At 45.8% G+C, this 116,103-nt stretch overlaps 2 protein-coding genes across 3 annotated transcripts; one reads left to right on the top strand and one right to left on the bottom strand.

The window, feature by feature from the left end:
• Positions 1–12,528: 12,528 nt before the first annotated feature.
• Positions 12,529–35,967, top strand: Myh7b (myosin heavy chain 7B). Its single transcript, XM_041670266.1, has 41 exons — positions 12,529–12,619; positions 14,024–14,130; positions 14,305–14,448; positions 14,863–15,019; positions 15,251–15,278; positions 16,360–16,456; positions 18,564–18,587; positions 18,706–18,798; positions 18,894–18,957; positions 19,637–19,735; positions 20,917–21,020; positions 21,188–21,326; positions 21,589–21,707; positions 21,784–21,933; positions 22,087–22,257; positions 23,639–23,818; positions 23,908–24,040; positions 24,125–24,201; positions 24,604–24,691; positions 24,842–24,959; positions 27,077–27,200; positions 27,287–27,423; positions 28,117–28,372; positions 29,385–29,627; positions 30,291–30,467; positions 30,548–30,693; positions 30,869–30,959; positions 31,041–31,430; positions 32,045–32,171; positions 32,264–32,382; positions 32,472–32,668; positions 32,803–33,152; positions 33,287–33,411; positions 33,525–33,640; positions 33,974–34,370; positions 34,452–34,577; positions 34,668–34,838; positions 34,919–35,023; positions 35,106–35,201; positions 35,616–35,753; positions 35,828–35,967. Exons 1-41 carry the CDS (start codon positions 12,529–12,531, stop codon positions 35,837–35,839), a joined length of 5,826 nt encoding a protein of 1,941 aa, XP_041526200.1. The 3' UTR covers positions 35,840–35,967.
• Positions 35,968–36,022: 55 nt separating this feature from the next.
• Positions 36,023–109,315, bottom strand: LOC121460285 (transient receptor potential cation channel subfamily C member 4 associated protein). 2 transcript variants are annotated; one of them, XM_041670594.1, is made up of 19 exons: positions 109,094–109,315; positions 88,277–88,405; positions 86,105–86,221; positions 84,404–84,461; positions 82,061–82,116; positions 78,186–78,314; positions 72,224–72,431; positions 60,076–60,261; positions 56,502–56,644; positions 52,287–52,418; positions 51,040–51,098; positions 49,125–49,226; positions 48,016–48,099; positions 46,798–46,888; positions 45,508–45,648; positions 45,123–45,231; positions 37,982–38,094; positions 37,057–37,263; positions 36,023–36,881 (listed from the first exon to the last, which is right to left on the bottom strand). In XM_041670594.1, exons 1-19 carry the CDS (start codon positions 109,259–109,261, stop codon positions 36,744–36,746), a joined length of 2,370 nt encoding a protein of 789 aa, XP_041526528.1. In that variant the 5' UTR covers positions 109,262–109,315; the 3' UTR covers positions 36,023–36,743. The 2 variants fall into 2 exon arrangements, with proteins under 2 accessions (XP_041526528.1, XP_041526527.1); XM_041670593.1 differs by having other exon boundaries at positions 56,502–56,668; positions 109,094–109,314.
• Positions 109,316–116,103: the final 6,788 nt, after the last annotated feature.

The following is a 116,103-nucleotide window of genomic DNA, read 5'->3' as shown; positions in this document are numbered from 1 at the left end:
ATGATGAATCTTGGGTAGGAGAAGCAATTTCCAAAGCAATGAGGAGACATCAAACTGCCAGGTGTTTTAATTGTGGTAAATTAGGACATTTGCAAAGGGATTGCAGGCAAAGAATTTCTAGGAATAATATCTCTTCTGGGAATGACAAAAATAGGAGACCTCGGCCTTCAGGTATATGTAGGAGATGTGGTAAAGGCCGGCATTGGTCCAACGAATGTAGGTCAACAACAGACAGACGGGGCAATCCGCTATCATTGGGAAACTCCTTGGGGGGCCTCTCACAGGCCCCCAATCCAACAGTGGCCCAGTCATTCCCAGTCACAGTGGAGAACGTGCCTCACCAAGAAAATTAAAAGCTCCAATTTCTGCTGTAAAAAGTAATACTGGTCTAAATGATGAATTATGTGTGGAGGATGAGTCAAAAAACCCAGTAGGACAGAGTAAAAGTATATTTTGACAGACTTCTATTAATGATCAAAGACCAAAGCTAAGAGTTGGTATAAATGGCACTTTTATTGAAGGCTTATTAGACACAGGTGCGGATGTAAGTATCATTACCCCAGAATCTTGGCATCCAAATTGGCCTCTTCAAGAGGTAGATGTTCAGTTCCTGGGAATTGGAACTCTATCTCATGTAAAACAAAGCATAAGATGGGTTGAATGCATAGGGCCCGAAGGACAAATAGGAAGACTAAGGCCATATATAGCCAATATTGCCATAAATTTATGGGGTCGTGATCTGCTACAGCAATGGAATACCCAGATTAACATTCCTGTAGTTCCAGGAACTCATAATTCTGGGAAGTATATGATGAGGTATTATGGAAAAAGATCACCAGCCATTCAGGCTGTACAAGAACATACAGCAAATACCAAACCTTTAGAGGTACCAACAGCCCTACCTTTAAAATGGCTAACTGAGAAGCCAATATGGATCAAACAGTGGCCTCTAGCTGAAGATAAACTACAGGCATTGGAACAGCTGGTGCAAGAGCAACTAGATGCTCACCATATTGAAGAATCAACCAGCCCTTGGAATTCTCCTGTGTTTGTTGTAAAAAAGAAATCTGGTAAATGGAGAATGGTGACAGATCTAAGAGCTGTCAACAAAGTAATTCAACCTATGGGCCCACTACAATCTGGAATTCCTTTGCCTTCTCTGTTACCAAAAGGATGGCCTCTTATAGTTATTGATTTGAAAGATTGTTTTTTTACTATACCGTTACAAGAAAAGGATAGAGAAAAATTTGCCTTCACAGTGCCTACTAATAATAATTCTCAGCCTAATAGGAGATATCAATGGACTGTCCTCCCACAGGATATGCTCAATAGTCCTACATTGTGCCAATATTTTGTAAGTAAGCCATTGGAAATAATTCGTAAACAATTCCCCGAGTCCACAATTTATTATTACATGGATGACATCTTGTTATCTGATTCAAATAAAGATACTTTAGAAAGGATGTTTGAAGAAGTAAAGAAAGTCTTGCCTAGGTGGGGATTACAAATTGCCCCTGAAAAGATTCAAAGAGGAAATTCTATTAATTACCTAGGTTACAGAATAGGGTTAGAGAAAATTAAAACGCAAAAGGCACAAAATAGGAGAGACCGGTTAAAGACTCTTAATGACTTCCAAAGATTGTTAGGAGACATTTCCAGTCTACGACCAGCTGTTGGGATAACACCTGATCTAATAGTTCATTTAAACAAAACCTTAGATGGTGATAAAGATTTGAATAGTCCAAGAAAACTGACAGCTGAAGCAGAAAAGGAACTGACAATGATTGAGGAAAAATTACAGGAGGCACATGTGGATAGGGTGAACCCAAATCTTAGCTGCATCCTAGTCATATTGCCTTCCAGAATTTCCCCTACAGGGATTCTAATGCAGAGGGAAGATATTATTTTAGAGTGGATATTTATACCTAATAAACCAAGTAAAAAATTAAAAACTTATGTGGAAAAAGTCTCTGAATTAATTATAAAAGGTAAGCTGAGACTTCGTCAACTAGCAGGTATAGACCCAGCAGAAATTATAGTGCCTTTTACTACTGAAGAAATAAAAAAGTTATGGGAAGACAATGAACCATGGCAAAGAGCTTGTGCTAATTTTTTGGGAGAAATTAATAGCAACTATCCCAAAAGTGGTATACTTAATCTCATAAAAAGAACTTCTTGGATTCTTCCTAGAATTGTACGTGATGCTCCAATAACTGGAGCCCGTACGTTCTATACTGATGCAAATAAATCAGGGAAAGCAGGTTACAAGTCAGATGAATTGAGTAAGGTGAAACAAAGCCCTTATAATTCTGTCCAGAAGGCAGAATTATATGCCATTCTTATGGTGCTAAGGGATTTTAAAGAACCTCTTAATATAGTTACAGATTCACAATATGCAGAAAGAGTTATCTTGCATATTGAAACCGCTGAATTTATACCAGATGACACAGAGTTGACTTCATTGTTTATCCAGGTACAAGACATAATAAACAGGCTTTGTCCGATGTACATAACACACATCCTGTCCCATACAGGTCTGCCTGGTCCTCTAGCCCAAGGCAACGCTGAAATTGATCAATTATTGATTGGAAGTGTGTTGCAGGCCTCAGAATTTCATAAGAAGCATCATGTCAATAGTAAAGGCCTAAAGAAAGAATTTTCCATTATTTGGCAACAAGCTAAGGACATTATAAAGAGATGTCCTACTTGTTCTTTCTATAATCAAACACCGTTGCCTGCAGGGAGTAACCCAAAGGGTACTAAGAGAAATGAAATCTGGCAGATGGATGTGTTCCACTTTATGGAATTTGGTAAATTAAAATATGTACACCATACCATAGACACGTATTCGTGTTTTCAATGGGCTACTGCCCTGAGCTCAGAAAAGGCTGATTCAGTAATCACACATTTATTGGAAGTTATGGCCATCATGGGTATACCTGCACAAATAAAGACAGATAATGGTCCAGCATATGTATCTAAGAAAATGAAACGCTTTTTTGATTATTATAATATAAAACACATTACAGGTATACCAAATAATCCTACAGGTCAGGCAGTTATAGAAAGGCCAAATTGTACTATAAAGGATATGCTGAACAAACAGAAAGGGACCAAAAATACCCCCAGAAATAGATTACATAATGTTTTATTAACCTTGAATTTTCTTAACACTAATGAGAAAGGAATGACAGCAGCAGAAAGACATTGGATAATGGAAAAGTCTGCTGAACTAAATCAACTGATTTATTTCAAAGATGTGCTGACCTCTCAATGGAAGCCAGGAGATGTGCTACGTTGGGGAAGGGGTTTTGCTCTTGTTTCCACAGGAGAAGAAAAATTGTGGATACCATCAAAATTAATAAAGTTAAGATTTGAAGAGGAGAAACCTCTTGGAAAGGAGAAATGACAACTCATCCACAATGATGATATTCATACAGCTGGTAAGAAAAACATATAGAATGGGGGCAGGGTTCTGTTCCTATCTCCACAGGAAAACACTCATCTTTGAAAAATTCAAGGGACCCTGGATGTTTGGATACTGACAGATGGAAAAATACCTGCCCAATAGGAAATATCAAGAAAACTGAATGGGTTGTGTAAGTAATATTAAACCATATTTCTAAATTTATAAAGCTGGTTTTGAAGTTGGACTCTGGCTCAGTCCCTCTCCAATTCCAAGCCTGTTAGTAAGAGAAAAACCCAGAGTTTCTGGAGTTTCTGTCTCATGTCAAGAGCCATGATATGGGACAGAAAGAAATATGAGTTTAGAAAACATCTTTGCTTTTCTTCATATCTATCATACTTTTCATTGAATATATCTATCATGCCTTTCAGTGAATATATACATATATGTCTATATGATTAATGTTTAAGTTTTTCACAATGAACAATGAGTTTTTCCTGAAGTGACATTTGAAGTTTCCAGGAAGAAGATGGGGCCCCATAACAACAACTCCACCTGGTTGATATGACGTCATGATACTGACAGCGCTAGTACAAGACCTGCTTTGGGTACCAGTTGCACAAGACAATTCCAACTTTGTTAGCTGAAATGGTGCACATCTTATACAACATTTTGGCCAGACCTGCACAAAATACTCAGAGACTATTTGCAATTTTAAAAGACATTGATCTTGAAATTTAACCATCATTTTACTTTCACAGGATCCCCCAGAAAGAACGTCGCCCCCATGACAGCTGGAAGTAATTCTAGAGGATGACGTCCCCTCTCCCAGTAAAGTTTGCCCTTGGGTTTAGGGACATCATTTAGGGGTTGATTATAATTAGTATATGATTGAGGGTTGGGGGAGGAATTTTATAAGCTCAGGGATAATTTTGAAAAAAAAAAGAGGGATGATGGGATAATAGATTTGTAATTGTGAGTTACTGTTTTTAGACAAATATATTGGTATAGATTCTTGTATATTGACACAAAGTTAAATTATATTGACTATTGTATGCATGCATATTTCTACCTCTGTTTAAAACATTTTTTATGTATTGACATATATTGTATTGATATATATATTGTATATATTTATCATATTGCAGTATACATTTCTACCTCTGATTAAGATACTTATATAATATTTGTGTATTGATATATATTTACATACTGTAATATATATTTGTACATTGTTTATATTTGGAGGTCATTGTCCTCATTTGTTTCACAGTTGTTTATTTTCTTAGTCTTTAAGTTAGATAGATATTGAGAATTATATAGATTAACAGTCATCTAAGTTTGTCATTTATAATTAGACTAATCAGGTTCTTTAGATATATAGAGATTATACTCAGTATAGATAGATAATCTTCAACTTCTTCAAAGAGCTGTAGAAAATGGCCTTTAATCTAACTCAGAGTTTTGTGGTAGTGAGACACAATTGCTCCTGGCAACACCACTCTATTCCTGAGAGAATGTTGAGCACCAAAGACACTCCACCTGGAGCCTTTCTATTTGGCGGAACTGGCCTTTGGGCAAAGAAATGCCAATACCTCAACGACTGACAAAGATACAGAGCGTGCATCAATGGATAAAACAGGACTGTCATATCCTGCCAAGACAGGGTAGGATAGTTTTGAAAAGTTGCTTGCCTTAGAAAATGGTATGTCAGTTATGTTAGGCCTTAGCCAAAGTTGGTTGCTTCAACGCAGCTAACGTGACTTTGGGTGATTGCCCAGGTAGCTAGTTGTCTCTGTGATTTGTTGCATGTTTTGGAAGTTGTTTTACTGAACTTCCTAATTACCCAGGTAACATTATTTCCCTTCTCAGATCTTCGATGGGGTTGAAGACTATATAAATGTAGTTACTTTCTCTCATGACTTGGCCAAGTTATTTATTATACAAGACCAAGCTAGTTAGAATAGGATATTTGTACTTATTGTATATAATTTCATAGTAGGTTTAGAACTCTCTTATTTAAACAAAAGGGGGAGGTGTTGCGGGAGGTCCTCCCACTCCTCCAGCCTATAGCTGCTGAGATACCAGTCCATTGGGGCATGGTCTCTCTCCCTTTAAAAAAGCGGCCACTTCCCTCTCCTCTCTCTCTTCACTTCCTGCTCCGCCGGCGACTAGACTCCCTTTCTGGTTGCGTAGAGGGCTGTTGTCTGGGACGGAGATCTGTAAGTTTTTTCCCCTTTAAATAAATACCACCCTATTAATCATAATTCCAAACTGGTGTGGCATTGTTTGTGACTTACGCCTTCACTATCCTGGGTTTTTTGTTTTTCCATATAAAGTTGATTATTGTCTTCTCCAGATCTGTGAAGAATTTTGATGGGAGTTTGATGGGGATTGCATTGAATCTATAGATTTGCATAGATCATTTAATTGAATGCACACAACAACTTAGTGCACATAAAGTTATATCCACTTCACAGTGGAAATCAGGGCTCTAAGAATAGACCTTTGCAAGATCACATGGACAGCGATCTTCTTCTGCCATTTCTTCCCTAAACCTCCTATTGTTGCTCTCCTCCTTCCTCCTGCACTGGCTTCCCAGACCCTCCCTAGTGCTATTGCTGCTCTTCCTTCATCCTAGGACTCCTGGCTAACATGTGTCCATAGTCCTTCATTCATATCTCTACCATGGTTTGGAACCTGGTATTGGGCCAAGCTGTATGGATTAGCTGTATGGGGGTAATTCCACCTTTGGGCATTCTTTAGCCCTCACCACTTCCTGCTGCTGGGCAAGGGGAGGGACGCATTGACCTCTGAGATGTCTGCATATTTGTGACTAGAGCAGTTTGGAGGGTAGAGCCAACAGGATGCCCATACCTGGCAGGGAGGTCAGATCCACCAAGGGTGGGTTCAGGCTTGGCCTCTCGAGGCTGGGTGCTTCCCAGGATTGGGCCTCTCAAGCTGGAAGCTGATATGAGCAGCAACAACTGCTGGCATTATCTGGCCTCTAAGAATAGTTGGAGGTAAAGATCAGAGCTGGGGCCAGGGAGAAGGGCAGGGTCCTCTGTCTCCCTCTCTATCCCCGCTGCCTGGCAGGAGTCATGCCTCTGGTTTATTCTTTGTTCTGGGAGGTTTTCAGATGGATGTACTCTGGGCTCCCAGACCTCAGACCCAGGATGTCTGACCTGTGGCTAGAGAGACTGAACACAGTGCAGGGGCTGGTCCTCACCCAGCCCTCCTCCCGCATTGTAAGGTCTTTCTTCACTTAGCAAACACTTTCAAATGAACCTTGTATACATATGTGATTAAAAATTCAAAAGGTATTAAAAAGGAAATAAATCAGTTTCTCCCCCTGTCCCTGAGACTGCTTTCATGAACATCCTGAGGAACTAGTCTAACCCCAGGTAAACGCATGGCCATACAGGCCTCCCTGACACACACAGCCCCAGGTAAACGCATGGCCATACAGGCCTCCCTGACACACACAGTCCCAGGTAAACGCATGGGCATACAGGCCTCCCTGACACACACAGCCCCAGATAAATGCATGGCCATACAGGCCTCCCTGACACACACAGCCCCAGGTAAACGCATGGCCATACAGGCCTCCCTGACACACACAGCCCCAGATAAATGCATGGCCATACAGGCCTCCCTGACACACACAGCCCCAGGTAAGCTCATGACCATACAAGCCTCCCTGACACACACAGCCCCAGGTAAGCTCATGGCCATACAGGCCTCCCTGACACACACAGCCCATTTCTGTACATCCTTTTTTCCAGTGCTGGGGATGGAACCTAGGGCCTGTGCGTTCTAAGCAGGAGCTCTACTACTGAGCATACCCCCAGCTCCTCACTTACTTTTCCTAATGTTCTGCCTTAAACAGAGTAATATATTGAGTGTCCACTCGTACTAAATGCTAGTCTCAGCACTTCGGCTGCTCCAACTCCACCACCATGTTCAGGACTATGTTGTGGATATTCTGCTCACTGTTAGAAGCATAAGTGACTTCTCAAGATGTCATGGCTGGTAACAGCAGAGACAGGATTCAGTACGGTGTTCTTCCTCTGCTACATGCCTTCTCTCTAAGGCTGAGGTAAGAATATGAGGTGAACATTTGCCAGGCACCAGGCTGAACTGGGACACAGCAGAGCACACAGAAGACCAGGTCTCCGCCCTCGTGGAACTAGTACCCCAGAACTCACAAGTGCCTGTCAGCTAAGGTTGCAGAGAGGGGAACCACACACGTCTTACATCCTGTTCAAGTCTTCTGTTTCTCTACCCATGAGTCCTCCAGTCTTAGAGCTCAAAAGAAAGATGAAAGGTGGAAGATGGGGGTCCAGACAGAGGTAGCTGCCTATGAGGTCACCATGGTGCCCCCGTGAGCCTCACCGCATTCCCTCTGGGATCTGCTTCAGCAGGCCTGGTGGGGGTGTCTATAATCCAGGGACCAGCCATTGTTTGAAGTTGGGAACAATTGAAGGGCAAGAGAGCTATAGATAGATCCACAGCTGCTGTCACCTGTCCCAGCCTGGGCCTAGGGCCCTGGCATTGTCTTCATTGAGCCACTCTACCAGTGAGAGCCCCTGGAGGTGGGTGGTGGAACAGGCCCAGCTGAGTCTTACAGAGACAACGTCAAAGGCCAGGAGGAAGAAATGCTAAGTCTCAGAGGGCAGAGAGGGGCAGGTAACGTGGAAAGACCAAGTCTAAACAGAGCTAGTGACGGGAGCTAGAGACCCTTGGCACCACACGAGCCTTCTGGGATGCCTGTGCATGCACTTTATAACTTTATCTTTTTTGCTGGGGTGACCACATCCCAGAATTCTTTGTGGGGAAATTTGAAGGATCCTTATGAATGCTCTGAGAGCCCCCCCACCAGGGTCTTTAGAAACTTGAGGCTATACTGCTGGGTGATAGCTTCACAGAGACCTTCACCCCACTCTGTGCCTCAGTTTCCCTGACTTCAATGAACTCATTTGTGCAACCATTAAAGTGTCTTTTTGTTCTCTGATGCTGGTAGAACACCATTCCTCATGTGTCTACCCTCCCTCCTCTCGTTGTAGATGAGGCCACAGTCCCTGTACTTAGTCTTTCATGAGGATGGGGGGGACAGCTGGCTCTCTGCTTCCTCCCCCTAGTAACCTTTCAGACATAAATCCATGCCGAGACATCTCTTCTCTGGATAAACAACTTCTATGCCTTTGGCTGCCCTCATCCTATTTTCTGCTTGGAGCATCAGAGCTGGGGCCCACTCGAGCCTCTGCAGCTGCCCAGGGCCCCATGAGGAGGACAAACCTGGGACAAGCAGGGGCCATCCACCCCCAGGGTGCCAGGGTGGCGGGCCCCTCTTGGGGCCTCACCACCTTGCATGTGGACCATTATGGCAGCCTCCTCCTGAATGAGTCTTCCTGCCACCGGTGGGGCTCGCCCCTTCAATCCATCCTCCACAGCAGCTGCCACAGGGATCTAGTGAACACATAAATCTGACTGCACAGTCGGATCTCATGCTTAGGGCTCTTTGATGAAGAAATAAATAAAAACGCCTTTGATGGTGCCCCAACTTATACAGGGGAAAGCTCTAAATCCCAATCTTGCTTTTGAAGTTCTCCACAGTCCTATCCCAATGACCAGGTCCAGCCTTACCCTCTTTATGCCCCGGGGCCTAGCCTCAGGCATGCAGTTGTTCAGGCCAGATCTGTATTCTCTTCCCCCTGGAACGGCAGGCTCAGGACACCTGTCTCATCTCCTCTCTCCTGCCTTCAGCACCCTGAGCCATGGGCTTCTACCTGGGTGGCTGCAGCAAACTTCTCAACTCTTCCCTGACTGGCTCAACCTTCCCAGTCTCTTCTCCACATGGCAGCCGGAATGGCCACTCTTGAGCTTTAGGCCACTTACATCCCCGCCCTACAAGTTTCCTATTGCTCTTGCAATCAAATCATGTGTCTCAAGTGTTCCAAGATTCTGAACTATCTTGCCTATTTTCTACTTGCTGCTATTCTTTGGTAAAATTCTTCTTCCAAAACATAAATTTTTTAAACCATACTCACATTGTGGGGTATGCTGGTGGCAGAGATTATTTGGAGTTGGGTTCTAAAATCTTGGAGTCTAGCTTCCTGAAGCTGAACCAGACTTCAGCCATTGTCCATGCCAAAGCGTTGAGTCCTCTGCAGCCTAGGCTCAGTTTCTTCCAAGTCTGGGTCCTCAGTTCTTTTTTTCTTTTTAATTTTATGTGCATTAGTGTTTTGCCTTTATATATTTATGTATTTCTGTGTGAGTGTGCCCAGTGCCCTGGAACTGGAGTTACAGACAGTTGTGACTTGTCATGTGGGTGCTGGGAATTGAACCTGGGTCTTCTGGAAGAGCAGCCAGTGTTCTTAACCACTGAGCCATCTCTCCAGCCCTGGGCTCTGAGCTTTAGAACCCACCCACGTATACAACTTTGCTTCCTTATCATTGCCCTGCCCACAGGCAGGGATTAACCCAGGGCCCCGGACTTTCCAGAGACATGTTCTACCATGAAGTCATGTCTTCAAGTCACAGCAGATTCACCTGTGAGACTGCCCGAGTTCCACAAACTCCCTTTGCTCCCGACAGCATAAATGTATTTGAAATCAACACCTCAAGTCCTTGAAAGTTGCAGGCTACCTTGGATCTCTCAGGACATGGGTTTCTTTGTTACTTTGCTATTCTGATCTGGATACTCAGTTTAGCAGGAAGGTGTGGCCCAGGTGGTGGAAGAGAACCTAGCAGGTCACCTCTAGGCCTGTATCCTGGGTTTGTTTCTGAGCAGTTGGGTGTAACTTTAGAATTTTACCCACACTTTATTTTTGGTATAGACAACAGTTATGAAAAGTTCTGATTCTTTAAGTTAGTGCTGTCGCTCTATCCTGGGGCAAAAAAGCCCTGCATGCTGAGCACCTTGGAGCATTAAAAAGTTGTATCTACTCTCTATACTTGTGTGTGTGTCTGTGTGTGGAGTATATTTCATTACATAGATATGTACACACATTTAAAATGTATAGTTTGCTTTGGGTCACGTGGTGACACAGCTGTACAGCTATCACCCAGGTCGGTGTCTAGAGCATTTCTTATATTCTAGAAGTCTCTCCTATGCCCCCTCCTCGGACGACCAGCCCTCCACTTTTGAGCTTAGTTTTGCCTGCTCTGAAAACATATGTGGTACCAGGGTATAGAATTATTTTGTGTATTTTGTTTGGCACAGCTACATGTCTGGAATGGACTGCCTATTCTCACAGAGCATTCTTCTCCTGATGTCTGTTTGGAACGCCCTAGGTGTGTGTGCAGTGTCCAAGGATCTTGAATCCTTTTTATTCTCTGCTTAGCCTGGCATGAGTCTGGAATCCTGGCCCTTGGGCCTTCTAGCTCTGTGTCCACTGTTCTGGGATCATTTGAGCCCATAACCCTAAAATCCTGCAATGTCACCAAGCCCTGAATAATTGATGGGCAGAAGAGTCTAGAAGTTTCACTACATATTCTGGAGTTGTGTCAGATGGACTGAGTTGTGAGCACCCCACTCATGAGAGTGGGGTACAAGAGGTTGGCTTTCTGTAAGTTCATAAATTAAGTTCATAAATGTCAGAATATGATGGAGGCGAGCCTAATTAGTTTAATTTTCTTCTTTCTTTTTACTGTATGGTCCCAGCTCTGGCCTTTCTTTCTGTCTTTCTGTCTTTCTTTCTTTCTTTCTCTTCCTTCCTTCCTTCCTTCCTCTCTTCCTCCCTCCTTTCTCCTTCCTCCTCCTCCCTCTCTCCTTCCTTCCTCTCTTTCTTCTAAGGACCACACCTAATGTCTTAAGCTTGTTAGGTAAGCACTCTATCACTCAACTATATCCCCAGCCCCCTTTCTACCTTATTCTTTTTCATTTTGAGATGAGGGTCTTGCTAAATTACCTAGACTGGCTTTGAGCTTGGCTTCTTCCTAACTCATCTTCCTGAGTGCTAGGTCTCAAACTCAGGACAAACAGCTGAGGTGCTTCATTTTAGCCATTTGTCCCGAGTGTGAGACCTAACACCGAGTACCAGGAGCTGTAGGTGTCTGCCAAGCCCAGGGAGAGGCAGAGGAGGAGGAGGGTATCCAGGTGCTGCAGGGGGATGTGTAGCTCTTCAGTGCTGTCTCTGACCCGCTGAAATGCAGCTGGTGTTCACTTGCTTTCTCCAGACTTCGTTCTTCCTACCTAGCGCACTTCCTAACCAACTACCGAGATAGGCAGTTTCAGTGAGCATTCTATGGCTCCCTTCCCTGATCTTTTTACTCTCTGTTTCTGGAAGTACGGATCTTTTTTCTGCGTGCATGAAACTCCATGTGACTCAGTTTCCCCCTGAGTGCCTTACTGCCTTGTCTCTGTCCCTGTCACTCTCCAAATCCCAGCTTCCCTGACTGAGTGGACTCTCTCTCTCAGCTTTTGTGATCCCCTGACAATGGGAGGTAAAAATAGCCCAGGGGCTGAGCTAGAGGAGATAAAAGGGAATTTGCCTTTTGTGTCCTGTGGCCAGGCTGGGGGGTTGCTGTGACGCGTGGAGGAGATTGCTGACATAGTTCTCCTTTGCTGACCTTGACAGCAGCAATAAAAAGGGTAGCAGAGCTCCCTGCCCTCACTGTGGTGCCAAGGTGGGTGATCAGGGCTAGGGTGGGTGATCAGAGCTGGGGTGGGTGATCAGGGCTGGAGTGGGTGATCAGGGCTGGGGTGGGTGATCAGAGCTGTGGGGTGATCAGAGCTGGGGTGGGTGATCAGGGCTGTGGGGTGATCAGGGCTAGGGTGGGTGATCAGGGCTGGGGTGGGTGATCAGGGCTGGGGTGGCTGCTCAGGGCTGTGGGTTGATCAGGGGTAGGTTTGGAGCTGGAGAGAAGACCGGAGGGAGCCCATTGGTGGACCCAGGTCCTCAGGACCTGTAGCAGAGGATGCTCTTATGTTTGGAAGTGTGCATTTGCAGGCACACCGGGGAGACTCACTATCAAACTTTGTGGATTAGAGGGTCATACCCCAGTGCGGAACCCGGTCCCTAAGTTTTCTGCCGTTACCCTCTCCCAGTGCCTGCCGCCTAGGACTACCTTGTATCACCGCCCAGGTTTCCAGGCCTCCTCCTCCACCTCTCACCACCATGATGGATGTGAGTGAACTCGGAGAATCAGCCTGCTATCTCCGCCAGGGCTACCAGGAACTGATGAAGGTGCACACTGTCCCATGGGATGGTAAGTGAGAGCAGAGAGGGCCACAGTCATGGAGAAGCCCAAGAGACTAGGAGTGAAGAGGGCTGCCATTCTGCTTGATGGTACAGGGGCACTGTGGCCTGACGCCTGGGACCTTCCCTCAGTTTCTGGGTGCCAGAGGCTATACATTGCAGGGACCGTGTGAACACAACTGTGTGGCTGCAAGCAAGGCTTTGGTTTGTCCCTCTGTAAAGTGGGGTAATATCACTTTGCCCGTGATATCTCTATGAAGACTCAGGCTGGTCCGGGGCTTCTGAGAAGAGATGGATGTGTGCAGGTGGCCTCTATGTTCACAAAACCTGTGCTGAACTTATTTTTAGTGTTTTCCATGGAGCCGAAGCCGCTGTTTATTAGGGACAGGAATAAAGACTACTATTTATGACTTGATTGGCTCATAGTACAATAATAACATAGGAAGTGTGTCTAGGGCTTTACTGTGTGCCCGGCCCAGAGCTGATGACTTTCTGTGTGTCATCTCAATCGTCTGGGCAGGCGATAACCAAAGTAGAGCCAGACCTAGCAGCACGCAACATCTGGAGCCCCATATTCAAAAGGCACAGCACTGAGGTGGGTGTGGCAGAGGTAGGCCTGTCTTGGTGAATTGGAGGCCAGCCAGAGCTACACAGTGAGAACTTGCCTCAAAAGAAAGGAGAGGCTTCTCACGCCTAATTTGACATTCTATTGTCTGTCATCTAAATTGTTTTCTGTTGTTTAAAATCTTAGCACGTGGAGTCAAGGATTTCCTCAGGGCATTAAAATTTTTTAAGTACATTAAGAAACAAAGAAACCAGGGAGCCTGGTTTGGAGCCTTGTTTATATGAATAGTTCTAAGGCATGTGGTTAGCACCTAGGAGGGCAGAGAACAGAACTTGCTGTCTGCGTGAGTCCACATTTTTAACATCATAAAAATCTGGGCTCTCAGAAGCTCTGGGGTGAGCTGACAGGCCAGGAAAGAACCCAGGACACAGGAGATCCCCACGTCTTCAGTGAAATGGGGAAGGTACGAGCCTCCTGAGAGTTAGGAGCCTGCTACTGGAGGATTCCTCCACCTGGGGACTTCAGGAGGCTCCATGGCCTTTGCATTTGAGGAAGCAGGCCCAGAGAGAAGGAAGTCTTCCCCGGTGACAGGGAGCTGAACGCAGGTGTTCAGTGTAGACCGTTATCCCAATTAGCTCATTTGAGATCTGTAGGGACCCTCCCAGCTGTGTCCTGGGTTTGGCAGAGTCCTCACTGTAGGGGTTGTAGGAGAGTAACCCCTATTTCCTGGCAGAAGAACTCCCGGTGGGGAATTGCGGGGTGGGGGTGGGGCACTGCTTTGTGTCCACAGTGTAGGAACCTCACTGGACTCTTGGAGCCCCTCTCAAAGTCCGATCTTTCTGCACCCAGGCAAGAAATGGGTCTGGGTGCCCGATGAACAGGACGCCTATGTTGAGGCCGAGATCAAGACTGAGGCTACCGGAGGCAAAGTCACCGTGGAGACCAAAGACCAGAAGGTTGAGCTCTCTCTCCCTTGAGATTAACCCACCTGATCCGGGCTGCATCACCTGGCCGGCTGGTTCCGCAGAGTGAATGAGTGGGGCAGGGCGTGGGAGGGCGTGGGTAGAAGAGAGGGGAAAGGTCAGCTGACCCATCTCTCAGCCCTCACTACGAATCACACATCTCGGAAGGTGCTGACGGTACGAGAAACGGAGGTGCAACCCATGAACCCACCCCGCTTCGACTTGCTGGAGGACATGGCCATGATGACGCATCTCAACGAGGCTGCGGTGCTGCACAACCTGCGCCAGCGATATGCTCGTTGGATGATCTATGTGAGCTCTGGCAGCTGCGGGCGGGACCGCTAATGGGATGGGACTACAGGTGCGGCAGGGCTCAGAAGGAATGGAGTCTGGTGAGCTGGGCTAGAGCTACAGGGCCAGAGAGAGGAACAACCCTACGTAAAAGAGAGGACAGCCTAGAGCAACGGCTTGGTGACTTCTAGGGTCTCGTCAGAGTCAAGGCTGTGGGTGGGGCCTGAGATATGGCTGCCGACTTAATACCATTGAAGGTTCAGCAAAGGACCATGGTCAGTCCCTACTTGGGACTCGAACTGGAACGGGAGGAAGGGCTGGGCATGGCGTATCAGGAGGCTTCTTGAATATTGCAGGGTTCATGGTGGGCCTGGGAATGGGAACTTGGACGTCTCTCTTCCTTCCTAAAACTCCATCTGTGTACTCTCTCCTCAGACCTACTCGGGCCTCTTCTGTGTCACCATTAACCCATACAAATGGCTCCCAGTCTACACAGCTGCTGTGGTGGCTGCCTACAAGGGCAAGCGGCGTTCTGAGGCCCCGCCTCATATATACGCAGTGGCGGATAATGCCTACAATGACATGCTCCGCAGTAAGAGCCACCTCCCTCACCAGCCCTCAGCTCCAGGGCAGCCTCTGGTTAGGACTCCCTCCACTGCCCTGTTATCTGCCTCTTCAGGCTGGAAGTCCTACTTGGTCTTTCCCACTGGGACTTTGAGTGGGGACAACTGTCTCCGTGTCATAGAACTCAGGAAGTCCACTTCTGGTTAGTCCCTCACCTTGGCTGACTCATGTACTATGTCCTCTCTCCTCTTTCCTGTAGACCGAGAGAACCAGTCCATGCTGATCACGTGAGTGGGGTTCTGGGCATGGAGTGGCAAGTGCTAGCCATTAGGTGGTGGAGGAGGAGAAGGAGGGGGAGGTGGTGGTGGTGGTGATGGTGGTGGTGGTGATGGTGGTGGTGGTGGTGATGGTGGTGGTGGTGATGGTGGTGGTGGTGGTGATGGTGATGGTGGTGATGGTGATGGTGGTGGTGGTGATGGAGGTGGTGGTGGTTGTTGTTGGTGGTGATGGTGGTGGTGGTGGTGGTGGTGGTGGTGGTGGTGGTGATGGTGAATCGAAGCTATGACTCAGGGTTGGATTCAAAGTTCTTAAGGCAGGGCCTTTACCTCCTTTTCTCTCTATTTATGGGGGGGGGGGAGTAAAAAGCAGATATTCACACATGGGAGTGGCCCTAAGCTCCTCGCTGTCACTCCCCCTGAGTTGGAATCTCCCACCTGGATTCTCCGGAGGTTCTATACAGCTCCTTCCCCTGTTCTTCTCAATGTCTTCTCAGCTCTCCCTCAGCCCTCATCCTCCCTTTGCCGTCATGGGAAAGAGATTCATTCCTGATGTATCAGCTTCATATCCCGTCAGGCCAATTATGCAAACAGACACACACACGGGCACACACATGGGCACACACACATGGGCACACACATAAAACCTTTAGCCTGGCTGTTACAGTCACTCTCAAATTGGACAGAGCTGGATTCAGGCACTCACACTTCCATGTCTTGCTGTGTGCCTTTATGCCCCTGAATCTCACCAATAAGAACAGAACACTCTAGGCTGCCACACAGACCTACCAGCACCAGTGTGTTTAAGTGTGACCCCTGAACAGAGCACAGGCAGCCCCAGAACTTCTGAGGTCCCTTTCCTTAGTCATAAGTTATCACAGTTCACGCTATGGGGTCTTCTGATGGAGGTGGGGTACGTGGATTGGCACCAGGAGGTGAGTTAGTGCTCAGGAGGCAAAGGGCATGGTCTGGACCTGGGGGTTTGCTTCCAGGGCTCCTGAGCTGGGAACAGTGGTGAGGAAAGAGAGTTGAGGTTTGAGAGCTGGGGACTTAGACCAACAGGCATTGGTGACTCTTGTTTGTATTGTCCAAGCGGAGAGTCGGGGGCCGGTAAGACGGTTAACACCAAACGGGTCATTCAGTACTTTGCCATCGTCGCTGCCCTGGGAGACGGGCCGGGCAAGAAGGCAGTAAGACTTGCCCACTTGGGCACCAATCCCCACTGCTTCTCGCTGGTTTTGTTTTCTTTCTTTTTTATTTTTCTTTCTTTTTCAAATTGCAACCTCCCAGAGTTCCCAGCCCTGCCTGAGCCTCCTACTTTGGTGAGAGACTCTGGCTTGAGCAAGGCTTGACCAGAAAACTTGTGGCCACCTCCATCACAATGTTTGGCCTGAGCCAGGCCTGCTGCAACTTTACCCTCCATCACACAGATGGGAGCCTCACACATCCCAGACGTTTCGTTTGTGTGTGTGTGTGTGTGTGTGTGTGTGTGTGGCTTGACCATTATGACCTTCATGATTTTGGAAGTGTTTACCATGTAAGCTGCTTCTACCTCCAAGTGGCTGTCTTCTTGGGCTGTCTGCATTGAAGACACTGTTCCCTGCTGCTAAAGAGAAGAGCAGGCTCATCCACAGACATTAACCTCCCAGAGCTGGGGGCTCTGGGAACTCTTGACAATAGCACGACCTGTGGTTTTAGTTAAGATGTTTTGAAACTTCTTAAACAGGGTAGGCATGGGGTTTTTGTTGTTTTTAAGTAAACTATCCTATCTCTGGCCCACAGGCCAGGTGTTGAGAGCTCTGTGCCTTCCGCTGACCCCCACATGACTACACTGAAGTGAGCGGTCTTTTCTTCCTGGACCCCAGGTTTCCTCTGCACAACCCACACTCCTGGTCCTGTTGAGCCTTGCTCTAGTCTGGGGCAATTTTCTTCTTCTTCTTCTTTTTTTTTTTTTCTTGCTGTGTTTTCTTCTTCTTCTTCTTTTTTTTTTTTTTTGATTTTGTTTTTTGTTGCCTCCCCCTAGCAGCCCACTTTCCCCCTTTCCGCATCTGATTGTCTTGGTTTTTGGACTTTGTTTTGGTTTTTGGTTGCAACCCATGTTGTTTTGTTTTTGTGGTTGGCTTTTTGAAATTCTTTCTTCTTCCCTTTCTTTCCCACCATGTTTTCCAAACCCTAAAAGGCCTTAGAGGATACTGCAGAAAAGTGGGGTGTGATTCCATTACAGGAAAAAACGACAGAGGTTAAAGTTGACAGGAGCACAGCTGGAAGGACGGGGCAGGGGAACACTTGATCCTGGAGTCAGGGCAGAGGGGCAGCTCAGAGAGGTGGCAGACACTACCCATGGATTTGGTAACTTAAAACCTGTACTAACCCCTCCCCTTGAGCTCAGATTTGGCTAAACTGGCCAGAAAGAGTCCTGAAGAAAAGCAGTGAGTATGAGCTGGACAGGGGCTGGGCCGGGTTCCTTACTCCCTCTACCCTAAATATGTCTAGGCTTTGTTAAGTGATGGGCCCCCTGGAGATCAATAAATAAATGAGCGACCACGAAGTCCCTAGTGATGTGTCTGCTATCCCTAGAATCTGTTTCTCTCTTCTTGGGCTCTTGGCATTAGTATGGGGGTGGGGATAATGAAGCTAGGAGGGGAGGAGGGAGTGTGGACTCAGCTCTGTGTCCCTCTGGCTAGGACATAGAAGGACAGACACCACAGGAGGCAGGATGCTTGAGGAGACCCCCCTCCCCCAGCACATAGACTTGTTGTGTGGCCTTGCTGGGACAAAGCTAATCATTTGCAGCTGGCAGGGCCACGTCGAATCTTAGTCTATACACAACACTGAAGACACAGACAACCCAGTACAGAAAATATGTAGAAGGGCTTCCGGGAGGTTAGGGTAGGAAGGCTCAGAGTAGGAAGAAGTCTCTGCTATCTCAGAGATCAGGAAGGTCCTCTCAGAGGGTGAGGGCTTTGGCAGGCCTCTGAGGGGGAGAATGCTCGAGTCAGGTGTCTTGTGTGGATGTGGATAAGGAAGAGATTCCTGAGAATCAAGAGACAGGTTTGACCTCAGTACACATGAGACCCTAGTGCCGCCCCTGTCTCAAGCCCTATGACCATGCATGCTTCCCTGTCTAGCATCTCCTCTCAGTTAATCACCCAGGAAAGCTAGGGGAGGGCAGAATGTTACGTTTGGCATTACTAAATATGTGAGCGACTAACAACCCTGCCCCACTAATCATTGTCCTGATGCCCTACCCCTTCCGGAGAGGCCCCACATCCTCTGACATTTTCCTTCTCCCTCCAGCAATTTCTGGCAACAAAGACTGGGGTAAGTACAGGGCCAGCTGTGGGGCAGACAACATTTTTGGGGTCCTGGGGATGCCCATCTCTCCTTACAACCCGAGATCCCATGGGCTGCCCTGGCCCCTCATTCCTGCTGCCACCAGGGGACCCTCGAGGATCAAATCATCGAGGCTAACCCTGCCATGGAGGCTTTTGGCAACGCCAAGACTCTGAGGAACGACAACTCCTCCCGCTTTGTGAGTTGGCTGGGGGTGGAGAAGGGTCAGTGTCCAGGAGGGCCGTGGTGGTGGGAACCAACAGGGCTGAGGGTGGCATGGTCCTTCTGCTGCAGGGCAAGTTCATCCGCATCCACTTTGGTCCCACCGGAAAGCTGGCCTCTGCAGACATTGACAGCTGTGAGTCCAGGAACGGGCAAGGCAGGTGTGGGAGGAGGGACAGAGGCTGAACTGATCACATCTGTTGGCTTCTGTCTGCTCTGGTATTTCTGTCCATCCTCAACCAGGTCCCACTGCGTCCTCCCCACCCATCACAGTGGCCTGCTGGTCTCTACTCTCCTGCTCTGTCTGCCAGTCAGTCTATGGTCTGAAGTCAGTCGTGTCCTGTCCCTGCCTCAAAACCTTCTCTAGGAGCTGGGGAGAGGACTCATGGGTGAAGTACTTGCTGTGCGAGTACAAGGACCAGAGTTCAAATCCCCAGCTCCCATGTAAATGCTGAGTGGGTATGGTAGCCCACTTGAGATTGAAGCCCTTGGGAGGCAGAGACAGGAAGCCTTAGAGCAAACTGGATAGTAAGAGCTGCATGGCTGAGCTCTGGGTTCAACTGAGAGACTTCTGCCTCAGTATGTAAGGTTGGAAGTGATGGGAGAAGACCCCAGAAACTCCCACAGAGGCAGACACAAGTTCCACACAGTGACACAATCCTGGAGACGCTCTCCCAGTGTGTGCTGGTCTGTGCACAGACACAGGCACCTCCACACATAGCCTGCCCCTCGTGGCTGCTGCCTTCCATCCCTCCCTATACCACACAGGCTCTGGGGAGGTAAGGAGATAGCAGGCCAACATTCCTTTTCTGCAGATCTTCTGGAAAAGTCACGAGTGATCTTCCAGCTGCCTGGTGAGCGTGGTTACCATGTCTACTACCAGATCCTCTCGGGGAAGAAGCCAGAGCTTCAGGGTGAGGGTCAGGATGGGGAATAAAACTCAAAGATGGCTCCCATCAGGCCAGGCCCTGGGATGGCCGATCACCCTCTATACAGAGGTGTGGGCTACCTCCACTTTCCTGGAGGCTCATAGCCTGTCTGTGCCCCTCCCTAGTTCTTCCTGCTGCTTTTTATTACCATGGAACCCTCTTTGTAAAGCTTTCATTGGTGGTCGTTGTTATTGAAGGGTTGTGGTGGTGGTAGGGTGGGGGATATGGGTGTTCCTGTGGTAGGGGACAGGCCTCTTAACGTCATCGTCCTACCAAGATTGCCGCTGCTCCTGCCATCCTGAGACTAGAACCCCCACCCAGCACCAAGGGAATCCAGTGCCAAAATATAGCCACTTTCACTTTCGCAAGCCCTTTGAAGGCAAAATCTGGTCCTCCTTTTGTCCCAGTATCAACTCAGGATCTGGGCTTGAGGGATGGGTGTGAACAGCAGTCAAAGGATGAGTGAGACTTACGGACTAAGGCCCATCTCCGGAGGACCAGACGTGCACATGCACTTCAGAGTTGAAAAGGGGTGGTACACACACAAGCTGAACTTGGTGGTGCACAGCTTTAACCCCAGTATTCAGGAAGCAGAGGTAGATGGATCTCTGTGAGTTTGACGCCAGCCTCATCTACATTGTAAGTTCTAACCAGGTATATGTAGAGAGACCTTGTCTCAACAAAACAAAGTAAATGTGTAAATAAATAAAACAAGAAGCTGAAGGAGAGGAGTATAACTCATAGTAGAGAGTGCTTGTCCAGGAGGCAGAGTCGTGGGTTCCATCCTCAGTCTCACCCAACCATCCACCCTGCTACACACACACACACGCACGCACGCACGCACGCACGCACGCGCACGCACGCATGCACACACACACCTGTGGAAAAAAAATTAGTCAGGGGGCCATGCCTGTAATTCCTGTCCTCAGAAGCTGAGACTGGAGGATTTTGAGTTTGTGGCCAGCTTAGGCTACATAAAATCTGTCTCAAAAAACTAAAAATAAGTAGTAAAATAAATCAAAAGTCACACAGAAGCCCTAGGAGGAAATCTAGACTTGGGGATAGAGTCTTCCCACCCCCAGGCCTCAAGATGGAATGGAGAGAGAAGGCAGCCTGTGAACTCTGCCTCTCTGCCTGACTCACTCTTTGGGGTGTCTTGTCCCCAGATATGCTGCTTCTGTCTATGAACCCCTACGACTACCACTTCTGCAGCCAGGGGGTCACCACTGTGGATAACATGGATGACGGGGAGGAACTTATCGCCACTGATGTATGTATGGGGGGATGAGGGGTGGGAAGTGGTGCCAAGCTGGGTTCCCGTGTGTGTGTGTGAACATATGCACGGTGTAGAGTCTAGGAAATATGATATGACTGGAGCGGCAGCACTTGGCTAGACCCTCAAGGACCTGAACTTTTCTGAACCCGCCCCCACCTCAGCACGCGATGGATATCCTGGGCTTCAGTGTGGATGAGAAGTGTACCTGCTATAAGATCGTGGGAGCCCTCCTGCACTTTGGAAACATGAAGTTCAAACAGAAGCAGAGAGAGGAGCAAGCTGAGGCAGACGGCACTGAGAGTAAGGGCCTCTAATCCCACTGACCTGGTCTTTTCCCTGGACGCCTTGTTCTGTACATGGTCATCAATCCTGGTCCATGAACTTTGACCTCAGTGTTCTCTGTTCCTGTCTGAACTCTAGACCCTCCTGAGGGTGACAGTGTGCCAGCCCCGATTCCTCTCAATGAACCCCATGCTGTGACAACAGACCCCTCCCTCTGTCCCCAAGTGCCCACATCGTTCACCTTCCTCTTCCTCATGTTCCCTGACATGTTCCCTGCCAGGTGCTGACAAGGCTGCCTACCTAATGGGGGTCAGCAGTGGAGACCTCCTCAAAGGTCTTCTGCACCCCCGGGTTCGTGTGGGAAATGAGTACGTGACCAAGGGCCAGAGTGTGGAGCAGGTGAGATACCTGCGGACTGAGGCTCACCCAGCGACAGCTGAGGCAGGGTCCCAATTCTGCCTTCCTGCATCCACAGGTGGTATTTGCTGTGGGGGCCCTGGCCAAGGCCACCTATGACCGACTGTTCCGGTGGTTGGTGTCCCGGATCAACCAGACCCTGGACACAAAGTTACCCCGACAGTTCTTCATCGGAGTCCTGGACATCGCTGGCTTTGAGATCTTTGAGGTGGGAGCAGCTCTCAACACAGGCATTGCTCTGAGGCAGAGGCTGATGGGCGGGTGTGGGAGAGCCACACCCCTGCTTCCCCATGGCCTCCCATCCCACCCCACACCGCCCCGTCCACAAGGAGCCTGCTGACGGTGGCGCTCTCCCTGGTAGTTCAACAGCTTCGAGCAGCTGTGCATCAACTTCACCAACGAGAAGCTGCAGCAGTTCTTCAACCAGCACATGTTCGTGCTGGAGCAGGAGGAGTACAAGAAGGAAGGCATCGAGTGGACTTTCATCGACTTCGGCATGGACCTGCAGCCTTGCATCGACCTCATCGAGAAGGTCGGGCCAGAAGGGCTCAGTGTGTGCGCCCGTGTGCCTGTGTGCGTGTCAGCTGTGTATCAACATGTGGTTGCAACTGAAGTGTGTGCAGGAGTTTGAATGTGATCGCGTGGCTGTGCTCATAGGTGTGAGGGCATTTGAGTATAGGTGACTAGGGTCATAAGGAACCTAAGGACAGGATGCAACCATTGTGGGCGGCTCTGCCATTCACCAGGCCCGGTGCAGAACTGACCAAAGCGGAGACTCATGTTTACTGGATTGGAACACATTGTAAATGCTTCCCCACTGCACAAAGAATGAAAAAAATGAATTGGCAACATTGGAAATAAAGGCGGGTGTTTCTCTTTGAGCCTGGCACAACCTGTGCTGTAACCTTGAGCTAGTTCACTCCAGAGGCTTTGCCCAGGGCATGTGAGTCCCCCCTTTTTTATCATTACATGCATTGATTTGCTTCATGTATTTGTATTGGTCAGCTCATGCGATGGTGTGCATGTATGTGTGTGTGTGGGGGGGGGGGGTCAGAGGACAACTCAGGAGTAATTTTTCTCCTTCCACCACATGGGTCCCTGGGAGCAAACTCAGGCTATCAAGCTTGGTGACATGGGTCTCATGTGCCAAGCTGGCAAGATGGTTCAGTGGTCCAGCTTGGCACATATGTTCTTTATGGACACAGTCCCAGTTTGTGGTACGGTTTTCTTCTGAACATGAATTTTCAATGCTGTGAAGAAGCCAGAATAGGCCACACAACAGGCGATTCTGAGATAGTCTCTGGCTGTGGGCTTTACGAGGTTGGTTTGTGTGTGTGCGTTTGGGGGGATCAGTATTGAAGTGAAATCATTTTTCCATTCGGTTAAGAAATGAAGGTTCAGTGCTGGAGAGAGGGCTCAGTGGCTACGAGCTCTTGCTGCTCTTGTGGGGACCTGGTCACTTCCCAACAGCGACATAAAGTCACTCATGGCTGCATGTAACTCCACTCTGAAGGGATCCAAGTCCCTCAGGCCTCCTCGGGCACATAGACTCATGCAAGCACACACATCTACACACAGATAAACACATGCTTACACAGGATCCCTAATTCCACTGAGTGTGGGGACCAAGATGCAGAGTTAGTTGACCTTAAAAACCCCAAACCTAGTGTGTACAAGGGAGCCATGGAGCCCAGAGATGCCAGGCTGGTCTGCACACATAGGCAAAGAGGGGGACTGAAAGTCAAGCCACAAGCTTTTCTCTGCTAGAAGGTGGATTCCTGGGTATGGGGCTCGGCCCTGCAGATGGCTGGGTTAACGATCCGAAACAACTCCCAGGTGGGGCTAGTCTGGAGCATGAGAGTCTAAGGCCAGCCAGCATGGTCTGGCCCTTCAATCTTGCTCCCTGTCCCCAGCCTCTGGGCATTCTGTCCATCCTGGAGGAGGAATGCATGTTCCCCAAGGCTTCGGATGCCAGCTTCAGGGCCAAGCTCTATGACAATCACTCTGGAAAGTCACCTAACTTCCAGCAGCCTCGCCCGGACAAGAAACGCAAGTACCAGGCTCACTTTGAGGTGGTCCACTACGCAGGCGTGGTAGGTGCCCACTGGAAGTCGACACTCAACCGCTGTCCTCCCTCCCTTCTTGGGGCCACCACCTTGGATCAATATTTCCCTCTCTGTAGGTACCTTATAGCATCGTGGGCTGGCTGGAGAAAAACAAGGACCCCCTCAATGAAACAGTGGTCCCCATCTTCCAAAAGTCACAGAACAGGCTCTTGGCCACCCTCTATGAAAACTATGCAGGCTCTTGCTCCAGTGAGTACTCAGTGACAATCTGGTCCTCCCGTGGATCCCCAGAGCGACATTCCCCGGCATGATCAGTTCTCCTGTCTCTACTAGCTGAACCCCCCAAGTCTGGGGTGAAAGAGAAGCGTAAGAAGGCAGCATCGTTTCAGACAGTGTCTCAGCTTCACAAGGTGAGGTCCAGACGGGGCCCCAGCAGCCCTGACCCTCTGCGGCTTGCAACGGCCTCTGTGCTTCCTGCCGAGTCCCTGTGTCTTGGGTGGGCAGCTGTTAAGACTTGCAGTGATGTTTAGCTCCTCTCTACGTGAACATCACAGCAAGTCTGTGCTGCTGCCTGCCCCCATGCTGCCTGGGCAGGGCTGGGAGGGGAGGGGAAGCTATGGGAGTGAGCCCCGGGAAGGGGGGTGCGAGGGCTTTGGTGGCGGATGGAGTGTCATAAGGAGCAAGAGAAAAAGAACAGGTGCAGGTGCATTTGGGCCCCTCTGCTCAGTCCCCACCTGATCCCTATCCACTGCAGCATCTAATTCTGGTTCTCTGCCCCTCCCATGCCTTCTCCCTGCCCTCCCTGCTCCCAGGAGAACCTCAACAAGCTCATGACCAACCTGCGGGCCACACAGCCTCACTTCGTCCGTTGCATCGTCCCTAACGAGAACAAGACTCCAGGTGGTGTCCCTGGGCTGGTTGGGATGGGGGAACCAGAAATGCCCTCACCTTGCAGAATCTGCTCAGTCTCAAAGTAAAGCCTTGGTAGGCTTTACTGAGGGCATGTCCTTAGACTTCTAATCTCCTCCTTTCACCCCCACCATAATCCAGGGGTCATGGATTCCTTCTTGGTGCTACACCAGCTACGCTGCAATGGGGTCCTGGAGGGGATCCGGATCTGTCGCCAAGGATTTCCCAACAGGCTGCTGTATGCAGACTTCAGACAGCGGTGGGTGCTGGCTACTTCAGGGCTGCCAACGGCCTCTTTCTCCTGATCTTAGATTAAGTGGGACCTGAGGGGGTGGGAGGGACAAATTGGAGCCCAAGGGACAAGAGGAGCCTCCATCCTAGGAGGGGTTAAGGAGAGACGTGAATAAACTTGTGGTATATGTGGGAGGTGGAGGCTGGGGGCTTTGCCAATCACTTGGATACAGAATAAGAGAGGATAAGCCTACAGTGACTCCCAGGTTTCAGGCCAGAGCCACTGGATAGATCTACTGAGCCTTACGACAAAATGTTTAGATTGGGTGCCTAAGGGGTTTGGGCATGTCCAGTCAGAAACACCTTCAGCAGATTTCCTAGAAGAGAAGGCAAGGACGGGGTTGGATTTATTCTGGAGCTCAAGTGAAGATGTAGATTTGGGGATTGAATATGTATTTGTGTGGACTGGACTCTGGGGAATGCCTGACAGGTCGTCAGAGCCCTGTGGGGGCCATCAGCTCCCTTCCCACTGACCTTGGTAGGTTCTGTATATTAAGTTATAAGAGCACAGTCTCAGTTGCTGCCCCTTCCACAAGTAACAGGGGTCGGTTCCCTTCATAGATTAGATGTCTGTACAAATCCCGAACACGGTCTGTAAGTTTGGTTTTCAAATCCTTGTCAGTCTTGGAGATGGCTCCTTATCTACAAAGACTCCAGAGGCATGAGTCTGTATCATCGCCTGTTTGTTATTCTAAAGCAGGGTATTTCTGTTTAGCCCAGGCTAGCCTCAACCTCTCAATACTCCTGGGCATGGTGTCTGACACCTATAATTCCAGCAATAGGAGGGTGGAGCAGGAGGATCACCAAGGGTTTGAGGCCAGCCTGGGCTACATAGTGAGTTTCAGGGCAGCCTAGGCTACAGAATAAGACATTTCAAACACAAAAATCAAAACAAACTCTCGGGACTTTGTGAATGACCCACTCTTGCCTTGAAGCACGAGGACCTGAGACTGGGTCCCAGAACCCACACAGAAATGCTGGGCCGGGTGTCACACTCATCCCAGTGCTGAGGAGGCAGGAGTTCCGAGACTCCAGGCCACCGAGGATGCTCTAACTGAGGAGTTAGGCGGTAAGAGAGCCTGTCTCAGAGGAGGTAGGACTGCATTCTCGAGGCTAGCCTTGAGGCTGTTGTCTGGCCATATGCTTGAGTGTATGTCCCTGTGCATACAAACCTAAAACTAACCCTGGGCGGGAGAGCTGCTCCGTGGTTAAGAGCACTTGCTTGCCCTTGCAGGGGACTTGGGCTCAGTTTCTAGCACCCACGTGGTGACTTAAAACCATACAACCAGCTGTGAGTGGCAGCTCCAGGGGCTCTGGCACCTCCTCTGGTCCCCATGAGTACATATACGTAGGCAAAGTCCTCATACACAGACAATTAAGTAACTACTCTCAATCCTCTGTCTTAGCCTCCTGAATGCTGAGAGTACAGGCATGTGTCATAGCGCCCAGTACCTTACTGTTGGTTGTTTTTATTGTCTTAAAACATGGAGCAGCCCATGACCCACATGTTTTATTTAGTGAGTTCCCTAGTGAATGGGCCTGGCCTGTCTCTGGGAATCTCCCTTCACAGCATGGCCACTGCCCATCTGTACACATGTGTGTATGTGTCCAGGTAAGTGGACATGCTAGGAATCCTTGCTCCTTTTCAATAAAATTCTCTCTTAAAATTTTCTTAAATTTGTGATATGGTATAGTATGTCATTTCTATGTTTTGTTTTTGCCTTTAAGAATTATAAAAGCCATACACGCCCTTTATAAAAACCACATCCATATAAACTTACTTAAATGCATTTACACCATCAAGCCCGCTTTCGAGACAGGGTCAGGCCAGGTAACAGGCTGGCCTCAAGGATCTCCCCACCTCTGCTTCCCAAGTGCTGGGGTTTCAGATGTATGCCACACCCCGGTGCTGAGGTTTGCATAGAGCATGCCATAACCCCCAGTACAGCAACACTTCCTCTCTGCCATCTTGTGTAGCATATGAACCTTTGGAACCCTAGCACCTCTGAGATTCAGGCAATTCTTCCCATTCACTGTCAATGGCCTGCACCCTGTGTCCATGGCAGCTTCTCCCTGATCTCCTAGGTACCGCATCCTGAACCCCAGTGCCTTCCCGGATGACACTTTTGTGGACAGCAGGAAGGCCACAGAGAAGCTGCTGGGCTCCCTGGACATCGACCACACTCAGTATCAGTTTGGTCATACCAAGGTTAGGGTGCACTGAAGTTAGGGTTGAACCTGGGTGCATTCGCTTACACTGGACAGGGGTCTCACTTGGCTGCACCCTGCCCTCAGGTGTTTTTCAAGGCTGGGCTTCTAGGCATCTTAGAAGAGCTCCGGGACCAGCGACTGGCTAAGGTGTTGACCCTGCTGCAGGCTCGCAGCCGAGGCCACCTCATGCGCCTGGAGTACCAGCGCATGCTAGGAGGAAGGTAGCCAAGGGACGAGGGATGGGCAGGAAGGATGGGAAGGCCTGGGGTATAAGTGTGACCGCTGTCCCAAGGCTTACAGGGCTACAAGGCTCTTCTACCCTGCCATACTACCTAGGTTGTTCCTCATGGGCTGATTGGGGTGAGTTCCCCAACCTATTTTTACACCTTAAAATTGGGGTGAAAGTCAGAGAGATGGCTTGGTAGGTAAAGGCACCTGCTGCCATACCTGATAACAAGTTCAGTCCCTAGGACACACATGGAGAAAAGAGAACTGACTTCTATATGTTGTCCTCTGATCTCCACATGTGTGCTGTGGTCCATGTGTAACACACACACACACACACACACACACACACCATTTTTAAAAGTTGGGGAAGGAGCAGTCTCTGCCCTTCTGCATGTCTAGGGTGTGGTCTGGAGGGTACCAGCGCTCAGTGCCTCCCAGACTCTGAACTGTGTATCTTCTTTATCGCTTGCTTGGCTAAAGTAGAGGCTGTCCTCTCAGGAGGTGGCACTCAGCTGAGAGTTAGGCAGCCCGACCACGGGGCCTGGCAGCTTCGCTGTCTTCAGACACCTGCAGGGGCCACCTGGACATTTGGAGGCCATAGGGCTGCTGGGAAGACTAGAGAGAGAGAGGACAAGGCACCTTGAAGGGGCAGAGCTGACTGGCTCACAGGAGGTGTCCCTCCCTAGGGATGCCCTGTTTACCATCCAGTGGAACATCCGGGCCTTCAATGCCGTCAAGAACTGGTCCTGGATGAAGCTCTTCTTCAAGATGAAGCCGCTGCTGCGCTCGGCACAGGCAGAGGAGGAGCTGGCGGCACTGCGGGCCGAGCTGCGGGGGCTGCGAGGAGCACTGGCTGCTGCTGAGGCCAAGCGTCAGGAACTGGAGGAGACTCACGTCAGCGTCACTCAGGAGAAGAACGACCTGGCCCTACAGCTGCAGGCCGTGAGTGAGAGGAGGCCAAGAGAATTCAGGGGCCTCTGACAAAAACCTCTAACCAAAAGTGGCCAGGGTAGCCCTGGAGGCTCTGGGTACCTTGACCTTCCATGTTGTCTTCCTACTCTGGAAGTACCAGGAGATGAGGCCTGTAGGCTCGATGTCTGCCCACTCTTTCCTGTAAGCCTTACCTGTCCATATGTCCTGAGAGACATATGCAGGAGAGCCCCAGCTCCACAATCCCCAACCTCCCTTAAATAAACCCTTGCTCCCTTCTCCGGTTCAGGGACACGGGAATCTGAGGCAGGTACCAGGGTCCTACCCAGAGGGCAAGGGTCAAAGTCTGGAAACTCCCCAGCATAGGTTTTGAATGTCCCTTGAATGCCAGCCCCAGGCTGGTGCTGGAGATGGTCCCAGGGAAGACACAGCCATGATGGTTATAAAACTTCCTTTCTAGTATGGGGGGGGTTATGCCACAGGCAGTGTGGAAACAGGAAAGAACAGTCTCCTCCTGGGATGGCCTTTGGTGCTGCTCAGGGTAGGTGGGGCGGGGCCTGTGCCCACCCACACTGCCCTCAGAGGGCAGCAGCTCTGGACAAGCAAGTGGACAGTGGGGCCTGAGAGCTCAGAGGCCTCCTGGGTTGCCTGCACTGCGGCTAATGCTAATTCTTAACAGTGCCATGTCTGTCCCTATGTCCAAGGCCCTGGAGAGGCCCCTCCAACAGTCTCCAGAGCCCAGCAGAGCGTGGGTGCTTCAATTCTTCACCAACCAAATTGAATTGCCAACATTTGCCCCACTGGAGTTGCCTTCAGAGGATGAATGGCTTTTCTCTCTCAGGGCTGGACCTGGTGTCCCCCAGATGGCCCCTCTTTTACCTGGCTTACCCCACCCCTCAGGAGGGCTGGACCTGGTGTCCCCCAGATGGCCCCTCTTTTACCTGGCTTACCCCACCCCTCAGGAGGGCTGGACCTGGTGTCCCCCAGATGGCCCCTCTTTTACCTGGCTTACCCCACCCCTCAGGAGCAGGACAACCTAGCAGACGCAGAGGAACGCTGCCATTTGCTGATCAAGTCCAAGGTGCAGCTTGAGGCGAAGGTGAAGGAGCTGAATGAGCGCCTGGAAGACGAGGAGGAAGTGAACGCCGATTTGGCCGCCCGCAGGCGCAAGCTGGAGGATGAGTGCACGGAGCTTAAGAAGGACATCGATGACCTGGAGCTGACGCTGGCCAAGGCTGAGAAGGAGAAACAAGCCACTGAGAATAAGGTGTGGAGAGGGCCTGAGCTGGGGGCCCAGCCCGGCTCTGCTGGACCCCTGCTGGGTCACGGCCTCCTGAGAGCCTCCGTGTTCACACCTGTCAAGTCAGGGTACCAGCACTAACTCATTAGGATGGCTGAGGAATTGGTGTGAACCGCTAAGTCACTTTGCTAAGCATACACGACCAGGCCTTGCACACAGTAGGTGCTTAGTAAATGCTAGTGATTATCATCTGCCCTGGACCGCAGGCTCTCTGGGGAGGCAGCTCCTCCGAACTACAAAGCCCTCTGTCACAGAGATCTATCTCCTGGTGCCTCTGGTTGCCGGTGTTGTATTGACTTTGTCATAACAGGAGGGGGAATGTAAGGCTGTTTGGTTCTCACAGGGGCTGAAGAGAAAGCTGGGACTAGGACACAGCTCACTGAATACCTGTTGATAACGTAATGGCTGCCACCCATGAGTCTCTTACTCAGGGCCAGGCACTGTGCTCGACTGTGAGCCTTTACCCACAAATCCTCCTACACAGCTCGAGGAGATACGAAACCCTGGGTTGAGCAGGAACAGCGGAGGCTCAGTGTAGTGGCCTGCCCGCATCCTGCAGCTGGAAGGGGTGGCTGCTCAGATCAGCCTGTGGGGAGGAATGTCCCCATAGTGAGTCGGGCCTTGACACAGGTGAAGAACCTCACAGAAGAGATGGCTGTGCTGGATGAATCCGTGGTCCGACTGACCAAAGAGAAGAAGGCATTACAGGAGGCTCACCAGCAGGCCCTGGGCGACCTGCAGGCTGAGGAGGACCGCGTGAGCGCACTGGCCAAGGCCAAGATCCGGCTGGAGCAGCAAGTAGAGGATGTGAGTTGCGGGTCTCTTGGGGGCTGTCAGGGGGGTGCAGTGCCTGGCCTGCTTGGAGCTGATACCCGCTCTGTCCACAGCTGGAATGCTCCCTGGAGCAAGAGAAGAAGCTACGCATGGACACAGAGCGTGCCAAGCGCAAACTTGAAGGAGACCTGAAGCTGACACAGGAGACGGTGACGGACACCACCCAGGACAAGCACCAGCTGGAAGAGAAGCTGAAGAAGTAGGTGTGGGCTTAGCAGGGGTTCTGGGTCTGATGGGCTCTCCTTCCCTTCTGAATTCTCTCAGCCCGGTTGTTGTCGGGGAGGATACAGGGCTCCTTGGGGCCTCAGGTATGGTCGTGGACAGTGGGAGAACAGTTAGGGCCAGGACTGGCTCATCCCACCATGTACTCCCAGGAAGGATTCGGAGCTGAGTCAGCTGAACCTGCGGGTGGAAGACGAGCAGCTCCTGGGGGTCCAGCTGCAGAAGAAGATCAAGGAACTACAGGTGTGCACTGTGGCATGGGGGAATGCGCTGGGTAGACCAGGCCTGCGTCAGAGGCTCATGGAGTTGGTACCATCTACCCAGGCGCGGGCAGAAGAGCTGGAGGAGGAGCTGGAGGCTGAGCGAGCAGCCCGGGCCCGGGTGGAAAAGCAGCGAGCAGAGGCAGCCCGAGAGCTGGAGGAGCTCAGCGAGAGGCTTGAGGAGGCTGGTGGGGCCTCGGCTGGGCAGCGCGAGGGCTGCCGCAAGCGTGAGGCTGAGCTGGGCCGGCTGCGGCGGGAGCTGGAGGAAGCGGTTCTGAGACACGAGGCCACCGTGGCCGCCCTGCGCCGTAAGCAAGCAGACGGGGCGGCGGAGCTGAGCGAGCAGGTGGACAGCCTGCAGCGGATCCGGCAGAAACTGGAAAAGGAAAAGAGTGAGCTGCGCATGGAGGTGGACGACCTAGGGGCCAGCGTGGAGACTCTGGCCCGTGGCAAGGTGTGCCTCCAAACCACTTAGACTCCGCAGCCCACCCAGCCATCTGTCCCCTGGCCCCTTAGTGCCAATACTCCACAGCGGCCCTGACTTCCTGACCCCTGGATGCTGACTTAACCTCGCATCTAACCCCCAGCTCCCCACCAGTCCTGACCTCTAACCCTGCCTGCTCGATTTCATTCCTTGGCTCCAGGGAGTTCTGATACACACTCAAACCCCAGTCCTCCCACCCAAAAGAAGTGTGACCCCAGCTCGTGACTCCTGAATTCAGATTTACCATCTGCCCTAACACCGTACTTGTCCTGAACCCCAGCACCGCCCCCCCCCCCAGCACCCAACTTGGACCCCCCTCCCACCTCCTGAACCTAATCCTAATACCTGTTCCCAGCTGATTCCAGATACCCAAATCCTGACCCACTGACCCTGGGATGGGTTCCGAGGCTCCCAGTTTGTGCCCGCAGTAGGAACTCAGACCCTGAACCTGGAACTCAAACCTCCTTTTGATTCTTGGTCTTATACCTAGTATTCCAACTCCCAATCCCTGGTCCCCGTCTCAGCCCCTTGGATCCTGCCCTTGGATGTACAAATTTGTCTTGCCCCCTGATTCTGTGTTCCAGGCAAGCGCAGAAAAGCTGTGCCGGACCTATGAGGATCAGCTAAGTGAGGCCAAGATCAAAGTGGAGGAGCTGCAGCGACAGCTGGCTGATGCCAGCACCCAGCGCGGGCGGTTACAGACCGAGAATGGTGAGGCCTGGGTTTAGCTGGGCAATGCCAGGTAGGGTTTAGGTGGTGCCCCTCAACTGACTGACTGGCCTGCTGGCCCCTTCCACCTCCAGGGGAGCTGGGCCGTCTGCTCGAGGAGAAGGAGTCTATGATCAGCCAGCTGAGCCGCGGGAAGACCTCAGCAGCTCAGAGTCTGGAGGAACTTCGGCGGCAGCTGGAAGAGGAGAGCAAGGTAGGCTGGCGCTGGCAACTGCGAGGAAGACAGGTGGGCCCTGGGGCCGCTAGCTTGAGTTGATGCTGGGGCCATGGGTGTCCCTGCAGGCCAAGGGAGCACTGGCCCATGCGGTGCAGGCTCTGCGGCACGACTGTGACCTCCTCCGGGAGCAGCATGAGGAAGAGTCGGAGGCTCAGGCCGAGCTGCAGCGGCTGCTGTCCAAAGCCAACGCTGAGGTGGCCCAATGGAGAAGCAAGTATGAGGCAGATGCCATCCAGAGGACAGAGGAGCTGGAGGAGGCCAAGTGAGTAGTTGGCATCTATCTAGACCATGACCCAGAGATTCAGGCCTGTGCCTGTTCACCCTGTATGCAGTGGTGGGGATTCTGGGGCCCTTTCCCCAGGCTCCCTAGTCCACCCTGCCTGGTGTGTGGTCCAGGAAGAAGTTAGCCCTGCGGCTGCAGGAGGCAGAAGAAGGGGTAGAGGCTGCAAATGCTAAATGCTCGTCCCTGGAGAAGGCCAAGCTGCGGCTGCAGACAGAGTCAGAGGATGTGACCTTGGAGCTGGAGCGGGCCACCTCAGCCGCTGCGGCACTCGATAAGAAGCAGCGGCATTTGGAGCGGGCACTGGAGGAGCGGAGGCGGCAGGAGGAGGAGATGCAGCGGGAACTTGAGGCTGCACAGAGGGAGGCTCGAGGTCTGGGCACGGAGCTCTTTCGACTGCGGCATAGCCACGAGGAGGCGCTCGAGGCCCTGGAAACGCTCAAGCGGGAGAACAAGAACCTGCAGGGTAGGACCTGAGGCCCAGAGCACTTTAGGGCCTCTTTGGAATTGGGGTGAGCCAAGTAACCTGGAGCAGGGCAGATGCGAGGATGAGTCCTCCCTGAGGGTGAGTCCTCCCTCCACGCTCGGTTCACCCTGCAGAGGAGATCAGTGACCTCACAGACCAGGTCAGCCTCAGTGGGAAGAGCATCCAGGAACTGGAGAAAGCCAAGAAGGCGCTGGAAGGGGAGAAGAGCGAGCTGCAAGCTGCACTGGAGGAGGCTGAGGTCAGGGCTGGCCACAGGGGTGGGTGGACTCTGATCCATGACTCCCTGGCCTTGTTGGTCTCCAGATACCTGCCCAGTGCCCTCTCCCAACACTGCCCTATCCCCATCCCTAGGGGGCGCTGGAGCTGGAAGAGACAAAGACCCTGCGGATCCAGCTGGAGTTGTCCCAGATCAAGGCAGAAGTGGACAGGAAGCTGGCGGAGAAGGACGAGGAGTGCACTAACCTGAGGTCTCTGGAAAGCAGTTTTGCTGTGTCTATGGTGGCACACTGGCAGGAACAGCTGCCCCTGCCACAGGATTAGGGTGTTCCCATTCCAGATGTGGTCCTCCACAAGTCTAAAGGGTGCTCGGGCCCCAGTTCAGCCCATGTCCCCCTGGCCTCTAGTGAATGAACTCACTGTCTTTGGCAAGTCACAAGGGGCTTTAAAACAGAGAGAAGCAGTTCACTTCTTCCCCAAATGGGTTCCCATCTCCATGGGTTCTTGGGCATGATGCCACAGGTAGTGCCCTGCCAACGCCATTCCTGTAGGCTAAGCCTGCCCTTCATGGCATTCACTCACAGGCGCAACCAGCAGCGAGCAGTGGAGTCCCTGCAGGCCTCCCTGGATGCAGAGACTAGGGCCCGCAACGAAGCACTGCGGCTCAAGAAGAAGATGGAGGGGGACCTCAATGACCTGGAGCTGCAGCTAGGCCATGCCACCCGTCAGGCCATGGAGGCACAGGCAGCCACTAGGCTACTGCAGGCCCAGCTCAAGGAGGAACAAGCCGGGCGAGATGAGGAGCAGCGGCTAGCCGCTGAGCTCCGTGAGCAGGGTCAGGCCCTCGAGCGCAGGGCTGCACTCCTGGCTGCCGAGCTGGAAGAGCTGCGGACGGCCCTGGAACAGGGTGAGCGCAGCCGGAGGCTGGCTGAACAGGAGCTGCTGGAGGCCACCGAGCGCCTCAACCTGCTGCATTCACAGGTGGGGATGGGTCAAAGGTGTCCTCAAGGACTGGGCTGGGGGCAGAGCCCTGCTGGCCAGCTGAAGCTCTGCTCTCCTCAGAACACAGGCCTCCTGAACCAGAAAAAGAAGCTGGAGGTGGACTTGGCCCAGCTGAGTGGGGAAGTGGAAGAGGCGGTGCAGGAGAGGCGGGAAGCTGAGGAGAAGGCCAAGAAGGCCATAACTGATGTGAGGCTGGGCTAGGGCTGGGATGAGCGAGTGCAGAGCCCAGAGGGCTGCCTTCATCCCCTCCCCACCGTGCTGCTTCCTCCCCCACAGGCGGCCATGATGGCTGAGGAGCTGAAAAAGGAGCAGGACACGAGCGCACACCTGGAGCGGATGAAGAAGACACTGGAACAGACAGTGCGGGAGCTGCAGGCTCGCCTGGAGGAGGCAGAGCAGGCTGCCCTCCGTGGTGGGAAAAAGCAAGTGCAGAAGCTGGAGGCCAAGGTGTGTGCAGCCTACCAACCCTTCCCGTGGGGTGAGGCCAGGACAGCTCGGCTAGCAGACCACCCTCGACTGCCCCACAGGTGCGGGAGCTGGAGGCAGAGCTTGATGCGGAGCAGAAGAAGCATGCCGAGGCTCTCAAGGGTGTGCGCAAACACGAGCGCAGGGTCAAGGAGCTCGTATACCAGGTGGGTGATGGGGTCCATCCCAGGAGGCGGCGCTGGAGCTAACCCAGTCCGGGCAAACCCTAAGAATCCTTTGCTTGCCCAGACGGAGGAGGACAGGAAGAACCTGGCTCGCATGCAGGACCTGGTGGACAAGCTGCAGAGCAAGGTCAAGAGCTACAAGCGCCAGTTTGAGGAGGCGGTGAGCACACTGGGGCCAGGCATCTGGGTCTGCTCAAGATGCCAGTGGTGAGCTGCTTTCAACTGCAGGCCTTGCAGCCAGGCAGGCATCAGTAGCAGGCTGCACTAAAGGGGGGGGGGGGGGGCAGCCATGCCCGCTCAACTCAGGGACGTCTATGGCTGGAGCACGGATCACTGACAGCTTTAGAAGGGACCGGGGTGAACTGCTTGCTTTCTCTGTTCGGGCCTGGGGATGGCCTGATGGGCGAGTGACACACAGGACTTCTAAAAGGTCAGTCTCCACTTTGGTTCCCAGTAAAAGGAAGGCTGGTGACAGAAAGAGTGGAGGGAGGACCAGAAGCCAGCTTCTTTCTGGTCTGGGAGCATGGTAACCATTTGTTACCAATGGGAACCAAGGCCCTACCTCTGCCTCTAGGAGCAGCAGGCTAGCACCAACCTGGCTAAGTATCGCAAGGCCCAGCATGAGCTGGATGATGCTGAAGAGCGAGCAGACATGGCAGAGACCCAGGCTAACAAGCTGCGGGCAAGGACCAGGGATGCCCTCGGCCCCAAGGTGAGAAGGCCTCTGTGTTGGGTGGTACTGAAGGTGGGCAGACATAGATAGCTCATCTCTTTTTCATCTCTCAGCATAAGGAGTGACGTCCCAGGCTCTGAAGAGGGATACCCACTGTGGTCCTGCTGTCTCTTCCCATCTTTGGCCAGCCCACCCTCCCTGGAACCCTGAATAAATGCCGTGTCTGCATAACAACCATTGTCCTTATTTCTCGGGGTCAGGGGAGCTGGGAAGAGAATCTCATGGACAAAGTCACGTCCACATCAGTCTTTAAAATAAAGTTCTTTAATAGTCTCCATTTAATGCTTTATTCGCTGTTAATAAACTGGCAACACAGGAGGAGCCAAGGATAAGCTCTCAGCCAGGCTCCTGTGTCTGGGCTCAGGCAGGCACAGGCACTCCATACCCCAAGGGATGGAGAGAAAAGACCCCCCCACTTCTGGGGAACCTTCAGGATGAACACAGTGGCCAATGAGCAAAGAACCAGAGGAGCTAAAGGAAGACAAGGGAGGTGAGGGAGGAGGAGAGCTGGGCAGACCTGGGGGAAGGCAGCATTCTCCGATACCCACCCCTGTCCAGGGCTCAGGAGCTTCTGCCTGGGCCCTGAGGCCAGAGAGGCTTGGCTCACAGGGTCTGAACCTTCCTCTCCACATGGGACTGATGGGAGGAGTTCAGACAGAGATAGTTTCCTACGTCCCCTTTCTCTGGCAGGCCAGGGCTCCAGGACTGTGAGGGAAGGGTGGGCATGGTGCCATTGTCCTTACCCTGGGGACAGTGAGGAAACAGGCTCCCCAACGGCCCAGGCCCTCAAACCCAGGAGACAAGAGCTTCTAGGATGTTCCTTCCACTGAGCCTATACCTGAAGACCTGGGGTAGACAGAGCAGTGGGGAGGCAAGAGAGGGACAGGGACGGGCAGAGTGTGTGGCAGGTACACTCATGTTCACCCACACTTGCCCTGGCCCAGCAGCTTCCCGAAGCCTGGTTCGAGGTCACTCCTCAGTGAAGTCTCTGTCTATGTCCATGTAGGGCTCCTCAATGTAGCTGACCAGGGCAGAAGGCGACTGGCGGTCTGGATTTAACAAGATGGACACTGTCTCCTTCCAGTACGAAAAGCTGATGCAGGAGCTCTGGGTGAAGAGAGAGGGAGGGGTTAGGGAGTACACGGAGGACTTGGGCCAGTCTGGTGCCGTACAGGAGGGCTTGGCAGCCTGTCCACAGAGGGGCAACCTGAACGCCCCTCTGAGTGGTTTTGGGTTCACATGCTACTGTCCTCCCACCGTCACTGAGGGCTGGGGCACTCACATTCTCCAGACAAGTGCTGTCCTTGTCCTTGTGTAGGTAATGCTGCTGCCAAAAGCGCAGCAGGCTGTGGAAGTTGTTGAGCAGGAAGCCAGGGTATTTCTTGCTGTGCTCCATGCGCTGTAGCAGCCGCAGGTACAGGGGCAGCCGCTCTTTCCGCCGGGCCAGCATCAGGATCACTAGGCTGGTGTTGAGGCAGCTGACATTCTCCTGCAAGGCCAAAGGCAGCTGAACTGAGTGCATGGCAGCAGCCTCAGGATGCCAGTGAGCCTGGACAGTCACTGGACAGGGATGAGTGTGGCTCAGGTCTACACAGGGGTCTGGCACAATTTATGGGCACCTTCCTGTCCCTATGCCCAACTACCACCCTCCACACTGATATCAGCACTGTCTTGTCTGTATCTCGGTTTGGGTATGACTTCTTTCAGAACCCTCCATGCCCTGCCGGAGCAGGGTGCACTTATTTCACTTTAGAATTGTAACGCTGCACCAGGATGTGAGTTTCAGAAGCAGAGTCTCAGTCCATCTTGCTCACCAAGCATCCCGAGCCCCGAGCCTGGCAGGTGGCAACAGAAGAATCACAACTCAGAGGCCCTAGTATGACTCTTGTCTCAGAAAAGCAGGTATTGCCAGTTAGTAAAGGAGCTGGGGCAAACTCAGGTCCGATTGCACAGTCAGTGTAGCCAGAGGTAGGCTAGGGTGCACAGGGAAGAACACGGACTTGGAGTCAGAAGAATGCGGTGTCAATCTCATCCGTGCCTCAACTGACTGTGACCCCAGGAGACCTGGCATCTGATCTTAGTTCTCCTGTAAACCGGGGCACTGGGCAACAACCTAAGAGGAATTACATTTCTGGAGGGGAGGCACAAACCAGTAAGATGATCTCCAATCTACTGTCCCTGACTGCTCATTGGCTGGGACGTCTTACCTGCGTCAGTGTCTGTACATGGATGATATTGATGAGACGGAAAAGGAAGGACATCTGGGTGGGCACCTGGGATATGTAGGCGAGCAGGCGGCACTCGGACAGGACCTCAGCCACTATGGAGGGAAGCACAGGTAAGTAGCAGGTGCATCCAGGGGCAGGTCCCCCATGCCACTGGTTAAGTCCACTTTGGTCCTGACTCCATAGCTGGTGGCCTCTCACCGCTGAAACAACTATGTTAGGGGCTGGAGAGATGCAACTCCAGCTCCAGCCTCCACCTACTCCTGCATTCACACACAGACACACTCAGAGACACATGCTGCGGAATCTGTGTTTCTGCCTAAGGTGCCTTCCGATTGGTTTAATAAAGAGCTAAATGGCCAACAGCTAAGCAGAAGAGAATAGGTGAGACTTCTGGGCAGAGAGAGAAACTGGGAGGAGGAGTCTAGGCATGTGATTTTGCCAGTAGACTCTGAGCAAGTCAGATGTACCATACTAAGATGTAACCGAGTCAGATGGCAGAACGTGGATTAAAAAATATGTGTTAACTAAGTTGTAAGAGCTAGTTGGGGAAAAAAACCTAAGCTAAGGCCAAGCTTTCATAATTAATAATAAGTCTCTGGATCATTATTTGCGAGATGGTGGTTGAAAGATAGTCTGACAAGAAAGCTTGCTACATTTGGTGCCCAACGTGTGGCATGTAAATTCACATAGGGCCTAAGAAAGCTGAAAAGAAAATCTTTGAAGTAGACTCCGGTGGTTGAGGCCTACAGAGGCCCTGCTACCGAGCTACTGAGGTTTCTGAGTGACAGGTGGGAATGCTCTGGTGGCAGAAGACTAGGTGAATGCACCTGCTGTGGAATAACCCTTTCCTACACCATGAATATGTCCTATTTTCTTTGGTTAATAAAAAGCTGACAGGCCAGAAGCTGGGCAGGAAGTATAGGCAGGACAGCCAGACACAGAGGACTCTGGTAAAAAAGAAGGCAGAGTCAGAGGAGATGCCAGCCAGTCAGCCAGCTGTAGATCAAGCAGGATGTGTAAAAAAATGAGGTAAAAAGCTATGAGCCACTTTGCAAAGCATACAAAGAAATGGGTTAATTTAAATGTAAGAGTTAGCTAGTAACAAGCCTGAGCTCTCGGTCAAGCATTTATAATTCATATTCAGTCTCTCAGTTATTTGGGATCAGTCAGTCAGGACAGGAAACATCTGTTTATATATGGCACCCAACACGGGGCAAGAATTTACATATAAAACCTGAAAAATCTGTAAAGAGGATTCTAAACACACAAAAATGGTATCAAACTTGGCTTCTTGGTAACCACTTTTTCTTGGGTAGGCTCTGTTTGCCTCCTTTAAGAGATGGCTTCCTGACTCAGTGCTAACAGCAAAAACCATGTGGCTCTTTTAAGAAGTCCTACTACCAAACACTTAAATGGGGTTTATGAGTAGTGGGTGGCACATTACTTGATGGCAGCATGGACTCAGAAATGTCTCAGAGTTGGGGTGGTAAATATGCCTCCAGCCGGTACCTCTACCATGAAGGAGGTGCTCATGGAACAAAGGAATGGGGCAGAGCCAGTGGCCAAAGCCGCCACTTTGATCTTAGTAACACCACTTAGCAGTTGAAAGACTCATGTGGTCAGAAAAAGATAGCGATATGGAGTGGTGGTGGTGGTGGCAGAGGCCTTTAATCCCAGCACTTGGAATGCAGAGTCAGACAGATCTCTGTGAGTTCAAGGCCAGTCTGGTCTACAAAATGAGTGCCAGGACAGCCAGGGTTACACAGAGAAACCCTGTCTCAAAAAACCAAAAAGAGGGCTGGAGAGATGGCTCAGAGGTTAAGAGCATTGCCTGCTCTTCCAAAGGTCCTGAGTTCAATTCCCAGCAACCACATGGTGGCTCACAACCATCTGTAATGGGGTCTGGTGCCCTCTTCTGGCCTGCAGGCATACACACAGACAGAATATTGTATACATAATAAATAAATATTAAAAAAAAACCAAAAAGAGATATTCAGTAAAGACAGATTCAGACAAACAAAACCAAACCCCTCTAAACGGTTTACAATGTGTTAAAAAATACATGTAGGATTGTGAAAGAAAAGAAAAAGGATAGAAAAGGTCCTTAAAAAAGGAGTAGATTAATAAAATTATAGCAAGCCACATTAAGATGGAAAACACAGAGAATCTGGATTATGTATATTATTGTGTTATTTTTAAAATTTTTGGCTGCTAAAAGACCTTGGATTATGGAAGCTGCTATATCAAACCAACCCATATATTTTAAAATTATCTTGACTTCAAAATTTAAATCAAAAGATATTTTACTTTGGGGGAAAGGTTGTTATTTTGTTTCTATAGGAAATAAGAGGCTGTATATTTACTCTGGGTTAAGAAAAATTGGATTTGATCAAGGAGGAACCCCTGAAAAATCTCTGATGAGAACCGATGGCCCAGGTGATTCAACATACAGAACAGTTTTCAGACTGCTGACTGAGATGATACAGTCTCACAAATACTCCAGTCAGGACCTGACCATAATCCTAAATTTTCTCAGGGTCCCCCAAAGATTACCAGCAACTCAATTAGCAGTCTAGAGAACTATGCCCACATTCCCAAATAAATGTTTGTTATATTTAAGGAAGGTTGGTTAGAATTTCTTATTGGTTATAAGAAGAAAGAGGATATGACACAGAAATGATGGGGGGAGGGGTAGATTATTGAATCTACTCTAATTCAAAAAAATAACTGCTAATCTCAAAATATTTTACATTGGTATGGATTTTAATTTACTGATACAAATGTAAAATTATTTCTGTTATCCTGTATGTATATTTCTACTCTTGCTTGGGGCATTGTGCTTATACAGCTTAAAAAATGTGCTTACGATGCTGCAGAAAGAAAAGAAAATGGTCATAGACAGACTTACAGTGTTACAGATGCTTTTACCTGCTCAAATACAGAACAAAAAATCATCTTTGGCTGATTTTTGCACACGGTACACTCCATAATTGTGTCAATACATATATCACCTTTAAAAGCTTGTTTTTTTTTTCAGAAAAAAAAAATGACCAGACACCAAGGAAAACAAGTATCCCAGGTGATCCAGTCTCTCAGAATGCCTCTGCTGCAGTTTCCTCAAAATTCTGCAACCAGAACAGCTTCAAAGCTGCTAGCTGAGAAGGTCCAGCCTCACACACTGCTCCAGTCAAGACTTCAGATAAGCTCTACACTACCTCACCACACAGAGACTAAACAAAAAAATAATAGCTAGCTCTTCTAGGATTTGACTGTAGTCGCAATTTTCTCAGGGTCCCCTAGAGATGCCATCACCCCCACATGACAGGAAGCAGTCTGGAGAATATGACACCCACATTCCCAAGAGGTGGTGTGGATCGTTTTTTGGTCACTCAATGGATTTTGGATGTTTATCATAGGGGTGGGGAGTGGTTACAAGCTGTTGTTGGTCATGGTCAGGGAGAAAACTGAGAAAAATGAGATTCAGGGATCTCATTCTGAAAGAGAAAAAGGGGGATATGGAAAGGATAGGAATCTACTTTAAAAAGCAACTATTAATCTCAAATATTTACATTGGTATGGATTTGTGTATTGATACAAATTTATTTTTGTTATACTTTATATATGTTTCTACTCTTGTTTAAGGTATCATACTGTAAAAATGTAATCTATAATTAATAAACACAGGTTAGTAGTAAGTCATCTATAATTATCAAACTTGTAGTCATGTTAGGTATATTTTCAAGGTTAAACAGAGATATAGTTTAGATAGATAGATGATATTCAAACACTTCAGGGACCTACAAAATACAGCATTTAAGATGTTTTAATAACCTAAGAATTCTCACGAGAGTAAGACACATCTGCTCTTGGCAACACCAATTTACTTCAAAAAAGGATGATTGGTATCGAAGAACCTCCATATGGAGTTTGCTTTTATTGTGCATAAGTAGTCACTGGGCAAGAAACTGCCTGCCTTTGCCTCAACTGCTAATAGTATGCTGTCCAAACTGGACAAGCAGGACACAAAAGGTGACTGCCAAACTTTGAAGACAGGGTAGGACAATCCTTCAAAACTCCTGCTTCAAAGAGAAGCCTGTCAGATATTCTAGGCCTATAGGCTGAAGATGCATTTCCCAACATTGCAGAGAAACCTTGAATGACTGTCTGGGCAGCCAGCTGTCTCTATTGTTTCTACCATTTTGGAAGTTGCTTGTTTTGTGTTGAAAGGGAGTGGGGCCCCTTGTTCTGGCCGCCTGGCTAGTTTACAGCCAAAATAATCACACAGAAACTGTATTAATTTAAACACTGCCTGGCCCATTATCTCTAGTCTCTTACTGGCTAACTCTCACATCTTGATTTAACCCATTTCTAATAATCTGTATATCACCACGAGGTTGTGGTTTACCGAGAAAGATTCAGCATCTGACCTGGCATCTCCATGGAGGCTCTCTCACTCTGCTTCCTTCCTCCCAGAATTCAGTTCTGTCTTCTCTGCCTACCTAAGTTCTGCCTTATCAGGCCAAGCAGTTTCTTTATTGATTAACCAATGAAAGCAACACATAAACAGAAGGACCTCCTACACCATTTCTGCACGTTCTCAGATGGTAATATATACTTCTCAGGTCTTTGATGGGCCTGAAGCTTCGATAGTTATAGTAAAATTGTCCTTGTTAGCAAATTCAGAAAATGACACTCACAAAAGAAATGTAAAGTGCATAAAGTTGAGAGACAGAGAAGCTTAAGCTGTTTATCTAAGAAGATGTTTTAAGGTCTAAAAAATATTTTTAGGATGTTAATATAAGTTCTGATAGAAAGAGGAACTTGTCTCTTGAGGAAGAGACCTGGTCAGTCATCCTCATCAACTCAGACCATGAAACCCAATATGGACAAGTTCAACAGAGCTGCCATATATGCTTCAGCATTGCCAGGGCATAAATTTCATCCATTTTTCATTCAATACATGTTATGACAGAAAATGGTTTAGGTATAAAACTTTGGACTCCCTAAGATAGGATAGATAATACAGTAACACAGTACTTTCTCTGAATTTGCCAAATGCAGACGGATTAGACATTGTGAAAGTGATTCTCATCTGATATCTATTCTTACTGTATACAGTTTTACTATGTTAGAGTTAAAACCTTTCCTTTTTTATTTAGACAAAAAGGGAAAAATGTTGCAGAATATTTATTTACACTGTAGAGATGTGTTTCTGCCTAAGGCTCCTTCTGATTGGTCAAATAAAGAGGTAAATGGCCAATACCTAGGCAGGAGAGAATAGGCGGGACTTCCAGGCAAAGAGAGAGAAACTGGGAGCAGGAATCTAGGCACACAATTTCACCAGCAGACTTGGAGAAAGCCAGAAGTGCCTTATTAAGAGGTCACAGAGTCATGTGGCAGAATGTAGATCAAAAAAAAATATGAATTAAGGTTTAAGAGCTAGTTGGGAAACAGCCTAAGCTAAGGCCAAGCTTTCATAATTAATAAGTCTCAGGATCATTTGAGGGATGGTGGTCCAAATACAGTCTGACAAGAAAGCTTGCTACATACACATAATTAAAAATACATCAACGACAAAAGCCTGCAACAACAGGATCAATCTCCAACCGTTTTGTTATCAGGCTAAACCAAATCTCAGCGATTCCACTGGTGCTTCAGAACCATGCTCAGGAAGTGGCTTTCCTGCAGCTCCCTCCCAGTTTGTCACCAGCTCCAGTTCCTAGGTATGCTCCTTCTCAGGAAGACAGGATGAAAATGACCATAAAGAAACACAGCAAGCCTGGGAGATAGTCCTCTGGGTAAAGCACTGCTACACAGTGTGAGGTTCAGAGCTTGGATTCCTGGAACCCATGTGAAAACCCAGTGTGGCAGCATACGTATTAAAACCCCAGCTGGGGGACACAGACGAGGGCAGATCCCTGAGGCTCACTGGCCAGCCAGCCTAGCTGAATCTACAAGATGCAGCTTCAGTGGGAGACTCTGCTCAAAAAAAGGAGGAAAAAAGAGAACTGATGTCAACCTCTGGCCTCCACATGTGTGTATACATATGTGCATATACCTACACAGATGTAAATCTCACACACACACACACATGCAGAAACAGTCAAATTTGAACCACTTTCTAGAACTTCTAACGTGGCTGATCGGTTTCTACACACACGTCTATGTTCACTGCCTCAGTTCAGATGCAAAGAGCACTGAGCAAATGACCTACCAGACTACTGGGAAGGTCACCCATGCCTGATTACACTAAAGGCCATGTGACCAATCTCCTAAGAGACCCTTCTGCTTTAGAAGAAACAGGAGGTAAATGTAGTGATATAAGCAGCGGCTGCTTCCCGCCACCTGACTAGCTTTCCCAAAATAATTACACAGAAACTGTATTCATTAAACACTGCCTGGCCCATTAGTTTTAGCCTCTTATTGGCTAGCTCTTACATATTGACCTAACCCATTTCTAATAATCTGTGTAGCCCACAAGGTGGCTTACCAGGAAAGATCTTAACCTGCGGCTGTCTGGAGTGGAAGAATCATGGCAACTCTTTGACTCAGCTTCTTTCTCCCAGCATTCTGTTCTGTTTACTCCACCCACCTAAGGGTTGGCCTATCAAATGGGCCTAGGCAGTTTCTTTATTAATTAACCAATGAAAGCAACAGGTAAATGGTCTAATTAACCCTTACCAGGATGCTTTTTACCACCAATGATAATGATCAGGGACACTGTCCTTTTTAAAAGTGTCCTAAGAAACTGGTGCCACAGACCTCATAGGAAAAAAGGCACGTATGTACACATATGTTTAGCTACACACAATTCTAGGTGAGGTCTGACACCCTACCCACCACAGCCGCACACTAAGTCCTGCTCTGGAAACAGAATGAAGGGACCCAGCATACTGCTGAATGTTGGTCCAGAGAAAGGTGGCTTTTTCATTTACTAACATGTTGTACTTGTTCATTAAAGAATGCATGATCATGGAGAAGTCAACACAGCTGAGCCAAGACCACCACTTGACCGCAGGCACAGAGATATCTGGGAAAGAAATTCAGCAATTCCTGGCTGGAGGCCAGGTGTCTGGCAGGCATACTGCACCCACTTGTCTTGGTGCCGTGGTTGCCTCACCTTTCATGTCCACCTGGTTTTCAAACCGGTCCAGTGACAGAGTGACACAGCGCACCAGCATATTGGAGTCCACCAGCGAGCTGTTGATCTGCTTCAGGAACACCTGGAACTGGAGCAGAGATGGCACTCGCTGGCTGGGGCTGCTGGCCAGGGGCCACTGATCTGCCCCAGCCCCACTACTCTGCCGGTAAGATACACTAAGTGGCCTGCTGTCCCTGGGGGGCTGCTAGGATGCTGTAACCCAGTCATAGTTTTCAACCTAACATTCTTAGGGTCCGGCTCAAAGCATGAAAGAGTGGGTGTAGTGAACATCTGCTCATTGCCCGTTGGATCCCAGACAACCGGTGCTGCAGCAAACACCATGGGGCCCCTGGGCGAGCCTTACCTTTGCATCAGTGTTGATGTATTTATTGAATCTCTTGAATGCATCGACGTTGAACTTCATCAGCTCTCCCAGGAGGTCAAAGTAGCTTTGGAGTACATCCCTCGACTTGCACTCACTGTCCACAATGCAGTATAAGATGTGCTGGGGTGAGCAGGGGACAGGGTGAGGGTGTGCATGGGGCTGCTCCTGCCTGTTTGCCACTCAGGCCTGGCCTGAAGCTCAGAACACTTGCTTGCTTCAAGCCAGCATCCAGGTGGATGGAACCTATAACTCTCTACGTTCTTTGCTGAGGCTTCTTGGTGGCTCCAAGGGAAGAAAGAGCCAGGTGAATAACCTCAGCAGAGGGGCACTGGGTGGGCAAGGAGTATTCGCTTTGCAGGGCTCGCAGATGAAGCTTTTGACCTGCTCTGCAGCCACCTTCATGGACAAAGTGTCTGTCTCCAGATCTAGCAGGATTGCTGTCCGAGCACTAGGGCCACTTAAGTAAATGGAGGACAGAACTTAAGTGCAGTATACACATTGTGACCCTAAGGGCTGTCTTTAGGTTTATCAATGAGACTGTTTAAAACATAAGAATCAATAAATATTTATTGAGAATAAGAAGCCAATTTAACTCCTGTTTTCACATTTTCCACTTTTGTGTTCTAGTTGTTTTTTATTTCCCCCCTACTTCCCTTTCTTCCTTCCTTTCTTTCATTGGTGCTTTATTTGAGACAAGGTTTGCCTTGAATTTGTAGAACCCCTGCTTCTGCTTCTGAAAAGCTGGGATTTCCATCAAGCTTAACTCACTTTCTTGAACTTATATTGATTTGGCAATTATTTTCCTTTACAATTTATGGGTCAGTTTCTTGTTCATAGTAATGAAAAAAACAACAAACAACAATAACAAAACCAAGTGTAATTCAGCCATTTGCTCCCTTATGAATCTTTTTTTTTGTAGGTCACTGATAAATATGGGAATATTAACTTGTAGTCAATACCAAATATCCTCAGGGTCCAAGGCCTTGCTGAGTAACTTTATAGTCTATATTCCTGCATGCTGACCCGAGTCCCTCAGTCACCTAGCAGTACTTACAGGGAGCCCAGAGCTGGCAACCCAGGGCAAACACTAGAACAACGTGCACTTGGGAAAACCAGACTCTGTCCCTGAGCAAACAAACTACTTAAGGCTCAGGATGAGAACTCAGAGAAAGGGGCTAGGGAGGACGGCACCTGACCCCCAGCTCCTCAGCCATACCTCCAGAAGGGCTAGGGAGGATGGCACCAGACACCCCAGCTCCTCAGCCATACCTCCAGAAGGCCTCGCTTCAGCAGGAACATCTGGTCTGCATAGGAGGTGGTCCCTCGGAGGAAACTTTCCACAGCCCGGGCTTGCCAAAACCTGTGACCCAAATGTTGACCCCTGACCCGGTGGCGATGGCTGCCCTCTCCTGGTCGAGGTTCAATCCCCCAGGGCTAGAGTTGTCTGCAGCCAAGTACCTAACATTTATTGAACATTTTCTAGTCTTGGGCCTCATCCTTAGATCTTGAGGACAGAGCAGGGCGCTCACAGCTCAGCAGGGACCTGTCTTTCATGCGGCTGTACCAGACAGGGTTTGTATGGCACAGGTAGTGGCATGAAGGCTCAAAGAGTGGCCGCTAGTTAAGTTCCATGTGAAAATACTCTAGGCTCACTCTCAGAAGACTGGAAAGACATGAACTTTGGAGCCAGGGAGGTGTGTGGCCAGCAGCAGGGCATGTGTGGACAAGTCACTGAGCTGGTCTAAAGAGAAAACAGACACTGAGTAGACCAGAGGGCTCGGCTGGGATCCACAAGGAAAGGTCTGAATAGGAAAGGCTAAGGAGACAGAGACCCTGTAGGAACAGAGCCTTACACCCAGGCCTGTTGGGATCCCTCCTGTCTGTGGTCTTCATTAACTTTCCCAGGTGGCTAGGAACTCTGCAGCCTCTTCCTTGGTGCCTGGCCACCTAGTAGATGGCTTCTGGGGCAGCTGCTGGATCTGTTTCTTCCCATGCTGCACTGAAGCAGGTTTCTTCCTTTTCACGCTTATTTCTTATAACCCCAGGTAATGTCACACAGGGCCTGGATCCCATTTTTGCCCCACGGCTCTAGAGCCAGCTGGATGAATGCTCAGTCACCCCCTGGCATACCCTGTTAGTATGTGACAGGGGTACACATACTTACCCACTGAGTCACATGAGGGCAGAAGCAGTGAGGCCAACTTCCCCCTTGGTGATCACTCTTTTTTTTTTTTTTTTTTTTTTTTTTTGGTTTTTCGAGACAGGGTTTCTCTGTGGCTGTGGAGCCTGTCCTGTAACTAGCTCTGTAGACCAGGCTGGTCTCGAACTCACAGAGATCCGTCTGCCTCTGCCTCTGCCGGGATTAAAGGCGTGCGCCACCATCGCCCGGCTCATTGGTGATCACTCTTAAGGAGTGGATGAGAGACTAGCCAACTGGGAAACCCTGGCTCCTAGACCCCCTAAGAAGTGCGCCTGTCACAGACTCACCTGAATGAAGACTCTGCTGGCTCCTTCTTCATGACCTGCAGCAGCCGAGTTAGTAAACCCCTCTTGCCATCACACACCAAACTCCTAAAATCAAAGGGACAGGGCACGGTGACAGATCTGAATGAGCTAGGTTCCTGTGCTGGTGCAGACGGGGACAGGACAGGCGAGGCAGGGTGCGCTCTTGCTCCAGCCTGTGTCAGGACATCAGAGACTGCAGCTGTCAATCAACAGCCAAGGGCATTTCTATTGCATAGGCCAGTTTTCTCTCTTCAGACTGGCTGGCAAGAGGCAGAGGCACATCCGGGGACAGACAGGGCTGAGAACAGCCAGAGGAAGGGCCACTTATATCACAAGTGGGTTTAATCCAGGCCACAGCAGAGTATGCCAGATGGAACAAAGTCTGTACCAATTGGGCAGGGCCCAGAGTTCACTCTCCTGCTCTGGGGTAATTTCCAGCTGAGCTGTGGGCTTCCAGGCCCCAGTTTCTTGTCTATGAGGCAAAGGCAGAAGATAAGAAAACGACTAGGCCTGTCATGGTGGCAGGTGTCTGGGCCCTTAAACTCTCTCTTCACACAGCAGTTCCACTTCCATCCCCTGCAGACACCAGAGCAGCGCTGTGTTCATCTTATCAGGATGTTGGGGGGTTAATGGCTCTGGTTGCTGGATAAGGTCCATAAACTCCTGTGAGCCTGGCATGTCACTGTGCTGTTCCCAAAGACGAGGTAGACATAGCCAGCACACAGGACTTGATTCTTGGCAGGGGGTAAAGAACCTGCTTACCCTGCTTGGCACAGCTGTCACTAGGCAGGGGATGAGAAGGATGACAGCAAAGGGGCCGTTTGCATGGGACAAGGTGGAGGGAGAGACTGCAGCTACCTTTGGCAGGGGGCCGCTCGAGACCTTTATCCTCTCCATACAGAGAGGAAGATGATGATGGCACTTCCTTCTGAGAGCTGCTGTGATGTTCAGTTAGGAAAGCAGGAGATGTGAGTATCTAGCACATGAAGCTGGTGGGGCATGGTAGCTACGCGTGAGAAGGGGCAAGTATGCACACCTGTGTGTGCCCTCCTGTGCACCCTGTAGCCACAGCTGTCCCCCACCAGGATCACCTGTCAGTGTTGAGGACAGCTTCCACCTCAGGGATGTTGGCTTTCAGAGAGATGGCACTGAGTTCATTTAGCTCCTGGTTGTTGAGCAGCAGGTACTTGTTCCTGAAACAAATGGGTTCAAAGGGTAAAGGGCAGGGCTAGGGCTGCTGAGCGGCCCTGCAGTGGGGCAGTAAGATCTGCCCCTGCTGTGGGGAAGAGAAACTGAGACTCCAGCAGCCCTTCCACACCTGCTTGCCACTCACTACCAAGGCCCTTCCCTCGGCATCTCCAGGTCTCCATCTTGTGCACTGGACATTTCTATATGACTTCTCAAAGCCACCGGCACCTCAGCATGTCCAGTCCCATCTGCCATCTTACTCTGGGAGCCTAGCCCTGCTGCAGCGTTCTCAGTGGCCAGAGTCACCTAAGCAGAGGTCTGACCAGCTGTGACAGAGCTGTCCTCTTCATCCAGGCTTGTCATTATGGGTCTGTGCAGCACAGAGCCAGCATCCTCAGCTGTTTCCCACGGGAAGGGAACTCTCACATGGTTCCTTGGGTGGTTTTCAGAATAGGGCTTGGACTCTGTCACTATTGAAAACGCTTCCCCCAAACCCCACCACTTCAGGTGTGTAATACGTGGGAGTGAACATGACTCAGAGACCTTGTGCAGCCAGGCCACCTCTGCAGCCACAGTACACACTGAGCAGCTCACACCCACACCATCTGGACACTCTGCCCTGACCATGCCATGTCCTTCCTGCAGGGGCTTCTCTACATGTGGGCCTTCTGGCTAGAACACTCTCTCAGGCTGCCTCTTTGCCCCACTCAGGCCTCTGCTCACAAATTGCTTCTGCAGTAAAGCGTCACTGGGTACCAGGCAGCCGGGCAGGAAACCTGCCCACTGTCCTTTCACAGAGCTGAGTTCTGCTCCCACACACTGTGCCCATTTGTCACCATGCCCTCTCACTGGTGACCTTCTCTAATGTTAGACTTCCTTCCCAGATGTTCCCTTCATGACAGCACAGGCCAAGTATTTCCATTCCTCACTCCATCCTCTGAGCCAGGCATACAGAAATGCTCATTTGAGAGTTTGAAGAAAGCTAGGAACAGACAGACAGACACACACACACCATCCCCCCCAAAAAACCCAAAGACAAAAAGAAAATGAGTGCAATTTTGTAATAAAATTTGTGCCTTCAGCCACAGATGCTCTCACAAGAGAGAATCACAAAAGAGATAGAGGCTCCCAGGCCACACTGTCCTTGGGCATATTCTATTAGCTTATACAATGTTCCAAAACTTTAAACCAACATTTAAAAGCCGGGTTAACCCCCAGCACTGTGAGAAAACCAAAAGGACAAACTCCCCATAGTTAACTCATCCTCTAAGCTGTTCATGGATGCTTTAATTTCTGGCTTTCTTTGGGACACCAAAAAATAAGTGAATGAATGAACAAATAAACAAATAATCATATAACTATCAGAAGCCATGTACCAGTGTGCCCACTTCTTTGTGCACACACAGCTGTTGGGTCACCGAAGTCCTTACTGTAAAGCTAAGTCCTACATCACTGTTTTCTTTATAATGGACAATTATTTTCTTGTACATTCTCCACTAAAAGCTTAAACATTAAAAATCAAAGATTAGAACATCTCAAAAAGTGTGTGCACTGGAGGGGAGCCCCATGCTTTCAGTCAGGGCTCTCTGAAGCTCAGGGGCCAGTACTGAAGAAATGTGCTGCTCCCAGGGCAATGAGTGGCAGCCACTCTGTCCTGTCAGAGGGGCTGTGAAGACGCAGGAACAACCCAGTTCTAGATGAAGGAAGGACAGCCACACCAGGACACTGGGTGGCTCCTGCCAGGCCTTTGAGTCAGAAGTCAGAGAGAAGATGAGGGGAACTGCCTGGAGATTCCACCTCCAGGGCACATATACTTACTCATGGTGGTCACTGAAACTCTGGAGAAGCCTCAAAAACTGGATCTTCAAGGTAATGTCCTATAACACACATTAAAGCTATATTAGCCAGGATACTTCTATATAAAAGAAGTATGGACTCTGGTGACATCCCTGTCTTGTTACACTGTGTCTTTTGAATTCCTGTCCTAAGCACAGCAGGGGTTTTTCTTTAGCTGAAAAGTCAGACTTTCATACCTGACCAGTGCCAAGGTAAACGAATGCAAACCTTTTATGCCAACAATGTCCTAGCATAGCAGATTCAAAAAAAAAAAAATCACTCAAGTCCCTTTACATGTGAGGCTAGCTTAAAAGCTAAAATGAAAACCTGTAAGAATCAGAAAGACTTGGCCCAGAGATCCTGGGCAGAGATGCTTAGGAGCTGAGGGAGGTGTGTGGATGAGAGAGAGGCCAATAAGGCTATGGCTTCAATGTCCTGCAGTAACCAGACAGAGTCAATCTATGAACCAGAGAGCTGGGCAAGAAGGCCTGGGCCACTTAGGTTTGGCTGGTGGGAGCTTCCCAGGAGAAATAAGCAATCCGAATCGAGGAGCAGGGCCAGGAAATTAACATAAATACAGAACGGCTCCTCCTAATGCACTGGCACAGGAGTGTCCAGGGCAGAGGCTGCACGGGTCCTCCCAAACATCCCAAACACAAGCTAACGGCATCACAGGAGCATCTCCAAGGGACCAAACCATTAAAGAGATAAATTGCAAAAGGAAAAACAGAAGATGTAGTGTGTTTACACAGCAAAGACCAAGTGATTTCTGAATAAGTCAGACATGTTATCTAGACATGCAAACTATACTCCTTTTAAATTATTCACTCAGATGGACAGAAGAAAAGCCAAGGCCAAAGAACAACAAAGTGGGAGGAGGCACTGAGGAAATGCAGTGCAGAAACCCAGGGCGCCAGGTTCTGCTGGCTTTACAAACTTCAGGTCTTGGAGCACTTTCCTGCCAAGGGGCTGGGAGGGCTGCTCTGAGGCCAACAGGCACATGACCTTTATTGTCCAAGAACACAGAAGCTCAGAGGCTCTGTGACTCAGTCACGATCTCCTGAAAAGCTGAGTGGCAAAGGATGCCTGATTCTCAGTTTAACGTCCCCTGAGAAATAAAAACTTCCTCTCTGCTCTCATCTTCAAGAATGAGACACTCAGGGTCAGCAGCAGCCCTTAAAGAGCTAACTCCTAGTGAACACCTTGCTGTTCCCAGGTCTCCTGCTTACCGGGCTACAGTCACAGTTCTGGTTGTGACCATGGAGGACAAGGGCGGAGGCTGAATGCTTCCTCCAAATCAGTTTGTCAAACAAATTATTGAGTCCTGGGATCAACTTGAACTCAGCAATCATCCTGTGGACCTGTGTGAGGAGGGAAGGGAAATAGTGAGACGGATGTGTGCCAAGATCAGTACAGACAGTCACGCTCAGGAAGAAGAAGAACCAAGTGCTGCCAGTTAAAGACAGCATCCACACAGCTTCTACCTTGACTGCACAGAAAAATGCCCCTTGAAAATGTTTGTGTGTGGTGTACAAGTGAGTGTGTGCACACGTGTGCTGGTACCCTCAGAAGCAGGAAAGGCATCAGATCCTCTGAGAATGCCACTCACCATGAGGAGTGTGCCATCCTACTTGGCTTAATTTTTTTTTTTTTTTAAAGACAGGGTTTCTCTGTGTAGCCCTGGTTGTCCTGAAACATGCTTTGTAAACTCAGTGATCCACTTGCCTCTGCCTCCCGAATGCTGGGATTAAAGGTGTGTACCACCATGCCCAGCTAGAAACCTGTTAATTTTAAGGGTTGGAGACATGGCTCAGTGGTTAAAAGTACTGGCTACTCCTCCAGAGGACCTGGCTTTGATTGGACATCTACACAGCTGTTCACAATCTTCTGTAACTCTAGTCGCTGAGGATCTACTACCCTCTTCTGGTGTTTGAGGGCACTACACCCACAGTGTATAGACACTTGGTTAGGCAAAACACCCAGACACATAAAAAAAGAGAGACATGATGGTCTTTAACTTGTTTTTGTTATTGTATGTGTATGGATGTTTTGTCTGCATATACACCTATGCATCACATGTGTGCCAGTGCCAATTAAGGCCAAAATAAGTGTCAGCTCCCCTGGAACTGAATTTATATACGGTTGTGAACTGCCATGTAGGTGCTGGGATTCAAACCTGAGTCTTCTGGAAGAGTAGCCACTCTTCAACACTGAACCATTTCTCCAGTCCCAAGAAAATGTTCTTAAATCACAAGAAAAAAAAACCAGCCGGGCGGTGGTGGCGCACGCCTTTAATCCCAGCACTCGGGAGGCAGAGACAGGCGGATCTCTGTGAGTTCGAGGCCAGCCTGGTCTACAAAGGGAGTTCCAGGACAGGCTCCAAAGCTACAGAGAAACCCTGTCTCGAAAAACCAAAAAAAAAAAAAAAAAAAAAAACAACCTTATCATATGGAGAGAAATTTGTATCTCAAACAATCCTGCTTTTCCAGACAGGCAAAGGAGTCAGAGTCTTAGCTGACTCTGGCACCTGTGACTGTGTCAGTTCACAGCTGGTAGGTGCTATTTCAGGAGGGTCAAAGATCAAAAGGAAGGATCTATTGGAGGAAGCAGATCACTGGGGACAGATCCTTCAGAGTACCTTGTCCCTTGCCCCTCCCTGTCTTTTTCTCTGCTTCTTGGCTGTCACAACAGAGACTGTTCTGTTGTGTACCACTCTTCTTGCCACAAGATACCTCTAACAATGAGTTGAAATAAATCTTCCTCATCCAGACAGCTTTCCATAGTGACATAAAACCCTGATTAAAGAAAACACACTCAGCTGAATAAGAGATTCTAACTGGAGCTCAAAAGATCAGAGTACCATAGAAAAGCAGATCATAGAGACAGACTGCTCATGAAGCTTGGAGTGGTAGCAAACGCCTTTAAGCCCAGTATTTGGGAGGCAGAGGCAGGTGGATCTCTGTGAGTTCAAGGCCAGCCTGGTCTACAAAGTGAGTCAGGACAGCCAGAGTTATACAGAGAAACATTGTCTTGAAAAACAAAACAACCCAAAAAAACCAAGCCGACAAAAAAAAAAAAGTCTATTCATGAGGTTTCAATGGGCACAGGATATAGAGGTCATTCCCAATACAACCTGGTAAATAATTATATTTTGCCCATATCCTAAAGTTTTTTAAAAATATTTATTTATTTATTATGTATACAATATTCTGTCTGTGTGTGTTTGCAGACCAGAAGAGGGCAGCAGACCTCGTTACAGATGGTTGTGAGCCACCATGTGGTTGCCGGAAATTGAACTCATGACCTTTGGAAGAGCACTCTTAACCACTGATCCATCTCTCCAGCCCCTATCCTAAAGTTTTATGGGACACTGAGTTTAAAGGTGACAGGCTAATTAATTAGGAGGAGGAAATTTTAAGACAGCATAGCATTTGGGTTGTGGCATGGTTACTACTGGCTGCTTTTAGCTAATTTGACAGCGAAAACTGGGAGCAAAAAGCATAGAAGAACTTTTTTTTTTTAAATATTTATTTATTTATTATGTATATATACAATGTTCTGTCTGTGTGTATCCCTGCAGGCCAGGAGAGGGCACCAGACCTCACTACAGATGGTTGTGAGCCACCATGTGGTTGCTGGGAACTGAACTCAGGACCTTTGGAAGAGCAGGCAATGCTCTCAACCACTGAGCCATCTCTCCAGCCCCCCTAGAAGAACTTATAAAACAAAGTGGGTTAGCCAGAAAAAGAAGGAATTGAAAGTTGTGGATAAAGAGGATGTGGTTGGGAAAGAGACTGGTGGCCATTAAAAAGAAGCCAAGCACTATGCACAGGCCTAGAAAACACAGGAAAGCGCCTAACAGGCAGCTCCAGGGTTAGAATGATCCCATCTGCCCCTAAGGTCAGAAGCTCATTGGAGCACTCTGCTGAGAGCAGACAGTGGTCAGGGTGCTTTGCTCACACAGGGCTATCTAGGAAGTACTTCCCAGACACTAAAGACCACTATAGCTGTGGTCCAGGGGGACCCAGCTATTTCCTAACTTAGCAGCACACCTTACTACTACCACTCGCAGGGTGTTAGTCTTTTGCTTTGTTTTTATGACAGTGTCTTGCTATATAGCCTAGACTGGCTCTGAACTTGGTATCCTCATGCCCTCTCTTCTTGAGTGCTGGGATTATCGATTTACAACACTATGCCCAGCTCATGTGATGCTGGTTTTTTTTTTGGCACACAGCATGCAAGAGTTATGGAATCATTGAGGCTTTCATTGAAATTTCAAAAGGCCTAGAGGAGGGTGGTGCATGAACCCAAGCTGTGATGGAGACCCCAGGATGTATCTATAGCAACTACAGAAGAAAGTTGCAGACAAATGTCCAGGAGAAATGCCATGAAGGCAGAAATGACAAGGTCACAGGGCAAGGCTCTCAAGTCATTGGAATTCACTTAAAGACACTGCACACCCCATTCTGAACACAGGGCTACGGGTTTAATGGTTTCTCTGTTGAGTTTCAGCCTCACTTTCATCTAGCCCTTCTTTGTCAGTCATCAGGGCCCCTGACTTTGGTTCCCAGCATCCATGTCAGGTGGCTCACAACTCCAGCTCCAGGGAATCTGGTGTCCTCTCCTGGCTTCCATGGGAACCAGCACATATGTGGTGATACAAACACACACACACACACACACACACACACACACACACACTTTTTTTTTTTTACAAGGTTTATAACAGTGAAAGGCTTGGTGCTCAGTTGCTCTACTGCACCTACATGACAGGCCTTTTTTAAAAAGATAATGTTTTAATTTTTTGAGTCTATAATTACATCATTTCTTTTTTCCCTTTTCTCTCTCCAAACCCTTTCATGTATACCTTCAATTTCACTCTTTCAATTCATGGTCTCCTTTTCTTTAATCGTTGTTATAGAAATATATGTGTGTACACACACGCACAGACTATTTCTGAATACATAAATACAACCTGCCGAGTCTATTACTGTTACTTCTATGTACGTTTTCAGTGCTGACCATGTGGTATTAGATAACCAATTGCAATTGGTGTGCCCTTCACAGAGTCAGTTTTTTCTTAACATAAGGTGTCTCTGTGTCGTTCCTGTAGTGGGACTCACTATGGAGACCAGACTTGTCTCTGCCTCCCGAGCACTGGGATTAAAGGTGTGCACCACCACGCCTGGCACACAGCGTATGTCTTTAATCTTACATTACTAAAATAAAGGTCTTCTCTTGGCCTGCACAGTTGCTATCTAGAACTGCTGCCTGAAGCCCAGAGCAGATGCTCCAGTCTCTAGATTCAGTCTGGTTTCCTTACAAGGAGGCAAATAACCCACAGCCTCTGCTGAGCTAGAGAGTGTGCAGGTGCACCTAGATAACTCACAGGTTATGCGGCGTCTGCTCTCACCCCGCCTGCTCTGAGGCTGGGGAGCACCCACCTGGTTTCGCTGACGTCCCATCAGCAGCACACAGAGGACATAGAGCACTTCCAGTTTGTACATGATCTCATGCATAATCTTCATGGACTGGGGCAGCTGGGTCCTGGCTGAGGTATGTGGCAATGCATTCTCCTCTGAGGTGCCTAGAGGGGGGAACACAGTGGAGGCTGGCACAGCCCCGTAAGAAGGGTGAGGCTCCTGAGGGAACCTGCTCTGCCCACAGGTGTGCTGTGAAGAAACTGGGATTAAGGAGCCGCCAGACCAGACCCAACCCTCACTAGACATTTTAAAAGCTAGGAAACCTCCTTATCCACAGGAGCAGCTTAGAAAGCCAGGGAAGGCCTCCGCAGTCTGTACTCCCAACATCAGGTACAGCATTCCCACACAGCCACCGAAGCAGCCTCTCCCTGTTCTTGTCAGCAATCAGACAGTCAGATGCCTGGCAGCAAATTGTGGAGAACATTCTTCAGGTCTGCAATGGCTAAGTGCTGTCTACATCGCTAACAAGATTTCCCTTTAGGTAATCGCTCTCATTCACTTCATTGCCCATGTAACAAGAGTCCAGCCCTGGATTCTTAGGAAGAGCTCTGACAATGGACGGTGATACGAGAAGATGACAGGAAGCGGCATGGCACAGGAGCTAAGAGCACAGATGCAGAGCCAGGCTGCGGTCTAACCACAGGCCTGGCTGCGTGCGGTGGGGAAGCTGGATGACTTCTCGGTGCTTCCTAGTCATCCTCTTTTGTGAGACAGCGGTGACGTCAGTAGCAACTCCCTGCTACTGTTATAAGGATGGAAAGAACCGACATACGGAAGGTGCTTACAACAACACCTGCACGAGTAAACAACACGCAAGGATGGTAAATAAAGTATAAAACCAGTTCCGCTCTGCTAATACTTGCCTGTTGTAATTTAGAAATTAAAAAAGTTAACTAACACAAACTGTGCCTATTAATAGGACATATTATATGAAGTTTTGATAAGATAGACACATACATATACATTGCTTAACAAATGATTTAATAAGTTAAATATTATCTTCTCAAAGTTTTTTGGGGTATAGGGTAATATAGTATATACTTGTTTTCTATAACCACAGGGCAATAACCCACTGGAACTTTCTGTTTTTATTTTTATTTATTTATTTTGTTTTTTGATATTGGGTTTCTCTGTGTAGCACTGGCTATTCTGAAACTCACTCTCTAGATCAGGTTATCCGCCAACTCAGAGATCTGCCTGTCTCTGCCTCCCAAGTGCTGGGATTAAAGGTGTGTGCACCAATGCCCAGCTTTTGTTTTAATTAAATTAAATTAATTAATTAATTTGAGGGAAGGTCTCACTCTGTAGGCCTGGAACTTGCTATGTGGCTCAAGATAGCCTTGAACTCAGACATCCACCTGCCACTGCTTTCCATGATATCTGAGCAGACAGGGACTCCTCATTGCCATCTAACTGTAAGGTAGACACTTGTGCTCTCTTTTTGGGTTAGTCTGTGTGCGCTGCCTGGAACTCAAAGTGTCAACAGGCAAAGCTAAGGAAAAATTATCACTAAAAGCAATTCTAAGTAAGAAAATGGAATCCATTTAGTACACTTTTCTCTACACAGGAGAAAAGCATGATCCACCCCATCCCCACTGGATACCCTCACCAATGGCCACAACACTGGTCTGAGGAGACTGGGTGGCAGCACACAGACTCTTGCCTTGGTAAACCACTTGAGCCCTTTTTTTAAATTGGTTTTCCAAGACAGGGTTTCTCTGTGTAACAGTCCTGGCTATTTGGCTGTCCTGGCTCTGTAGAGTGGGCTGGCCTTGACCATTCTTATTTAACCTGGCTCTGGAGAGCTCTGGAAAGGCCTGAAGGAGGACATGGCTATGGGAGCAGAGGTCCAGACGGTACACAAGTGGTGCCAGACGTAATGAGTATCCACGTGGGAGAGGGAGGTCCATTTGGTACACAGAGAAAAGGTGGGGTGGGGTGGGGAGTGAGGAAGAACATGAGTATGAATTGTCACCTTAGAGGTTTAATTTGTATTTTTTAATGGCTAAAGTTGCTGGGCAGCTTTTCATGTGTGTTCAGCCATTTTTTCGTGTTTGGAGAAATGTCTATTTAGATCCCTGTCTGTATTTTGGAATGAATTGTCTCTTTATTCCTCCTCTATGGGTGTTCTTTATATGCTTTGTTTTTAAATTCATGTGCATGTTCATGTCTGTGTGAGGCCAGGAGAGGGCTCTGGATCCCTGGGAATCAAATTCAAGTCCTCTAAAAGAGCAATAAACAGCCAGGTGGTGGTGGCGCACACCTTTTATCCCAGCACTCAGGAGGCAGAGGCAGGTGGATCTCTGTGACTTTGAGGCCAGCCTGGTTTACAGAGCAAGTTCCAGGACAAGCTCCAAAGCTACAGAGAAACACTGTATCAAAAACCCAAAAAACAAACAAAAACAAAAAAAAAAAAAAGAAGAAGCAGCGGTGTTTTTAATTGCTGGGTTATTTCTTCAGCCCCATGTTCTTTTTATCATTTAATTAATTAACTCTTTTGGTCAGCACTTGACACTGAACACAGGGTCGCACATGTGCCAGATAAATCACATCCCTTGACTTCTCTATACATTCTATATTCAAGTCCCTTATTACACATGTGGTTTGCAGAACTGTTCTGTTCTGTGGGTTTGCCTTTTCTGCTTCTTAGTGATGTTTTTAAGACTTTTACGAAGTCTACTAATCTCCTTGCTGTGCTCAGTGGCACATCTGTTGAAACCACGGGAAAACTCGTCAGGAAGACCTTCCCTTCCATGTGCTATGCACTTCATATGCTTCCCAAAGGCACCCTGCATACCTGCCTAAAGACTAACAATGAGATCAGAGACATGCAAATCGTCTCCAGCGTCCCTAAGGGAAACCTCTATAGGCAACAGGCCACATTCTCTCCTGAGGAGGCTGCTAAATTGGATGTAGAAGTTTTTTTTTGGGGGGGGGGATCTTTAAATCTATAAACATAAAATATTAACTGTAACTTTCTTTTCTTGTGATCTCTTTGGTTTAGGTATAATGGTAAAACTCTTTTCAAAGAATAAGTTGAGAAGTATTTGCTTTATGGAAAAGCTTAAATGTTGGTAGAATTCACCCGTGAAGCATGTGATATGGGTTTTTTTTTTTTTTTGATTTTTCAAGACAGGGTTTCTCCGTAGCTTTTGGTTCCTGTCCTGGAACTAGCTCTTGTAGACCAGGCTGGCCTCGAACTCACAGAGATCCGCCTGCCTCTGCCTCCTCCTCTGAGTGCTGGGATTAAAGGCGTGTGCCACCACCGCCCGGCGTGATATGGGGTTCTTAACCTGAGCTTCTTTTGCTCTCCTAATTCAATCCATTTATTTATTATATAAATTCAGATTTTTTTATTTCTTCTTTTCATGAAGTGAAGTGGAACTTATTAAAGTTTTAATATAGTCCTGGTGTAGGACCACTTTAAGGAAAATCCTACTGTAAGCAACTCCTGAGTCTCCACAAAAAGGAGACCAACAACGTTTCCAAGGGGTCCAGAAAAAACCTTACCCCTCAGGGACCCCATAGAAAGTACCTTGATTGTGTTCAGACTCCTCACTGGCCACTCTCATCAGGGCGTCCAGCACCAGCGCGTTGTCCAGCCACGTGTACCACTCCTCCAGCTCCTGAAGGAAGCTGGCTGTGCCCGTGGACTCTGACACTTTTCGAGTTGCCAGTTTGCAAAGCCGTTCCACGAAGCCAGGGATGCTGAGGAGAGCAGCTGCAGGAAGAGAAAGGGAAGGAACTTACAGAACAGCTCTGCAGCCCTGAACCATGACGGGGACCGCTTGTTCCTTTGATTTCTGTTTCCTTCTGTTGGGATGGAGTCTCTGGGGCCCAGGCTGGCCTTGAATTCCCAATCCTCTGCTTCTACCTCCCAAGTGCTAGGATTATAGATAAGTGCTACCCCATCCAGTCAGGAAAGACTCTACTGTGATAGCACCTAGAGCTATCCTCTTAAAAACAAAATACCAAGGGGCTGGAGAGATAGCTCAGAGGCTTAAAGAGACTGCGCTTCCAAAGGGTCTGGGTTCAATTTCCAACACCACATAGTAGCTCTCAACTATCTCTACCAGTTCCAGGGGATATGATGGCCTCTTTGAGCACCAGGCACCCATATGGTACACAGACATACATGCAAGCAAAACACCCATATACATAAAATAATAAAAAATAAGTAGCCAGGCATGTTGGCGTACACCTTTAATCCCAGCACTCAGGAGGTAGAGGCAGGTGGATCTCTGTAAATTCGAGACCAGTCTGGCCTACAAAGCAAGTTCCAGGATAGCTAGGGCTGTCTCGAAAACAAACAAACAAACAAACAAATAAACAATGAAAATGAAATGTCAAGCCAAAATAAAATAGCAACAAACTTTAGAAACAAGTTCAGATTTTAGATGTGCAAGAAACCTGGCTCTAAGTAGGGATATAAATAAAAATATCTTTATGCTTTTTGTGAGTATATGAGTTAAATTTTTGGTAATTTTTTCATTAAAAAATACCCAGTCATATACACAAAAATATCTGTATTAAAGGGATGAAGAGACAGCTCCATCAGGAAGTGTCTGTCACACAAGCATGAGGGCCTGAGGTCCACCCCTCACACCATCTAAGAAGTTGGCCCTCAGAGCCAGTCTAGCCTAACCAGCAAGCCAATGCCTCCCCGATTCCTCCCTGCAGACTACAGGAATTTGATAGAGGTGTTTTCTCAACTGAGGTTTCTCTTCCCATTTGACCCTAGCTGCATGAAGTTTACAAAAAACTAACAGGACAAGATCCCCAGTAAAGAATCTTGCCTCAAAATTCAAGGTGAACAAGCCCTGAGGAAGAACAGCCAAAGATGGTGTCGGGCATATGTGTACATGCACAAACACACAAACACACACACACACACACACACACACACACACACACATCTGTATATATTCAATGACATTCTTTTTGTAATGGTACAAATATGGAGATCACTAAATGTCTATCATCAACAAACTGATCATATATGCTAGTTCCATAGAGAACACAACAGACTCTTAAAATGATGACACATATTTTTATATAATTCTCCAAAAACTTGTTAAGGAGAAAAATACAAATTATTAAACAATGTGGATTTAAGCTCATTTTCCCCCAAAAATTAATTAATTAATTAATTAATTTTATTTTTTGCTTTTTCGAGACAGGGTTTCTCTGTGATTTTGGAGCCTGTCCTGGAACTAGCTCTTGTAGACCAGGCTGGTCTCGAACTCACAGAGATCCGCCTGCCTCTGCCTCCCGAGTGCTGGGATTAAAGGCGTGCGCCACCACCGCCCGGCTTCCCCCCAAAATTTAAAGAACAGAAGCAGGGCTGGGGTGTAGCTGGGTGGTGAGCACATCCAGGCTGCATCAGGCCCTGTGTTTAATCCTTAGCACCAGGAAAGAAGAATGGAAGCATATACTCCTAGTTTCACAGTGGCTGCTTATGAACAAGACAGGACAGAAACAACACTTCAAAGACCGGGTGTGATGGTGAGCATGGTTAAGAATGTTTGCTGGCCTTCCAGAGAACCCAAGTTCATTTCCCAGCATCAGCAATGAGAGGCCTCTAATGCCAGTTTCAGGGAATCTGATACCCTCTTCTGGTTTCTAGGGAAACCTACACATGCATGGCATACACAATATAATACACATTTACAAAAAACAAAATAAAATCTTTAAAAAGAACTAGATGTGTTCAATGCAATACCCATCAAAATCCCAGCAAAATTCTTCAAAGACCTCGAAAGAACAGTACTCAACTTCATTTGGAAAAGCAAAAAACCCAGGATAGCCAAAACAATTCTGTACAACAAAAGAACTTCTGGAGGCATCACATCCCTGACTTCAAACTCTACTACAGAGCTACAGTACTGAAAACAGCCTGGTATTGACATAAGAACAGGAGGACCAATGGAACTGAACAGAAGACCCAGATATCAATCCACACATCTTCGAACACCTGATATTTGATAAAGAAGCAAAAAATATCAAATGGAAAAAAGAAAGCATATTTAACAAGTTGTGCTGGCATAACTGGATATCAACATGTAGAAGAATGAATATAGATCCATATCTATCACCATGCACAAAACTCAAGTCCAAATGGATCAAAGACCTCAAAATAAAGCCAGCCACACTGAACCTTATAGAAGAGAAAGTGGGAAATACACTTGAACACATTGGCACAGGGAACCACTTCCTAATATAACCCCAGCAGCACAGACACTAAGAGAAACAATTAATAAATAGGACCTTCTGAAACCGAAAAGCTTCTGTAAAGCAAAGGACACAGTCAACAAGACAAAACAACAGCCTATAGAATGGGAAAAGATCTTCACTAACCCCACATCAGACAGAGGTCTGATCTCCAAAATATACAAAGAACTCAAGAAATTGGACACCAAAAGATCACATAATCCAATAAAAAAAAATGGAGTACAGACCTAAACAGAGAACTCTCAACAGAGGAATCTAAAATGGCTGAGAGACACTTAAAAAAATGCTCAACATCCTTAGCCGTCAGAGAAATGCAAATCAAAACAACTCTGAGATTTCATCTTTCATCTGTAAGAATGGCCAAGATCAAAAACACTGATGATAACTTATGCTGGAGAGTGTGGGGAAAAGGGAACACTTTTGCATTGCTGGTGGGAATGCAAGCTGGTACAACCCCTTTGGATGTCAGTGTGGCGCTTTCTCAGAAAATTAGGAAACAACCTTCCTCAAGACCCAGTAATAGGGGCTGGGGAGATGGCTCAGCGGTTAAGAGCATTGGCTGTTCTTCCAGAGGTCCTGAGTTCAATTCCCAGCAACCACATGGTGGTTCAGAACCATCTGTAATGAGATCTAGTGCCCTCTTCTGGCCTGCAAACATATGTGCAGACAGAACATTGTATATATAATAAATAAATAAATCAAAAAAAAAAAAAGACCCAGTAATACCACTGTTGGGTATATATCCAAAGGATGCTCAATTGTGCCACAAGGACATGCGCTCAACTATGTTTGTCATAGCCAGAACCTGGAAACAACCTTAATGCCCCTTGACTGAAGAATGGATAAGGAAAATGTGGTACATTTACACAATGGAGCACTACACAGCAGAAAAAATAACAGCTTGAATTTTGCAGGAAAATGGATGGAGCTAGAAAACATTATTTTGAGTGAGGTAACCCAGACGCAGAAAGACAATTATCACATGTACTCACTCATAGGTGGTTTTTAAACATAAAGCAAAGAAAGCCAGCCTACAAACCACAATCCCAGAGAACTTAGACAACAACGAGGACCCTAAGAGAGACTTACATAGATCTAATCTACATGGGAAGTAGAAAGTAGAAAAAGACAAGATCTCCTGAGTAAATTGGGAGCATGGGGACCTTGGGGGAGGGTTGAAGGGGGGAGGGGAGAAGCAAGGAAGGGAGCAGAGAAAAATGTAGAGCTCAATAAAAATCAATTAAAAAATGAAAAAGAAAAGAACTGGATGTGTAACTATTGTGGAATATTCCTTTACACTGTGTGAAGATATGCCACTATGATTGGTTCAATAAAAAGCTAAATGGTCAATAGTCACATAGGATTTTGGGGCAGAGAGAATGCTGGGAAGAAGGCAGAGTCCTAAGTCAGATGCAGAGGAAGCAGGATGTATAAGAGATAAGGTAATAAGCCATGAGTCATATGGCAGCATGTAAATTAATAGAAATGTGTTAATTTAAGTTGTAAGAGCAGATAAGAAACAAGCCTAAGCTATCGGCTGAGTTTTCATAATAAGTCTTCAGGTGGTTATTTGGGAGCTGACAGGCGAGACAGAGAAAGACTCGCTACAGATGGTACCCAATGTGGGGGCATGTATTTCTGTATAAAACCTGAAAAAGCTTTAAAAAGGGTTCCAAACATACAAAAAAAGGAGCCAAATGTGGCTTCCTAATCCCACAGTCTCTCATGGGGCTGTAGTACAGAGATGCATCTCCCAGCTGCTGCTGACAGGCTTGAGCCACCAGCACGCCATGAGCTAAGGTGCACGGTAGTTTAAGATCTTGCTCTTGCAGAGAGAAAAGGCTACAGATAAGCAGTAAAGCAGGTTTAGACAGAAAAAAAAAAATCTCTAAACAGGTTACAATTTGTTTAAAATGTGTATAGGCTTAAGAAAAAAGGAAAATGGATAGAGATAGTCACAAATAAAAAACAACAAGCCATGTTGTTGGGAAGGGAAATACACAGGGAGTCCGGATCCTGTACGGTGTTGTATTTACTTTAAATATTTTGATTGCTGATGAGCAAACAATAGCTGCTGAGAGACACTGGATTATAAAAAAACTACTAAATTAAACCAACCTATATATTTTTAAAATGTTTTAACTTTAAAATGGAAGTAAAAATATGCTACATTGGAGAAGAGGTTATGCTTTTGTTTCCACAGAAAATGAAAGGCTGTTGATTCATTTAAGGTTGACAGAGATCAGGTTTGATCAAGGAAGACCCCCTGTTTTCTGAAGTACCAAAAGGTGTTACTCAAGCTACTAGGGGAGAACGGCCTTCAAAATCTTATTCAGCTGTGGCTCCTGGATGCTATACTACTGACCAACCAGCAACAGTGCCCATGGGTGTACAAGTGGCAAGTCAATAGTAGGGTAACCAACCGCTTTCTAATTGGAATGGAAACTGCTCTATAGGAGGGACTCTATGTTTGAGTCTGTAAGCCTGATCAGAAACCAGTGGCCATGCAGGTCACAGACCACAGGGGGGAAGCTACTGCTGCTGTTTTTACTAAATGGACACAATGTGCTTATTAAACAGGTGCCCTCAGCTTTGGTCCGAGAGGCTCCCTTTTACAGCTGGTAGTATGAACTGCACAGATTCATAACTAGTCAAAGTGCTGAGAGCAAAAGATGCCTGAATGACATGCCATAAACTGGCATCCTTAGAAGAGGGCAGAAAGAATGTAAGAGTGATAGAGAGGCCGGGCGGTGGTGGGGCACGCCTTTAATCCCAGCACTCGGGAAGCAGAGGCAGGCAGATCTCTGTGAGTTCGAGGCCAGCCTGGTCTACAAGAGCTAGTTCTAGGACAGGCACCAAAAGCTACAGAGAAACACTGTCTCGAAAAAAAACAAAAAGAAAACAAAACAAACAACAACAACAAAAGAGTGATAGAGTGAGGAGGGGAGGGAAAAGGTTGCTATCTTGGATGCATAACACTGCTGCTGCACTCTTGATCTCACAGCAATTCTGCTTACCATAACAAGACCTGCACACAGCGGGTCTACCAGCAGCAAGTCATGGGGTGGGGAAGAGCCTACAAGGCCTCATTATCCCTAAGGACTTATAAGCAGATAACAATACCTAAAATGGAGGGGCTCATTAGCTCTCACCCCTATTTGAGTATCTATAGGGAATTAATTGTTGCTGGGGGAGAGGAAAAGATTTTCTTCGTGGTATAACCACTGGTAAGAGACCAATGTTCTTGCAAATGAACCCTCTTCTAGGATCCTGTAAAATAACAACAACACAACACCCCAATAAAATGTAATGACAACGGGAGGCAGAGGCAGGCGGATCTCTGTGAGTTCGAGACCAGCCTGGTCTACAGAGCTAGTTCCAGGACAGGCTCCAAAGCCACTGAGAAACCCTGTCTCGAAAAACCAAAAAAAAAAAAAAAAAAAAAACAAAAAAAAATGTAATGACAAACACACAAGCATGGAACAGTAAGGGAATGGGCTGGAGTGGGAGGGGAACAAGAGAGTATGAGGAAAGGCTACAATAAAAGCACATTATACACATGTACGAAAATGTCATGAGCCGGGCATGGTGATGCATGCTTTGAATCTGAGCACTTGGGAGGCAGAAGCAGATGCATCTGCCTATAGGTGGGAGGATAGCCTGGTCTACATAGTGAGTTTCTACATAGAAACAGGGCTACATAGACAGCTTCTGTCTCAAACCAAAACCAAACCAAAAAAAAAAAAACCTTAGTTATACTGAAATTATTAATTATTACATTAATTTATGTTAATATAAGATGAATGAAACAAATACTGAGTGTGGTGGTGCAGGAGAATCCCATGTTTAGGGACAGTCTGGGATACATAACAAAGGAAAGCCCACTTACTTTCAGTTTCTAAGGTTTCTGTAAGAAATGCTTTCCTAGCCGGAAGAAAAAGGATGAGTGTTCTCTTTAAGGTGAAGAAGAATTGGAGCAATTACTCAACCCTATTTCCCCTGGACCGCATTTCACCCAGTAATGGGTAAGACAGATTCTGATGAGTACACAAGACCATGATCAACTCTGGCAGCAAGGAGACTGGGTTCAACCTGGCTCTACCTTTCCATCTTAAAATGAGACAATAAGAGCATATTTGCTTACATAGCTAGCATCAGATTTCCCTGGGATGACAAGAGATACCAAGAGCAGCAGTTGCCATAAGAACAGCTGAATCGAACTGAACCAAAGGAAGGGAACTTGAACGCACCTTTTCTGAATCTGTGGGTTTTTCTAAGTCATGTAACATAGAATAAAAAATTAACAAGTAGGTATTTCATGATATCAAGATATCACTGTTAATTTTTGGTGTGTAAATGTATTAGGTAATGTTTTTAACAAGTCACTATCTAGTGGTTGGGGATGGAGCCCAGTTGGTTAAGCACTTGCCTAGCATGAAAGGAGCCCTGGGTTTGATATTCCCAGCACTGCGTAAACTGGACATGGTGGCATATGCCTGTGACCCCAGCACTAAGGATGTGATGGCTGGAGGATCAGCTATCCAAGATACATGGAAAGTTCAATGCCAACACGGGCTACATGAGACCTTGACCAAGAACACACACACACGCACACACACACACACGCATTATATGCCAGGTGCAGTGGCACACTGCCTGTACTATTTATTTATTATTTGTTTGTTTTGAGACAAGGTTACTCTGTGTAGCTCTGGCTGTCCTAGAACTCACTCTGTAGACCAGGGTGGCCTCGAACTCACAGAGATCTACCTGTCTCTGCCTCCCAAGTGATGGCATCAAAGGTGTGCACCACTACTAGCAAAGCTTGTATTTTTGCTACTCAGGAGGACAAGGTGGAAAAGATCAAATGGGCACAGGAGTGTGAAACCAGTCTTGGCAACACAGCAAGACTATCTCAAAATAAAAAGTCATCTTGTAGAACACTGAATGAAACATATGGGATTTGTCTCAAAAGAACTCAAAAGTATTAGGGATGTAACTCGGTTATCAGCATATGTTAAGCATGCATGAGGCTCTGAATTCAATCCCAACCTTTTCCTTAAAAAAAAAAACTAAAAAATAAACAAACAAAGAACAAATAAAAACAAACAAAATCTGTGAGGTAGGGAGTTAATGAACAGAGACAAAACAGTATAGGCCATTGGCTGAAAATAACTGGAGCTGGGTGGTGAGTAAACACAGATTATAGGTGTGTTCTCTACATTCCCAAGTGTGATGTTATCCATAACTGAAAATTTAAAAGTAAAATTCAAAAGAATACAGAAAGAAAATGGCTTCTTTTTTAGATGGTATTTGTATATGTGTGTGTGTGTATGTGTGTGTGTGTGTGTATCCCATGCATGCCTGGAGCTCACAGATGATAAAAGAGGGCACTGGATATCCTTAAAATGCAGTTTCAGGTGACTGTGAGCTGCCATGTGGGTCCTGGGCACTAAACCCAGGTCCTCTATAAAAGAAGCTAGTGCTCTTAACCACTGAGCCATCTCTCCAGTCCCTTAAGGAAACTTCTTTAAAAATAAATTACTTTATGATTATTATTATATTGATAGTAATAAAGAAGCTTTTTAACAACATCACAAATTAAGTGCCCATTATAGTTTGATAAATAATTTTAGTTCCTTTTTATACTCCATGAAACAATGTTTGATTTCATTTAAAAATTAGAATTCCTTTTTTTTGTGAGCCTAGCCTTTAACGGCTGAGCCAAATGGATAAGGAAAGTGTGGTACATTTGTACACTGGAGTATTACTCAGCTGTTAAAAACAAGACATCATGAAATTTGCAGTCAGATTGATTGAACTAGAAAAGATCATCCTGAGTGAGGTAGCCCAGATCTAGAAAAACAAACATGGTATGGACTCACTCATAAGTGGATATTAGTCACTAAGTAAAGGATAATCATGCTACCATCCACAGACCCAGAGAAACTAACAAGAAGGACTCAACACAACTGGAACTGGGGGAAGAAAAAAAAAAAGTCAATGAAATGATTCCTAATGATATTCTGCTGACTCACAGACTGGTGCCCAGCTCAGTGGTCATCAGAGAGCCTGCACCCAGCAACTGACGGAAATGGCTGCAGAGACCCACAGCCAAACATCAGATAGAGCTCAGGAATTCTGAGAAAGAGGGGGAGGAGGATTGCAGGAGGCAGAGGGGTCAGGGACAGCACAAGAAAACCACAGAATCTACTAACCTGGGCTCACAGACACTTAAGAGTCAACCAGGGAGCCTGCATGGACTGACCTAGACCTGATGTGGGAGTGTCATATATCAATCTGTTGATTTCATTGGTTAAAAAAATAAAGAAATTGCTTGGCTGGCCCTCATAGGTTAAAACATAGGTGGGAGGAGTAAACAGAACAGAATGCTGGGAGGAAGAGGAAGTGAGCTCAGACTCGACAGCTCTCCTCCGGGAGCAGATGCCTCCGAGAAAGCCGCCATGCCCCGCTCCCGGGCAGACGCACGCGATGAAGCTCCGACCCAGGATGGACGTAGGCTAGAATCTTCCCGGTAAGACCGGTGCTCACAGATTATTAGAGATGGGTTGATTGGGATATCAGAATTAGCCAGTAAGGGCTAGAGCTAAAGGGCTAAGCAGTGTTTAAATGAATACAATTTGTGTGTTGTTATTTCGGGGCATAAGCTAGCCAGGCTGCCGGGGTGCTGGGGACGCAGCCCTGCCGCTCATATTACTACATAGACCCTCTGAACATATGTGACAGTTGTGTAGCTCGGTTGTCTTGGGGACTCCTAACAGTGGGAATAGGGGCTGTCTCTGATTCCGCTGCCTGCTGTTGGGACCCTTTCCTCCTACTAGGTGTCTCATCCAGTCTCAATAGGAGAGGAGGTGCCTAGTCTCACTGCAACTTGATGTGTCATGGCTGGCTGATATCCATGGGAAGCCTGCCCTTTTCTGAAGAGAAATGGAGGAGGAGTAGATGGGGAGGGAGGAGAAACTGCAATTGGGATTAGAAACAAGAAACACATACAAAAACTGAAAAGAATGAAAAACCAATTAAAAGCCGATTGAGTTCTGGAGGTGAAGCTTAGTGGCAGAGTGCTTGCCTACCATGAAGCCCTGGGTTCAGTCTTCAATACCACCACACAACACAAACACACGCACGCATGCACCACCAAGAGTGAGGTTCCTCAAAATTTTAGACAGAAACTTGCATACAGCTGGCCCAGCAATTCCATCCCTAGGCATGTACCCTAAGAATTGACAGTGGATGCTCAAATACACGTGTGCTCACAGCAGCACCACTGACTACCGGCACTGACAACAGTCTAAAGAGAAAAACAACCGAGACGTCCCTGACAGGTGGATATGTTGTGGTATATACATATCATGAATATTACCCAGTCATATAAAGGAATGAAATAATGACATGCCACAATGTCAGTGACCTCAGAAAACATGCCAGGTGAAAAGAAACCATGTACGAAAGGTCACACAGTAAATGATCCTATTGGGATTTATATCCAAGATACAGCCACAGGAACAGAAAGCAGGTTAGAGGCTGGCAGGAGTCTACAGGAAGGGAACAGGGAAGAATTGCTAATTGTGCACAGCCTTTCATCCTGGAGAGGTGAAAATGTCATCAAAGGCGAAGCTGTGCAACTCATAAATATATTAAATGTCAGTCAATTGTTCACTCAAAAGTGGTTAATTTTGTCATATGAGCATGATGGCTGGTTTTAATGTCAACTTCACAGAGTAGAATCACCCGAGGGACTCTCTGAGCAATTGTCCTGATGGTCTTAAGTGCTATGGGAAGAGCAACCCCACGTGTGAGTGACACTTCTAGCAGCTGTCTGGATTTAAGAGCATGGCGGAAGGAAGAGCACTGCTTCCCCTCAACAGCTAGTTAATTTATCCTGCTGCTGCCGCCCACAATTCCGTCACAGATATCAGAACCAGACAGAGGGCCAGGGGCACTCCAAGAACCCACCAGGTTTTTGGCACCAGACTGGGACTGAGATGCACGAGTCTTTCAAACTCAGCGTCTCCAGTGTGAGGCTGACACTGTGGGACTACTCTGATTGCTGAGGCATTGGGTTCAAGGCCAGAGCAATCGGCTCTCAGTCTCTAGCTATGAGACAGCTGCTGTTGCTATTTCAACGTTAAGTTAATTTGAAATACATATATTTTTATGCATTGTTTCTCTAGGGAATCCTGACTAAAACATGATCTTTATCTTAATGTAGAATAATTGCAGTGAGGACAAAAAACAAAACACCTCTCCTGCACTTTTTATTTTTCATTTTTTTTAACGTATCAGCTTGGCTAAAATGTTAAGCAATCCAAAAATGGCCTGCATTGGAGAAGGTGCAGGGACAGCAAGTGACAAGACAAGCAATTATCTTGCAAAGTTAATTCACCAAAATATAAAATTCAAATACCTAGCCCACTGTACCCTATTATTTAAGGGAGTTATCTGTAGAAACAAAGACCTGAAATAAATCAAATTTGTATCAACAGGATATCAGATTAATAAATTACGGCATGCATATATATGGAATACTATCTACCTGTAAGTGGAACTGTCCGATTTTATATGTACAGGAATGGAATAACTTGCGGAGTAAAGTTAATTCAAAACAGATGGGCAGAATAGAATGGTGACTCTTATTTTTCAGTTCCACAAACTAAAGAGTTTATTTCTTTCCCTTTTCGTCCTCTGGTGCTTGTTATCTCTGGAATATAGTGCTCTAAATCAAACAGCCTAAGAAACATACAGTAAGAAGTGGTTGCAGCCAATCACTTCCTAGCAGGTAAGCACTTGACAGTTCTTTGGATCCTTCAATTTCTTTATGCATACTGCAGTAAACAAACAACCATGCATCTTAATCCCCATCTTACATTAAAGTACCCACCCACCCTTTTTATCCTCTTACTCCCCACCTACCTCAACTGCTAGGGTCTGAACCCAGCGCTGTGCTAAGCAGGCACCGTCTGCACTGCTGCACCTTTTCATAATGAATGTATTTTGTAGCGTTCCCTATTCCAGTCTATATATGTATCGTCACTCTTTTAAAGCTATGCCATTCTTCATGATACAAACAGTCTGTGATGTAAGTGGCCTCTCACCGATGACCATGTGGGCTGTCCTGCTCTTCTGTTACCCAGCTGCCACAAAAACATGGTATATACTATGTCTATAACAGGGGTTAAAACATTTGTAATTCTAATTAGATAGTGGTTTTTTCTGAACTTCTAGATCCATTAAGAAACCTGATTAAAGCTACTGAACTTTGTCCTGAAATATAAAACAAACAAACAAAAAACCAAAAAACGCACATATAAAATGTACATCCTCCAAATGGGCCCCAGAAACCCTAACACACTGATTACATATAGGTATTAAGAGCCAGGTGATTTAAGAAGAGTCTCAAATACAATCTAGAATTGCTGAGAATACTTTACCTTGGTTGATTTCAGCTGCAGAAGGCCCCAAGCTCAAGCTCTTCTTCTGCTGAGCATTTTTGGCAAGAAGTGTGTGTTTGTCGTCATTCCCTGTGTCCATCTCTGAAATGGTGACAGCCAGAATCCGGCAGAAGTTAGCAAGCTGCTGCTGATCGAAATTGGATACTAAGGAACTCAGATTAGGAACTTCATCTAGCCGAATCATTTCCTATAGAAGACACAAATAAACAACCCCCATGCTCAATTCCTCACGAAGCTGTATGCATCCTCCTTGCATTCCTCCTCAGGGCTCAACAGTGAGACCACTTGGGTTCAAATCCCAGCTCTGCAGACCTCAGCTGTGCAACCTCAGTTAACTTCTGCAATCTCTCCTCTTGCCATTATTTTGAACTTGTGTTTACATTCCCAGGTAGTTATTAACAAGAATGGGACTCACCTATCTCAGCTAGTGCGGAGGTTACATTTACCCTGCAAGCACAACTGTTTCCACAGGCAGCACATTCTGTTCCCTCTAAAAAACCTACCACTCAAGTTTTATAAATCACAAATCACTATTCTCCCTATAGAATTTTTTTGTTTTTGAGATAGGTTCTATGTAGCCCAGGCTAGCCTTAAACTGTGCGGCTGAGGATGAATTTGAGTTTCTTATTCTTCTGTTTCCACCTCGAGTGCTGGAATTACAGGTGTGCACCCCTGTGCACAGCTGATTGTGGTGCTGGGATCAAACCCAGGGCTTTGTACATGCTAGACAAGCATCCGATAGTTGAGTTTTAGTCCCTATTCCTAGATTAGTTTTTTGTTCTTGTTTTTTATTTTGTTTTTCTTTTTTTGGGACAGGGCTGCTCTGTGTAGCCCTGTGTAGCCCTGGCTAGCTCTGTAGACCAGGCTGGCCTTGAATACACAGAAATCCACCTGCCTCTGCCTCCCAAGTGCTGGGATTAAAGGCATGTGCCACCACTGGTGCCTGGATTAATTTTTTAAAAAGAAATAAAACTTTTCAAACATAGCTAAAGGCATCTGCACAGTCCTACAGTTACAATCCCCTTTCACTTTCCAGAGGTAACCATTATTTTGAACTTGTGTTTACTGTTCCCAGGTAGTTTTCAGTCCTCATAAATACTTCCAATAATCTCCACAACACTGCTGGGCACGTGACGTGACTATACCAGACCTTGCTTGTGATTCCACACTGAAATCTATACAGAACTTCCACCAAGCGGCTCTAATTCATTTCTTTCCCACTGCTTTACAACATGGTGTTTTGCTCCCTTAACTCCTTACTACCACTGACTGCTGCAGTGAGCATCAGTACAGTGGTCCTTGTGGACATGTGCACAGTATAGAACTTACCTTCTTCACTTTATCAGACACACTTCCAACATTTTAAAATTAATGTTCACTTCAACTTTTAACAGATGTGTAAAGGAATTTCCCTTCTTTTTGTAGCTGTATGATTTCAGTCTCACACAGGTTCATACACGGAGAACTAGGATCTCAGGGAAGAGCAACTGGAAGGTGGTGAAACCTTGAAGAGATCTTTAGGGAACTAGGAGCATCCTGCTAAAGGTGGTTCATCTGGGACTCCTTGGTAACTCGTGGAAGTATAAAAAGTCTGAGTTTCATCCCACCCAGTCTGTCTCTGTGGCTCTCTCAAACTCCACGTTGCTATCTGCCCTGAGGGCAGTCACTCGGGCTGTGCTGTGTGAGTCTGTCTACACACGGCACCTGTCCTCTCACCCACCCATCTACTTCTACTTCTCTAACACCGCACGGAAACTTTTAATTATTTCTTTTGCATCTACTTCCCAAGCAATCCAACACTAGACCTTGACTTTTCTTTAGAGTCCTAATGCATGGCACTGGGTGGCAAGGAGCTCAGGAACTGCACTAAAAAGCAAATGATCCCTGGACGTGGTGATGAAGGACAGCGGCTTGTTAAGAAGGAAGCACTTGGGAACAGGGGCCTGTCCCCTCCCCAGTCAGTACACGCCCATGCTGGCTACTACTGTTACCATGAGACACTCTCTCCGCTCCTCCGATCCCCAGTCCATCTAACTCAGTGGCTGACTCTCAGCTTCTCCATCCTTCCAGCCCTGGCCAGCTCAGGTGTGAGTCCAAACTAGGACCCACCACCCCACACCCACTTTTTATTGTTGTTGGTTATAAGATGGGGTATCCCAGTATCACTTAGGCTAGTTTAAAACTCATGCTATAGCCTAGGCTGGACTTAGACTTCTAGTAATCCCCCTGCCTCAGCCTCCCTAGAATAAAGGTTACATTACACTCAGCTTCACTAATTTTTTAAATTTAACACTTGACACATGTTATAAAACATACTGGGCTTTTTCACTGTTTGAGCTTCCCTGTCATATCTCTGCCTCCGTGAGGTCACCACTGCTATGAATTACTTTGTAATTAAAAAGTTTTGTTTGAATTTTATGAAAATGATAGGTGGCCTCCAGTGCGCTGTGGCTAGCTTTATCTCTAGTCACTCCGTCTTCAGCTGTGCTCTGACCCACAGCACCAGTCTGTCTAATGCTTTATTGTATTTCAGTGTGTGACGAGACATGGGTCACAGGCTTGCTTTTAGTCCTCTACTCTGAAACAGGCGCACCCTAAGTTTTGTTGCTTGATGCCCACAGAAAAGTTTTTCTAGGGCAGTAGCTACTAAAGAATTCTGATTGACCAGTAAGACATGTGCTTTCCATTGCAACAAAATAAAAATGCGGGGGGGGGGGGGGGGAAGAACATCTTCAAACAATATTCTTCCATGACACACTTGGATCTGTTTCATCTAGCTGACAGACCTTCAGGGTTTATTCTAGTGTTCTCATTTCTTTTTTTGCATGTATGTGTACACATATTCACATGTGTGTACATGCTGGATGGTATACATGCTGGCCAGAGCTGATGTTACTAGATCTTTATCTGTCTTGTTTAGTGAAATATGGGGCTTGCCTATTTGCCTTGTTTAGCTACCCAGCTTTGTCCAGGATCCCTTGTCTGAATTTTCTAGGAAGTAGGATTACACATGGGCCACCGACCACTTGGTTTTTATGTGGGTGTTGGGGATTCAAACTCCAGTCCTCACATTTTTACTCTGTTTTATCCACCAAGCCATTCCCTCCCTAGCACCTAGCATTTTTGTTTCCTTTAAAATAGTTTTCTAATTGTATTTTATTTAATTGTGTGTGTATGTAGGAGAGTGTGCATGTGTGAATGAGTGTGTGTACATGTGTATTTGTATATGTGTGTATGTGGTATATATGTATATATGTATGGGTAAGTATGCATGTATGCAGAGATATATCTATATGGTGTGCTGTAGTCAGATTTTTCTTTGGGCTGCCAGCAAACAGATAATGACATGGACACTTACTAATTTTGAACGCTTGACCTTAGTTTAGGCTTGTTTTTAACTAGCTCTTATAACTTAAATCAACTCATTTCTATTAATCTGTATTCTGTCATGTATGGCTGATCTTCCTCTGTGTCTCCTCACTCTCCTCACCATGACTAGATTCTTCTTCCTACTTCCTCTCTGTGCCTGGAAGTCCCACTTATACCTCCTGCCTAGCTATTGGCCGTTCAACTTTTTATTACACCAATCACAGTAATACACCTTCACACAGTGTACAAATATCCCACAACAGTGGACATGTGTGTGTATTTCTTGTGTGTATATGTACATATGTACACACACACACACTGGTGGGCGTGTGCCAGAGCACAAAAGGTGGGTAGAGGACAAGCCGCAGACATTGGTTCTCTTCTTCCACCATGTGTTTCGCAGGACTGAACTCAGGCTGCCAGGCATGATGTCAGGTGCCTACACTGTGAGGCCATCTCTCTGGCTGCATGTTTTCATTTTTAAGACTCATTTACCCACAAGTATGCTTAGGCACAAGTCACAAACAGCCCACCCACAGTAAAACACTGAGGCCTAGCCTTTGGGGCAGTGCTTCTGAGTGCTGTGCACACAGCACGTACAAATACACATTCAAGAACAAAATAAATAGGTAAGTTCATTCTGCTGAGAGTTTCCACCATATATTCATCAGATTCTGCTCTCTCACCTCACACAGTATAAGAGCTGCATTTCCCACTTATCAATGAAGCCAAACATTTACTTGTGGCTCATCTGTTTCTCCTTTGTGAAATGTCTGTTTATAACTTTGCTCATTAGTTAACTAAGCCATTGTCTTTTTTGTGCTGATTTGTAGGAATTTTTGATGAATTATGAATATTAATCCTTTGGGTTTTTTGTTTGTTTATTTTTCAAGACAGGTTTCTCTGTCCTGGAACTCATTTAGTAGACCAGGCTGGCCTTGAACTCAGAGAACCGCCCACCTCTGCCTCCCGAGTGCTGGGATTAAAGGTGTGCACCACCACCACCCAGCTAATCCTTTGTTGTATGAATGCAGGTACCTTTTCCCAGCCAGTGGCTCAAGTTTCCACATTAGTTTTGTACATTACACCAAGGCACCTACAAAGTGTAGTAGAACCGATCACCAATTTGATAACACAGACAGGCACAAGAAGGCATGAAGCACTAGGTGGACCAAGTTGGGAAGGAGCAATCACTGTCTCCTACTCGGAGACTGCCAGGGGGCATGGAGTTCCTGCACTGACAGCCATTCTCACACACTGTGCTGAGCACACGAATCTTGGGACATAACAAAAGCATTTTATCAAAGAGCACAAAGGGACTGTCTGGGGCCTGTACACACTAAGAATGTGTTCCCACAGACAATGGGTCACTTGTGATGTTTTGCCTGGGCAATAACAGGCAAGCCCTGCAGAAAACAGAGGTGAAAACTGGGTGACAGTGTGTGTGGGTACCCTCTTTTCAGTAACAGCAACCTTATGGACTCTACAGCAATGAGAAGAAATCTGCCAGGCAGCGGCAGTGAAGAGCGGAGAGGACACAGGAAGGAAACTCCAGATCCTAACAAGTTAGCCAAAATTCCAGCAGAATGTACACAGCTGTAGTTTTGGAAGTCTATGCGTTTCCGATGAGACTTTAATGCTTTCAACTTTTAGTCGCTGTTTATTGAGACAAAGTCTCACTCTTGCCCAGATAACCTCAAACATGGGATAAGAGTTCAGCAATGGAACGCTTGCCTAGAATGTGTAAGACCCTAAGCACAACTCCTAGTACCACTTTAATTAAAAAACAACAAAAACAACAAAACCCAGCTGGGCGGTGGTGGCACACACCTTTAATCCCAGCACTTAGGAAACAGAAGCAGGTGGATCTCTGTGAGTTTGAAACCACCCTAGTCTACAGAGTGAGTTCCAGGACAGCCAGGGCTACAGAGAGAAACCCTGTATCAAAACAACAACAACAAAAAATAAACAGCAAAAAAGGAAGGAAGGAAGGAAGGAAGGAAGGAAGGAAGGAAGGAAGCAGAATGGCAGGGCTTATACTGCCCACTGTTATCTCATGTTCAAGGCAGTTAACCACTTTTGAGGCTGATAGAAAAATATAAAGGTAGATGTAAAAGGCAAAGGCCAAATATTACCACTAGAGGGAACAAAACTAGTGAAAAGGGTTTCCCAGCATTCAACCACAGAAAGCCGCTCTGTGAGCAGTCCCAGTGCATATAACAACAACAACAACAACAACAACAAAAAAGCATACTAAAAAGAACTTGTACAACTACAGTTAGTGAGAAGCAATTTAATCTTAGCAAGGAGCACTAAAAATTCACCAAATCAATGTGAAGTGTTGTGTTTCATACTCTGTTTGACTTCACTTTATATACATATTTGTTTCACAACCATAAAGACCCATAGGCATTAAGAATACAACCTATTTTTATATCTGAACCTACCTAAGAACAAATACTTTAACACTGGAGTGGGAAAGAGCTTCTTTTAAAGGAGCCCTGACTAGTCATTAGCTGGGCTCTACAATCCAGTACCTGAGACTGTCCCAAAGCGGGAGAACACAGCTCACCTTTTTAACACCCAAAATATCTTCAATGAGTGTTGCTGTTTGTAAGAATGTCTTCTTACTTGTCATCAGTGTAAACAGGAAGATCACAAAATCATTCTTCTCTGCCAAACGCTTTGTCACTCCTTCCGTCTGTCACATGGAAAGGGAGGAAGGGCAGAATAGCTTGTGACCCACAACACAAAATATGAAGAACAAAGCACCATTGCAGATGCAGAAGCAATCCCATCCTGGAAAACTAGCATGAGCCAAGAAATATAGGAAGTCGTGTGTACAGTGGATAATAGGTGTAAAAAAGAACTCTTGGCCCTCAGACCACACGACAGGGAGAGCCCGTTTTGGAGCTAAGAATGAAAAAAAAAAAAGGATAAGGCAATGAACAGCTTCAGCTAGCTCATAAAGTCTAAGCCCCTAATGGCTCCACTTAGCCAACCAGCATCATGTGGACAAAAGCCCATGGACTGATGTGAGCAATGCCCCCTAGAGCATAACCAAGCTCCACAGTGAGGATGCGTGAGGTGGTGATGCTTCAGAACAGCGCTGCGCAAGGCTTCTGCAGGCCAGGCTCAATCTGAACGAACTCGTGGTCTAAAATATGACTTTTGAGGGTCAAAACTAAACTCTACTCCTATCTAGGCGACCCTGAGCCAATCACTTCTCACTCCGGATCTCCCTCTCTTTGCCCGTGCACGGTGAGCTCCAGAGTCTGGGAGGATGCCAGTGAGAGCACAGGAAACACTCAGCCACATCTGGGGGCCAAAGTGATCTTGGAGTAACAGGCTTAGTTTCCTTTGCTATACGTTAACTCACTCTTCTGACTGACACACTCAAGGGTCCTTCAAACAGGCGCACAGTATCTGTCAGGGACAATCTCCCAGAGGCTTACCCAGGTCAGGTCAGGCTGAGTGACAGCTGGCTGTTAACACTGAAGCATACAGGGGTTCCTAATTCTACCTCTTTGTTCTTCCTTTGAAGGATCCACTACCCACAAGGTCCTATCTGTCACAGCCACTCAGAGCACAGAAACAATACGAGCTCTGCTAGTAGAGAATGTATAACTTGAGTACGCTTGGCCTGCATTATGGAAAAACCATTAAGAAAATAATGTAGCTATTCTTTTTGCCTTTTGTAGAATAAAAAAGTTTGCCATGAAATGTGGTTTCTAGCCAGGCGTGGTAGCGCACGGCTTTAATCCCAGCAGTGGGAGGCAGAAGCAGGTGGATCTCTGCGAATTAGAGGCTGGTCTACAAGAGCCAGTTCCAGGACATGCTCCAAAGCTGCAGAGAAACCCTGTCTCGAAAAACCAAAAAAGAAAAAAAGAAAAAAAAAAAGGAAATGTGACTTCTACACAAAGCAGCATACAGAAATCTGAAATTATTTGTAGCAAATTTCTGGTAGTTGTTTAATTTGCTTAATGGATCACATGTGATTAACACTCTGTATCTTATCTACGGTTGACATTTTCTTTAGTCAAGAATATGCTTGGGGCCAGCAAAATATCTTGATGGGTAAAGGTACCTGGCACCAAACTCAATCTGAATTTGATCCTTGAACCCATCAGTGGAAGAGTGGAAGAAGAGAATTACTCCCAATGAACTCTTCTCTGAACCCGTCAGTGGAAGAGTGGAAGAAGAGAATTACTCCCAATGAACTCTTCTCTAACTTCTATACACACACACACTCACATAACTCATGTGTGTGTGTATGTATGTATGTGTATATATATATATATTATATTTATATAAGTATATATAAAATTACATATATGCTTTGTTATTCATAAATTATTGTCAAGGATGGGAGCAGGAAAGCAAGCCTACCAACTCATCCAGATGATCCCTTCTCTGTGGAATTGCCCCGAATCACTCTAAATGCATGCACTCCTCTTCCTCTGAAGCCTCAAAGCATGTGGTCTACACCTGCCCACATCCTTCACCAAACGTGACCTCCACCCACTGACTGATGGAATAGAGGTATTCTATCTTCATACCTCTGCTATCTAGAGCGGACCTAGCTCATGGGCAATATTTAAAGGCTAGAATAAAGAACAAGGGGCAATAAAGGAATAGAAGGACTAGCTGGCAAGTAACTCAAGAGAGTTTGGAATTGAAACTGGTGCGTTGGTACTCCAAGCTAAGAGAACTTCATAATCAGTGAAATAAATGTGTCAATTGAATTTAATCTTCAAAATAAAGAGACTGATAAAAATATACTAAGTCTCTCACTGGCCTAGAACTCAGTAAGTAAGCTAGGCTGGCCAGTGAGGCCTGGGTACCTACCTGCCTCTGCCCTCTCAGCACTGCGATTACAGGCATCCACTACCACATCCTCCTCTGTTCCATGGCATCAAATTGGGGTCCTTATGCTCATGTGGGAAGCAGTTTACCAGATGAGCCATCTCTGTAGCCTAAAGTTTTTAAAACTGAACTGTCTTACTAGAATGTCTCTGATCAATATTAGGTCACAATTTTAAAACATTCTTGTAGAAAACTTGACAATTACGGTGTCACTCTCTTCCATTCTGTCTTTTGTTGTTGTTTTTTTTTGTAAAAATATTATTAACTTTAGCTGCAAAAACAGTTGAATGTTCTTAACAATCATCCTTTTGTATTACAGACCTGCCTGTGCTGTTCTGTGCTAGCAGCTGTAACAAAATGGATACTGAGCACCTGAAAAGCAGACACACTCTAGGTGTGAACCATACTGGATCCCGAAAGCTTGGCACAAAAAAAGTAAAATATCTTAAAAACTGATTGGAATGATAATATTTTTACTAGATGTGTTAAATAAAATAGAGTATCAACATAATTATTTTTCTTATTAAAATGGCTCTAAGGAAATATACAATAACCGACAGCACTTCACCATCACAGATACTGGTGTGCACCGTTGGTCCAACAGCTCACTACCTGTGCTGGCCTTAGACTAAGAAGCTGGAATTCCCTACAGTACACACACAACTATGACCTGCACTTTCTGTCAGCCCAGTTTCTGTGTATTATGTGCCCACCCTTCTTTTACCTTTTCTTTCTTATCTACTTCTCAGTCTGTGGTCTTATCAGTATTCCCCAAAACCTTCTTTAGAATAAGACAAAAAACAGAGTTAAATGTTCCTTTTGCTACCACGACAGAGGTCTCATTTCTGCTGTGCACTGTGACACTTAGTGTGCTCTGCTGTGCACTGTGACACTTAGTGTGCTCTGCTGTGCACTGTGACACTTAGTGTGCTCTGCTGTGCACTGTGACAAGTAAGTTTACCCTAGGTTCCTAAAGTTAGCACTTTGCTTTTAAAAACCAACATTTACATACGGCTTACAAAGTGCATTCACACCTATGATCTCACACTTTGTAGATCAGGCTCAGGGCACAAAAATCAACTTCCAACAGTAAGTGCTCAGCTTTCTTTCTCCATGACTTCCTTTATTCCCCACTCTTCCAGACACTGTGGCCGATCCCACAGACTGCCATAGTCAATAAATATATGGCAGGACCTCTGACTCTTGTTTTCCAGTAGGAAAATGAAGGGACAGGAAGAATAGACTTAAACTTATTTTAAATGATATGGACACTGCCAACATTTGTCAGCCTTTAACAAGTAGTGGTCAGTTTCTGCTTGGACACCTGAGGTGAGGGGTGCTGGCTGGCTATGGAGTTCGGGGCCTGTCAAGGTAGCTTTAGCTCTAATTAAGTGCTACAAAATCCGGTCTCTCCATTATTTCTACCTGCTGGTACGGACTCTTAGGCACACAGAAAATAAGGGCAATTCCCTTAAATAACTGAAGGCAGCTCTCTTGTCTGCCACCCCACTCAAGCATTCCCGCCTCACCAGTAAAGATGGAGGAGGAGATACGTGGGCACGATACAGAGGAAATACTCACACAGACACAGGTGTTGTACAGGATGCTCAAGCAGTCCTTCGACATCTCATCACTTACTGAAAGGGAAGGAGGAGCATTATTCTTCTCTGTAACAGTAGCACTCTTCTGGAACATAAGAAATGTTCTAGCTGGGTGTGTGCTGGGGGCCTGCAGTCCCAGCACTGGGGAGGCAAAGCACTGCGCAGTCCCTCGTGTTCACGAGCGCCTCACACCACAGGGCACCAGAAAAAGACTCAAGGTCAATTTTCAAAATCAAAACCACCACACAGTGGTGGGGACACCTTTAATCCCAGCACTGGGGAGGCAGAGGCAGGCAGATCTCTGTGAGTTCAAGGCCAGTATAGTCTACAGAGCAAATTCCAAGAGAGGCTCCAAAGCTACACAGAGAAACCCTGTCTCGAAAAACAACAAAAGAAACAAAACAAAACAAAAAAAAACAAAACAAAACAAAAAAACAAAAAACAAAATCAGAACAACTGGAATTCAGAGTGTAGAATTCCTGACCAAATTCTTCTCATTGAAAAGTCTGCCAGCAGAAAACATGGGCATCACTTCTACCTCAGACTTGCCAACTGGGTTTAGGTTTCCTTGTTACAGTTATCTGTATTAGGAAAGTGGACTCTAATGTCTGATATACTGTCGGTTCCAATAAATAAAGAACTCAACTATATTAATGAGCAGAACAAGACAGTAGCACAAAAAGGAACTTAATTTTATGAGCCCTAAACCCAGAGTTGATAAGCTCAGTATGGTAGAGTGCTTAATCTGGTGTTGCCCTGATTTTTAAAACCAGTTTCCGTTCATTTCCTCATTGCCATAAACTCTAAAATCCAAATCTCTCTCAAGATCCCAAAGAGTGGCCCTGTCAGTCAGACTAGCCTAGCCACACAGATTGGTTGCTCATCTACTCTTGGCTATGTATGTATGTGGTGTCCCTCATTGCTACCTCTCAACAAATTTGCCTTGCAAGCTTAGTTAGTCAATGAATTTAAAGTAGAACGAATCAGAATTATTTCAGTAGTTCCCAACTTTCCATTTCCAAAAGGAGTAGATTCGTGCACTCATCAAGAGTTTGCTGAGGGGCTGGAGAGATGGCTCAGTGGTTAAGAGCATTGCCTGCTCTTCCAAAGGTCCTGAGTTCAATTCCCGGCAACCACATGGTGGCTCACAAGAGGTCTGGTGCCCTCTTCCGGCCTTCAGGCATACAGACAGAATATTGTATACATAATAAATAAATAAATATGTAAAAAAAAAAAGAGTTTGCTGACTACTCAGCTTAGATGGAGTTGCAAGCAAAAGCGGAAGGGAAGCCCCACTCCTCGTGGGACCCACAAATCTATGGGGAGCAGGAGAAACTAAGAGTGACCAACAGGTCATTAAATCAGGGGATCTCAACCTGTGGATCACAACCCCGGGGGGGGGGGGTAGTTGTCAAATGACCCTTTCACGGGGGTTGCATATCAGAGATAGTGCATATCAGATATTTACATTACTATTCAATTCATAACACCAGCAAAATTAGTTATGTAGTAGCAATGAAGTAATTTTACGGTTGGGTCACCACATGAGGAACTGTATTAAAGGGTTGCAGCATTAGGACGGTTGAGAACCATTGCACTAGAAGATTCTACTTACTTAGAGTACAAAACTGAGATGCTCAAAATGAGTATGAGACCAGGATATGGTGATACAAGCCTGCAACACTAGTACTTGGGACAGTGGAGGCAGAAGGGTCAGGAATTTCAGATCATCCTCAGGCAGCCTGCCTCACTCTTGCCCCACCAAAAAAAGAATATGAATTCTCTAATTACCACTGTATACACAAATAGGACTGCACACAGTACTACATCCCACTAATGTGGGGGTAAATTTAAAATGTGTATGTATATTAGAGACACACACATACACAACACACACACACACACACACAGATGTTAACTGAAGTGATCTCAGGCTTTTAAAGGCAGAGTGAACTGCACCTTTAAGGTAGAATTTTTGAAAACTAAATACTGAACCCTAAAAAAGAGCGCCTGTCACACATGCAAGTTGTGAGAATAATACAACAGCTAAACCTATCACCCAACTTAGAAAATTATGAATTACGCAAACACTGACTTTTACCATATATGACTCTGGCAATGACTGAACTTCTTTTTCTTTTTCATTTATCTATTTCCAACAAATATATAATTAATGCAGTGCGTTGCTTGTCCTGGGACAAAGTAAGTTCTAGAGCTGACTGGAAGTTAGGTTCTCATGTCGCAAAAAAAGACAACAACTCCCGACAACAGCCACCATGCTGGCACACTGGGATGAGGACAGGCGCCTAACAAGCATACTTACTTTTTAGTTTCTGTCCCCGGATAGAGATTGTAGGCCTCATAAGAATTTCTATGAGAAGCTGAAAACAAAAAAAATAAATAAATAAAAAATAAAAAATCTTCAAAATTAATTCAAAGCACAACTCACGAATCAATTTTTCCTATGAACATCTGTGGTCCAAGGAGCTGTCACGAACCCTCTTGTTCTAGGAGGCAGGAAGGAACCCTCAGGCCAGAAGAGGGCACTGGATCCTCTGGAACTGGAGGTCAGAAACTGTGATTTGCCATTTGAGTGCTGGGCACAGAATCTGAGTTCTCTGCCAGATCATAACACTTTTTACCTGAGTCATCTCTCCAGCCCCTAAGGAACATCTCTTATTTTTATAACAAGGGCTTTTATTTTTGAATAAAATTGCTTCCTATTTCAGTATTTTTGTTGTTTTGAGACACAATCTAGCTGATCAGCCAGGCTAACCTCCAACTCATGATCCTTCAGCCTCAGACTTCCAAGTGCAAGTGTTCACCTCCAGCCTACTTTCTACTTAAATAAATTAAATGTTTTAATATAATCTCTGTGCTAACAAAACAGCTAAGTCCACATATTTAAAGAAATTCACCGTAGATGGGTATTTTGTTTTATTTTGTTGCTTAAATCAAGTTAGGAACAATTTTGGAACAGAACCAAATGTTCTCCTAGCCCTTTCCAGCTACATGCCAATACTGGACAGCATGTCCGAGACACCTCAAGCCAAGTGGGAGAAAATGATCCATCAGCATTTTTAAAGTTTCTGTTTCTTCTCATTGTTTTAACACCAACAGGCAGCCTTTAAGACTAAAGAGCAGCTAAGGGATCTTAAGAAAGCCTCTGCTCATCTAAAACCAGCAACAAATCTTAAGAAACTAAACCCATTCTGGGAACTGCATGTGCTGAGTGACTCCGACATCCAGAAATGAGGGGAGGGGCTTTTGCACGAGACAGTAGCTGACAAAATAAAAGCCCCAGCATCTGTGCCAGACTCACTTCTAGAGACTCATGGGACTTGGCTTTCTGCACAACTGTATTAACAGCTAACTGTACTGGTGGAGGGAGGGCGTGGGGCTTAGGCAGACTACAAAAGGTGCTCTGAAGGCAGCTTTCTGCTCTGTGTGAGGGTGGTAGGCTATGCCTACCTACCACCCAGCTTCCAGCCTTCATATTGCACACTAAAAAAGCTTAGTAATTAATTGTGTGGAGGAAGGGTGGGCACACAGATGCCCTGGCATCTATGGAAGTCAGAGGACAACCGTGGTAATTAGTTCTCTTCTTACACTACGTAGATCATGGGTATCAGCCAATGCTTTTCAAAAGAGATTACAATCCCCTGAGCTGTTGAGATGTAAGATCTCAGATGCACCAAGTATTTTACCAAAATAAACTCAGTGAGAATACAAGTCTAGGTCAATGAGTAAGAAGCCTTGAATGCCATTGATCTCAAAGATAAAATCCAGACCAGAGAGAGGGCTCAGCAGGGTAAGACACAAGCCACCAAGTCTGATAACCGAGTTCAATCCATAGGACCATGGTGGAAGAACAGAAACACATGTGCATGTGCACACACACATGAAATAAATTTACTTTTAAAATTAAAAGATTTGAAATATTTCTGATAAAATCTGAAATTCTTGCCTCCCATTTTAAATTCTCAAATGATTAAAGTATTAATAGTATTAAACAGCTACTTACATCAACACCTCCAAACAAGTCAAAAATATATGTATTTGGATACGTAGCTTCTTGAGTAAGCTTCCTATCTTCAGTTACAAATGCCATAGCCTCCACGGAGAGAAGAGGGGAAATCTCCTGGTTTCAAAAAAAAAAAAAAAAAATACAGATTCTGTTTTAGAATTTAATACAGACCAGACATTAAAACATGCATTTTAGTGACAAACTAGTTTCCCCTGAGCACAAAGCTAGCCCTCAATAAACTATTAGGGAGCCTTGGAGTCCTTTTCCCATGGAATCTGGCTGGTGTAACTGGCTTCAATGAACAGAGAAGTGACACTGTACACTTAGCTATAAACCATACAAAGGCCAGGTAGAGTTGGCATTTGCTACCGTAGAACCTCTCTGTCATGCTGTGAAAAGCTCACAGCCCCCTGGGGGAAGGCCAGACTGTGCATCCTTTGCTGACTTCTAGCAACAACCTGCCAGGCACCAGTGAGACCATTTTGGGGCTTTCCGAACATCTTTAGGCCCTACAGTGATTACACAGGAATGAGAAGAGAAACAACTGGTTCTGCAGCCATATCCAAATCTCTGCTTGACTGTGATCTGAAGAAGTCCAAGGCATTCTGATGTCTTCCACGGCCACCCGAGGAGTCTCTAAATCACTGTGACCTTTAGCACTTTACTGTGCAACTGTTTACAACCCGGGCTTTCTTTCCTCGGCTAAACTCTTGTTTCTTGAAGGCAAGGTCGGACAGATTGCTCTTGCTTACTCCTCCAAGTCTCAAAGGTCGAACAGATTGCTCTTGCTTACTCCTCCAAGTCTCAAAGCACAGGAGGTATTCAGCTTGGTAGGACAGGGAGAGGTTCTCAATCTTTAGGAGGGGCCCAGCATCCTTTGTTCATAAAACACAGGTAACAGCCAGAAAGAATCTCACAGAATACTGCTTTACAGAGTGTTTTTCAAGTATGTATTTACAGAATGAATAAACTCAAGATCACACACATAGTCAGCTGGATATTAATTTCCCAAGTCTTCAATTTTACCTCAATTCTCTAACTTAGAGATTTGGCAGGAATTAAATGTAACAAGTTTTTTTTGTTTTGTTTTGAGAGACAGGGTCTCACAGTGCAGCCCTGACTGTCCCGGAACCATGTAGTAAAGGATGGCCTGTACTTACAGTGATCCACCTGTATTTGGCCTCCCAAATGCTAGGATTGTGTGTGCAGGCAACACACCCAAGTTTTGGAAAGCTTTGTTTGTTTGTTTTTTGTTTTTTGAGATAAAGTTTCTTTGTGTAGCTTTGGAGTCTGTCCTGGAACTCACTGTGTAGACCAGGATGGCCTCGAACTCACAGAGATCTGTCTGTTTTTGCTTCCTGAGTGCTGGGATTAAAAATGTGTGCCACCACTGCTGGGCAGTTGAAAAGCATTTTTTTTAAGACACATAGAGGAGCTATAATTACTCCTCTCAACCAGACTGTGAAAAGATGAAGAATAAGTAATATCTCTTCATAAAGGGAAAAACTAGGTTTACTTAATAAGCATATTTAGAATTTACCTGTGGATACAGTCATCAACACTGAAGAGCACTATAGTATTTAGTTTTAATATGGCACAGGCTTACATAGGTTATAACTATAGCTCCAGCTCCTTGTTTAAATTTGTGTTTGGACCCAGTCCCCAAGTCAGAAACTATGAGTGTGGTCCAGCACTGAGACAGTATTCAAGACAGAGAACAAGTATCTAGAACAATGTCATTATACTCTCGATCTAACTTTAATCTTACATTAGTGATAATTATCAACAGCCATAAAGCCCCTTCCAAGAGCCTTTGATAATAAGGGAATTCTGTTGCAAGAGAATGTCATCAAGGGGCAGGGATGGAGCAGTGACTAAGAGTACCATTCCAACCTACCATGAGCAAGGAAGGCCCTGGGCTCAGTCCCCAGCACCACAGGAGGTGGTGAGGGCACAGCACTGGCCTCTCAAACTAAGGAAGGGCTGCTTCAACAGCTTCCCAGGATGACACAACCTTGACTGGCTCTGAAGATGACTGTTTGCTTCTTTCAATGCTTCTGAACTTCTCCAGTATTCTACAGCTCACACAAAAACTGGCCATTTTTAAAAGGCCAACAGTTAGGCATCTGGAGACCTGAGCACAGCCTTTCTAGGGTCTCGATGAGTTACCTTGAGGATGTTTTGGCACTCGATGAAGTCACTGTGAAGGTGGCTGGTGGCATAGAGCTTAAGAAGCAACTGAGGAATTCCACTCCATTTGGACAATTTGTCCCTCTCGGTCAAAAACGTTTCAGTGAACTGTGAATATAAACAAATAAACAAACTAATTAATTAATTAATAAAAAAACAGGCCGGGCAGTGGTGGCGCACGCCTTTAATCCCAGCACCCGGGAGGCAGAGGCAGGCGGGTCTCTGTGAGTTCGAGGCCAGCCTGGTCTACGAGAGCTAGTGCCAGGACAGGCTCCAAAGCTACAGAGAAACCCTGTCTCGAAAAACTAAAAAAAAAAAAAAAAAAAAAAAAAAAAAAAAAAACCAAACATTTTACTGCAAGGAATAAGTTTTGACAAGAGAGAGAAGCTGACTCCCAAATAGCCAGAGAGACAATTTAAAGGTGGCTTTGAAGAAATCTTCAGGGGCTTGCAACAATTTACAAGCTGAACCCTACGCCCTCTGCCCCTAACACAGCACCCCTCTGAATCCACCCCTACTCTCTGCCCCTAACACAGCACCCTCTGAATCCACCCCTACTCTCTGCCCCTAACACAGCACCCTCTGAATCCACCCCTACTCTCTGCCCCTAACACAGCACCCTCTGAGTCCACCCCTACTCTCTGCCCCTAACACAGCACCCTCTGAATCCACCCCTACTCTCTGCCCCTAACACAGCACCCTCTGAATCCACCCCTACTCTCTGCCCCTAACACAGCACCCTCTGAATCCACCCCTACTCTCTGCCCCTAACACAGCACCCTCTGAATCCACCCCTACTCTCTGCCCCTAACACAGCACCCTCTGAGTCCACCCCAACTCGCCAGCTTCAAGCTTTCCCTAGAGCACACTCAAGACTCCAATCCAGCTGTGTTTTCTGTGCATGCTCTCCCTCTGCCCACAGGCTCTCTCCAGTCTTTCTGTCTGAAATGCTTGTTTTCCTTCAAATGCAAGACAATTAGGGCCTACAAGATGACCCATTGGGTAAGGCTGCTTGCTATCCTAGCTGATAACTGATTCCTAGAATCCACATAAAGGTAGAGGAAGGGACTTATTAATACCATATGCTGTCTCCTAACCCCCACATGTACACCACAGTACAGGGTGCACATACATATTTAAAAATAATTAAAAATATAAAGAAACTTTTATTAAAATTTTAAGTTATTATTTATTTTATGTGTATGGATGTTGTGCCTGTATGTATGTCTGTCTGTACACAACTTTGTGCCTGGTGGCTATGCAGGCCAGAAGAATGTATCAGACCCCCTAGAACTAGAGTTACAAACAGCTGTGAGTGGCCAAGTGTTTTAAAAATTCTGGGCTACATAGTGAGTTTTAGGTCAGCCTGGGCTGTAGAGACCCTGCCTCAAAGTAAAGCAATAAACAAACAAACAAACAAATAAATACAAAAAGAAATCAAGGCAAGGGCTGGAGAGATGATTCAGTGGTTAAGAGCATTTCTTATTTTTAAGGAAGACCCAAGTTTGGTTCCCAGCACACATGCTGGGCAGATCATAGCCACAGATAACTCCCATCTCAGCTGGCACCCACATACGTGTGGCATACATTCACACAGACACACAAATAAATTAATAAAATCCTTTTTTTTTTAAATGCAGGCAACAACTAAAGCACTTCCTTGGCTGGCCTTCCTTTCCTCCCGACGGCACTGGCCTCTACTTAGGGGTTTCACCTATTACACATTTTAACCTATTGGACCTAGTTCCCGGTTCATTTGATCCTTCCTCTCTAGATCACTACTTCAGAGCAGACACCGAACTGTGAAAATGCTCTCGCTCTCTCTTTGCCTCTCTCACTTTCATTCAACTGGCACAGAGTAGGGACCCAGCAAATAGATGCCTGAAGGCTTTGGGCAGTGCTGGCAGGCAGAGGCGAGGCAGGCAGGTAGGCCTCTGAATTCAAGGCCAGCCTAGTGAATTCAAGGCCAGCCTAGTGTACAGAGTGGGTCCCAGGACAGCCAGGGCTACACGGAGAAACCCTGTCTAGAACACCAAAAGTCGGACAGTATCAGCCAGGGCAGTAGCACATGACAGAACATGAGCAGGTCATGAGATTCTCACTAACACCTTCCCGTTTCAAGGTCCAGTTGGAAATTTTTTGTGGTTCAATCAAATCAAAAGATCTCGTTATGGTTTGTATGGAGCAAACAGACCTTCAATGTTTGAGTTTTTCTGAACACGAATGCCCTGTGATGATGGACAAGTCTCATAATTCTTCCTGAATTTGTGTCTTAGATTATAGCATGAGGGGTAACAGAAAGTGCTCAAAAGAATGCTTTGTCTCAGGGTAAAAGACAGGAAAATACTACTTCTTACAAGAAAAAGTCTGTATATCATCAATTTTATAGTGCTCAAGCTAAAAACCAATACAAGCTAAAACAAAATAAAACAAAAAAAAAAAAAGGAATGGTTAAAAATTGCTGTCTTGGGGGCTGGAGAGATGGCTCAGAGGTTAAGAGCATTGCCTGTTCTTCCAAGGGTCCTGAGTTCAATTCCCAGCAACCACATGGTGGCTCACAACCATCTGTAATGGGGTCTGGTGCCCTCTTCTGGCCTGAAGGCATACACACAGACAGAATATTGTATACATAATAAATAAATAAATATTAAAAAAAATATTTACATTACAGATGGTTGTGAGCCACCATGTGGTTGCTGGGAATTGAACTCAGGACCTTTGGAAGAGCAGGCAGTGCTCTTAACCTCTGAGCCATCTTTCCAGCCCCATAAATAAATATTTTTAAAAATAAATAAATAATAAAAATTGCTGTCTTTTCCTTCAGAAGCAAAGCAAGCACCTTCAGCTGTGAGACTCTGCAGAAGCCATTCCTACAGCATACTATCTGAGCACTATCCATTAGAGCTCGAAACCATATTAGAAACAGGCCACTAACCTACCATGAGAAACTACAGGAAATAATCAAGCACAACAACAAAACAAAAAACAGGGCAGCAGACATAAAAAAATTAAAAACAGGAAACTACACAAACATCAACAAAACTACACATTACAGGGATTTCTGAAAAGGTCAATTAATGGACAACCTTTTAACGGCAGCTTTTAATAGCATGAATGAGAGAATATTACTACCAAAGTGACCAGAGCAAAAGAGGTTGCAGTAGAACACAGACCATATGCCGACAAAGGACCGTTTCCTAAAGGAAATGACTGGGAGAACACAGGCCATGAAACAGTACCAACCAGACCTACAACATCAAGCAGAGAAGCTGAATTAGTAATGATTCACACAGCAACAACCAAGACCTCCGACCTCCAGAGAAAAGTCTAGATCCAGAACAATGGCTTCACATATTATCAAACATTTAAAGGAGAATAACACAAATACTCAGATTCCCACAAAATACAGGAGGTCAGAATTCTGGTAACAGATCTAGACAAATACACCACAAGAAAACTAGAGGTCACTCTCTCTTACCAATATAGATGCAAAAACCTAACAACACATACAGCAAAAGCAAACAGGATTTATCCTGGGAAGGAAAATAGTTCAACATAGCAACTAATACAATACAGAAAACCAACATACTACAGACACACTCGAGATATGTCAAAAGACAGATGAAAAATGGCAAAAACCAAACATGTTTTCCTGATTAACACTGCACACACTAGAAGCAGAATGGAACTTTCTCAACCAGCTAAAGGTATTTATAAACAATCTAAAACTAACGTCATGCTTACTTGTAGAGACTAGTGTTTGCTTACTAAGATTAAGAAGAAAAGAGGCCCACAGAAGTCTGCTCTTAACACTTACATCTGACAATGCATTATAAACATGACTGTGAAAAAAAAAATAAATAAAAAATAAATAAACATGACTGTGAGCAATTAGGCAAGAAAAAACAAAGAGCGACTTGGAAAGATGGAACACTCTATTCACAGACAACCTCATCCTATTATCAGTTACACTTACAGCAGCATCAAAAATAAGATGTAAAGAATAAAGCTAACAAAAGCAGAGCAAGGCTTATACAAGGAAACTAAACACTGTTAAGATATTAAAGGACACTCCAGACACTAAGGCAGAAGAATCTCAAGTTCAAGGCCAGACTGAATTATACAGTGAGAACTTGCACACCCCCCCCCCCCAAAAAAACAAGAAACAAACAAACAAACAAAAACAGGGAAGACATCTTCTGTTTAAGGAATGGGATTCCACACTTTTTATTATTACTAAAACAGCAACAATACCCTTACATTGTTAACTAAACGTAATTCCTATCAAAGCCCAGCTGTGTTCATTGTAGAAGTTGATAATTTACTACTAAATCTCACACGGGAATGCCAGGGACCCAAACAGTCAAATTAGCCTTAAATTGGAAAAATCCTAATTCCTGAATTCCTAATTTGTAACTCCATCACAAGTCTGCCTTAACCAAGACAGCACAGACTGGGCGAGCATAAAGACATCCTGGACTAGAGGAATAACAATGAGATTCCCTAATGGTGAAACAATTTTTGTTCCGTTTTTTGGGGGGGTGGTTTGTTTGTTTTTGTTAGTTTTTTTTTTTTTTTTTTTTTTTTTTAGAGAGTCTAACTGTGTAGTCCTGACTGGCCTGGAACTCACTAAGTAAAACAGTAGGGCCTCAAATTCACAGGGATCTGCTCACCGCCACCTCCTGAGCGCTGGGATTTAAAGACATGTGTCATCATGTCCCGAGGTTAATTGGTTTTCTGACTAGACTGCCAAAACCACTGAACAGTTTCCTTAACAAATATTACTAGTACAAGTGATTATCACTAAGCAAAAAATAAGGACTCCTTTATAATATTTTTTTAAAAATTGATAAAACGAGTCAAAGGGTGGAGAGGGCTTGCAAGTATGAGGATATGAGCTCAATCTCCAGAACCTATGCAAAAAAGAAAAGAAAAGAGAAAAAGAAAAGCCAGTGTGGTAGGCACACTTGTAATCCCAGGGCTGGGGAGTTGGAAACAAGGATTCCCTGGGCTGACTGATCACAAAAAGACAGCACCTGAGAAACAACACCCAAGATTATCCTCTCATCTACTAACACACACGAGTGTGCACTGCACCTAAACATAAACACAGGATCGTGCATGCATGTGTAAGCACACACACACACACACACACACACACACGAAGAGAAAAACTGTGGCATTAGGCATACTGTCTGAAGTCACACAGCCAAAACAGAATAAAATATTTAAAACATTGAAAAGGGGGTTTAAAAAAAATTACACCTACTGGCAACATTGGATTCAGTGAGATTACCTTTCAAAAGTAAAGAAAAAATATGAATCTTCTCAGACAGAATTTGACTATCCAACCAGAAATCTGAGAGGTGGCTCTTTAGAGACAAGGGGGCTGTTACTGGTGAGAAACTCTGGGTTTAACTAAGCATCAGTGTGGCTACTGTCTCTTCTAACGTGTCATTTATACACTGGACACAAAGAGGGCTGAGGATGAAACAAATGAACATAAATTAACTTTTCCAATCCAAATGAATCCCCCTAAGGCAAATAAGAGCAACAATTACTAGGTGACCACAGCATCTGGAGAAGGGAACTGAATGGCAGCATCTTATCAGGGTGTGAGAGGGACTGGGATACTTGTTCCACTCACAAAGATTGCCTGACCGGAATAAACGCTCCAAACTCTAGGACAACCAATAAAAATAAACCACTATTGCTGAGCAGTGGTGGCACACATCTTTAATCCCAAGGCTTGGGAGAGAGAGGCAGGTGGATCTTTATGAGTTCAAGACCAGCCTGGTCTACACAGTGAGTTCCAGCCAGAGCTACACAGAGAAACCCTGTCTTGAAAATCCAAAAATAAATAAATAAATACACAGTCCACTATAACACCACGCATACCCCTTTTGAAGCCCAGGTTAACCTCAAAATAGCAGCAATCCTCTGCCTCAGCCTCTGGAATGCTAGGATTACAAACATAAGCCATCTGCCCAGCTGAAAAAGTTGTTTTTTTCTTTTCTTTTTTGGTTTTTCAAGTTTCAATTGATATTGATCGTTTTGGAGCCTGTCCTGGAACTTTTGGTCTCCACATGAGAACACATCCACAAACACATACATAAACCATACACACACATGCACATGCACACACAGAGGTACACTTAACACACTAAGGGAGGAGTCAGTGCTGTCACATAAATGTTCACTCAATCCACAGAAGGAGCAAAAGCGGGAAAGTAAAAAACAATCACAATGTAGCTGCACATGCGGCAGAATCTATCTGCCTATGTCACTAATCACTGTACAGGTCTACGCAGGGTCAGGCACATCAATGACTGCACACTAGTCTTAGGAACTAATTAAACAGCATCAATTAAAAGCCTATGAATAAAATATAGTAATATATATGCCAGTGAAATAAAAAGAAAAAAAGAGCAAACTATATGTTGTTGTCTATGAGAAACCCACTTTAGTGAACAGAGATGGCTCAGGGCTAAATGCTGCACCACTCTTACAAAGGACCCAAGTTCAATTCCCAGCACCAACATCAGGCAGTTTACAACCACCAGTAACTCAAGTTCCAGAGGGATCCAATGGCTCTTGCCTCCTCAGGTACCTGCTTCATATGCATAACACAGACTTACTCTCATAATCAAATAAAAATGTATCTTTAAAAAACTCATAATTAAAATAATAAAAATACATCTTTAAAATAACTACTTTAAATATGGTGTTATGTATCAGTCAAAAGTATAGGGACAGAGTCCCATGTGGCGGCACACATTTGTAAATCCACTATTTGGGAGGTGGAGGCAGAAAGTTCAGGAGAAGTTCAAGACCAGCTTTGATATGGGATTCCCCTCTGTATACTGTGAATATGTTTTATTACCACTGGTTAATAAAGAAGTTGTCTGGGCCAATGGCTTAGCAGAATGTGGCCAGGCTGGGAGAGATAAAGAGAGAATAGGTGGAGTCAGGGAGACGCTACGTAGCTGCTGAAGGAGACAGACACCCTAGAACCTTACCAGTAGGCCACAGACTCGTAGTGATACACAGATGAATAGAAATGGGTTAATTTAAGATGTAAGAGTTAAGCCGGGCGGTGGTGGCGCACGCCTTTAATCCCAGCACTCGGGAGGCAGAGGCAGGCGGATCTCTGTGAGTTCGAGACCAGCCTGGTCTACAAGAGCTAGTTCCAGGACAGGCTCCAAAACCACAGAGAAACCCTGTCTCGAAAAACCAAAAAAAAAAAAAAAAAAAAAAAAAGATGTAAGAGTTAGTTAATAAGAAGCCTGAGCTAATAGGCCAAACATTAACATAGTTTCTGCATGATTATTCAGGTCTGGGAGGCTGGGAAACAAACAAGCGGTCTCCACCTACAAGCCTCAGTTATCTAGTGAGTTCAGTGCTAGCCAGGTCTATATAAGACCCTGTCTCAAAAAAAAAAAAAAAAACAAAAACAAAAAAACATGTTACCATGCAATCATGTGGTGCACATACATATATGTAAGCAAAACACTCATACACATAAGATAGATCTAAAAATATAAAGTAGAAGGCATAGAGAGAGATAAAGCATGTTAACACTACAAGAAAGCTTACAGAGTTATATGACTTTCAGACACTCAAGAGTTCTGAAAAGAGAGAACTGCTAGGAATAAAAAGGACCATGACAGAATGCTAAGGGGCCAGTTCTCCAAAGCGCTCACCAAACAATATCAAATCAAAATATAGGCAACAAAGCCTCAAAGAACTACCAAGAGAAACTGATGAATTTCTGAACTTTATGAATCTCAATCAGGCAGGAAAATCAGTAAGGGCAAGGTTGGCATGAGTGCCACCACCAGTCAGCGAGATCTGCCCTCTGCGGAGGACTTCGTCCACCAACAGTAGATCGCACGTTATTCTCAAAGTCACATGGAACAGTAACCAGATAGACCACATCCCTGGACACACAGCACACCTTGGCAAGTTTCAAAAGTAGCAGCTATACAATGTGTGTTCTCAACCACCATGTAATGTGTCCACAACTAATGAACTAAGGTGTTTGAAGATGAAGCAACCTATTTTAAATAACTTAAGTCAAATAAGCTTCAAAAGAAATGTAAATATATTTTGAACTAAATGAATAGATGATTTATCAAAATTTATAGGAAAAGGCAAAAATCAGGACCCAGGAAAGAATTTGGTGCACTAAAAGCATATATTAGCAAAGAAGAAATAGTACTGATCCATAACCCAAGCTTCTACCTTAACAGGTCAGAGAAAGTCTAAAGCAAGCAGAAGAAAATAAGAAATAAAATGAGATAAAAAAAAATAACTGAATTCAAGCTGACTGTCTTAGGGTTTCCATGGCTGCGAGGAAACACCATAACCAAAAAGCAAGTTGGGGAGGAAAGGGTTTATTCAGCTTACAATTCCACACTGCTGTCATCACTGAAGGAAGTCCCAGAGGCAGGACTGATGCAGAGGCTATGAGGGTGCTGCTTACTGACTTGCTCTCCTGTTCAGCCCACCTTCTTGTAGAACCCAAGACCAGCAGCCCAGGGACGGCACCATCCACCATGGGCTGGATCTTCCCCCACTGAACACTAAAAGAAAATGCCTTACAGCTGGATCTCAAGGAGGCATTTCCTCAGCTGAGGCTCCCTTCTCTGATGACTCTAGCTTGTGTCAAGCTGACACACAAAACCAGCCAGCATACTAACTGTAGTAGTTCAGATATGTAATCTCAGGTGCATCTGTGAGTCGGAGGTAAAGGAGGAACATGAGGGCAACACTAGCTTGAATGACTAACTAAATAAAACCTGGTCTCAAAAGGTTTTATTCCCACACATACCAAATTAAAAAAATAGAAAAGAAGAAAAAGATTAAATTAAAAAACAGGAACTTAGTAGAGAGAAAAATTTTAATTAAAAATTGGGTCTATAAGAAAAAAATAGAATCAATAAACTCTAACCAGGATAATTAATCAAGAAAAAGGATACAAATTACTCATGCCAGAAATATAAGTAGGGTCATTACTAATGATCCCGTGGACATTAACAATAAAGGGATACTGCGAGCAACTCTTTGATCAAAATTTTATTAAATTAAATGGGCCATTCTTTGAATGGTACAACCAAGACATATATAAAACGAAAAGGATATGCTGGCAAAACCGTCTACTACAGAACATTGACAAATAAAAGTGGGCAACGTCTCTAAACAGACATTTTTCCAAAGGTGACACACAGATACATGAAAAATGGTCAGTAACTGCAGTTATCAGCAAACAAGCAATCACACCCCACGAGCTACCTCACAGTAACCAGGACCATATGCGCACCAAGACAGAAAATCAGATGTATTTGTGAAAGTCTAGAGAAATGGGACTTTCTTTAACTCCAGGCAGAAATGAAAACATGGCAGTCACAGTTTGGCAAGTACTGAAAAGTCCAACACAGTCAGGAAGAGTGGAGTGTGACTCTAATTCCAGTACTTGGAAGGTAAAGACTGAAGGGTCACACAGATTTAAGGCCTACAGGAGTTACTTAGCCAGACTCTGTTTCGAAACCCCACACCTGTGGATGTACCTTAGGTGCAGCTTGCCTAGCTGTGCACAAGGCCCTGGGATAGACCCAGCATCACACAGCACACACAACTCTCTCTCGCTCTCCCCAGAATTATATGACCCAGCAATCCACTTCCTAGTCAAATGTCCACAAAAGCCTTGCACACAAAGGCTCACAACAAACATTAATTTCAGTAAGCAAAAGTAGAACCTCAAGTATCCATCAACTGGTGAACAGACAAAATTTAGGACATTTTGTACGATGGACTATTATTTGGCCAGAAACGACACAAATAACATAGATAAATCTTGAGATTTATTATTCTAAATGAAAGAAACCAGACACAAAAGACCACATATTTTATTCCCTTTAATATAAAAATATTCAGACCTAGTCAGTCCAGAGAGATAGAAAATAAGATTAGTTGCTGTCATGGGCCAGAGATAGCAATTGGGAAGTAGCTGCTATAGGTACAGGGTTAGTTTGGGCTTTGGTCTGAGACTGAACCCCATATAACCCAGCCTCACCAAAAACTCACTGCATAGCTGATGGTGGTCTAGAACTCTGATCTTCCTGCTTTTACCTACCAAGTATTAGGATTAAGGGAATGTATGCTACCTTTTGCTTCAATCTAGTCTTATTTTGTTTTCCTTTCTGAGGAAATGTTGTAAAATTGGTTGTGGCAACTGTAGCTTTGCATAAACAGCTACTGACTTGCACACTTAACTGGGATGTGTGTGCAGTAAGTCAATCAACACTTAACAAAGCCGTACGTAAGCTAAATAAATAATGAGCAGAGGTGAACTTTTAAAGTGACGGGGATGCCCTAAAACTATTTTGGCAATAGTTGCATATTTTATAGATGGATTTTTATATATTTATGTTATTTTTGTGTGTAGTGGTGTTTTCCTGCATGTGCCTGCGGAGATCTGCAGAGGACTTTGGATCTCCTGGAACTGAAGTTAGGTACAGGTGACTGTAAACTGCCATGCAGGTACTGGGAACTGAAATCATCTCCTGAACACCAAGTGCCCTGAACCACTGACTCATTCTCCAGCCCTATAATTTGCTTAAAAAAAAAAAATCACTGAAATGGAAACTTACAATTGGTAATTTTTTTTTTTTGAGACAGTATCTAACAGGCCAGCCTCAAATTCCTAATCCCTTACTTCCACCTCTCAAGTACTGGGATTACAAGCATGGATAAATTTAGTCGTTTAAGTCTCGATAAAATTGTATTTTAAAAGAAACATCAAGGACTGGGGAGATGGCTCAGTCTGTAAAGTTCTTGCCTCTCAAGTGTGAGAATCTTAGTTTAGACCCCAGAACTCACATAAAAAGCCAGGCATGGTGAAGTATACCTGTAACTCCAGCAATGGCAGAGGTGAGAGAAGCAAAACAGATCTCTAGAAGTTCACAGGCCAGCTAGCCTGGCTGTGTGGTGAAGGTCAAGCCAATGAGCTTCGACGCCCCAAATAAAACTGGGAGACGACATCTGAGGACTGACACCCAAGGTTGTCCTCTGATTTACACATACATGCTAGGCACCCAATCCCACAAACACCACACAGACATGCATACAAATAAATATTAAGGAGCCCAAAAGGGAACACAGAACTGATATGACATTTGAAAAGCAAGTATCAGATTAAATCCCCAAATGTCAATTATTATAGTAAAGGTATTCCATTTAAAACCAAATTTATTATGCTGCCTACCAGAGAAACAAATTTCAAAGAAAGGCTGAATGTGACTAGGAAATAATACACGACACATCAGAAGAAAGGAGGTTACCAGCGAGAAACTCAAAGCAAAGAGCACTTCCAGCCAGCCAGACTGAAGACACGTGCTGCTAATCCCAGCACTCGAAAGGCTCAAGGCTAGCACAGGCTACATGGCAACATTTGTCTCACAAATAAATGAAGAACATGTCCGGAGATAAGTACCTTAGGAACATAAATGTGCCTCTTAGTGGGACGCACAGCTAAATGCCAAAGCAAATCCATACCACTTAAGAAGACACTCAGTTTTCAAGCCCTTGAGAACAGGCAGATTCTTTTTTGTTTGTTTGTTTGTGTTTGTTTTTGTTTTTCCAGACAGGGTTTCTCTATGTAACAACCCTGGCTGTCCTGGAACTCACTCTGTAGACCAGGCTGGCCCCAAACTCAGAGATCCACCTGCCTCTGCCTCCTGATTGCTGGGATTAAAGGCGTGCACCACCACCGCCCCACAAAAACAGGCAGATTCTTAAACAGAACAAACTACTCAAGTGATAGAATGAACTATAATAAAACTAAGCGCTTATGTTCACCAGGAGATGGTTTTGTTGTTTTTGAGATAGGGTCTTAATATGTAGCACTGGCTGCCTTGAACTCAAAAGATCTCTTTGCCTGTCTCCTCTATGCCTGGCTCATCAAAAGATCTTTATAGATTAAAAAGAAGACACAGAACGGGAGAAAATATCTTCAAAACATCACTACAAAAGGTGCATATGTCCAGCTGGATATGGCAGTACACACCTTTAATCCCAGCACTCGGGAGACAGGCAGGTGGATCTCTCTGTGAGTGTGAGGCTAGCCTGGTTTATTATGTACAGCTAGTTAGTGAGACACTTTTTTTTTTTAAGTGTATGTCAAAGACTTCTAAGTTAAAAAGGTGAAAATGGGGCTTGGAGAAATGGCTCAGTGGTTAAGAGAATTGGTGACCTTCCGGAGGACCCAGGTTCAATTGCTGCCACCCACATGGACTCACAACAATCTGTAAAGCCAGTTCCAAGGGATCTGATGCCCTCTTCTGGTGTTCTCAGGCACCGGGAATGACCATGATGCATAGAAATACACATACAGGCAAAACACCCATACACATAAAATAATTTCTACAAGAAAATAACAAAAGTGTACAAAATGTATGAACAGGCAGTTCACAAAAGGGGGTGTCCAAATAGCCAATAAACTTCTGAAAGGGAGTTTAATTTCATCAACTCACCATAAACCCACAGCATTTATATCATTAAACATCCAAGGGGGGGTAAAGACCCTAAAGTTAAAAAGACTGACACAACACTATAGGGTCGCAAGAGCATGAAACTTGTAGCTTGAATTCTAATTGTTCTTGATAATAAAAACCCAGAGTCAGATATCAGGGGGTGAAAGCTGAGAGATCAGAGAAGTAGTGCAGCCAGCCACTAGAGACCTTTCACCTCTACTGATACTCAGACCAAAGGGGCGATCCTGTTGTAGTGGCATTTCATTTGTATTTTAATAAATAAAGCTTGCCTGAAGATCAGAGAGTAAAACAGCCCTATTGGTCAGCCTTACAGACCAGGTAGTGGTAATACATACATTTAATCCCAGTAACCACACTAGTTTGCCATAGAAACCGGGTGGTGCATGCCTTTAATGCCAGCCCTAGAGAGGATTGTAAAACGGGAGGAAACAGCTCTCAAACACAGTCTGATTCTGAAATTCCTGGAGGCAGGATCACCATTTTTGATTGAGGTCAAGGTAAGAGCCAGTGGTTGGCTGCTTTGCTTTTTGGGTCTTCAGGTTGAACCCCAGTATCAGTCTCTGAGTTTTTATTAATTGTGCTTCATCCTGTCTCGATGAATCCTCATACTGCATCTGAACTCTTGTCTCCTCCCACCTTATATTCCTTTTTCTGCTCAGCCTATCACTTCCTGTCTCCACCTCCCTGGTGCTGGGATTAAAGGTGTGAGCCACCACTACCTGGCTCTGTTTTTCTTTGAGACTGGATCAGTCTAGTATAGCCCATGGTGGCCTTGAGCTCACAGAGAGCAGTCTGCCTCCGACTCTGTCTCTGCCTCCCAAATGCTGGGATTAGTGTGCGTCAACATTGCCTGGCCTCTATGGCTAATTAGTGGCTTAGTTCTGCACTCTGTGAAATTGTGAGGCAAGCTTTATTTGCTAGATTACAATCAAAATACCACTACAGAAACTGATGGGCACTGCTGATGAGAAGGGAAATAAGTACAAGCACTTGAGAAACTAGTGATGGATACCAATGCCAAGTCTGTGCATTTCTTACGCCCCAGCAATTCTCAGCATATATCCTCCAGGTTGTACAAATGCATACCAAAGACATTAACAAGTGTTCATATCAGCATTATTTATTCATAACAACCCCAAAACTGGAAGGATCCCAAATATTTCTCAAAACTAAAATGACTTAATTGTGGCCCACAGATAGGGTAGCAGGCCAAAACAAAGATGGATGGACTATGCTTCACCATCTTCAAGGACAAGTCTAAAAACAAAATGTGGCTTAAAAGAATGTACTTGCTCAAAGACAATGGAACAATTTAAAACTTAGGAGAAAATAACTTGCAACTCAGAATTAGACTCGAATCACAACTATCACAGTAAAAGGTATTTTCAAATATGTAAACATGAAAAAATTACCTTTTGTGTATTTTCCTGGGAGTCTACAGAATGTGTTCCCAGAAAAGGCAGATATATAGATTAGGAAAACAAGGTCTAAAACATAGGGAAGTCAGTAAGAAACAAGAGTTAATCGCCCTGAATTTGACATAGGGAAGTTCTAAGAATCCAGGTGCAAAGACACCAATCCAAATTCTAGTGAGGAAGAGGAGATTGGAAAACTTAAAGAGTCAAACAAAAACAAAACAAAGTTTTAGAATTTGGGGTCGAATTATCCATATCAAGAAAGCAAACATAAAAGGATTGAGTCCATGATAGGAGAGACTCAGAAGGCTCACGTGGTATACACATCTTTAGGAGGTGTCGTCACTGGAATATAAAGTGTAACTCACAGGCTCATTTTTTAGCATTTGGTCCCTGGGCAGTTGTACTCTTCTGGAAGATTGTAGAGCCTTTGGGACTGTGACCCAGAGAGCACAAGTGGACACTGAGGGCAGCTCTGAACAATTCCAGCCAGAGCAACGCTGCATCCTGTCTGCACCAAGACCCCTCCTGCCATGCCATCCCCTTGATGGTGGACCACACTTCTGAAGCCTGAGACAAAATAAAACTACCCTCTCTTCAGCTGTTCCCATCCGGTGTCAGCCACAGTGGCGAGAGCCATGAGCGACATGTGCAGTGTGACTCCACAGGGAAAAAGACAGGGAGAGACACATGATCACGGGAAGGAACTGCTGTCTACAGGGAGACTTCCTAGGCTCAAACTGCAGTGCTCATCATCACATGACTACACACATCCGGCAGACCCCACAGAACAAGTCACTAAAGACGTCCCAGTGGTTTAACACATGCTCAGCACATGTGAGGCCTGAGTTCAATCTCCAGCACGAAGAAGAGAAATGTGAATTTTTACTATGTATGCATTTATGTATCAATAAAAACAACATGAAAAGGACTGGTCTTAATACGAAGGAGAAATACATTAAGCCAGTAACAGTTAGACATACACAGCTCTGCTACAAACAGGAATTACACCAGCAGCGGAGTGTAACTACATTCTACCAACAACCAAAACTGTGACCCAGGGAGAATGGTAGAGACAAGTAACATACAGATTCTAACTTTTTACATGAGGAAGAAAATAGATATTAACAAATTGAAAAAGTCAAAAAAACAGCTTTATAAACAAGTAAGTTAGAAATACTGGCTCTCTGGCTTCTTATGTCCTTCTCTTGTGAAAGTAATAGCTACATTATGGACAATGGTTCCCTTGGCAGAAGGAAGTCAGAAGGAAGAGTGGGCAGGGCATTGCTGTTGTATCTAATAAGCTTCACAATACCCAGAGAGCCAGCCACAGTCCAAACACTTCCAAAGGAATTGTACTACTTATACATCGGCTTAAAAGACACTAACTTAAAATAGGATGTAAAGCCAGGCACGGTAGTTTGTACCTATAATTAACACTAGCACTTTGGAGACTGAGGCAGAAGGCTTGCCATGAGCTAGAGGCCATCTGGGACAACATAGTAAGATCCAGGCCAGCCTGGGCTACAGAGAGAGATCCTGTCTCAAAATATAATTAAAAAAAAAATCATTTCCACTTTGTTTTCCGCGCAAGTAGCTGAGCCCTACGATGAAAGAGCCACCATCCAGTCATCTTACAGCTGAGTTACTGGCAGGTGTCACAAGGGGTTTTCTTTTCAAGCACTTGTGGTTTGACAGTTTACAGGAGCGATAATCTCTCACATCATGTTCCCTAAGCTGTCAGCCTGTTTAGTCAATGTGACATTTCCAGGCATTCATAAATTTTCATTGATTCTTTAACTGCCTTCCTTTTAAAATAATTAAAAGCTGATTTCTATGAAAACAAATGTATATCTTCTTTGTTAAATCTTAAGCATAAGAGAGTTAATATCTCAAAATAGCTAAATGTAGGCAAACAGACATTTCAAAGGATTATTAATGAAGATTAATTATCTTGCTAGTGTAGTCTGATAACGAGTATTAACCACTGAATACTCATATACTTTGCAATAGTGTTTGCATGGTTTCAACACAATTAGGGGTGCACCTTAGGGTTTGTGGGTACAACCGCTACTGAGATTAATAGTATTTAAATGTTTCTAAGACTTAACTTACCCAGGAGATTCTTTCTTTCTTCCTCTTTCTCTCCCTCTCCCTCCCACTCCTGCAGAGGAAGAGGTCTAGCTTCTGAGTCAAGATCTCTCTACACAGTCCTGACTGGCCTAGAATTCACGACATAGACCAAACTGGCCTTTGAGTATGTAACAGTTCTACCTCTGCTTCCCAAGTGCTGGAGTTACCAGCTTGTAATACCGCCACACCTGGTTTCTAAGGTTTTCTCTGAATCAAATTGCCCTTACCAGAAAAGAGAAGTTTTTCTTGCTTAAATTCCTACGTTTCAACCCTAGAAAAATACTAAAACAAACAGTAGGAGGGGAGGGAGCTAATAGGGGAGAAGGGTGTGGGAGAGTGTTTTCCCGGCATGTACCAGGCCCCAAGTTTGATTCCTAGTAACACAGAGAAATGGAGAGAGGGTAGGAGGGAGGGAAGATCTAAAAAATAAAGGAAAAAATAAAAACAGGTGAAATCCAGAGCAATCACAAGGATGAAATAACAGCATTTGGAAACAGAAGGGATCCCATACCCAGACCATCAAATCGTCAACGGAAGGGATCCTGTACCCAGACCATCAAATTGCCAATGGAAGGGATCCCATACCCAGACTACCAAATCGCCAACGGAAGGGATCACGTACCCAGACTACCAAATCGCCAATGGAAAGGATTCTGTACCCAGACTACCAAATCGCCAAACTACAGACTATCTGAGGATGGAGGCCCACAACCTGCACAGGTTCATCGTCCTAGTGCCCAGTTTACCTAGTGTCTCTTTCCCTTCAATTCTACTGGCACCGCGGGATCTTGTACCCTCAGATTTGCTTCTACTGCAACGGGAAGCAGCTGGGGAGCTTCAAGCAGAGGATTTTAAGACCAAGTTTTCTTTGAGTATAAAATGTGCAGATGAATATGACAGCATCAATAAACTGCAAAGTATCTTGACATATTTATTACCTTGATAGAGGACAGACAAAAGGTCAGGAAGAAAATAAGGCAAATGAAAACTCAAGTAGGAGCAGCCCATTCTAAATCCTGTGACCTACAGTCCTCTCCCAGGCTGCTCTTGAGTCCCACTTAGGGACGTAGGGAGACAGAGGGAGGATGGGGTTTGATGGAAGAGGAACCAAGATTCTGATTTTCTACACATTAAATTTGAGTTACCCATTAGTTATCTACATGGACAGTCAGCAAAGGTGACTGGAAGTACCTACCCAAGTGGAGCTTAAAAAAGAGAGCCAGGAATAGAAATATAGACTTAAGAGCCGTCCATATATAGAGTATTTGTTAAAAAAAAAAAAAGGTAACCTATCTGCACACAGATTATACTTGTTACTATTTTCAATGTTAAAAACTCATTTTCTTCACCATAATCTTAAGAGGTTAGGTCCTAGAATGATCTCTGTTTTACAGGTAGAGAAACAGATATTGCCAGGTAGTGGTGGCACATTCTTTAATCCCAGCACTAGGGAGGCAGAGGCAGACAGACCTCTATGAGCTCGAGACCAGCCTGGTCTACAGACTACAGAGTGTGTTCCAGAATAGCCAAGGCTACTTAGTGAGACTCTGTCTTGAAAAACAAAAACAAAACAAAAAAGATATTAAGTAACTTTCCCAAAGACTCTGGTACTCTTTAAAGCCATGGGGTTTCTGGAGAGTAACTACAGACAGATACAGACAGGGATACAATACTTCAATTCCAACAGTTTCCTGAGTCCTTATCAAGTGCTTGGCATGATTTCAGGCTCTGCAGATCCAAAGACAAATCAGACACTCTCTTAAAACGTGCAGCCTAATTACTGCTAGCCAAGGGCAACTATTTATCAAATAACCAGGATGACACACTGGTTAAACTTCGTTGTTTCACCTGATTCTCATAATATCCTTATGGGACAGATGTCATGACTACCGTTTTAGAAAGGATGAAACAGATTTGAAGAGAATAACTTAGCTTAGGGGCACTGGTTAAAAAAGATTGGAAGTAGGATTCAATTCAGACCCATTTTACTTCAAATCCAGACTTTTCCAGGGAAATTCTACCATATGGTATTACTCAGATAAACCAGGGCACGGGTCAAACTCACAGCAAAGAGAAAAGTAGAAGGTGGTTGCAGAGGCTGGGGTGGGCATGAGGAGCTGCCCAGTTTCAGGTCTGCAAACTGGAAGTTCTAGACTGGTGTGCATCAGTGTGAGAACAGTAAACACTGCTGACCTGCACAGCTTCAAACAGTTGTGATGAGCAGCTGCTGTAGATTTTTTTTTATTTAAAAGGTATTTTTAGGCAGGTGGTATTCTTGTTACTGCCCAGCCTGCTGCCCCTTACAGTATACTTAATAAATCTGTCTTCTTCCCCATCCCACCACCCCCTCAAAAAAGTTTTTTAAAAACCTGGCACTTTCCTACTGTGCCATATGCCATAACCAGTATGTGTACTGTGCTAAGGAAATATGGGTGAGCAAATAATTTATTCTGAATAGCAGGAGAGGGGATAGGGAGAGCATAGCAAGGAAAAGAACTGAAGAAGTCTGCTAAGAAAGGAAACTACGCAATGTTACGGTCTCCACTTCATTATCACTCTTTGGGAGACAGGAATTCCTAAGTCAACCTCTGAAATAGCTCCCACACCTGTATAAAACTATCAAAGAAATAAGCGATTACAGGCTAAGAAAGTATTGTGGTCGAAACAAACTTTGGGCATTGACAAAGCGATAGTGGGGACCACAATGACTGGTCAAAACAGGCTCCAAGAATATTCCAGTAGCCTTCTAATGCAATTTCCTAGCATTTCAGGACTGGTAACAAATGTTTCCCTAAACTACCTCATCCAGCTTGCTACAGAATTCCCCGGGCTCACCGTCTTTAGGACACAGATCATCTGGTGGGTGTTTAGAATTGCATTGCCTAGCCTTTCTGAACTTCAATTTCCTCATCTGGGGTAAGAGATGAGTTCACCCGGCTGACAATCAACTGCCAGGGGTGGTGTAATTCTAGCACTAAGAACACAGAAGCAGCAGGACTGCCTCAAGTTCAAACCCAGTCTAGTCGACATCTTAAGTTCTAGGCCTGCCAGATCTAGGTAGTGAGCGCCTGTCTCAACTCAGTGAACACCTTGCACATTGACTGACCCAAAATATGTGATCATTAAAGGTTAGTTCCCTTTCTGCCTGTCCCTACATACTGAGCTCAGTGACAAATCTTGGCTTAAAGGACAGAGCAAGTATGTCTCAGATCTTCTTAAGGCAGATGCAGAAACACAATGAAGAAAAGATGCCCATCTACAGTTTCTGTGAAAAAATACGGCTACCCAAAACTGCTCCTTCATCTGCAACTCTCCACAGGTACAATCGCCCCTTCGCCTGTTTAGTCCTTTGAGGAGTACTCCAAGGGCTCAAAATGAACCTTAAACAGATAAGGGTACTTTGAGAAAAACCTCCCACCTATTCCCTCGTCCACTCACCTAGTTCCCACCCCTCTCCAAATCAACACTTACTGGTTTCTTGTGTACCCCTCAAAACTATCTGTAAATGCTCTCTTTAAATCAAGCTACTGTCCTGTGTGCGCCCTGTGTGCGCGTGTGTCTCTCTCATTTTATTTTGCAAAACAGGGTTTCTCTGTGTTACAGCCTTGGCTGCCCTGAAACTCACTTTGCAGACCAGGCTGCCCTGGAACTCAAGGAGATCCATCTGCCTCTGCCTCCTAAGGGCTCGGATCAAGGCGTGGGCCCGGATGAGCTAATGTTCTCGATGTAAGAGACGAGCCAGCCATCCTGCTTTATTCTAAGGTCGTGCCCTACCACCCACAAGCACACACACATGTACACGAACACGCACACACACACAAGCACCACGCGCATGCAGGACACCAACAGGTGTGATGCTAAGCCAGGCATTAACTCTAACATTAACTGAGTACCCTTCGGCCCTTACACGCACCTGAAATACACTAACACTTCACATTACTATCTCCTTTGAATTTAACAATAACCTTAAGTATTACTTAAATGAGTAATACTAAGTCACAGAAAGGTAACTTGCCCAAGCAAGAAAGAGAGTAGGGCATTGGACTCGGGCTTAACTAAAGTTCTTCCTCCAAAGCATTTCGTCCTACACTGGCAAAAGTCTCTGCACCCGTTGGAGCGCAGCCTAATGTGGGAGACAGGCGTGAAAAGGGCAGACAACAAAGAAATATGCAATTACAGGCTAAGAAAATAATGCAACCGAAAACGACCTGGAGGATTTGACAGAATAACAACGGGGGCCTACTTTAGAAGAGGAGGAACGTTAAGGCCTCTTTGAGAAGATGACATTTATGATAGGCTTGCGAACCGTTCGGGGGGGCTGCAGTGAGAAGGACCCCGTCCTGCTCACAAGGAGCAAATGCGAGGCCAGTAGAAGATGAAGCCAACTCGCCAAGGTCCCCCCGACGTGCAGACGTGGCGCAGGGAAATGAGGATCTAGAAACTCGGCCCACGACACATACGCGCCATCAATACCTCAGGCAGCCCGACCCCACTCGGCCCAGACCCGTAGGCCTCCCAGGCGGCCGCTGCCCATCGTCCCACCGCGGCTGACAGCGTCCGGGCGGCACATAGGACAGCCCCGCGGCCAGCCAAGGGGGATCTGGCCGGTACCGCAGCGGCCTGGGAAGGCCTCTTCCCCGGCCCCCGGCCAGCTCCAGCCCGGCCAGCCCCGCCCCTCCGGGCCGGCCTCGTACCTGCACCGCCCGGATCAGGCCCCGACCGGTGAGCTGGCCCTGCCGCAGCTGCAACAGGATGTTACCGGGCCGCGGCCGGCCGCCCCAGCCCCCCCACGCCGCCGCTGTAGCTGCCGACTGTCTCCCTCGGCTGGCCCCAGCTCCAGCCGCCGCCGGCGCTGCCGCCATGTCTCTTCGTCCGACAAACAGGAAGCAAGCGGCCCCGGAGCCGCGTAGATTTCTACGGGGCGACGGAGGACTCTCCACATCGCCCCCAGTGGACCGTCGCGGAGATGCAGGCCGCGTGGCAGGGGCTGTGCGGGACCCGAGGGCCTATGGGAAATGTAGTCTTTCTCCCGAAGCCGGGCAGATGACAGAGATGCTGAGTTTCCTGGACCACCTGTTTTCCCACATCCCACCTCCAGCATTTTGCTTCAAATGGAAAACCAGTCGCTGAGTGCGCATGCTCTCAAATTTCTTGTCTATTTAGGAATGATGCAGCTGAGTGGCCAGTGAACGGCCCTAGGCCCTAGGTCAGAATTGACACTTGACTTTGATTCCTGTCCCCTTCTGTCTACATCCTGACTTCAGCCAAGTCACCACACTCTACCCCCGCACCTCAATTAGTCCATTCAATATGTAGTCCCCAGGAGTTGCATCAATTAATATTTGTATTATAATTAATAAATGTATTTTATGTAAGTAATACATAAAGAACCATCAATGAATTATTGCTTCTTTAAGGAAAATGATGGAAAATATTTCATGAATTACAAAATTGTGTCGGGATTAATAATTTTACAGATGTCCATAAACAGTTTCTAAGGGAGCCAGCCGTATTCCTGCTGAATAGGTCGAGGAGGCAGAGGGTGAGGTGTTAAGCAGAACAGTGGAGGACCCTGTGAGGTGATTCGGGTTACAGGGACCACAGCAAACCCACACACAAGTAAATGTAACTGGCTAGGTTGTGGTGAAGTTCAATGAAATAATGCGAGGAGGGGCGGTTATTAAGCTGTATCCTCTGCCAAAGAGAGCACAGCGCTGGTTTCCCGCTCCAGGGCGTCCTCTTCCAAACTCACATCCTCCTGATGAACCTCTTTAGCACAGTGGAGCCAATTCTTTCCCCATCTTCTCTCCTAGGAAGCGATCTTGCAACACCAATAAGGAGAGCTGAATGCAATGAATTAGGAGGTCATGAAGTTTGCTACTTGAAATTAAGGTGGCTGTAATCTGTTGCCCAAACCAAAATCCCCTAAAGAGTGAAATGACGTAATAAATGATTACACTAAAACCACGGACACTTACGGGCACTGCCAAGGCGAACTGTAGTGTGGTTAGCATCTTCATGTCCACTTAGAAGGTACGATTTCCACTCACCTGCTGCAGATCCCCACTAGATCGATTTTAAACAAATGAAATAGGGCTCAAGAGATGAGTCCGTGGGTAGAGGCACTGGCTGTCAAGACTGAGGACCTAAGCTGGGTCCCTTGGACCCATATTGGTGGAAGGACAGAAACGACTCCTCCAAATCTCTCTCTCTCTCTCTCTCTCTCTCTCTCTCTCTCTCTCTCATACACACACACACACACACACACACACACACAAATTAAATATGATTTCTAAAGTTAAGAAAAATCTATTTTGGAAAAGAGCAAGGAGGAGTATATGGGAGGGTTTGGAGGGAGGAAAGGGAACAAAAGTGATGTAATTACATAATAATCTCAAAAAAGTAAAAGAGATCATTTTTTAAAAAAGAAAAACTTTATTAAGATAAATAAAAGCATTTTTTTCAGTGAAACTGTCTCATCCTGAAATCTGTATGGGTCAAATAAAACCCTGAGTGTTTATGACCAGGAAAAGGAAGTTTATCCTGTGGTGGAGATTTTCTTCAAGCCAATGAAGAAAAAAAAATCAGGTCTTTAACTTTACACTAGAACCTAAAATTCATCTTAGACCACGAAAGCTGAACAACAGCCGCCAAGTATGTTTCTAAAGCTGGGGGCAGTGGCAGGAGCACACTACATAAATTCTCCACCCGCAGACCACTGGATGGGATTTTAAACGGTAGGTTTGAAATACAGATTATACTTCCACAAAGCTGCTAAAGGTTAAAGGCAGCTCATGGTATATGTGCATTCTCAGATAACTAATTAGATAAAGTTCCAGGATAGTCAGGACTACACAGAGAAGCTCTGTCTCAAAAAACAAACAAACAAACAAACAAACCACCAAATAAACAAAAAAGTTAAAAGCGTTTAATGGTAGCAACAAGTGTAAGATAATAAGATAACCCTCTTATGATTTGGGGAAAGAAAAGTCTTAAGTATAAAATCCAGAACCATGGCTGGAAGACCTCAACAGGATAACCTCCTATACAAGAAAGCATTAACAGCAGTAGAAGGCACATGGCATTCTGGGAGTTAACTTAGAATTTATGAAAAACTTCTTACCCTGTTTGCCTCGAGTTCTCCACCCCAGGTGGTGTCTGAGCCACTGACTTTCTCATCCCCTTCCTTCTCATCAAAGGCTTCTGCTCTTGTTACCTGCCTTCGTCTTGACATAATTCATCGCTCCATCTTCAGTTAGAGGTATTTGTGATCTGATTTGTACTTTGCCACACCCATCTCCAGTACCCAGGACAGTGCCTGGAACCCTCGGCAATAAAGTTTTTTGATACAATCAATCGATCACTCGTAGGATAAAGCTACTCCTGCAAAATCAAACAGCACAGTAGAAAGAGGGGTTGGGGCAGCTGGTGCGATGACCCAGGGGCAAAGGCACTTCCTACCAACTCTGAGGACCTGAGTTCAATCCCCAGAACCCAAATGGTGGAGACAGAGAAGCCATTCCTGAAAGCTGACCTCTGAACTCCACCCCAGTGCCATGACATCCTTGCCTGTGCATGTGCACACGTGTATGCACACGCAGACACAAAAAGGGAGGGGGAATAAATGTTTTTTTGAAGGTAATAGATGATCAGGAATAGGCGATTCATAGGGGAAAGATGGCAAATACATGTAGAAAAGCACATAAGTCTCCTCGTTTTCCCCAGAGTGGATTGCTGATGGTGAGGTCTGCTGGGCCTTTCCAGAAAACCATTTTTCATCCATACGAAGTGAGTTAAAAGTGGATTTCTTTTGACTCAGTAATACTCCTTTAGCATGACACTGAATAATACTCTGGCTAGTATAATTCTAGAAGACATAGCCAGAGCAATTAGTTTAATACAAAACAAAACAGCCGGTTGTGGTGGCGCACGCCGGTAGGATTTGCTGACGGAGGCAGAGGCAGGAGGATCACGAGTTCGAGGCCAGCCTGGGCTACACATTTAAAAAACAAAACAAAACAAAAAAGCAGCCAAGTTGAAAAGGAAGAAGCAAAATCATCTCTATTTCCTGATGACATCATCCCATATGTAGGAAGCTGAAGCTTTCCACACACAAACAGAATCAACGAACAACCTCGGCGAAGTTTGCACAATATAAAAACCACACATAAAAAGCAGAGCGAATGGTGCTGGAGAAGGAGGCTCGGGTACTAAAGTGCGAGCTGTTCTTACAGAGAATCTGTGTTCGCTCCAGCTCCACGGGGACTTGACGCCCTCTTCTGGACTCTGCAGGCACCTGCACTCACATGAGCATGCCCCTTGAACACACAAATTTATGTATCTGTCTTTTTGTTTTGTTTTGTTTTTTTGAAGCAGGGTTTCTCTTTGTTCAAGGCCCAGACTGGCCTCCAACTCACAAAGATCCTCCTGCTTCTGCCTTCCGAGTGCTGGGATTAAAGGCATGCGCCACCACCACAAATTCATTTAAAAATAATAAAGATAAATCTTTTTTTAGAACCTTCACCTCAAATTCAGTCCTTAAGGACTCCATATGACTAGGAATTAAGAAGAAAGGTCCAGAAATCTGTTTGACAGCAGAGTGCACTTCGTCTCTTTCCTGTTGGCCTCTCCAATGGAGACCAGCTGCTTCTCACCACCAGAGGGAGCAGCATCCTTCTGTCGAGGGGCCTGCTGATGTTGATTTGGGTCAACACTGAATAAAATAAAATAAAATAAAATAAAATAAAATAAAATAAAATAAGCAAAACGGAAACTCTCAGTTGACTAATTTTTTCGGAGTAATCCCAGTAGTGTAACCACATAATGGCTGTTATTCCCAGAACTAACTACCAAGATCATCTCAATTAGGCCTACAGATTTTTCTAGGGCAATTTTTTAATCACGGAGAAGTCATAATCAAAGAATATTACATTATTATATTTAGGCCATAGTGAGAACTGATCATGTAATCATTTGTCCTCTTGGGATGTCATTTTGGAGACTTTTTTCTATTTTGTTTCTAATGTACTCAAAGATTTGGGCGTTTTATTTATTTATTTTTACTCTCTTTCTTCTCTCTCTCTCTCTCTCTCTCTCTCTCTCTCTGTGTGTGTGTGTGTGTGTGTGTGTGTGTGTGTAGAGATCAGAAGACAATTGGTGGTGGGGGGAATCTGTCCTCTTCTTTCACCTATGGGTTCTGGGTACTGAACTCAGGCCCATGATTGGTGGCAAGCGCCTTTGCCAGCAGAGCTATCCACTGGCCCAGTGATTTGTTGTTTTAAACATTTACCCTATGGGTCAGGCACTGTTATTATCCCAGGCACTAGGGATGCTGTGCTAAGTCAGCAAAGGTCCTGGCTTTCACAGGCTAACACTCATCTGAGACCCACCCTTTCATCAGCCGCTTACCATTGCTCAAGCACCTTGTTCTCATGCCCTTTCACTTCCTTCCCTCAGCTTTTTTGGAAAAAAAAATTTCAAATCTATAGAAAGGTTGAAAAATAATATGAGCAGGCCAGAAGAGGGCACCAGATCTCACTACAGATGATTGTGAATCACCATGTGGTGGTTACTGCGAATTGAACTCAGGACCTCTGGAAGAGGAGCCAGTGCTCTCAATCTCTGAGCCCATCTCTCTGGCCCCTAAACCATCTCTCCAGCCCCCCTCTTTTCCTATCTTTATGCCACAATTTCATACATGTCTATAATGACTTTTAGTCCTTTTTCACCCTCTGTTCCTCTCTCATCCTGGTGGGAACTATTCCTTTACACTGTGAAGATGTCTCACTGTGGTTTAATAAAGAGCTGAATGGCCAATAGCTAGACAGGAAGAAGTTAGGCAGGACTTCTGGAGACAGAGAGGTCTAGGGGAAGAAGAAAGGAGACACTAGCTGGATACAAAGGAAGACATGTAAGAGGAGAGGTAAAAGCCACAAGCCATGCAACAGCACATAGGTTAATAAAAATGGGTTAAGTTTTTTTTTAAGAGTTAGTTAAAAACATGCCTAAGCTAAGATTGAGCTTTCAAAATTAATAAGAAGTCTCAATATCACTATTTGGGAGCTGTCAATACAGAGAAAGACTCGCTACATCATCCCCCTACTCTAATAAAAACTTTTTTCTTGCCTGAGAATCCCTCTCCTAGTCCCATGTCTTCTCTGTGTGTGGCCCATTGAGTTTAATTAGAGTTGCTTGCCATGTGTTCATGCAAGGTATTTGCCAGCACATGGGCAATAATCAATACCCACACCATGGAATAGAGTATAAAAGGCCCTGTGTGTCTGGTTTCTAGTTAGCAGAAATTTTCAGGACTCATCTATGTTGTAGCATTTGTCCAAGCTCCACTCCACCTTGGGGTGGACTTGGAAGTTCCCATCACATTGTTCTGAGCCTCGGCCACCTCTGTGAAACCTGTTGCCTTCATTGCTTCTTTCTTCACGTTACCAGCTCACCCAAGTTAACAGAAGCAGGCAAGAAAATCTATAATATGGGAAAGTTACAAGACAACTCCATCTTTTCAACAAATTGCAATTATGAGATTTGTTTTCTATCTAAGGTAGTTAGCTCAACAAGGGCACTTATTGCCTGGACAGCCCTTTCCCCTTTGCTCTGATTAGCCAACTGTGTCAGATTGTGAAATTGAGTTCTCGCCAGTGGTATGAGACACAGTCACTACCTGTGTTAGAGACAAAAGACAGATGCCATCTTGGCCAGCATGTTTCCTAGCCCTGTTTGGGTTCTGGTGCACCTTTCTTAGCAAAAAAAAAAAAAAAAAAAAAAAAAAAAAAAAAAAAAAAAAATTGGCAAGTTACATTTGTTTTGTTTGAGTATTCTTTTGTGGGATACTCAGATTATTCTTTCCCCACAAAACAAAAATAAAAGATAAGGGGGTGGAGTAGCGGCTGGAGAGATGCCTCAGCAGTTGAGAGCGCTGACTGCTCTTGCAGAGGACCCGTATTCAATTCCCAGCACTCACACGTTCATAACCTTCATAACTCCAGTTCTCGGGGATCCGATGCCCTCTTCCGGCCACTGTGGATGCCAAGCACATACGTGGTGCACAGACACACATGCATGCAAAACGTCCATACACATAAAGATAATTCAAAATAAAGATGAGTATACAGAGGGAAAGGGGAAAGAGAGTGCAGCAGAGGGAGGGAAGGATAAAGAAGACTTGCATATCGGATAAGACTGCAGAAAGATGTTGTCTAATTAACAAATATATGAGCTCCGCTCAGATCCTCTCAATAAAATACAAATTTATACCTCAAGAGAGTTTTAAACATGAATGACATTTGGAGGTCTTAAGGAATAGTTGCTCATTTTTGTAGTTATGCCTTGGTAATGAATTCTACATTATGTTTTGAGACAGGAGCTCACTATGTAGCTCAGGATAGCCTAAAACTCATGACATCCCTGCCTCAGTCTCCTGAATGCTGGGACTATATGCATGCCTGCCATGTTCACCTTCTGAGAGACTTTCATTTTGGATTCTATATAATATTTTATGGAAATAAACAAGGTTGTTTTGAGCCTATCATCTTTTTAACTTTTATTTTTTATCCACTCATCCACTCATTCCTTCATTCGTGTGTGTGTGTGGTTCTGTGGAAGCTGAGGAGGTGTCTCACCAAATCTGGAACAAAGCAGTCAGCAAGCCCAAGGGAACCTCCTGTCTCCACTTCCTGGTGCTGGGGTAGAG

This window comes from Microtus oregoni, unplaced genomic scaffold (assembly GCF_018167655.1).
Source record: "Microtus oregoni isolate MIOR12 unplaced genomic scaffold, Mior012 000020F_ref0000438, whole genome shotgun sequence".
In the NCBI taxonomy this organism is placed as follows: domain Eukaryota; kingdom Metazoa; phylum Chordata; class Mammalia; order Rodentia; family Cricetidae; genus Microtus; species Microtus oregoni.
This window is presented reverse-complemented; position numbering and strand designations above follow the sequence as displayed.

Bases quoted from the DNA above. Each gene is read 5' to 3' on its own strand.
- LOC121460285 (XM_041670593.1), bottom strand. From the start codon at position 109,261: ATGGCGGCAGCGCCGGCGGCGGCTGGAGCTGGGGCCAGCCGAGGGAGA. The intron at 60,262-72,223 runs GTAAAGTATTCT...CTCTTCCTGCAG, and splicing joins TGCAGCTGAAATCAACCAAG to CTGCTCTCCTCAGCATCCCT. The intron at 49,227-51,039 runs GTAAGTATATGT...CATTTGTTTCAG, and splicing joins AGTTTCAGTGACCACCATGA to GAACAAGTACCTGCTGCTCA.
- Myh7b (XM_041670266.1), top strand. From the start codon at position 12,529: ATGATGGATGTGAGTGAACTCGGAGAATCAGCCTGCTATCTCCGCCAG. The intron at 18,588-18,705 runs GTAAGTACAGGG...TGCTGCCACCAG, and splicing joins TTCTGGCAACAAAGACTGGG to GGGACCCTCGAGGATCAAAT. The intron at 27,201-27,286 runs GTTAGGGTGCAC...CCCTGCCCTCAG, and splicing joins ATCAGTTTGGTCATACCAAG to GTGTTTTTCAAGGCTGGGCT.